General features: G+C 40.4%; 1 protein-coding gene across 1 annotated transcript; it reads left to right on the top strand.

Annotated features, from left to right (window-relative positions):
• Window positions 1–54,337: 54,337 nt before the first annotated feature.
• Window positions 54,338–140,794, top strand: NR5A2 (nuclear receptor subfamily 5 group A member 2). The gene is made up of 7 exons (XM_072867387.1): window positions 54,338–54,547; window positions 57,016–57,134; window positions 58,433–58,574; window positions 61,285–61,931; window positions 99,092–99,211; window positions 112,498–112,645; window positions 139,904–140,794. The coding sequence occupies exons 1-7, from the start codon at window positions 54,466–54,468 to the stop codon at window positions 140,149–140,151; spliced, it is 1,506 nt and encodes a 501-aa protein (XP_072723488.1). The 5' UTR covers window positions 54,338–54,465; the 3' UTR covers window positions 140,152–140,794.
• Window positions 140,795–144,179: the final 3,385 nt, after the last annotated feature.

The raw sequence follows: 144,179 nt of genomic DNA, 5'->3' as shown, positions 1-144,179 counted from the left end.
TTCAGTTAGGAAACATAAAAGCTTCTGAGCTATCTTGTTTCTCACCCTGACAAGCATAGTTTACCAGTGTTAAGTGCGAAAGTTTGGTTTGTCTGATATCCTAGAGGTATGATGCCTCTGCACTGAACAAATATGCTTAAAGCATGAATGTGTGATAGTTCCAACAGCCAAAGTCTTCTTTGCTAATAAAGTCTTTCTGAACACTCTTGAGTTATATTCTGCCCTTAGACACATGTGCAACAACCATCTGTTTAAATCACTAGCAATAAAACATTTCTTGCCACATCAAAAAGTACATATCAATATTGTTAAGACACAGAATTCAGCTTTTTCCAGAGGATGTGATTAATCACGGGAGCAAACTACTCGAGGAAGAGACTGTGAGGCATCTGCAAACACACTGATGTCTCTCCACATCAGTGCAGTTGCTGAGTTTAGAGTAGGGTTTAGGATAGGGTTCAGCCCCAGGGCCTGAACAACAGGGAGGTCAGGCTGGGCCAGCCCAGCACCCCTTTGGGCTTTAAGCTTAGTGTATCTGTGCATCACCCTCAGCTCTCTGGCCTGGGGCAGAACTAGGTCCTCATCCAACATAGACAGTGCAGCTGCTCTAGAAGTCTTCATTATTTGAGGCAATCAGAAGCTGCAGTGCAGTTTTGCAGTTGCTGACATTGGTGATACTTTGCAGTGGGTATGAGATGGTATGCACCTCTAATAACATGACAGTCCACTTTTCAAGCTATAAAACATCTGAACAGAATTAATTTTGAGAATATGGTTAAGGAAGCCCTTTTGTCAAATGCAGCCCGAATGCATTTTTATGTGTGTTGGAATTTCCTGTTAAATTACAGGGGGTTTTAACGGAAATGCTGACAGAACCTTAACCATAGCAGTGTGAACAAATGGATAACAATATACATATCCTTCTTGCTAATAAAGTTTTATAGCCTTGAAATTCAGTGTAGAATTAGTCTATTGATTCTAGAGAGAATTTTTGAAAGAAAGGCTTCATGGTGCTTTCCTCATTCCATGATGCGAAAAACAAATAGTTCCAGGGTTTTAATTTATTAGAAGGCTTTTAGAGATACCTTCGATTCTTTTTTTCCCTAATATTTTTTGTGTTCTTTCTGTCTATGACAGTATTAAAGACATAAGCACAATTTCAAAAGGATGTAATGTCTTCTTCTGACTTGAGAAGGAACAAAATATCCAATTTTTTATTCATTTAACTAGAATCATTGCTTACATCTCAAGTTCATCTTTTTCTTTGATTTTATACTACATTTCCCAAAAGGTTTCCACATTAATATTAACAGATTTATGAATCTCATTATTCTGATTTATGTCTTTTCAATATATTTAAGGCTATGTCAATATTAAGTTATTTGTCCCTTGTGAACACCTTCTACAGAGTTTGGATTAGAAATATTTTTAAACATATACTGAGAAGGACCACTTTGGGCTCAGAGGTAATATACTTATATAACTAAACTGCTTCTCCAATTGTTTAGTTTAATTACTGAGTCTGCTTAAAAACAAAAACCAAAACATTCTCCAGCAATGGGACAAGACATTTTTAAGATAATCAAACCATTATGATAGAATATCATAACAATTTTCTTTAAGGAAATACCTGATGCTGTGAAGACACCATACTAAAGGACATACTGTGTACATGTTACCCCTGTAGACTTTGAAGCTGCTCTACAGCATTCAGAAGGCCACGGTGGCCTTGCCTGGACCCTTACACTGTGCTGGTTAGCTCGAGTCCACATGCCCACACAGCTATCCTACTGCCAGTTTAATTCCCAGTCTTGAAGAAGTGAAAGTAACCTGCATGGGATGAAGGAGACAGCTCCACTACTGCCAGGAGTGGATTAGGAGCTGTAGTCCGTAAGGGCACTTGCCATAACACATTGCTTGCATCTGAAAGTGCTAAACCTGCAGCATAATGCTCCTCTGTCTGTATGCAGGCATGAGAATGCAATTTTTTAATTTTTTTTTTTTAATGGGGCTCATCGTCATCATCATTTTCAGATACATATTCCAGTAGAGCAGGTTAGAACTTGGCCTATCTCTATCAATATTGTTCACAACTTGTTTACATATAACAAGTGTTGTATATTGATATATTATTGATTTTCATATAGTCATTGTAAAGTTAGTATGAATTCCCAGACAGACTTTCTTAAATGGGTGCTAATGAGTAGGCTATACAAAGAGACAAGGAAATAAAAAAGCTTCTCAAGCAAAGGATCCATGGAATATGAACAGAACAGTTTCTTTTTCTTTGCAGAAGCTCTGCATAATACTGGAATTGATTGCTTTGCTAATTACTGTGCTTGCCTCTTTTCTATTACTGTGCCAATAATAGAGTTGGTGTTGAAGCATTTCAATATAATTGACATTTTTATTAAAATCTGGTTGTACAATATTCCTCTTGCAAACCTTTCTATGTACATACTGAAGATGATCAGAAGATATGTTGAAAGTAAGTCATATGTACAATGGCAATCAATGCTTGGGAAAGAACATCCCTCTATGGACACACACTAGTGAGTCTACCAGAAAGTGATTAATGCAAATTGCTTATTAGAGCAATGCACAGACATCATTTCATCTCTTGTTAGGTGAGTTGCAGCTTTGTACTTCTGCTTTCCACTCTGACCGCCCACTGACGGGCGTCTCTAATTCCCAGGGATTACACCTGTTGGGGTTTTAAAAAAAAAAAAAACAACAACAACCACATAGAGAAGGGAATTTCTTCCAGGAGCACCTGTTTGTTCTTGGATGTTGAAACAAGGACAGTACAAAGATTTGTCCCAGTGGTGATTTTTCCTAAATCACCTAAAGGAAAAAGGTGATTTTTCCTTTTTGTTTAGCTTTTTGTGATACAAAATATGAATTAATCTGTTCCTCTGACTCTATCATCATACACCAGACCTGCAGATCCTCATCACAGAAGAGATATGTCTTCTACTCTCTAGTCTCCAAAAATGTCAAGAGAAAATAGTTCCTTTGCCTGCAAACGTCCACTTCACGTTTATTCTGATAAACTTAGTGACATTTCTAAAATTAATTATAAAAGAAAATTATGAGAATTCATTAATTATAAATTCCACATTGCTATTAGGCAGAGCTAGAAAAGACCTTACCCATTCCATGAATGACTGAATTTATTTTTAAAAACAGTTTAAATATTTCTTATTAGAATAAAAAAACCCCATGCCATCACTCAGGAAAAGTACCTGCTAACTTTTGAAAGTTCAAATAGAAACCAATTGCATCAGGAATTTTCCAGGGAAGATCGCAAGCAAACTTTTTAACTCCATGAAACCTGGATTTCCATTGCTTTAAGATGACTGAAGGTGTGCTAGTCTGTGTTGGTTTTTCCCTCTTTCTAGTTTGCATGTCTCTAAGAGATATCAACAGAGCACAGACCTCTGTTAAATAAATTTACCAAGTCATAATCCAATATATATATATTCTCTGTACCGTCTAATTATCAATAAAGGCTTGAGAATATATTTTTCATATACATTATTCTAAATACAATGTTTCTATATTTGGAAGCAATAAGCATTGAGCTCATTTAAGAGGAAGCCTCTTTTTCACAATAAAAACTTTATTGTGAAATAACTTGGCCACAACTAGCATTTCCTATCATTCTGTGGTAATGGTGACACATATTTGCTTTATTAAAAGGAAATACATCAAGCGACACAGCAAGATCTACAAAAAAATCAATTGTACTGCAATTTATACGTACCCTATGTTAGTAAAAGTAGGCCTTGAGTCCAGAAATATTAATCTGGACTTCAAACAGTGGCACATGTTACAATGCACACAGATAAAATAAGCAATACCAATCATAGCACATGTGCCACTGGTCTGTGTTTGACAGCTATTGACTGTGGGGCCTAAGCTTTCAAATGACCCGTGTGCACAGATCCTGGGACATCAGAGATGTTTGGCTGTGGGGGGACTAATTGGAATGAAGGAATAAAGTATAGGTTAGCACTGCTGGTTTTGTTTGTTTTTCTTCTTAAATTGTGTGGGCTATTATCCAACTTCCAATTTGCATCCTGTCTGGTCAAGAAACATCGTCTGTCTAGAGGGATCCTTCCATCATCTCTCAGGGCAAAACCAATCTTACCCTTTCCTGTGAAAGCTCCTACTGGCTACAACTCACTCACCCCTCCTGAATTTAACTCCTCTCCTTTCTCATGATATTAGAAAATGACTCACATTAGTTAAAAGGATGATCCCTGCCAGCCTTTTTATAACCATCCTCTTCCTCACTGCTTATATTTTTAATGCACAGTTTCCGAGACATTAAAGCTAGAGGAAAGTATGATGAACATCCAGGCTGCCTTTCCACACACACAGCCCTTAAGATAACATCCAGCAACTCCCACACCATGCTGAACTACAGCAACCATTCTCTTTCTGTGTTAATGTAAAGGTTTTCTAAAGATCCAATGGGAAAAAATTCCTCTGTGCATTAATTTTACTGCATTATTAATGTCAATTTGAAAGTGGCACTTTATAAATAAATATATTATTATTTATTATTTACTGCTATTTCTGTAGCAAGCTGAAATCAATTTAGTTCACTAAACTGTGGAGATTTGTCTCAGAATGAGCAGAACTATAGCCTGGTGCCCAGAATTCATTGAAGCGTTGCTCCTGAGGGCAAGGTGGGAGTCTCTGCTACCTAGACCTTGGCGCAGAGCCGGGGGGAGCAGCAAATGCATGACTCCTCACCTCTGCAGCACAATCAGGGAGGTGGAGGAAAAGGAGAAGCCCCGAGACTGGACTCTGACAGAGCCGAGCCTGTGCACGGGCTACCACCATGCAGAGAAAAGAAGTGGCAGCAGTAGTTTGAGCTTCCTGAGGCAAAGCTGCTCCCTAAGACATCCTTTGGCAGCGCCCAGGTTTTATTGCAGTCTGCAGTGCAAGAAAGAGAGAGCAAGCAGAGGAACCCCAGTCCCATAAATGCTATACCGTGAACTCCTGCATTTCTTCAGCTGAAATGCATTTAATTCGGTTGCTCTGCTTTGTGCTCCTGGTGCCAGCCAAGGAGGTGGCCACACTAAAGGAGAAAGGCAGTGCAGAGCCAGCCCTCATGAGCTGCATAGAGCTCCTTTCCTGCACCAGCCTGACACTGCCAAAGCCTGCCCTGGGCTACAGGAGGGAAGGTAAAAGCCAAGAAGCATGGCCAGAGGCCTGGGAGAGGGCTGAGAAAGGCACTCGCAGCAAGACAGCAAGAGCCCAGCCAAGGAGAGAGCCCAGCAGCCCCGTAAGTACAGACCATGCCCTGCACCTCCAGCTCCAGCGCTGCTGCAACAAGGAAGAGGACAGTCATGCCAGTGAGCCAAAACTAGAATGCTGATGACTGTACAAAAAATAAATAAAATTAAAAGGCAGTAACCATGCAGGAAGCATAGACTTCCAAAGTCCACCTGATCTGTGGAAAACTAATGATATCTAATAAAAGAACTTGTCAGATTCCTTCAGAAAGGTAATGGTGGTTGAAATTCTGCTTTCAGGCAACGTAGAAAATTGTCCTACATAGTTTAAAACAGTGCTCTGAATAAGCATCATCAAACTCTGCCTTGAATAATCTCTCATCAAAAGCTTCATTTCAACTGCAAGCTGGAAAGATTCCGTCACAGAAACTCAGCTAGTCTTAACCTAGTCGTTATCTGAACATGGGCATTTCCATTGGAAAAAAAGATTTTTTTTAGGCGCACTGCTGCTCCAGAAATGTAAGACTGAATTTTATGTTACATAGATTGAACCCAGGTTACAAAAAGAAGATACATATTTAGGTACATAAGTGATCTCTGAAGAATAATTATGGAAAGCCAAACTGGCTGCATGGTCATCTCTTATATCTGTCGTTTTATCAGTCATTTTTCATTTCCTCTCCAAAACATTGATTGGATTATTTGTACCTGGAAATGGTGGCATGGAATACCAACAAATGGAAATTATTTTGGAGAAATAGAGAAATATTTTGGAATTATATGAAGACAGACTGCTAACATCCAGAGTCACTTCAGCAATCTAAGAATCAGACCTTTCAGCCAAACTCTTTCGATAGCCACTAGAGAGACAGAAATCCTGTGTCTTGGTGATTCATCCCACCTATCTTAGTGAATGACTGATTACTGTAATTCATTTACTGGAGATTATTCTCTTTCTCCATTGACTAGAGAGGGAGTGTAGCTGCAGAGGACAGACCACATACCCAACTTTACCCAACAGACTGCTCAAGTTAAGCAAAATAAATCTCTGTGTGTCCTTTAACCTACTAAATTATCTGTAGGGTAAGCAACATGAGGTTCTCCAGAGCTGACATTCCCTGCTATGGAAAAAGCCAACATAAGATCAAAATGGGAATTAAGCTAATCTAAAAAAAAATTAACAAGGGTGCAAAGTAATTGTACTTAGCCTGATAAGCATTAAATAGTAGCACAGACAGTTTAGAACATGCAAAACTTAGCATTAACAGCAGTGAACACATCTTAACAAGTACCTCATAACACTTGCAGTTTCAACCATAGTGGCAAATATCTAGTAAAAAAAAAAAACTAAAAAAAACTCCAAAAAGAAAAACCAAGCCTCATCATCAGCCAGAGCAACTCATGCTATGTTTCTATCTCATCATCTTCTCCCTTGCTGTGCTGGAGATTAATATTTTCCTTTTCATAAGCCCAGTAGGAAAAAAAAAAAAAAAAAAGAAGAAAATAAAAGAAAAAGTTTGTTTTCAACTTTCTGGTATCAGTAGGGAAACAAAGCCACGATAAAAAGGACAAACAGGAACCCCACACCTGACAACAATGAAGAATCTTGCTTTCAAACATCACACAATTGGCTGACACTATTTTTTTTTATGGGCTAGCAGCTGCGTGACTCATTTATGTATGTTTTGCCTGCCTTAGCACTAAGTGGACTGATGTAAATAGGAAGTGATGAGGAAAATCAATTCAGGGCAAACACATTTTTTTCAAGGCTGTAACAGGAAGAGATAGGAAGCCCAGGAAGATACTTGATAGATATTCAACTCTGTAGAAAAGAGGAAGCAGCATGTTGAAGCACTAAGCTGGTTATTTTGAGTTGTTGAACGGAAACGAGATACAGCGCAGAAAGGATGCAGATAGGATGCATTTTGTTGCATAGCAACCCAGGGAATAGAAGCTCCTGCATATAACTGGAGACCATCTGCTAGTACGAGAGGGAGAGGAAAAAAAACACGTGTTTAAAAGGGAAAAGGAAAAAAAAAAAATGCAATACTGAAGAAGGAAGTTTAACTACACCATATGAGTCCTGGCCAAGTCACCCCTGGTAAAAGTTTAAGGGACAGAAGAACTTAAGTAGAAGTCATTGTGTGCAGTTTCCTACTACAGTATCTTTGTGTTGAGTCTGTTCTTATAGAACTAAATTAGGCTCGGGGGTAAAGCAGGCAAACTGCCAGTGAAGATACTGCCAGTTAATTCATTTCCACTAAAGGCAGATTGCGACTTCTTTTATTTCCTCAACAATATTTACAGTAAAACTGCATCAACTTTTAATGTCAGTATTTTCCACAGTGTTGTAGCATACTACCTGTCCTCAGAGCACCACCCAGTCATCAGCTTGCATGGGAATATTATTCAGCATAACAACTCCAACTCTTGGCACACCACAAATATCACTTTGTTCATGTGAGTAAATGTGACATATAATATTTACATATTCAAATAAAAAAATTCTAGACTGATTTCACTAATTTCCTGAGTCAAATTTAATTGAGGATTTCCTCTGATGCATTGAATTGATTAAAATTTTATAACAAAGGATTTATTAAGAAAAGGAAGGAAAAAAAAAAAGAGAGAAACTCATTCTGAAGAAGAGATCTCCCTTAATAGGTGAGGTTAGGAAAGAACTAGGAAAAGAACAGGAACCTAAGCCCTGCCAGATGCTGCTGGAGCTATTGGTTTTACCTAAGAGAGACAGTTCTGGTCCTGGAGCAGCTAGTACCCATAACTGTTGAACACCGGAGGAGACCTGAACTCAAGGGGATGGGGAGCATGACAGAAAAGTGAGGCTCCATTGCAGGAGCATGCCAGTTCTTGAAATGCCTCTGCACACACAGTTTAGGAAGGAAGAGTCTCCACGTACCTGGGTAGTCTGGAATGCCTCAGTCTCCAGACTTTGCTGCTGTATTCTGCTCCTCTTGGCACAGACCATAGGAAGAAGTGCTGTTGTAGAAGCCTTTGTGTGTGTGGCTGTGGCCATGAGGAATACAATTCTCACTTCTCCCCGTCATTGTCCCCCATATGAGTTCATGGTACATCCTCACATATGGTGCCCTGATATTCCAGGAGAAGGCGAAATACAAATAGTTCTCCTTGTTTTTCTCATTGCAATTTTCCTTTCTTTTTCTAATATTTTATTATAAAGACATCTCAGATGAGCTCACTGTCATTTTCAGAGTCATACAGTGTGTAACTGTTGAGGAGAAAACAGTTATAACCATCATATGAAATTTATGGCCATGTACTGTGCTGCACTGAATAGCTTCTAGTAACATTATGGTTTTCCTTGGGCTGGGTTTTCCTCATCTAGTAATCATTGATACAGGACTAGCAGTGGTCTTTCATGAAACATGGGCTCTCTTCTGCTTCTTACACACACCACCCTGAAGCTTTAATATGCTCCCTGACCTGCTGGAGACTTCTTGTTCTCCAACTGAGGCAGATTTCCCTGTCCTAAAGGAAAACATCTCCTTCTTGCCTGCCAGGTGACTGTAAAGCACAAGGGGTCTAGGCCAGCACCTAACCCAGCAGTGAGAAGGAGGTAGAGGACCCTAACGGCACTAGACTGGTGTCAGGAAGCCTGTGCTGCCCTTCTGCTGCATTACAAATTGGGAGCATTGCCTCCATTTCCCACCTCACCCTTGCCCTGACTTTCTAACCCATGAGCTCTCCCAAGCAGGCTTGATTTCCCACTAAGGTTTGATCTAGCAGCCCATGCTTTGTGTGTTCCTTAATACCTATGTGTCAGATCTACTTATATCAAGGGATATGAGATTATGGTTCAGCATATGTCCTGGTTTAAATACTGTTGCTCATGCCACCAGCAGAGTTCATCCCTGAGGTTGCACAAGCTGATTATTGTATGCAGGTGGCAGCATAAGCATCTACTTTTGAACACACACCAGCACATATAAAAATTATAAAATAAAATGATCAAGTAACAGCAATTATGAGAAGTCAGAATGAAAACAAGTAGTCATTAAAGTTAGAATTTTTAAAGTGAAATCAGTGTGAGTTTTGGTACTATCTCCATTGTATACACATCAGAACACACAAAATGTTGTAAAATGGGTTTATTGGTTTATTTCAGGAAAGAAAATCCTGAAAGTGTCCCAGAGCTGCTTTACAGGAAGGATATAAAAGCTCTCATTAGATGATTAGATTCCCCTCAAGCCTGTAACTTGAATTGCTTTACTTCACGAAGGGTTTCTCCAATACAGATAAAACAGCAGAAATCTTCTGATGCTTGCAGAGGCAGGAGGACTTTGCATCTCCTACCATACTCTGAAATGCCATGTGCCTCCCAAGTAAGCCAAATCAAACCTGCAGTAAGGCTCCCCACAGAGGTACAGACCAGTTGTCTACACACCAGACATCTAGATTCCGGCAGAAAAAGGTAGAAAAGCTATGACGTTTCTGTACTATTATCACATTTGAGCTCCTATTTCCATGAAAAAGCTCTCCCCTGAGCTCATTCTTTCACTCATTTTTATTATTGCTTTTGCATTGTTGGTCAAATTATAAAATGCATTTGTCCTGCCTGCGTATTGCACAGCTAGGCTGCCGAATACAGCCACCCAGATGCAAAGCTGAGCTAGCGAAGAAGAAAGTTAAACCAAAACTCTTGCACTGAAAGAACAAGAGTAATAAATAGATTTATTAACTTGTCCAAAGAAACATAGAAAAGAGCCGGCAATAGTTCAATGTTTAAAATATCTGGGACTTGTCCACCTACAAGTGTTTTTGTCGGGCAGCGTTACATGAGAGCACTCACAGAAACCAGCTGGCAGGGCTACGAGCAAGAAACACCTACACTCAGCAAGCCTGAGCACTGTTTTACCATGTGCTTTCCTCCCTCTTCTCCCTCCTCCTCCCCTCCCTCCCCCCAAAAAGCATTGCATGACTAGAGGAAATCATTATAATCCTGATGATGCTCCCAGGGTTCATATTCAGTTGAGAAAATCTTCGGTAGAGCTCAGTAATGACTCTTTGTAATGCTCAGCTGCCCTTGGGCAGTAAAATACTTCCTAAGTAATTTCTCCTGCCGTATGCTAATTATGTAATACCAGTATATATTTTTCTTCTCTAGCACACCGTCAGACTACAGATTATTCTAGTGTGACAGATGGTAGGAGTCACCGTCTTGGCCAGCAGCATATGCAAATCCCTAAAGGCCCTCAGGAAAAACCTTTACCTTAAGGAGCAGAAACCCATAACTGGCCAGGGTAGAGTTTCCTGTCCTCCTTTCGGGAGCAGGTGTTGGCCACAGCCTGAGAGAGAGGTACTGGTCTGGACTGAAGACTGGTCCAGTGAAGGCCAACAGTTCCTGTATCAGCTACTCATTCTCAAAAAAAAAAAAAAAAAACCAACCAAAAACACAACAACCCAAAAAGTAAACCCCTAGCAACAGTGAAGAAAAGCATGCTGGTCTGTCTGGCATTTGAACAATACAGGAGGTAGACCTACACCTAGTCAAGCAGTGATACATCAGTCTATCCATGTGCACTCTCCCCTGACACTGGCCAGATTACTGAGGTAAGGAAGCCGATCTGGAACAGAAGTAAAGACATTCATCAGTCCTGTGGGAACACACTGGTCCTACAGGAAAAATAGCTATCTTGGCTTCTAAGGAAAATGTTTTTCTCCTTCAGAGCTCACATGGGATACACAGCATGTTCAGACAAGCTTTTTTCATCATGTACCACTGTCAGGTAGTCCCTATATTACCACTATATATATGCATACACTACACTATGCATAGTATACATACACTATATGTAGTATAGTGTATATATACACTATACATAGTATACTATGTATACTATGGCTGTATTGTTGTATACTATGTATACTATGGCTACATAGTATACTATGGCTGTATTGTTGCTGATCGGTGGAGGCATTCAGCTCTTCAGTGGAGGACCATGGAAACCCCCGCTGTATGAGGTGTCAGGCAGAATTAATCTTTTACCTGAATAAAGACCATAATGCAAGCAAAACACTTACTGAAACTGAAGTCACGCCAAAACAATAGTGCCAGGCCATTGCCATGGCATGATGTTTGGATTGGTTTAAAATGTTTTGAATTTAAAGTGTAGGCTCCTTGTACTTAAGACATCTTGTGACTTTTAAGGTTCAGCACAGACCGGTATTTTGCTATATCAGTCATTAAAGAGAAGTTGATGAAGGTAACCTTTCTTATTAGAAACCGTATCACAACATGATTAAAGTAGCCACAGGAAAAAGGATGCCCTAGACTTCCTTGTTAGGTAGGCATTACCCCAGACTGGTGCCAGGACAGTCCAAGTAGAACACATTTCTAAATAGAAGAGGAGGTATTTGTGTGATGAAAAGCCATGGTTTTTAGTGAAGTTGAACAGAAAAAAAATTTCCACCTGAATAGATGTGAAGTCTTTTAGCTGTTGTGAAAAGGACTGCATTAAAGTGACAGAGACATAGCATGCTCTTGTAGACAGTATATAAACACATTTGGAAGAGTTGTCAGAGTTCAAATAAGGTTGAATTCTCATCTCCAGTGACCTCAAAGCAAATCAGGGAAACAAGCATGTATAATTGTTTTTGTAGTATAAACATACTAACTTTGCATGTTTCTGAAATCAGAATCACTTGGAAATTTTGTGATCATTAGTAAACCCTTTTATAATACCAGCAAAATAGAACCTTAGCAGAACCCAAGTTATGCCAGCAGCTCTGGTCTCTCTTGTATCAGGTCTAACTAATCCTTAATAATGTCTTAGGCTGATATAGTTCAATTTAAGAGTGTCCATACTTCATTTTGCCCCTCATGGGCAATGATTTGACATTTAACCTGATTAGGACAAGTCTCCTAATCCTCTGAAACATTCATCTACTAAAAGAATATGCCTCTCTGTCACTTGCCATTACATTTTTCAAAATGTGGTAGAATATTCCATATGTTGAGAGAATACAACTATAAAATTATTCCTACATTTGGCTTAATGAACAAATGCATTAAACATTATTATCTACTCAAAGTGCAGTTGCATGGAAAATCTAAAAAGAAAAGTAGCATTCACAGAAGAACCGGGGCCTATTGGATGATTGATGTTCCACAGATTGTATTACTTTTCCGTGTGTGTAGCGTAAATAGGAAAAAACGTAACCAGCAATAGGATAGTTTGAAATATTTTCTTGCTACTATAAATCAATCTTAACTACACTCAAAGTATTTGAATTTCCAGTTGTTTTTTTGCTAACTGTTCTCTTGTAAGGAATGTCTGTGAAGAGTTGCATCAGTTGCTCCATGAAGGAGCACTGAGTCACATCACAAACAGATTAAAGTACATAGTGCAGGTTTTAGTTGTTTTTAACTGAAAACTGAAGCTCTGCTAATAAAATAGAATTTATTGCATCACAGGATAGGAACTTTGGCATCCTGTTCTGTGCTCCTCTAAGGCAAAGCCTGAGCTAATTATCATGTACATCCATTTGATATTTGAGAACTACATTGCATGGACGCCAGTGAGAATGTTCCAGGATTTTTTTTTCTTTAGCTTAATATTTTTCCATAGTATTACACTTCATCTGACAGCAAAAAATCCACATTGTACATTTCTCCAACATAATTGAAACATAATGGGGGAGAACACTTCAAACATATGAATATTAATTAGAATGCAAAAAAAACCCCAAATAAATACTCTGCCCCATTTTTCTATGCATCTTAATTCATTAGGACAAATTGGTTCTCTGTGTTCCACATCAAACTGCAGTTTTCTGACATTGTTTTCTGTTGTCAAGTATATGTGTTCTCCTGTGCTATTTCTTGCAAAAATCTCCACCCAACTAAATGAAGCAATTCAGTTTTATTGGGCAGATGAAAACCTGTTTTCTCCCAAAAAATCACTAAGAATAAGTGGCTATAGTGTTTGTATGCTTTATATACGTATATAAGTATATAAAAATATACGTATGCTTGTACATTTGCACACATCAATACTGAACTTTATGTATATTAAATGCATTTTATTATATATATACACACACAGAGCAAATACTGTTAGGCATTTTGATTTAGCGTTTGTATTTAGCACAAAATTTTGTTAATAAAATTCTCTTTATGAAGTTCCATGGTTATAAGAAGACTAGAAAAATGAAACAATTAAATAAACAGCTTAATAATAAGCAAAAACAAACTCCTGAAAGTTAAGATTTTACCTAAAGCACATCTCAAAGATTTGCTGAGTGAGTTACAAAGGGAGTAGGAGCAGGCCCTAAGCTTCTTTAGAGACTGTTTTGTATAGCTAAAGTTATTGCATATTTATCAACTGTATTAAGCCTTATCAAGATATATCAGGATGAGAACTACTATTTTTTCTGTTAGCTTGGGGAGATAAATCACATACCTTCATTTTATGAAAACTTATCAAATGTCTAAGAACAAGTTCAGCTCCTTTATTATAGCTGCCAACACTGGCCATATCCCCTTTAAAATAACAGGTGGCATAGGGGTCATTAGCTGCAATAATTTCTCTTGTATAAGTTTACCTGCATGTTTGGTTTTCGGATTTGGTCTTGAAAATAAGTTCGTGTGAATGGTTCTCTTTGGGATTGTCCAGCTTCCTTCCACCTCCTTCTTAATGGCCCCTCCTGCTGCAGGACATCCTGCATTTTCGGAATTTCAGTTTGTTATCTCAGTAGCTTTAAAAGCATTGTCTGAGTCAGGAGTTTTCTTTTTTGTCTTAAGTGTCTGGTATGCAGCTGGCATCTAACCTCATACATGTGTGTACTCTCAGACCTGTCTTTTTCAAGCTGATATTCGACATGGACATAGTATGCATGAGAGAGCCAAATGGGACGCTGCTCCGTGACAAGCGGTGTCTAGGATGCTCTGTGAGTTATTCTTTTTCCCAGCAGTAGCACTACAGAGTCTTTTCTCTCCCTTCTCAAAGTCCTCTAATGTAGATCCTCATATTGCTAAAAAAACTGTTTCAAGTATCCTGTGCATTGATACACACGCATGTGTATGAAAATACATTTACACACAGGAATTTAATTTCAAGCTTTTCCTCTCACTTGGTAGCTTGTAACCCACAGTCATCTTGTTAGTCAACAGTAACACTATAGGCTTCATTGCCTCTAACATGATCCGTTATCTTAAAGGCTGGAAAAGCTCTCCAGATCTACGACAGAGCTCAGAGATCCCACACCAGGGTTAGTCAATTCAGTACTATTATATTAATTTTGGTCCAAAAGTATGCATCACAGATTGCCTGCTGGGGGATTACATGACTTTCATCTCAGTTAGCATTCCCTCTTTGCAGTAAATTGCTCTGGATACAGAAGAGTGTCCCTGTCTGAAAAATTCTTCCACAAATATCCAAAGTGGGCTAACTGCTATCAGTCATAAAACCAGACTCGTGCCACAATGGACTTGGAGCTGGGGCTAAAAAGGGAAATAGGAGACACACTGCCTCGCAATGCCACTGTTTTTATCTTTAAATATGTTGCCAAAAGACTGTCTATCTTCCATGTTTCATAAAGGCTTTACACTTGCTTATTGAGACTACAGCAGCAATGTTTCCAGGAATAGGTCACTGGATCAGGAACCAGTACTTGAGTTTTATTTTTGTCTCTGCCATAGGGTCACTGTACTATCTTAGGCAAGTCATTGAAACACTTCACACCCTATTACACCAGTATGCGACACGACCTAGAAACCACAGTAACTTGGTGACTCAGTATGATAACTGTTCTTATTATACTTGGCTGAGAATAAACATCATTCAAGCAAAATTATTTTTCTAACTTAATTCAGCCATAACAAATATTTTTTCCTCATTTGGAATAAATGGTAATTCCTAAAAAACAATGTAGGTTTAAAGGCAAAATCTTCAGCTATTCTTTAAGGAGTCTTGACTGTACCTTAAAGTTTGACTGATATATTTACGTGATTTGACATGAGAATTTAAGCTTCTTAAGGCTGAAAGTGTGTGGGGAGTTTTTATTAATAAAGTCAATTTTACCTGTTATAGCTACACCCAGAGTAGTAAGCAAGCATTCAAGAGCAATGTGGTCTTCACAGGCACTAGAAGAGTTGCATATATTTCCTTTTAAAAATAATATAGCAAATGCTTTAAATTAACCCCCCTTTCACATTACTACTTATTACTGTCTGTGTTGACTATATTGTCCATATCACCACTTTCCTCTACAACAGTCAGAGAGAGATGGCTTCCTTGCTCATTGAAAGAAACAATGTCTAGATCACTTTTACATGTCTGTTTAGATTTCATTCTTCATTTTTTATTGGTACAAACCCAGGTTTTTGCATTTGCTTTGTGCATTTATTTTGGTTGTAACTCTACAGCTCATATCAAAGCCCAGTAAGTAGTTCTATGACTCAAGTCTTTTGTGCAACAAACTATGGTGCCTAAAGATACTCAACTCCTTGTCACTCCAGTAATGAGATACTCGGCACCTACAGGGCCATGAAAAAGGACAACAGAACATTTAGCAGCAGTTGTACCCTCCTTCACTTCTTTTTTGAGGATATAAGGGAGAAACCCAGATAATGTCATCACATTAATGCCAGTGTCATTCCACCAGCAACAACAGCATTGGAAGTTTTGTAGTTGTCAAGTTTAGTGTCCTTTCCCCTGAGGAATACTTGCTCCTTAGGTATGTGTACTGGTGTTAAGTTGTAAATTATTCTAGGTAGGTAATTTAGTTAATAGTGCATTAAGATGAGTTAGCCATGAAAAAGCTGGTTCTGATCTATTGAAAAGTGTTTTCTGCGAAGTAGAACAGCAGTAGAGCAAACTATTTGCAATGGAAACTTGTCTTTTTGTTCATAAAGTTCTAGGATGGCTTAAGACCACAATCACAGCATCCATTGCTGTATTCAGGCATACATTATCTTGCACCTCTGTCAAACGATAACTTCTGAAGAATAGCTACTACTATGCAAGTTGGCACCATACCTGACTGCTCATAAACCTTTCTGTTGAAATAAAAATCTAAAAAGTGTTACAGGGATGCTATTTGCACACACACATCAATATAGAGAGATATTATTTAAACACAAAAAACACACTTTAGTACACCAAGTACAGTGTATTTAACTAACAATTTGCCAGGTCCTTTGACATTATATGGCTCACTATTGTACTAACCAACCCATAAAGGCAGGCTGACAAAAAAGTACATGACTCAAAGGGTTCACAGTAATAACTAGGTAAAAAGTGTATTTTAGGATGCCAAGAAATTCTTATTGACATTATTTTTGAAAGTGGTGAGCCCTACTTGAGGTCAGTGGGTGCTTATGTGTTGAGGTACATTTGCTGTTCATTTGCTTTGCCCCAGCCCATCACGGTCATCTGTATATGCTCTGCAACATGGTCCAAAATTAATGCGAAGCTGGAAAACACTAGATGATCACCAAGACACTTCTGCTTGTGTCCTCTCAAACCAGAAATGCTATGAGGTGTGACAGCCAAAATAATCCATAAACTATAGACTTCCACTGAAGAAAACTAAACCCCATGAATTAGTAGCATCCACAGCTAGAGAGATCCAAGATGAAAGTATGATTTGAACAATGAAAGCTGAACCTTCAGCAAGAATACCATGTGCTAGGAAGGAAAGTTGGAAACATGCTTGTTCTTGAAAAATTGATCCCTAAGCTAGACACCTGAGGTTTGCCTCTTAAAAATGTACTAAAATAGTTGTTCTGGGATATAACTTCATGTGGATATACTTATTCTGGAATAAGAGTGCTCAAAATCTGTGGGAAGGGCACAGGAAGACAGGCAGGACAAGGGTTCTACTGAGGTAAAAAGTGTTCCAGGATATTAAATATTGAAGTGTGTTGCCTTTGGTAAATTTTAGGCATTGCTGCACGCTATCCATCCGAAAATACTGGGCATCTGTGATCACCATATGCTGCTCCACTGAAAAATCAGATCCCGTTTAGGGGTCCAAGATGCATTACAAGGCATCAGTTACTAATCATTGCCATGAGGCAACAGATTAGAGATGGATCTATGCCCTTTTCTGCATTTTATTCACTTATTATGTGTCCTCTGTAGTGACATGTATCACATTAATACAGGCTGGTATTCTAGTACTTGCAGTTTTGTAATGGTCTTCATTTCTGGGTTTGGGGGTTTTGTTATTGGGTTTGTTGTTTGGTTGGTTGGGTTTTTTTTTTTTTGGGGGGGGGAAATCCTCCTTACAGGCTGCCTTGCTTGAGGCGTTTGGGGGAAGTTAAACTGTAATAGTAGTTCTAGTTATTAGATCTCCTCTCCAGTTCCCCATACTATTCTGGTTAAAATTTTGCTGCCATCCTGGATAGGCACATCTCATCATACTGATGACCCATACAGCAAATCTCTCCACACCCTTCTGATGATCATTCTATCTGTGTTACATCTAAGTGCAGAGCTGCCAAGATCCAGCTAATAGAGGTAAGATTGTCCACATTGTTCTTTGCTATATTGTGATATTGTTTCTTTGCAGTCCTTTATTTCAGAGTAATTATTGCATTTATTTCCATAGCCCCAAAATAAGACTCCTTAGTTACTTTCTGTATAACCTCCTTTCCACGTAGCATAACAAACAAGTGAGGGGAAAACAGAAAATTAGAACAAGCATTTTTACAACACAAGACTATCTTATTTAGAAAGCTCTACCCCAATATGGCTCTTGGACTTCAGAGTCCTAAGCACAGGGATATGCAGTCTGAGACAACAGGAGGAAATACTAATTCATGTGTTAAAATGGGAAGGTTTTGAAAAGGAAGCATGCAGTATTACTGATAGACTCTTCTTTGGGGAATCAGGATGCTGTTCCTCTCCACTACCCTAACCAGCCATACTCTGATGCAAATGTTTTGTAATCAGAGCCATGTAAAACCAGGCACTGTAAGGCTGCAATCTATTTTGCTGAACATTATCAGTCCTTCTTAACAAAATATCAGAATTATGTTGGCTGTTATTAAAACTGTCTTGGTTAGGAAGGATGCTTTGGAGCTGAATCAAGCACTAGCACATGAGGACCAGAATGACCAAAGCAAACAACAGAAGGGCATCAGAATAGTTTGTCTACTGGTAGATTCAAGACAAAACACTAGTTTATAAACAGTTAGATAAGATTTTTCATTGTGATGCCTCCTCTGCATAGCACTGAAGAACATGTAGTTCTTTTCACTTTACATTGTAGTTTTCCTCAAGGATACAGTTAAAATGGCATTTAATTTTGACTGTAAGCTACAGGCTAAGAAGCCTCCATTGCTTCAGTTGTAATGTCTTGGGTTTATCTTATCAGTGTAGTTAAGTCTTGTCAGTCCAAAGTGTAGTTAAAGGGAACTTGATCACATCTTCCTCATGCCCACATGCATTTTGCCCTGATCACTTACACAAAAGTGTAATTTTTCTACAGATTTTGACAGCTTTCACTGCAATTGCCTCACTGGTGACTTTGTGTTCTACACTGACATCAAATGGCAGAGTATCTGCTCTGGGTATATTTTAATGAGTTTATTAGAAACACTAAAGCCCTTCAGATAAATGAGGCTAGAGGTAAGAACAGATTCCCAAGGGCACAGCCCTCTATACCCATTTGCCTCTGAAAGACAGCCCAGTTAGGCTCCAAACCCCTTTGCATGCATCTGAAAAGTCCTCTGGAAGATCCAGATCCCCTGGACAGTTCCAAAAAATCTCAACACCTAATCCTGTCAGGAAAAATAAAGCCACAGAATCATTCCAGCTGGAATGGATCTCAGAGCATCTCTCTCCAGCCTCCCACTCAAAGCAGCTTCAGCACTGAATCCAGACCAGGTTTCTCAGGGCTTTTCCAGTTCCAGAAAACCTCCAAGACCAATTGCACAGCTTCCTCCAAAAACCTGTTCCACTGCTTCATTATGCTTATAGTGACTTTTTTCTTTTTATCCACACCAAACCTCCTGATTTATGACTAGTGTTTTGTTTTCCTGCCATGCACGTCAGTGAGAGCCTGGCTCCATCTCCTGCTGTCAGGTTTCCCCACCATCCTCCCTTCCCTACAGGCTGAGTAAGTCCTGGACCCTCAGCCTCTCTTCAGAGGGCCTCTGCTCCAATCTCCAAGGAGCATGATGGCCTCTGCTGACTCAATCCAGTTTAATCCATTCTTTCCTGTACTGGGGGACCCACAACTAGATGAAGTAATCAGTTGCTCATCAGCATAGTAATATCTGCTATCATGCTCAAACATAGCGTACACTGTAATTGCATACAAGCAAGAATATCACTGTACAAAGATAGCCATGTATCAATATACCAGCTGCGGGTGTGCATTTCTTTTTATTTCATTTTCACAACAGTTTTTAAACCTTTTCATTTCATTGCAGCTGAGTTATAGTAAAGATTTTAAACACTTCAGAACCAATGAAGCAGGCTAAAAATTAATTGAAGTGTCTTAGCTGAATATTTCTTGATGTTTAATGGACAATGGCTCAAGTCCCCATTGTGCAGAAGTTTATGCAGACTTTTAGATCAGCATAAAGGGAGTACAGGCTGCCTGTTAAATGCTGCCATTTTGACTTGGTTGTATTTTTACATTCCCCTGTTTTAAACGACTCTACAGGGTGATGGTCAATAGCAATTCAGGCCCAGTACCACTATTGTTTTAGAAGCATCTTCTATTCATTGCACTTGATGGCATCCAGTCTGAATGCCCTCAAAATATGTACAAATTTAATCAAATTGTTGATCGACGGCTTTAAAAGAAATAATGGCTTTGTGTTTGTGGTTTGGTCATAAAAACATTATTCAGTGACAAATATTCCAAAAGTCCCATAAAAAACAATCCCCTGGTATAAATCAAAGAGGGTAAACCTTGCAAAGCAATATCACTGATGTCTATTATCTAGATATGATTGATTAGCTGCTTACCCCAACCTCATCTAAGTGCCAATCTACGGTGCACAATACAAGCACATTTGTTTCTGAAAATAGCAAGAAAATAAGTTGGCCAGACAAAACCTGCCACCTTTGTCCTAATAATACTTCACATCTGAATTGGGAAGTTCTTAAAAAATAATATGGTAAAAAGGAACTGGTTAGCAACATCTATGGCTCCTACCGGGCACAAAAACGATGCAAAGGAAATGCATGCGTTTCAGAATTTGATTAATAAGTATGAGCAAAACAACAATGGTGGTGTTGCAAACATCATTAAGTGGTTTCTGTACTAACAGGACATTGAGAAATCAGAACTCTTGACATTTTATCTAGATAAGTAAAAAAGTGTCTAATTGGTAGTTTTATAGATATTTAATAACATTAATTGCATATGTATTGGGAAGGAAGGATTATCCACACATTTGATAATAAGGTCCAAATAGTTTTGACCCTGGATTACACATCAAAGTTGTGCATGCTCTCCTTTTATAAATCCTGTATTTTATACCTCCTCAATCTCAGCTATAATTCTCAGGGATGAGCGACCCAAAATGTGCATTATACTCTGTTAACTGAAAAGAGGCATCACCATCAAGTTTTACACTCATAAAATGAGAAACGTTCTAAGTTTCAGTGTGTAAAGATATATCTCCTTCAGTTGCTGCCTACACCTTGCTATAACCTCATGGCAAATTCAATATCTTGCCACTTTCTAAAATATAAATTTCATTCTTAAGGGAATACTTGAAGCAGACAAAAGTACAATAGCTATTTACTGAAATGAATACAAACTGCACCTCACAGACAGAACAATATTAGTATTGCTTAGAGGGTCTCATGTGACATTTTCAAACAAACCTTCCTCAAATCCATTCCAAAAATTACAGAAAACAGTGGTATTTATGGTGAAATACCTTACAAATACAGAAGCCTTTTTCACAGGTTTCTTTTCTATTTGTGCATTACTTCACTGTTGTAATTTAGAATTTTGCCACATACAATTTTTTATGAAGTTATTAAAAATCAAATATTAAGGTATTGGGGAGATAAACCATCATTTCAGCATAGGAATAGCTATATGCCATAGTTTTAGATCTATTTCCTTGGGGTTTTTTCTGTCTTTCTGTTGGTCTTCCTCCAATATGTTTTTATTTTTAAATACAAGCTAGCTTCAATCAAATTTGAAAGAGTAATGAAAATCTGAAAGATAATAAAGCCAGTATCAAAGGAGGGAAGAAAACAGGCACTATTAAGCATCTGGAGGGGTAAGCAAAAACAGTGAAATTATTGCTGGCTAGGGGAGTAAAACAAAAGAAACACTTTTACAGGACTCCATGCGTCAGTTCTTTCACAAAACAGCTTGATTTTTGTTCTAGAGCAAAGTTTTTTACTTTTGGCTTCTTGCTTTCTTAGTTTCACAAGTAGCAATTTTCATTGCAGTCTAAGTTACTGTGTCACGTGGTTTCTTTCTGGTTAGAGTGAAGAGTAAACTGTGAGAGGTGAGGAGAGCTTCCCCTCGATGTTGCTGCGTGGTGGACCAGACCCTTCACTCCTGGTAGCCTAGTCCCAAACCTCAAGGGAAAACATAATGACCTAGTTCAAACAAATGCAATAGCTATACTCACACTTTTTAGGGTGATATTAAGCCTGAAGGTACCAAAAAGAGACACCAGAATAAGTCCACATTTTTATACTGTTACCTTTACACAAGAAATCTAACCTACACATTTACCTCTTTACTGATCTGCAGCCAGATGCTGAATCAGATACAAATGGAAGGACCAGATTTAGAAAAGGGCTTTCTCATATCTCCAGCCTATTAAATTTCAGACAGGATTTTCCACAATTTATTTGGACAAGTTTATCTACATTCAAAATTTAGAATTTGCAACAAAAATGTTGGAAGACACCTTTAGAAACTTATCTTTGATAATGGTTTTAATGAAAGCAAAAAATCAGAATACATAATACAGTAATTGAGAAGAATAAATGAAAGCTTTTCTGGAAATCTGACCTCAGTTAACTTATTACTAGGTGTATTCTTTTTTTTCTGGGGCTGAGTCTCAGATGGAAAAGAGTTAATTCAGTTTTTCACTGAATGCAAATCTGACACGGAGAGTAGTCTCATTTATTTTATGGGTATGTATCAAGCAATAAAAAAACATTCCTCAGCACAGGGCAAAAAGGACACACTCACAAAATTTGGTACTAAATCTTAAAGCCAAAATTTAACAAAATATGTTTGAGACATATTGGTGACAGATTTTTTTCATTTCTTTTTTAATTAGAAGTAGAAAAAATCATACTATCAGGATAAAGATCACTTTCAATATTCTCAGGAAGGAGTGAAATGAAAATGTTATCTAATTACAAGTTTAGGATACTTTTTTCCAGGGTAACTTTGTTGACTCCTCAGATTGGAGAAATTGCTGAAAAAACCCTAATCTTTTTAGAACATGAGTCATGAAACTTCAGTTAAGTGCTTTCAGTCCAGCCTGGTCCTCTGCAGTGGTAAAATCTGACAGGGCACTTTGGTGCAGAATTACACCAGATTTTGGCACTGCCATGTAGTCAAGTCTGAAGAATCTATGGAATTTGTATTTATGCTTAAAATTATGCTAAAGTTATTTCCTTAATAAAGCCATAATGAGCAGAGTATTTTCAATGTGCATTAAAAAGACAGTTCATATTATAAATTATTATTTTACCTTCTACATGATTTTTATCTTAATGTCTTTATGATGCGTTGAAAGCGTACAGTACTTTACCAGCCTTGATATATTAAAATGCCCTCCTAAATTGTATTAAAATAGCTTTGTCAAGCATTCCTAATATAGTATAATACTGGTAATGCCTAACAATAGGTGATAGCCTGAATCATAAATGATTTTCTAAACACGTTAGAATTGTTTTTTAGCATTGTATGTTCTGGTCTGATAAGACACTTCTGCACTAAGGCAATCAGCGGAAATTAGCAACTGGCATTAAAATTACTGTACAAGAAATTGTGCTGGGTTTCCTCCCTGCCCCCACCCTGCCTTCATTATGCCTTTTGTGAACTCTATAAAAACAGACTAAAGTGAAAATTCACAACTAGGAGAGACTGAACAGCAGGAAAATATTTTCCGGAATTAACTAGAAGTATATTTAATTCTGAGAGAGATTTGATACTTAAGAATAATGACGTAAGAAGAACTCATCTTTTCAGTCTTTTATTTCAAAACATGTTCAGCTGATACTCCATGCAAGTCAGACTTTAACTCATTGAACATATCCTTTGCAATGGATGCAATCTCTGCCAACCTCAGTTGTGGCACTGAACTTGTTCAGTGCTTTTTTTGTTGTTGTTCAGTGCTTTTTTTCTATTGCCTTTTTTTTTTTTTTTTTTACAAGATACATGTAAAACTATTTACATATAGGCTAACATAGATTAAATGATGGTGGGGTAAGAAAGAAAGTTTGGGGGTTTGTTTATTTTTTAATCAAAAACATTTGGGGACTGTTACTTTCAAACAATGAAACCACATATCCCAAGTGAGTTCTGAGACACTCTGCACATGCCACATGCAGTACTAGAAAGTAATGCTAACACCACCTTGAAGAGATTTATGTTGTTGCTTATTTATTGTTTTTAACCTTCTTGGGAGTTTGGTCTGACACTAATTTTCTGTACCACTGTACAAGGTATACAGGCTGCTAAGGGCATCTGTACTAAGATACAGTTTTGAATTAAACTATTTATGCCAAATCTAAAATGTATTTCATTTTTAATTGCCAAATTAAACCCATTCTCCCGTGTTTTCTTTCTTAGAACAGATGCACAGTGCGCTTACTCTGCATGCTGACAGGTTTTTGGCTGCTTGTAAATCCCGAAAATATTGATCAGTTAAAAATATTCGGATGCTTGCATCCCTCAATTCTGCTTACCACAGCCTTTCTTCCTGGTCAGCTAGGAGAGCACCAGCAATTTTGTTATAATGATAAATGACCCTCATAGACAGGTCACTCTTTTTTACCTAAAGCCACAATTTGCTCCTTCCTTTAGGTCACAACCTGATTTTTCAAGGTGACAGATTTATTACTTTCTTTGTGTGCTAAAAAACAAATCACCAACAATTGCTCAAAATACAGTCCTGTCACAATAACTTTGAGCACTTCCCAGCCAGAATGATGCAATACAAGAGGTTTTTTTCCTGTTTTGAAAGCAGAAAAATCACTTGTACATTTACCACAGCTGTTGTGAAGAGCCATTTGGCTCATTTCTTTATATACAACATGTCCAGGCTACTCTCCAAAGATTTAAATATTTAAAACATTATTAAAAGCACCATTAAGTCTTTCATAATAAGAGATGTCACTTTTTTTAAGTAAGGGTCATGAAAGAGTAGCTTCAGACTGGCCTGACTGGTTGTGAAGAAGAGACTTTTGGGTGGAAGTAGTAAAAATAGTGTTTGCCAGAAAACTGATGAGCTTTATGGGCACTTCTATAACATCCTCAATATCTGGACCACTGGGGAAACTCAGGATTATTCTCCAGTAAAAGCTGTATTTTTAGTTTCCTCACATGTCTCCAGGAAGACTTTTTTCTGATTGCTCTGGATAACACAATGGTCTCAGGATGCTGGTCCCATGCAATATCACAGAAATTAAGACCTCTTTTGGATTTGAGTAAAATCCAAATCCTCAGTCCTCAAAACCTTGGTCCAGCTGCAGTTCCCCAAATGGGAAACTCATTATGACTAGAATAGTGCAGGAGAGGAGTACTCAAGCAGAAGAACTACATGAGGCTTGGTGCCTACTTCCCACACTACACGCTAAGGGACACTGCACTGACCTTCCATGAGCATGGCTGAAAGACAGGTACTACAGCTGGCAACTCAAGGAACAAAGTCATGAGTAGTCCTGGACCAGGGAAGCCTGACCAGAGCCTGCCAATATAATCTGCTAATATATAAGATAGAGACATTCAGAATCTACACTACACTAGTGCAGAATCAACCAGTGTCCTCAGGGTCCACACTGTATCCACCACACTAACAGCATTTAATTTCTTATCTTCACCCTCAAAATATTAAGTCTTGCAATGTTAACTATTATGTTTGCGGGGGCGGGGGGGGGGGGGGGGGGCAGGGGCCACAACACGGCAGGCAGGCGGTAGGGCAGTGTATGTATTTTATAGGAATACAGGAATGGCCAGGAAGCAAGCCAGTGGATGGCCAAGACCAGGAGGTTTGGACCAAATATACCAAGTAGATCAGCTGTGACAAAAATAACACTTGTGACAAAAATTATACTGTCTTGCAAGAATCTTATTTAAAAGGCAAAGAAAGAGCTGAGCAACAAAGCTGTGTGCCATTTGTTATGAAATTAGCCATTTTCTGAAGAAAAAGTTCTCTTGGAGTCTCACATCCATAATGGTCTTCCAGATGAAGACATCAGACTGTAATCAAAAGAACTAAGTCAGCTTCCCATCTCATTCTCATTTGGGCTTGGTAAAGTACTTAATCACTTCATACCTAACCCCATGCAAAAACTAAAGCAATATAACACTTGCTTTTACCTTCATGTCCTCAGATCATAAAAACCTCTGAGAAAATACTAATATTCACCATACCTACTAATAGCTAGCAGAACAGGGACACAGATTGGTTTGGATGCCTGGATGCTAGTTCTATACAACCAAAGCCAACCAATAGCACAGGAGAGGCAGGCACACATCTCTATTTCCTGATGCAGCCTGCAAATAAATGGTTTCTTCTCTTATGAACCTCTTCATGAATCTGCTATCAAGAACAGTTTAGTTATGTTTCTCAGAGGTTTGCAACATTTGGTCATATAAAATTCATCGTCTGCTTTCTGCACCCCTTTAATGTAATGCTGATAAAGATAATTGCTTTGTGAAGAAAAGCACTAAAATATTCTTCAAATATCAACACTTATAAAAATGTTCAAATCATTCCAAAATATGTAATTTGGCACAGCTGAAGTTCTATAGTGCTGCAACTGAGCTCCAGCCCTATAACCCTCACAGAGGCAAAACTCCCACTGAGTCCAAGGTGTTTTCCCACATAAAGACGGGGAAGACAGTCTGCACAGGGTACATTTTATAGTCTGTAAACTCCCAAGGCTGGTCTATCCAAACTTCTCATTTTAGACAGAGTTCCAAATCCTGATTAGTTCCGGTTTTTAGCTCATAACAATATGCTTTTTACTGAGCTATTGTCCTTATACTATGCAATGTTTGTAATATTATGCCATTAAACACACACACTGTAAACATATACTGCTGGTTAATGCATAATTTAATAGAACAGCTTTTGATAACCTGTGTGTAGTACTGTAGAGTTCATAAGGTAGAAGATACAAGCACAAGGAAACAAATGAAGCAGAACTATTTCATTTAGAAACTAGTGCATCCTTTGGAATAACTGCCAAATAAGATCGCTGGAGTGAATAGCATAGCTGAAACTTATGTAAAAGGAGACTCTGCAGGAGCAAGTGATAAGAGGGGGAAAGCAAGCGTTGAGAAGTTCAGTGATAAAGCAATTAAGTGAGGCTGAGAAAAAAAAAGCTTCTTGGGGTAAAAGACCTGCTTCTGTGTGTCAAGTTGAATGCCATTAAAAGTCCAAATATACCGAGCTGCGGAAAGTCCTGATTTTCAGTGAATAATTGACATTATGCCTCAGTCCTTTGGGTATAAATAGACACACTCTGGTCCTGTACAGTTTTTTCTATCTATCTGTGCTTGACATGCACATGGGGATCCCAAGGTGTCTCACGAGATCTGGATATAATGCTCACTTTGTCCTACTACTTATTTAAAATGTAGTTGTTTGCAAACATGATCCTTTTCTTGCCATTTCACAACAGATTTCCCTGCTCCTGTGCTTTACCTTGCACATAGTTTGCAATAAATACAAACACCATCTAGTTGCTTTTAAGGAATTTAGATTGCCCTCCCAGCTACAATCTTGTACATACATATGGCTGCCTCCAGCTGGCAACCCTACATTTCAGAAGAGCCACATAATGAACACAAGTTGTTTCCATTTCTCCCTGATGGTTCTGATGGGTTTGTCTTCTCCAAGATGTCTTCAACAGAAAAATAAAATCACACAATCCTAAGGCATGCAAGACTTCCACTAACTTCCATAGGAAGTCTGTGTAAGGAGAGCATGGGCTTGAGATATAAATGCTGAGAAACAGATCTATCCATCAAGCTAGCTACACACACCATACTTACACTCTTTACATGAGAATACAGGTGATAAGTAGCCTTAAAAAAGGCTACTTATCTTTACTGATATGCAATAAAGACTATTTTCTCTAAGATACTTTTTGTATTGTTGAAAGAAATGACTACCTTTTCAAACCTATCCCCTGAAAGAAAAGAACATAAAGTTGGTGATGATTAGCCAGCTTTATTCTATTTACTGAGATAAGGTTTATAGCTCTGGTATGAGACAAAATTCTCTCAAGACAGCTCACACTAACCTTTTAGCACAGAAAATATCAAGATACTAAAAGATGCTGTCCTATCATGACAGCTGCTGCAAGATAGAGAGACTGACTTCAATGCAGGATAGAGAGACTAAACGCGCAAAAAGTAACTGAATTGTGCTCTGTTGTGTCAGTTTATTGTCACTGGGTCACAGAATACTCCTCTTGGCAGACAACTGTTTTGCAGGCTATAACAAGACATGAAGTTAAATCTGCTGCTTTAATTTAACCTGTCTTGCCCATATTTGTACAGGTCACATTCTGTGACCATATTTCTTTCATTTCTCACATACCTGAAAACTGGTGAAAAAGGGTCAGTTTAATAAACTTCAGATTTTTCCTTTCCTTCCCATCAGGTTAACATGTGAACACCTAAACAAGGTGCTTTAAACTGGTAAGTAAACAAACTTTTCCACCTAGAGTCACCAGAAGGAGAAAAATCTAATGACTTGCAAGCTAGTTTGAACACACAAAACTGTAGGGAGCTGCTCACCAGAGTTGTGAACAAGCATCTCAAAGGCTCATCTGCCAGGCCCTCTCATGATTACAAGCCGGAACATGCCCATTAAGCTCAGAGCAAAATAAAAATCATACTGTTGTACCAATACAGTGGGAAATGCTAAATTTCCTTGCATGGGTGCCAGCCAGCACAGCTGCTAGAACAAAAGTTAATGTTCAGAACAAAATCACCGTGCTGTGACCTCATTCTGAACATAGCTATTTCTGAGTTGAAGGGCTAGAGAGACAAGAAAAGAGAAGAGTAGCCATGGGGCCTGCCTTGCTCCCAGCTTTGCTCTGCGTGAAGAAAAACTGTGCCTGCTAATCCAGATTAAAGAAATTAATGCTGCTACATGTATGGACAAACTTTAAAACAGATTTCCCTCAGCTAAACTTGCTTCTGTAGAATTTCAGGAATAACAAACTAATGTAAGCAGAAATAACCCTTGGGAATCATCTCTACCCAGGCTTTTACCAGTTTAACTTGCTTAAATGGAAACCTTGGGAATTACTGGCATCAGAGGAGGGAGAAGTGCAACTACAGAATCCTAGAGGCAAGAAAAATTCTGTTGGCACAGTTGCATTTTCATTTGCTCCCAATAAGCCTTCCCCAATGTTTCTGTTTTTTCCTGTTGACTCCAGTAGAGATCACTTCCTCGTAAGGGTGACTTTGTGCCTTTTTCTTTAGGAATCCAAGAAAGACAAGGAAGTCACTGGTTAGAGAAGTCTGGCAGCCAGAATCATGGGCTCCCCTCCCTGACTTGGCTTATACATCACAAAATTGTTGATAGTCTTGCTCACTGCTTCCCTTCCTATTACAAAGCTTTTTGTGGTTTAATTAAATGTTTACCAAGCTGTTTGCAATCTTCAAATCAAGGCCCAAAGAGTATTACTCAGTTAACAACTCTTGAGATCAGGGATGACAAGGATTTGTCTCAGTTTACATGTTTCAACCAAAAATCTATATTAGTGACAAGACAGATAAAGTTCTACTCACCTCGGTTTAACACTATTGGAATAAGGACCAACACACAAATACCACACATTTCTAAAGCATGTTTTCTAACTGCATGTTTTGCTGTACTTCAAGTAAAATAAGCAAGTCTGTGTTTCTGCAACAGCCCTTGCAACAGACTCTCAAACAAACATGAGGGTTTTTCACTCAGATTCTCAGTTTTGATTATGTGCACAGGGCTACCTAATGCTTAATTCACAGCTGTAACAATGCCTGAGAACAGCTCAGCTGCAGCGAATGAACCATAGACATTTACACCTATGAATATCAGCTGCTACTTTTAGCTAAAGCACACATTTCTGGCACTGCCAATCACCAGGACCCAGCAGGACACACACTATTTGATTGCACAAGACACCTACATATGCCTTGTGGAGGCAGAATGGTGAAATCCCAGCAGAGAGAGATAACCACGAAATGAAAACAGTAGCAGATTTAAATGCCTGGATGCATAAGATGAGACAGCTTTATCAGGGAAGACAGAGGTTTTGGCAGGACATCCCAGAGCATACCACTTCCCCCCACCTCCGTTCAACTTTTACATGCTCACCCTTTAAGGACCTCAGTCAAAAATCACTGATGTCAATAAATTTAAGAGACACAGAATCACTTTTCCTTGAATGATCAAATCACATCAGGTATCGAACCTTTGCTGTTGGCTTTGTGCACACATGGGGCAGTTACCATGGATGAGTCACAGTTGCTTATTCCTGAGATGTAGTCATATACATCAGAAATTAGAGTTTTGGCTTTTATTAAATGGTCTAAAATTCAAGCTCTGTGTGCAGGACTTAAGTTCCTGAGATGCAGCCCAACTAAATCAAGCTAAATCAGACTGCTCTTTCTATACCTAAAGCACTAGTCTGACAATGGCTCCTTTCACTTGGACTCTTTCTAGCTTTCACGATCTCCTGACAAGTTACTGAGAACCAGCTTCTCTTTTCCCGGGCAGCAGTAGCAGCCAATATTTACCCCACTTTAGTGTAACCCTCTCAGCCTGTTCTTGCTACAAAGTATGTGTGGATATAGATAATACAGCAAGCCAGCCTCATTGGAATAACCAAACTGATAAAATGGACAAGTTATTTAATGAACAAAACATCTAAGATAGCACTTTTCCATACCTTGAATGGCACTAGTTCAGACCATAATAATGTGATGTTAGGTTTTATTCTTGGGTCTTTGAACTCCTTCCCACCCTCCACATCAGATCAGTAAGCACCAAAAAGCTTCACACTGGGTAGCCCTCTTTTTAATTTTTACCTCCTTAAATCTTTGGTTCTCATCTCTTGGCAAAATCCATTTAAACAGGGCTCACAAGTTAATGGTTAAACTTGTTGTTTGTAGTACCATTAATATAGGTCAAGCAGCACAATAGTTACAACTGCTGAGAGGGAAGGTACATAAAGACACAGTAAGCAGTTCAGGACCTTATTACAACACGTCTATCAAATGCAGGGGTACAAACAATGTGCCTGATTCATCAAAAAGATAACTTCTGCTGACAGTACACACTGTTCCCTGGAGTCTCTTACGCATGGCTCAAAAATTAAAATTGGAAATGTAAACTACACAGACACATTCTTGCAAATGTGAGTATGTTTCAGGCACAGTGAGCATTTGTATGCAAAATACCAGATATAGGCAGTGGGATGAATTCAGCTCTCATTTGCATCACTGAGCACTGAAGAAATCAGCAACAGCTATGATTTTACTCTGCATTTTCTCTCATGTAACCAAGGGAAGAATTTGTCCTACCAGGCCCAAGGACACACATTTTTCACCGTGGGATGCACATGCATAATGCCTACAAGAGGGATTACCTTATGCTTTATTCAAGAATATTCAAAAGGACAGACCTCTATGCCTCAAAAAGTTAGTATTTCAGGAATACTGACAGTAAGTACTTTTTCAAAACTAATGGCACCTTAAAGCTTCACAACATGGATTACTTATGCTCAGCGCCAGTCATTCACTGTCTGCCAGTTCAAATAGACATCGTTCCTGATTTGGCTCCCAAGCTCCCTGGCCAAGGTTCCCAAACTAAAGTAAATTCCCAGATACTCTGCTGGAGCAAAAGCAGAAGGAATAGCCAGGCCTCAAGACTGACAAAGCCTATCACGTGTGTCACGGAGACACCGTCCTCTTTGCAATTATTTGTGTCATGACAGCATGTAGAAGCATCAATCAAGTTTGCAAAGTGAAGTGCATCCCCCACCTCCCCCCCGCCCCCGGCAAAACCAAACATGATAAAGCTGGCTTTTCTGACCAAGCATTTTGAAAGTACGAATAGCATTTCAAACAGTTTCTCCCTTTTAAACCAAAATACTTCTAAAATCCTTTTGATTCAGTTTATCCATTCGAAAACTCTGTTCACGCTCAAGATCTAGCAACTGTAGTTCCAGAGGATGAGTTTGACTATTGTTAATCTGGGATGGAGGGGTGAAGTTGAATTAAGCAGGATATTTTACTGTGTATAACAAAATACAGAACTGATACCAGAAAAACAGAAGTCATTGCAGATTAGTTATAATGTGCCTAAGACTTTCTTTCAGACTTCTGTGTTTTTTCACTGGTAAAAATTGAAGACAGTTTTCTTCCATTTATCTCACTGATATATTTTGCATTCCTGTGGTACCCGTTATCTCTTATTTCAATGCGCTTTGTGAACCTTGGACTAGATCTTCAGCAAGTGTGAATCAGCATAGCTCAATACTGATTTTTACAGAACTCTTTTGAATCCTACTACCTGAAGAGTGACTAACTGATGTTGCACAGTCCTGTAGACACAGAAGGACATGTAACAATAACATGACATTAAAACACAGTAGATCTCAGCTGTAATGCTACTAATATTTTATGATATAAAAACATCCTGCGGAATTGTGATTTTAAACACTGCTTAAAGCTCACCAAAACATTCTGACCACCTTGTGCATGTTATACACTGTTATACATGTCTCATCTGGGGTGTTTTCCAGTAAAACCAATCATGTCACAATTAAAAATGCACTTTTGACACTTTTCAAATTAACTCCAGTGCATGTTATATATACTACATAATAAAGACAGATCAACAGACTACTCTGCCTTCTCTTTGTACTCATCCTGGTAGGGCAGCCCCTCATGACAGCTTGCATTATAAAATAGTTTGCTTCAACACAAATACCAGCATAGTAAAGGGGGTTTTGTGCATTCATCTGGACATTTTTTCTACTCCATATTACAGGTCGTCTCTAACAGCTTCATATGTTGCACTTCCCTCACTAGGATGAGATGTGCTCCACTTTAGCACAGATGTACAGGAAACCCCGCTACAGAATAGTTCCTCCCTATTAACAGAGCTGAATCTTTTTGGTACAGAAACTGCTCATATTAATGAAAACAGCATTGCCTCACACTATTGTATTTCCTAAACATCAATAAAGATTTGATTTAATTCATCTGATAACTACAAAAAGGAGAAATAAAGTAACACAAAGTCAAAAAAACTGTCCACAGAAAATTATGAATAAGAAATATAAGAATCCATAGAACATGATGTAATTGCCTGTAAAGATACATGTAACATGGTGGGAGTAAGGCTGCTTCCTCAGGTACTCAAGGGATCTCTCTGCCCGGTCATCCAGGAAGCACAAGGTGGAGTTGTGCCCTGCTGATGTTCAGATTTCTAAGGAAAGAAGGAAAGGGCTTTGTCTTCTCCCACCCACCACCACTGTTTCACCTTAAGAAGATATCTGCTGAATTTCAGCTAGTAACACCTCATCCCATTTAAAATGGGGAAATAACAAGACACTTATAAATCCAGCAGAAACTCTAAGTTGGCCAAACCAGTTCTATTAGCCTCTCTAAAATGTTGTTCTGATTCCAAAGATGTGTGTTATGTTTCAGTGAATTTCCTCTTCTGTTATTATGACTGTCCTGTTTAAACACAGTTTTAGGATGGATACAACTAAAGCTGTTGATGTTGCTAAAGCACTTGGTAAACCTTGATAAATCAGTACAATTCGACGTTCAGATGTACTTCCATTGGATTAGCCAGGATGACAAGAGTTCACTTGGGTTCTACTAAAAGGTCAATAGAAACACATCTGCCCATAATGCAACACTAATTTAACATCACACATTTGTAAAACTGGTGCAAAGTTCTGTGAAAACCATTAGGCCATAATAAAACCATTAATATATCTAATGAAACCTACTTCCTTACTAGTGAATCTGTGTACCCACTTATGAAGCAGGTGGATGGTCCTGGAAATATGACACTTGCTGTGAAGAAATGTAGACTGTATTAGTGGTGCCTTATCTAAAGGCATGTTCACACTGCATGGGAAGGGTACCAAATAGGTTTCATCTCTGAGTTATGTACTTTATTAAGGATTCTCCTCTTGTGTGGCATGCTTGAAACGTGATAAACCATTCTGAAAACTACAAGTAGCAAACTCTCCTTTACAACACTTCGGTAACCTCGTAGGACAATAGGGCCTTTGTGCTTTGGAGTAACTCTAGGACTGAATCCTATCATCACAGTGATTCAAAATTCTCTAAATGGCTTCTCAGAACAATGGTATAAAAGCAATTGAGGCTTAAGGAGAAGTACAAAGTACCATACATCGCAGACAACTTTCAACATTGTGGGTAATTAAATCAAATAAGATAAAGTGAAGATCACCTCGTTCACTATCCAGCCACTTTGGTCTGTCTGCTTTAAAGATGGTTCTTTTTATCTTCCATAAGCAGAAAGCTGCAGGCTTACAGGTCCAACCTGTGAAATTCTGCCAGGTCTCAGAGTTCCCCTGTGCACACGGAGGTCTTGTGTGGAAGGCTCAGGTTTCTTGGAGGTTTCTTTTTAACATGCTTAACTTGTGTTTTCTAGTCAGTTCATCTCAAAGATGGTTTGGCAGAATCAAAAACATAACTGTGGAAGTTCTGGGATATTTAGATTTTGGGCAGGTTGGTCAAACTGTAATATACTGAAGTGGGATCATAGTTGTTTTCATAGCAATCAAGGCATAGAAGATGCTTCACAGATAAGATATGATAGCTTCTTGTAAAGATTGTATAGAACTCAGCCCAACAGACCGCTTCCAGATATGATAAATGTGTATTCGCTTTTGATGTTATTAACACAGTTACCTCCCATGTATGAGGCAGATAGACTTATTGACATGGCTGGCTGAGCTGAAGCCTTTCTCAACAAACAATCTTTTGCAATAGGATCAGGATTAGCTTCAAATCCCATAAAAATCTATTATAGAGCCCCACAACTAAAGCTTTTTAGCATTTGCTATGGTGTTGGGGTTTTGAGGGTTTTTTTTAGCTTTGTGTTTTTTTTTTTTTAAACAGAACAGGGCCTTTTTATGTGGCAGAACCACTGAGGCTGTAGCTCCACGAACTGTTCTGCTCAAAGAAAGCTCCCTGCAAGACAAGTTTTCCCTGTGCAGCTACTGTCAGCATAGACCAGATCAGGAATGGGCTCCCAACAGCCCCCAGCATCCAGTGTAGTCAGAGGAACTTGGGAACTGAAACAACATTGTGGATTGCAACTTTCCAGCAAAATAAAACCACGAGGATCCAAATGCCATGCTGCAATTGAGGCAAATGCTATCAAAGGAGGCGAAGAAATGTAGTAAAAGCTGAAAGTTTAAAGCAATCCTTATTCTTCCAAAGACTACAGTGCAAGAGTACAGCCTTAGGCTACTAGTGTTGCCTGCTATTTTGGTGTTGTATATATAGAATATTTACTGTACCCCTTTTTTATATAAAGGAATAATTTCTAGTAACAGCAGCAATTATATTAGTGCAAGCAGCACAAAAGCCTAACTTGGGAACATCCTCAACATCTGCATTTCAGAAGGCTCTCAGTGCAGGTGCCAAGAAAAGATTTCAGACATATATGGGAAGCAGCAGCCAGAGGAAAGCTGTCACAACAGAAGACAGTGTAGGACCAGGCAAAGAGAGAACAATGAGATCTAAAGTCAAAAGGGAGGGGGAATAAGATCAGACAGTAACAGAAAGAAGAAGCAAGAGACAAAAATGTTTGTGTTTGAAGTAACAAAATGTGCTTTTATTCATGTTGTGGAAACATTTTACACTACAACAATTTCACTTGAATTCTGATAGTTTCTTAAGTCCGCTGATACTATAGGAGAAATGATACAGAAATGCTTGACTTCCTGCCAAAATCCTAGAGTACGTTGCAAAATTACAGAACATTTTGCAAACTTTTGAAACTTCAAAACAATAAAGTCTCAGCTCTTGTCCCTTCCCAACATTTTATACAACTACAGTGTCAGTGACTTGACTAAAGCAGCTCTCACCAGGATAAGTTAGGAAAGGATTCTAGTTCATTATTTCTTTTTATAAAGAAAATGATAGAGCTGGTTGGAATCTCCACCAACTGAAGTCAGTGTCTCTCTACGTTTGCCTGAACACTAATCTTGAGTCAGAAAGAACTTCCACCCCATTCCATCCCTCTTCTGTCATTCAGTGTTTGTCATTTGTCTCAGTGTGCTTTGGGTAAATAACTGATCCAGTACATTTATTTATTTTAAGCTTAATGGATGTTTGCTCTAAGACTGAAAATCATTACAAAATTGTGTATATGTTATAGTTAGTGAAACTCTGATGTCTTAGTGAGAGAAGTCGATACAGCTTCTTGAGATACAGGGTAAGGATCCAGGGAAGGCAAGAAGACATCTTTTACAGCCAAATAAGGAATGTCTATACTGGCATCCTACCTTCACTATCAGATTCAGAACTTGCCATGCCGTTAATATGAAATGAAAAATCAATAATTATTGTTCAGTCATTACCTCCCATCAACTGATGCACGAGCAAGTTAATGGTAACACAAGGCACAGGGGTTATTTTTCAGAAACAGGCTTGAGCCGCACATTACACATGTCCTGACCCTAACTTCTCACCTGGACAAGTGCTCCGTCCCCTCTCAAGGCACTAGTGAGCGGCTGAGAAGGGCCAGGTGCCTACACAACAACCACCTGGTTTGGAGCTGGTGCAAGCTTTTCACAAGCAAGATCTTGTGAAGGTCAGTGGTGCCCTGTCCAGAAATCACCAAAGGGAAAGAGCATGTTCTTAGCTGCCCTTCGTTGTGAACTATATGAGCAAAATTGCTTCCCCCTTTAGAAAAGAAAAAAAAATCCAAAACTATATATCTATAGGGAGATTCCCAAGATGATCAGACTGCTATTTGAAAAGCCTCCACATTCTAACTGAAAAGCACACACAAGTCCCCAGCAAGTCCCTGTGCTTCATTACAGAAGTAGTTATTGCCTGTTCTTAGGAAGGGATGAGGAGAGTGCCTACAAAAGCTGCCAGGGAACAGCGAGGGCCAGCTGCACCCTAAGAGAAGGCAAACTGGGAGCTAAGGGCAGCAACAACATAGACTGGGTAGGGAACTCTCCAACAGAGTGCAACCCCACGGTGCAAGAGCTGGTCAAGTAGAGTAGCGGCAAGTCCTACCAATGCTCCAGTGGTCATTGGATAAAAGCAATAAAATCAGCTAGGTCTGAGATCAAGCCGGGGAATCCAAAGAATAATTCAGGAACAGACCCCCATCCAGCACAGCTCAGGGAAGGGGGCTGAGTCCCCAGCTGGAGCTTAAATGAGCCCATGGCCCGTGGGCAGGGAGTGTGTGACTGAGGGCCCAGGTAAAGCTGATCAGGGCTATTAAGGCCTATTAGTGACCTCGGGGCCCTGACAAAAGCTTCTCTTTTTTTAATCATCCTTCTACTATTGCTCTATTAAATATCTCTTACTGTATATATATATGTATATATTTGTAATACAGTATTTTCTGGAGGTCATGATCAGGTCTCCATCTTAATTGTACACGCTGTTGTCTGGACCACTGAAAAGCATTTCAGTCTGATGGGAGAGTAGGCAGTGGAAACCAGAGGAAAGCAAGAGTAACAGTTTTAGGATGAGAATAATGTAGGTTTACAGTTAATAGTGGTACCTGAGCACCAGTTCATATTTCCTGATGTGGTAGAAGTAGCCAGAAGCCCTAGTCTGAGATGAAGAACTTGGTCCAGTCACTATACAAACGGAATGGCTGAACAGGAGCTAAAGATTTGCATGCCACTGCAGATGCATTAACAGTCTGATTTAAAGCTGCTCCCTGAAAGTCAGGGCTCCTCAGAAATCCCACATGCTACTGCTCTCCCCAGAAATATAGGCACCCTAATTCCAGGTTCATCTGCATTTTTTACTGTGGTCTAAGCATATAAAATAAAATAAGTATACTGTCTAACAAACTGTGGGCACATTGTATAAAAAGATATAAAAATATTAATTAATATGTTATACTAATCTATTATTCATGTAACTGCACTAGGGAGACTATGTTCTTGAAGGATGAAGTATTGCTCAGATCTTAAGTCTACTTATTCTGGTTTTTAAGAACTGCAATATTTACCAAGAGCGGTGCCTGGATGACTTGGAAAACAGTGAAAAAACTGCGTTTCTTCAGTGGTATATATGCTTATGAAATATATCAATTGGACAGAATATATATGGTTTTTTATTATGAAGCTTACATCTAAAGTAGTTACTGTTCAGATTTCAACGTATGCCTCCAGAAAACAACCACCTTAAATTTTAAATTGCCAAGAGAAAGACTGGTGTTCTGTTTAATTATTAGTGCCATAAACCAGAGTAATATTTACCTGCCTGTAACAGAGCTTAGGAAAATCCACTTATCTCTTCAGCCAGGTGCTACATTTCTCACAGTTATTAATAAAATCATCAGAAATCCTTATTTCTGATTGGCCTTTACCCCACTTTTCTCTCCTGTCCAGCGTCCTTCCAAAAGAAAGTCAGCTTTGAAATTGGAACAAATTCTGCACTTGCTCATTGGGAAGATAGAAGGAAGCAGAAGTGCTCCTCTGCACCAGATCTGACCCATCACTTGAGCACTAAGCCTTGATTCCTCCTCCCTCCAGCTGGAAGGTGGCCCATCGAGCCTGCATTACATGCTGTTCTGCAGTTCATCAGCCTCCAGACATCCTTCCATTCCTGGTTCAATAAACGAGTTTCAGTAAGGAGACTCTCTCTGCTTAGACATGAAATGCCACTCTGAACTGCTTTCTTCTGCCAGTCTTTCGCCTTCCATTAGCATTCATCTCGCGCTTACTCCATGGTCTCAAGAAAAGCCGGTCGGTGTGCAGTGTAGCACACATGCAGCTTCCTTCAGGGGTAGAAATTAGTCAGAAACTCATCAGAGCACTCAGGGTCTTTCAGGATTTAGTTTCCTGAGGTAAGACTTCGTATTTCCATCCTGCCTCAAGCTAAGGTGGTGGGGGGTTTTGGGGCTGGGGGTGCAGGGATGGTAACTGTGTCATCCCTGCACATATGTACGTATCTTGAACAAACAGATAATCTAGCTACCAAAGTCAAAAGGTTTTAAGCTCCACTTCAGACCCACTTCAAGACTCTTTCTCCTCCCTTTCTCCTCTCCTCCTTCTAAAGTAATGTATTCCTGATATTTTATTAATAGTGCACTAAGAAGAAACCGTTTTCTGCTCCCGAGTGCTATGTGAGATGATGGATGAGTTCACAACACCTGTTACTGCTACGTACATGGAAGTAATTTCCCCCTGCCTGTTTCAAAGAAATCTGTTCTTTTCTCACAAAGTCAAACACTCTGCTCCTATTTCTAGTAAATATCTCCTAGATAAGCTTTGAAAAGGTTCTGTGACTAACTAATTAATATCATTTCTCTTTGTGCGCCAATAAGTTAGATTATTGAAGAAAAGGAGGTGTGCAAGAAGTTAAAATTGAAGCTGCTTACATAGATAGACAGACAGGCAGATAAAACTTGCCTAGATAGCTCTTCTCACCCCAAGAAAAAGTTTTATTTCCCCAGTGCACAGAGCTAGCACTAAATCTGTGTCCCACCAAAGCTCATGCTACTCCTTCAGTTAAGGCCAAAAGAGGACTTCTGTGATCCACAACTGTATGCTTCCTTCCGCACAGAACTGAGTTTTCCTCCTATGCAGTCCTGAAGGTTTCCTGATTGCTCATTTAACCTAAGAAAGTACTTACAAATGTCTGCATTTACCTCCTCTTCTAGATATTAATTTATTAGCAGAAATATTCACTGAAATAGATTTTTTTTTGTAAGTAATTATTAGGGAAAAGTCACAGGAAGCAATTTTATAATTCCTACAATTCATTATTCATCTCCAAATATGGTTTCTATTAAATTGTGGTCATCCAAAGAGAGAACAGAAACATATGAAAGACTAAAATATTCTGATTAATGTAAACAGGGAAAACAGTTCGCATTTTGAACACCCACAAAGAACTTACCATGCTTCTGCTCACCAGAGTTGCATTTGAGTATGCTGAAAATCACAAGTAAGGAGCAGCATATGTTGAAATGTGTTTTAATGCCATTACATTCTATTACAGAGGTGATAAACATAACCTGTAAAATACACATTTGTAAGAAAACAAAACTAACAAGACATTTACTAGTGCAGTCGTACCATAAGACTAAACAGGAATTGAGAATCCACTGATGGAAATACCTTAATAAATTAGAACTTTACATTTCAGTACTGTAATTACTTCACTGAAAAACCCAAAAGGTGAAGATCGCCAGATATATCAGATTCTCTTAATTTCTTTTACAGAACTACTGGGGAAAAGGCATAAAACTGTATTTTTAATGCCTTGGTTTTGCACATGTAAAATAATATAAAATTCATGAAGGTGGAGAAAATACACTGAAGCATCCAAAAGAATTTTAAATGTCTGTGATAGATCAGGAGGAATATTGGAATGACTGAAATGAAGAAAAGTTTTAAAAGAGTGATTTCCAGATCAAAGAACAGAGTTTGTAAATCTCTTTCCAACTAAGCAAACCTCCAGCTGAAACCAACTGGACTACTCTCAGGAGCAGACAGCTCATGCCTGGTAGGCACCATGCCAGGGTCAATGCCACGTTTGCCCTGGACTTTCAGTAGCACAAGGATCGTGTCCCTCATTTGACATGTGCCGTGCTGGACACTTACCTTTTCTGAGATGTATTGATAATAAAGGCAACAATACCTTGAGATGGCATAGAAAGACAACATGGAACATACTTGATTCAGAAAAGCAGTGTCCAAAATGTTACAGGAAAACTACGAGATCCCGACTGACCTCACTAAATTTACACCAACGTATACAAGTCAGGGATTAAAACTCTTTGAAAAGGTCACTGTTCATTCGTCACTCCATTTCCAGAGCTTGTTTCTTAACATCCATACGTGCCCAAATGAAATGCCATTTGTGAAAATGCCCACGAGAAGAGAAACTCCTTTTGACTCCATTTTTGTGGTAAACGGTTGCAAAATAATTTGATGTGCAAGAGTCAAAGGAGGGATTGTTGCCAAGCTTTTGAAATCAGGTACACTTTCTTTGAGGGACATTTGTCTGAGGGACAAACAAGGGACAATTTCATCATACAAGAACTGGCAAAAAAAAAGACACTAAATGTTTTTCAATTAATTATCTTCCTGAAAGACCTGAGACAGAAAAGCATGTGTGAAATAATAAAATTACCTTTCAAAAGCCTTGTCTCACCCCCTCAGGATGAAAAGAGGAAAAAAAAAAGGGGGGCCTGAAAAACACCAAGATACAAGATGAGTTTATGATGCTTCCGCCACGGTTAGGAACAGCTGCTCCCAGTGGCTGTTTTACCAGGGACTTCCATGTGAAAAGCTACAGTTCAAAATTCCCGATCAAGCAAAGTATTCAGCCATAAACTCAGGTACTTAGCTTCAGTGGTACAACTCGTATACCTCATTACGCACACCCGTGTGTACTTTTTTCAGCTGGGGCCCGAACATATCACTGCTAAACATATAGAGCTGCTGGATTACAGGCTGATATAGATTGTCCTGGAGTTTCCCTATGAGTTTCTTTTCCCCCACTGGACTAGGTATAAAGAAAGGCAAAGAAATTCTGTCTGCTTATGCACCTGGCATACATTCCTTTATCCATGGAGACAAAGTATCAGAAAGGAAAAAAAAGAACATTTTTCAGTTACCCTGACATTTGATACTGATGCAAAAAAGGAAAGGAATGACAGTGTTTGAAGCCAAAAGCATGAAGTTTCTTTATATTTCCTATGATTTAGTATCTCTCTCCCCCACATACGGCAGATTCCTTTATAGAGACTCTTGTATATGGGCCAACAGTGCTCCAGCAATGTCTCTGATGACACAGTGGAAAGTTTCTAACCACAGTATCATTTGCAGCATTTCTCGTTTATTTTATCCCTGGTCCCCAAAGACATGCTTTTTCTGATGGAATAAATGATTGTTTTCCTTTTTATTAATAGAATTGAAAATCTATTTGATGACCAAATGAATTAGAATAGACAGAGAATAAAATTCTTTAGGTTTGTATGAAATCTGTTGTAAAAGCTGGCTTCCAGCTCTCACTCAGTCTAAACAGATAAAAAATATCAGTGACCCTGAAAAAACACTCATAGTATCTGTTTAACCAGACTTGTAAATTAACTTTTTTCCTGTAATAAATAGGAAGATACACTCACATAGCATGTTTTGCTTTTAAAGCATTTCATACCTATTGCAAGCCAATAATATTCACAGCATTGCTGTGAGGTAGCTTGGTACAGTTTGCTCACTTTACAAGTACCATTACAAGTATAAAAAAGAGGAAAAGAAACCCGGTTTCTGGAAGTTTTTGGTGAACAAATCTATATGATTTTACTTGCTGCATGTACCATAGACAAAATGAGTATTTATGATTGTGACTTATTAATTGGGTGCACAAATGTCTGATTTATACACTCCAGCACATTAAATAAAGCATACAAAATGCACATGCAGTTGTTTAATAAGAATTAGGAAACTCAGGCCTTCGCTCTACAGCCTGCCATCCTTGCTACGAGGGGCTTTAGAGGAGGGCAGTACTGCACAAACCAAGTGATAATTCAGGGTTCCTGGCTGTAAGGCCCAAGTCACTGCACAGTTTGCCACATCAACCCCATTTTCAGACCTGCTCTCTACCTCTCATCCCAGCCAGGAGAAGCCTGAAAAGCAGTTCAGTTTGAGCATGAACTAACCTGCCCGCCACTTTATCATCAAAGTCTAACTATCATGACAAAGTATATAAAAGAGCATATGCTGCTTTACAGCCTTCTGCAAATTTCAAGAGAAAAAACCCCCGCTGACTTCAAGAGGCTTCAGATCTAGCCCACAGTGGAATAACTTCCATTTTTCAAGAGACTTGAAATATCAAATATCATCTGATTATTCAGGCTTGAGTCCGATCTCACAAAGTGTATGCAGGCTTAATCTATTGGGCTACAGCTGCAAAGGCTGCCGGTGGCACTGCAGTGTGAAGAGAAGCCACGTTGCGCTCAGGCTGCTGTAAATGCAGCACGGTGTCACCCAGGGACCCAGCGTGCCCCTGCGTTTCCTCTGGCGGGTGTGAAAGCAGACCCTGACCCACGCACAGCTGAGCTGAAAAATCACCCAGTCGTCTACACAGCTGCCCACCTTTATAATAATTATTTACAGCACAACGCCTGACAGCCATTTGACATGCTGTGAATAGGTATTGTGCCTCGCAGCCTTAGAGGTGAGTGCAATACTATCTATGTATCATAATCCTGGGATATCAATGTTTAACCATGCTGTAAAGTCCTTTACTGAGAAAATAGTGTGCGCTTTCCACTAAATGGCTACAACCTGGAGCTAGTCTCCAGCCTGAGGACTGGGGCAATAAAATGGTTTTGTCTGACAAACCACCACCAGAGATTTGCTGGTGCTGTTACTCAGAGTGTAGAATCCCAAGCGCATTCAGAAGCCTCCTTTAAGGAATTAATGCTCGCTTGTTTTGCCATCCAAAGAGTGTTTACAGGAGCCAGAACAACCGTGCTTGCTGTCCACTGTGCAAAGAGGTGATGACATCAAGAAGACAGGTCACAAGTCTGAGTTTATAGTCATTACACTTACGTTGGTACGGCTTTTCATCCACTCAGTATGATCTTATGACCCCACAACTTTACAACCTTCCACTCTCTGGGCTTCATAGCGCCTCTCCGCTCTAGGTTAATCATTTCTCTGCCATTATCTGCCAAGAGTTCTTATCTCTTTTGCTGTCACTTTATAACAGGGTCCTCTTATCAAGCTGTACAAAATCACGTGACGGTGCCAAACCTATCACAAGTTCCAATTCTTCTGATTAGAGACTATCATGAAATGGGATACACGGTTTACAGCAGGTCACTAATGCTGGAAAAAGTACAGAGTCCACTCAAAGACATGCTTGTTACTTTCTGAATTCTTGGATATTTTTGTTGTTGTTGTTCATCACGCCGACTTTCACTGAAGGTTATTATAGCCTGGGTCTCAAGGCCAGAAAAGTTTACAGGCTGCACCTCTTCTGTACTCAATGCTGTACACCTTGCACCCAAGGGTACTGTATATTTACACCTAATAATGTCTTCTGGTTCCCACACAGCCATCATACAGGAATCTATAAAACATGGACTTACATCAGTTGGTAAGTAACAGTTTTCTAACTGTTTTGAAGACTCTGCATAAATGTATTAGAGTTGGGGCTGTCCAAACTGAAAAAATTGTTACGAGCCAACAAAACTGATTAATTTGCACGTGTATTTAGGCAAAAAAGAACTTTATGATACAACGTAAAAATGTAAGAAAACAGCTGATGATTCAGTGAATAACACTTTTCTCCAGAGATAATGTGATTATCAAATATATAATCAGATAATTAATGGTATCTTTATCTACTACAATTGCTAATAACTGTGACATTGTGTGTGCACCTGTGTATAAACATTCGCAAATTTAATTTAAACAGATTTAAACAGATTTAAACAAATTTAAACAGATTTAATTTGCTTCTGGCCTGACTATTCTTGTCGAAGAAAAACTCAGGAATGTTTTCAGGTCTTTTCTGTAATACACATGTCAAATGTAGATTCTTTTTTATAGCTAAAAACGCAGCTATATCGTCATTCAGTGGGGGTGGGCTGGATAATAAAAGTCAGTTAAGACTTCAGAGCAGCGAAGAAGTGAATACTTTCAGTATCATATGGAAACAGCACCCATTCCCCATCAGAAAGCCGGCAAGTGGGGGTTGCTCTGGCTTGCAGGCGCGAGGGGCGTTGCACGCCCAGCTGCCCCAGGCTGCCAGGGCTGCGGCGGCTGTGGCCGAGCCCCAGCGGGTGCCTGTCCCAGCCACCTCCCTGCCCTTCTCCTCGCACTTCATATCTCGGGTCATTCTGCCTCTCACCAGACGCCGGGAGTGAGGTGCCTTTCCTTTGGCAGGGTGACACCATCCCGGGCCCCGCCAGCCTGTGCCAGGGGCTGAGAGGGGCTGGAGAAGGCTTGCCAAGGGAAACCTCTCCTTTGTGGAGCAGAAAGCTCCTTACAAGCTGGCCCAGCAGCGCTGCAGGTTCCACAGCCCAGGGTTTTGCAAGGCTGCGCCTCGGCACAGCGGTTTATGGCAAAGATGAAAGAAGGGAGCTTTGGCCCGCATGTGGGAACCAGGGCTCGCTCTCTTCCTCTTGCCCCCAAAGTGCATCATCACATGGCAGGCAAGGCGCTCGCCCTGATGCTGGGTGTGATATGGGCACCTCGCCATCAAGGGAGGCTCTGGGACCGTGGGGATGGAGGGTGCAGCAACAGCTGCAGGAAATAGCCTCAAACATAGCTGAAACCTGATCTTGATCTCCTGGGTGGAGCTGCTGCTTCTCCCTGGGGAAGGGAAGGGTGTCCATGGGAAGGGCTCCCACCTCAGACCTGACTGTGTCCCAGGCAGCTGGCCCCCAGGGGCTCCCTCCTCACCCTCTTCACCTGCCCTACACCTCCCACACAAGAACTGTGCCCAGCACCGCAGCGAGGTTTGCTGGGCTGCAAATGGATGGCTGGAGGAGTAATGCCCCATGGATCACACCACCATGCCTGCAACTGCCTGCCTTCTGGCTCCAGGGTGGGCTCCTGATGCCTCTCCTTGGAGGGAGCCATGTGGACCCTCCAGCAGTGCCGTCAGGGTATCCTGTGCGCAACAGCCAGAGGTCTTGCACAGGGTGGTCCCAGGCTGCTGGACACGGCTCTGGCCAGGTTCAGGCCACACCTGGCCAGGAGGGCTCATCCCAGCAAAGCCACAGAGAAGTCAAAGCCAGAGACCCTCTGGTGCTTCTCTACAGGTGTGGGGTGCCTCTTCACACAGCTCTGCCCCCAGAAACACAGGAAAGAGGAGGGTGAGTCCAGCCTCCCACCTGGGCCTCGCTTTCTGGGGCCTTGCTCTGACTTTTGCTCTTTTTGGCTGCCAGGGAGGGAAAGGTGCTAGAGGAGCCTCTGGTTCTCTCTCCTCAGCCTTCGTCATGGGATAGTAAAATAATAATACATCTCATATATCTGAAGGGTGGTCACTCAGATAAGGTTTCTCAGGGTGAAAGGATACAACCCAAGGAGAAGGGAAAATAAGACACTCCTATATGTCATATTTAGACCAGCTAAATGCCATTTTCATGGCTTCCAAAAGACTGGCAGGTCTGGGTTCCCTAAATCATGTGGATATGAGAAACAGGTTGGTGGGAGGCATAAGTTAGCAGGGCACTGTTGCCACCATACCTCCAAAATGCACTCATACGTGTGTTGTATCACAGACATACTAGGACAGATTCGCAAAGCATGGCCCAGAAAAAGCAGGTCTAAATCCTGTGAAACTCTCTGAAATCCTGTGTGCTCTGGGTCACGGGGAGGATTCTGCCCTTGCATGACACTGCACAGTCAGAGCCCATGATGGCATCCCTGAAAAGTGCACCTAACTCAGCATTGTAGACTGATCACCGCATACCTGTAAGGGTTAAATGTAACCAGCACCACCCTGCCAGCCTCTTCTTGGAGGTGGGGGGACCAAATAGGAGGGAGCTGGATTCTGTTCTTATTTGCACTTGGAGAGTAATTCTTTGGAAGAAAAAGCTGTCCTCCCAGGGTATAAGTACAATCAGCAGCAGGGCCAAGTGTTCTTAAGAGTAAACCCCATCCCTGGACTTTCACTTGTGTCCAGTCCTTCCCAGTGCCTCCTTTGCTTTTTCCTCTCTAACTGGAGGCAGAGGCGGAGCAGGTGGGCTTGTGAGGGCCTGCCACGGCCTCTGCAGCCCCCCACTCCACCAGCCCCTCAGGCCAGGGACACTTGCTGCTTCCCACCGCAGCAGCTGAGCGGTACCCTTGTCAGGGAGCAGCTGCTTTGCGGCCATGCACCCAGTGCATTCCCCCATCTGACAGTAAGTTAGGTTTTGGTATAAATCAATGACGTGCCACAGCAAGAATGACCTAGCTTTCCCCAGCAAGGAGGGCCTCATCCAGCTCCCATGAATGCAAATCAGACTTCACCAATTTAAATGGCAGTGGACCTGTCCCTTGGAGAGCAAACACAACCAGCCTGGAGCTGGAGTGTGAGTGAGCACTACCCTTTGTTGACACCTGCTTCTAGGTTTACAGTCATATAGTCAAAGAGGCAGCTGGAGTTCACAAAATCTTAATAGTACATCCTATCTTCCAGATGAAGAACATCGTATGGACTTACAAAAATTTTTATGGAAGTGCCATGATTTTTTTCTTTTACCAGATTCCAGGGCAATACAAAGCTACTTGACTAGTTCTATTTTCCCTCTAATCAGCCTCTTGTCTTAGTGTCCTCAGGGACACTAAGCAATTCTTATAAGCATTAGCTATGATTATTTAACAGAAATAACTGTTTCATTAACTTGAAAAAATTGTTATATAAGAGGAAAAATAATCTACTTGTAGTTTCTTACTGTGAAATTTTTCAGCTTGTATAATACTTACTGACATCTTAATTTTAATGTATGTCCTCAGGCAGTTTACAGTATTATAATTAGTGCTCTTGAGTTTGGCAAGGTTTGTTTTTCTGTAGTAGTAGTAGTAGTAGTAGTAGTAGTAGTACTAGTAGAATGCGTATATAACAAAATTTCATATGATTAACAAAGACAGCAAATACTATCTTTAAAAGTTTGGATTAGGATTTTGGCCAGCAATGATGCAGGCAAAGCTTCCAGAGGAGTGAGCAGTTTGGGCTGTGTGAGGACTGCAAGACAGGAGCCATAGGTGATTTTTTTGTAACAGTGAACTTCTGCTGTTATTCTTGACTTTTATCAATTTTCTCCCCATTAAATACTTTTCCCATCATTATACTGCAAATGAGCTACCTACAAAAGGGGCAGTATTTACGTTTACACCCGTTTTTTTCCAGTTAGTCTGATTTGAAATACCCAAATACATGAGGCAAAGTAACAATGATAATGCCTGTGGTCTCCAGAGGGAAACCTCCAATGCTGACAAAACGCCTCCAGCCACTCGTCCGTGTGGGTAATTTGAAGGTCAGCTCTCAAACTTGTCTTTACATGGGGTGAAAGGGAAGAATTAGCTGCAGCAGGAGTTGTGTTTGGCTGCAGTGTGGGGAAGACCGTTACAATTTCTTATGCCAGATTATTATTAATGTCTAGAGTTTACTCACATATTACACGAGTACTTTATATATATTACATAGATATGCAACCTTATATATTAATATATATTAATACATTCTGTTCATTGTATGCATGTCTGTTCATTGTATATAAATACAATGAACAGACATGCATATGTACACAATCCTTGTCAAGATTTCTCAGTATAAACTATGCCTAGTTTATCTTCTCATGGTCTGTTTTATGATTATGTGCGGATAAATCTTATATGAGAGAGAGAGATATATACGAGCTTAAACTTTTTTCATGATAAAGATCAGCTATTAAATTATTTTTAAATAAAGTTTTCCAAGCTTCAAAACATAATTACTGGGGGGGGGGGAGGTGTGAGGGGAGAGAAGCAGACCTAAAACATCTTTTTTTTTCCACCCACGGATCAAGGTCAGTTGCCTCAGCAAAAGAAATTTCATTTTTAAGCCTGTCTGTGCAGGATAGAAATCAATTATCTCTTCTGATACAGGGACCGGCGCTCGGCCCTGACAGGAGCCTTGCTTTATATACAAATATATTTGGAGTTATATTTCCAGACCAAGCTCCAGCTTTTTTAACTAGATGTTCCACACTCGGCTCCAAAAGGGAAGCACAGGCAGAAACCACAGAGCCTCATCAGAAAAGCAAATAATTAGCAGTGCTGGAGAGGGCCAGTGGGCTGCGGCGGAGGGGGGAGCGCCGGGACCGTCCGCGCCCTCCCTTCGGCCTGGCCCCGCCGGCAGCGCTGCCGCCCGCGCCGCACCGCCGGGCACCGCGCCGGGCAGCGGCTCCGCTTCTGGGCGGGCCGGCGCGGAGAGGGGCCCCTGCTTTCGGATTCACCTCCTCGCCTCCCGGTAGGGAGGGGAAGCCGCCACCCCTGCGGCAGGCGGGAGCGATCAGAGCGAGCACGTTTTCCCGTCGCACCGTTAGCGGCAACAGGTCCGAGCAGTGCGGGACCAGAACGCGTTTTCCCTACGGAAGTCATGTAATTTATTGAAAACAAAACAAAAAAGGCAAAGATCCTGCCTGCTTGCAAAGCTGGATCTTTAGGTGTCCTAGTGGATAAAGGCTGCCGTGAGAGAAAGGCTGCGGTTCGCTGCTGATGTGCTGTTGATCCAGGGAACCCCTCCCGCAAGCTCTGGGCAGGGCTCGCCGCCTCCCGAAGGGCGCCCGGGGGTGCCTCAGCTTTCGCCCCCCCCGGGGCCTTCCACGCCTTCCAGTTTGTTCAGCACAATCCCCGTCGGAAAGCCGCCGTGCACCAAGAGATGACTAACCGTCCCTGCCCACACGCCTGCCGCCTCTCGGGCGGGCGGCCCCGCGGGAGGCAGCGCGCCCCGGGCCGGGGCGGTGCGCAGGGGGGCACCGCGGCGCCCGGCGCCCCGAGCCGGAGCAGGCAGCGGCAGGACGGGGTGAAGTGTTACGACTCCTCACTGATGACTCACTTAGCAATAAAAGGCAGGCAATCACGGCGGTGCTTTGCCACCCCCTTGGCCCGGCTCACTCCTCACTCCGGAGTCTCCCGTAGCTCTGCATCACGCTGCTGCCAGGTGTTTATAAGGCAGCAGTGCATTCCAGCGTGCAGCAGAAAGCTTGGCCGGGCTTTAAAAATAGCTTCTCGGTCAATAATTGACTGTTTGGAAACGGTTCTCTATTTCGGACCAGAGAGGATCGACATCTCCGTAGGGCAACAGTGAATGATTCGCAGCAGAAATAAGGCAATAGGCTTTGGAAAGCGATCCTCTGTGGTGTGCGTTTTCTACAGAAAGTATTTCAGCCTGAAGCACCCACGCTGTTTCGCTGACAGTGGATCAAAAAAAAAAAGAAGAAGAAAAAAAAGTATATTTTTGTGTTTTGGGTTTTTTTTCAGTTCTCTAGAGGGGACAGTTTACTTTCTAAAGCATGAGTTGGAGGCACTAACAGCCTCCGCTCAGATGAATCCCTAGGAATTAAAAGCAATATTTCCTCAGCGAAGTGATGAAAGGAGCCCTCTGGCTACGGGATTTGGAAGGTTTCGAGGTACTCTCCCCTTCGTACTGTAGGGGTGATCTGTTTATGACAAGGAGCGGAGGGGGGAAGACATGGGGTGAAAGGGAAAAGAGAGACAGAAAGAAGACAAGAGAAGAGAGAAGAGAAGAGAAGAGAAGAGAAGAGAAGAGAAGAGAAGAGAAGAGAAGAGAAGAGAAGAGAAGAGAAGAGAAGAGAAGAGAAGAGAAGAGAAGAGAAGAGAAGAGAAGGAAAAAAGAAAATAAAAGGAAAGGGATAAAAAAAAGTAGAGCAGAGCCTGTATTGGATACACTTTTCGTGGTGTAAACAGTCTCGTAAAGTTGGGCGTGAGAGGTGTGTGAGGTGAAGCAGCAACTCGCGTTATAAACTTTCCCAGTGCCTGCCGCACTGTCACACGCTGCCTTCTCCGAGGCATTTCCCGGGGCCGCGCCCGGGGCTGTGCCGCTTCGTGCCCGGGACTGTGCCGGTCTGTGCCCGGGGCTGTGCCGCTCCGTGCCCGGGACTGTGCCGGTCTGTGCCCGGGGCTGTGCCGCTCCGTGCCCGGGGCTGCGCCGCTCCGTGCCCGGGACCGCCCCGGTCTGTGCCTGGGACCGTGCCAGCCTGTGCCCGGGGCTCTGTCGCTGCGCCGGGGACAGGCTGCGTGGCGGTGACTCTCGCCCCGCGCCTGGCTGAGCCACCGGTTTCAGTGAGTGATTGCTGAGAGCGGCTCTGGGCTGGGGGCAAACGGGAATGCTCAGCGGGAGAGGAAGGGGGGACAAGGTGTGGATTTCTCTCCTGCTTAAATGCTTCCCTCTTAAGTCTTTTTGATCGGCTTTGGATTTAGACTTCCCAGCAGAAAAGTTTCAGTCCTCCATTTATTTCTTTCTTTCATTTGCTTCTGCGGAGTTCGTCTTTAACATTGCCCCCCAAAAGTTCTCTTTTGCTAGAGTTTGCTTGCTGGGAAGATAAATCAAACCTTCTCCGGGACCCTTTCCGACGCAACGCTAGAAGTGAGCGTGCTATTTGTTGCTCATCGATCAGACCCTCCAAGCTGGAAATGTCTCTGCTTAGGGAAACAGGCTTTGAAATTTGCCCAAGTTCTGTGGCCTCTTTGAAGCTGTAAGAAATTGGAGCTTGCCTTGAAATACCGTCACACAGAACCCTCTACCTTGAAAACAAAGAGGTGGAAGAAGCTTCAGATTATTTAAAATTAGACAGTGGTTTTTTTATGTAAATGTACATACATTTAAATAAGGAAGTATAAAATATTTCAGGTCTTGCTCCTTGTACTAATCAAGGCTGCTGGAGGCTCCCCGAGCCATCATCTTTTATAATTATAATTACACGCGTCAATCAAGACCTTCAGGCAAAGTCAGAACAAGGCAGGCAAACTCAGGAGAGAAATCACATTAAAAAAAAGTTTGGAGAACTTAGTAAGGAATGGAGAAGAGATTAGAAGAAAGGGTAATTAAGGTTGCTCAAGGCAATGGTGAGAGCTAGAACTCCATGTTAAATTAAGTGTAGCCACAAGGGACCAGGTATCATTTATAATATGTACTGCCCTAAACTGTTACTTCGGAGAAATGTGGATGTGTAATAACCACTCCAAAGTATTTTCATCCATAGCGATAGCTCGCGGAGTGGCTTTGCGATGTACAGTTTGAACTCTCTCCAAACCCTTCCCCGGCGGAATGACATTAAGTAGGAGCGAAGCGCCCGGGGACTCGTGCCAGGGCCGTGCCCGAGGGGGAGCGTTGGCCGGGGAGAGCCGGCGCGGCCCGGGCCAGCCGCCGGCGGGGACAGGCGGCCGTCCCGGCCGGGCTGCCCGCGGGGGCCGCAGCCCGCCTGGCCCCAGCTGCGCTCGGGCTGGTTTCGCCTGCCCCGTCCGGACGCGGGGTTTCCTTCCCCAGCTTTCGCCTAAAACGCGGGTGCCTTTCCCGGAGCAGCAATAACGAGAGCGGCGGCACGGAGCGCCCCGGCGGGACGTCGCCAAGCGGCGTGACCCACCCGGCGGCGAGCGGGAGGGAAGGGGCCGGCTCTTTCCCCGACGGAGCCCAGCGAGCTGCAGGACCCAGGTCCGGCGGTGTCCTGCCGACTGTGTACTAAACTTGCCACGCTCTGCTGTAAATGCAGCCGGAGCGGTGCTCTGACAAGGCTGCTCCTGCGGGGAAGGGCTGCAAGGAGGCGAAGCTCTCTGCGAGCCGCCCCCGGGGTCCTCTGGCCACCCGTCGGGCCAGCAGCAGGCTGAAGCGGCCCGGCTGCAGGCTCGCAAGGCCGGAGGGCCGCGGCCCCGCCGCGCTGCGCTGCGGAGACCCCCGGCCCGCCGCCGCGCCGCCCTCCCGGCGGGCGCCCGGGGGAGCGGAGCGGAGCGGAGCCGCCAGTGCTGAGCCGCCCGGGCTCAGCGCAGGGCGATGCTATACGGCGACGCCTGCGAGAGGGGTTGTTTGTAATTAATGTATCTGGGAACAACTTCCCAAGGGCCGAGACGGGGTCTCAGCCCGAGCTGCTTCTGCCTAGAGACGAGGGCATTCCCTCGGGGTGGTTTTCAGCCACCCCTCCTTCGCCATCGAGCTAGCCGCTCCCGCAGCTCGCCATGTTGCTGTGCTAAAACTTATTCGCAGGCGAACTGCTAAACTGCGAAGTTATAACTTGAGAAATAACGTGTTCATATAGATGCAGAGTTCTCCTGCTCGCCCTCCCGCCCGAAGGGGAATGGGGAAAAGGTGAGAACGGAAGGAGCCCGAAAGGTCCGAGCCTCTCTGCGCGTTGGGTCCCTCCCCAAAATGTCAAACCCTGCACTGAGAAGGAAAGAAAGAGACATTTTTCCACTCCAGTGGTGCTGGTGTTGGGTTGGCTCGGGATCTGCGCTGAATTAAGCCAAGGTCTCTTCTTCCAGTTACTGGATACGAAAAGTTTAAACTGCCTAGGAAGGAGCAGAGCCGAGTCCGCTCTCTGCACGTGGAGGGCTTGTCCCACCGCTGGTCACCTTGCGATCGTCACAAGTATTTAACAAGTTACAACAAGGGTCAGTTTTCACAAACTCTGTCCCAACCGATGGGAAGTGCTATACCCTGCGCTGGAGACAGTTCCGCGCCTCGCTTTCCATCGGGAGCAATTTTCACCGCCAAATATTTTCAGCTCTTAACAGACACAACGGAGATTAAAGTGTCAGAGGAGTACGGGCAGCCGAGCGCTCGGGCGGGGGGCTCGGATGCTTTCAAAGGTGCAAATATTGCTCATCGCACATCGCCAAACCTACGCGCTGCAACGGGAGCGGCGCGGAGCCCCCCGGGCCCTCCCGGCGTGGAAGGGGCGGGAAGGGCAGCGGGGGCGGGCAGACCCTCGGCCCGGCCCGGCTCGCCGGGCGGCTCGGCACCCCGCCGGCCCCGGGTCCCCCGCTGCGCCGCGCCGCGGGGCCGCCCGGCTCTCGCCGCTGAGGCACCCGCTTGCGAGAAACGAGTTATTTGGGACAACTTGGAAACGAGTGCCGCTTGCTGCACCGTGAGCCGGGGAAGGGAGGCTCTTGCTCAACCGATGGCTGTGCCGGGGCATTGGCTTTTGTGCAAACGATCCAGCTGGCACCGACAGATTTCGCAAGAGGTTTAGGGGAGGGAGACCCAAAAAGCCAGAATAGGTACAGCGAGCTCGAGCGCGGCTCCCGCTCGCATTTCTCAGGCTCCAGGGCTGCGCGGCGGCAACGTGGCCGCAAGGGCTGGGGTTCTCCAAGCGCAGGGGTGACCGCTGCCTACCCCCGCCCGCCCGGAGGGAAGGCGAGGGCCGGGGGTCCCGCAGCCGCAGCTGGCCGGGCAGGGGGATTGCCCCGCCGGCCTCAAGGGAGCTGGAGCGGGGCTGCCCGCCGGCAAGGCGGCACGCCGCGGGAGGGAGGGCAGGCGCAGCCCGGCTCGGCGGGTCTGGTGGCCCGTCGGGCTCCGCTGGGGCGGGGAGGGGTGGCTGCAGCCCAGGCCCCCACCCCGCAGCCCGCTTTAACAAGCGGGCAGGGGGTGAGCGCGCTGGGCAAGTGTGTGTGCTCCTGGGCGTGTGTGTGGTGCGTGTGTGTGCGCGGGGGGTGTTGCTCATCCCGCCTCTGCCTTATTGGCTGCAAGGGCGGTGTCGGGCCCCCCCCTCGCCGGAGCCCCCCGCGCCCCGCAGCCCCCGGGCTCCGGGAGCGCCTCCCCGCGGGCCCGGGGCTGGAGGTCCCGACTCGGCACCTCCGCACTTGTGGCGGGGGGAAGAGGGGGAGGAGGAGGAGGGAGGAAGGGAGGAGGGGGACGGGGGTGGGAACCCTGTCCAGCAGCACCAGCGGCGGCAGAGCGCTCCTGTGCACTCTGCCGCTCCGCATGGATCGGGGCGCCGGGCTGCCGCCGCGCTGAGCCCCGGGCGGAGCTGCTGCGGGCTCCCGGTCTTCCTCCTCCTCCTCTCCTCTCCGCCCCCGCCGCCTGCAGCCCGACTACCGCTCCTCGGCTCCCCCAGCCGCGGGCACCCGGCGGCGCTTCCCGGCGGCGCTTCCCGGCGGCCGGGGCGGCTCGGTGCTCCCGCTGCAGCAGGGCAAGGGCTGGCGTGGAGCAGAGGGAGGGAAGAGGAGGAGGAGGAGGAAGAGGCAGCGGCCGCCGAGCGTCCCTTGCTCCAGCTAAATCTGTGCTGCCGTGTCCAGGTGCTGGTGTCGCGGACGGACACGGAGCCCCCAGCCCGGCCCGCAGCCGCCTTGTCATGCTGCCCAAAGTGGAGACGGAGGCCCTGGGACTCGCCCGGTCGAATGGGGAACAGGGGCAGATGCCGGAAAACATGCAAGGTAAGAGGAGAAAGGCACGGCGCTCCCCCTCCGCGCACGCTCGGGCCCCCCTCGGCAAATCGCCCCTTCGTCCTGCCAAAAAAGTTTACGGCTGCTGTCTGCGAGCTCCCCCGCCGCTTCCCGCCCCGCGCCCCTGCCTTCGCGAGCCGACTTCCAGCGTGGCTCGGGCGGGCACCGGGGGCCGGGGCACCAGCTCCGAGGCGACGGCAAGGCCCCGGCCAGGAGGTGCAACCGCGGCCGTAGAACCGCCAAGCATCTGGCCGGCGGGAGCCTTTCCCCGGGGTGCAGACGCCCCGCCGGTCACTGCCCGGGGACACCGGCCCCGCTGCAGATCCGCGGGGGCTCGCTCTCGTCCCCGGTCCGCGCAAAACTGGCCCGAAGTTTATGGCAGAGGGAGTTACGCGGGGAAGTCCTGCCGAGCACCCCGTGTGCCACACACCGTCCCGAAACGGGGCCCCGAGGGCTCTGCCCCGCGGGTGCGGCGCCCGCAGGCACAGCGCAGGTGGCAGCGGCGCGAAACTTTGCAGCAGAGAGCCCCGACGCCGCGGCGGATTTGCGCCCTTGCGGGGTGCCCGGGAAGGCAGCGGGATGCCCGAGCTGGGACGGCGCTGGAAATGCCTCTGCGGGGCGGGACGGGGCCGTTCCCGGTGCCCTGCTCCGGGCCGGGGCGCTGCGCGGAGGGAGGCGGTGGAGACCCCGTCCGAGGGCTGCGGCGGGGGGGTCGGCTCCCTGCCTCGGAGCCGGCAGCCCGGTACGCGGGCACTGCCCGCCCCGCCCTGTGCGCCTGTCCCGCGGCAGAAACTCCCGTCCCGGCTGCTCTTTCGAAATGATCCCCTCTTCTCCCGGGAGCCTGCTGGGAAGCAGGGGCGGGGTGGGCCGGGGGCCTCGGAGGTGCTGGGGCGGCCCGCCCGCCCCGCTCCTCGCCCGCGGAGGAGGCTCCGCGCCAGGGCACGGCGCTCGGAAAACCCCTGCTTTCCCACTTGGTTTTTCCTGCGAGGAGGGGGAACTTCGTCCCAGCGCCGGGCCCTGGAGCCGCGGCCGCAGAGGGGAGGGCCGGACCCTCCTCCTCCTCCGCCTGCGGCCGCCCCCTGTCCGCCCCACGCCGCTGGCAGGCGGCGATCCCCGGCCGTGCCGAGGTCGCTCTGGAAACGTTTTCCCGGCCGTGTGCTGGCGGGTCAATGCCCCCCGCGCACCCCGGCAGCTCCCCCGAGCGCCGGGGCGGAGGGGCGCGCTGCTCCCGCGCTTCCAGCCGGGCGCTCGGTCCGGGGGCTTCCGGCGGACTCTGACCGCCCCGCTGCCCCCGAACCGTGGCAGCCGCGGGGTTACCGACAAAGAGGTGACATCCTAAGCGGTGCCGCTGCCATGCCCGGCGCCTCTCGCCGTGCTCAGGAGCCCTCCGCTGCCGCTGCGCTTGCCGAGCAGATCGGAGGTTTAGCAGGAGGGAAGGGGAAGGAAAGCGGCCCCGCGTTGAGCGGCGCGGTTTCTTTTTGGGAATAACCAGAGCGGCTGACTGGGTTTTTTGTGGGGGGAGCCCGGCTCGAGTGACCGCGGTCTGTGCCTTCATTCAGCTTGTGTGACCCCCCTCGTCCCCTCCCGACGGCCGGCTCCTCCCCGCCTTTTCCCCGGGCGGCAGAAACTTCGGCGGCCCCGGCGCGCAGTTTCCCCGCCAGCCCCTGGTACCGGGGGCTCGTCTGGGCAGAGCCCGACCGCATCCCCCGAGGACGGCGGTCCCGGCCCGCTGTCCCTCCGCCGACCCGCGGAGAGCCGCGCCGGCGGGGGCTACAAGCGTCTTCCCCGTCGCCGCGGGAGCGCTGGCCGCGAAGCCCGGGGGCGCTGGGCGTGCAGCGCGCACCCCGTCGGCTGGGGCCGGGCGGGAGAGCCCGCTGGCTCGGAGGGGCGGCGGCCACCCCGAGACAACGGGTCTGGGGGGCGCGGAGGCCGTTGTTTTAAGCTGGTTTCGCACGTAAGTAACTTGCATTGAACGCGGCGCAAAAGTGCTGGGTCTGTAAGATACAAGTTCAGGCTGAGTAAGTATTTGCAGGCTGATGCTGAAAGAAAACTTTAAAGGAAACGAACTGAGTTACTGTAAACAGACAAGTGACAATCTTTTCATTCTGCTTTTTTAAAGCTGGCCCCAGCTCATTTTCAGATTTAAATCAATTCATTTAGTTGGCGATTCCATAAACTAAGGACTAGCTTAAGGGCACTCTGTAAATACACATATTTAGAACACAAAACCGAGGAGCTGATGGTTTTTCTTCCACTTGCTAAGTATCATGCAGATTTGCTGTTGATGAAAAGTTGCATGTCTCAATGCAAGCTGTGCTTTTAAAAATAAAACTTCCCCCCCCCCCCCCAATTTGCAGTGGTGTATGTAAGTGAGCTTTCTCTCTAGATGAGAACAGTTGCAGAAATTTTGAGTTATTAATGTAAATTCTAATTGAATGTGCTATTTCTCTTTTCCCCAGTGTCTCAGTTTAAAATGGTGAATTACTCTTATGATGAAGACCTTGAGGAACTGTGTCCAGTCTGTGGAGATAAAGTGTCTGGGTACCATTATGGACTTCTGACCTGTGAAAGCTGCAAGGTTCTGTACTAATTACTTCATACAAACACAAGTACAGCAAAAAAGTTTCAAATATAAACAGAAAAAAAGATAATTAAAGAAAACAGATGTGTAATAATTCGGCTTATTTCTGTTATGTTTCTTGTTACATTCACATTAAAAAATTAACCACCAAAAAGCTTTAGGATTTAGAAGTCTCTTGGAGACACCTCATCTGCACAAATGGAAACAACTTGGACTGTTTTGCGTTGTAGTTTTATCGTTGCTTCTAAGTATTTTGCTGTTGTGAAGTGATATAGTTCTAGAACAACTTTTATTCCTAACTGTCCTAAATATTGATTTTAGTTGATTTATATACATTCGGAGTATTTCTGTTCCTGGAAGATAAAGTAGGAAAAGGGTCCTCAATACAGATCAGCTTTGCAAAATCTAATGCAGCTTGCTTAAGATTTTTTCTTCCTTCAATATTACAGTGTAAATTTGTGTGACTATAATGACCACGCACTTTTTTCATACAAACTATAACTGTCAGAGCTCACTTGACACAAAGTTAAGTAACTAATGTATGATTTGGTTTAGATCATTCATTAATTTTGAGAATAAAATATTTATAAATGCAACTTACCATATTGGAAGATAAATGTATCTGTATGGTTCTACTATACTAAAGAGTTTAAATACTTATGAATTTATGATGTCAAATTTGTCATATAAATTTTTTTTAAAGTTCTTTATGGTTATTTAAGTAATGCACTGTAAAGGAAACTGCTTTGCCAGAAAAATGCAATTTAAAATATTTAGTTGCATGGAAAAATTAACTTAGCACACTATATTTTCATTACAAAGTAATCAATGAGAAATGAACAACAAGCACTTACTATGCCTCCAGCATGCACCACTGGGATGTACAGTAGCCAGAGGTACTCTGTATTTCTGTTATCTTTGCAACAGTGTCCTTACTTATTTCATGTAAAACTACTTTAAAAGGAAGACTTTAATAATTTTGCAATGATTAAAGAATACAAAAGGAACTGATCAGCCTCAATATTTCTGCTACCACTGTTAGGGGCACAGGAGACTATAGCCGGTTTTACCAGGCTTTGACATAAGTCTTTAAAACATAGCACTAACACAAGAAAACTCCTCTGGAGTCTGGTGTTTTTCTCCTGGGTACATCTCACTGTAATTTAAAATAAACTCTGTAACTTCATAAGTGCTTGAGTGGTGTCTGAAAAATATGTTACAATTATTTCCATAAAATAAAATGCTGAAACATGCTATTCACGCAAAACAGGCTAACTTTTGTATCTATCATACAGGGATTCTTTAAGCGAACAGTCCAGAATAACAAAAGGTACACATGTATAGAAAATCAGAATTGCCAGATTGACAAAACACAGAGAAAACGATGCCCTTACTGTCGATTTCAAAAATGTCTAAGTGTTGGAATGAAATTGGAAGGTAAGAGCTATAGTCATGCTGCTATTGTCAACTGTACTATAGATTAACTTTGAAAATGATAGGATTACATATGTTATTACATGCTATTTTATTAAAAAAATGCTACATATTTATCATGTTTTTGAAATTATAGTAAAAAGTGACTTTGTATGCTCAATTAAATTGTTGCTTTATAAACAAAAATCTAATGAGTAAATGGTAAATCACTAACAACTAGTCAAAACCACAATCTATTTTTTCATATATGTATATAATTTGATATTTCAGTATTTTAGAGTTTGTGAATGAATGCATCTAGATAGAATAGTTTTGCAGCTTTTTAAAAAGACTTGATTTAGATTAAACATAAAATATGTAAGAAGTGTCCAGATTAGAAAAAAAAAAAAATTAGTCATTGCTATGGAGAGTGACCTGATTTTATTTGTATTTTACCTAGGGTTATCTTTTTTATATATATTCTTCTGACAATAAGGCAGAGAACAGAGAAACAGATAAAATTAGGGTTTTTCTCACACCGACTTGCCTTTGAGATTAAGGAACAAAATAACCTCTAAAGTTGTGTCTATATTTTTGTGATGCTACACACGAGATGCTATTACAAATGAGGGAGAATGAGGCATTTTGAAGTATACTTTTGGACTTCTTTTCACTTTCTCATGTACAAACAATGAAAAGTATACAATACCCTTTGACAGAACCAAATGAAAAATTATCGACTCGAATTTGAGAATCATACACAGTTCATTCTAACTTTGATATACAAAATATTAAAATTCAGATTTCATAGCAAATGGCATTTCTGCTTGACCAAGGACAAGCTCCTAAATTCCTTATTCTTACAATTGTACTGAAATGACATTCACCCTAGACTCTTTAACCAGGAAAAATCAGGCCAACGAGGGAAACCATAAACCATTAAGGGAACCGTAAAGGATAAGACCCAATCACCTGAGTCTGGCAAAGGAAAGCTGTTGATATAACTGAAGATAGACAGAAAAATCAGCCTCCTGCAGTTTGATGGATTCAATACTATTCTATTTGCCCACAAGACTGAGCTAGCATTGACACACTGTACTAAACAACCTGAATCACTGCATGTTCTTCCAAATTCAAATAGTACAGTAACAGGACATTTGGAATCCTTTTCTCATTGTTGACATTAAGAATAAGGATCAAATAATACATTTATCTGCTCCTACTTTTAACTTCTCTCAGTTTTGTCTTCTGTGATTACATGCAGTTCACCTTAGTTTCTATAATACAAAAGCATTTGCTGATCCAATTTGGCTCACAGTTTTTATTTGTAGAATACCTGAGAGGATACTATGTATAGAGATTTAAAGTTAATTACATTTATCAGCATGGTGATTTAATTGCTTTAATTTCCTACATTTTGCTCAAAATCAACATTCAACAGCAATATTAGCAGCAGCATTTTTATTACGAATTTAAGCAAAGTGCCTGTAGTTTTAAAGATACTCTAGAAAATGTACTTCAGCTTCCTTATCCACACATCCATACAACTTCTTTTCCTTTGTTTAGAAAATTGGAAGAACACGTGCTTCCATAATTGTAAATACTTGTGACATTTATATGTGTATTTCCCTGAGAGCGATATATATATAGCCTTAAAGTCTAGTTCATAAATTACCATGGACCAAAAAAATCATTAAACGTTAAAGTCCTTATGATAATGTACAGTATTATGCGTATCTAGGATTCATAATAAATTTTTAATGTTCTACTAATCCCTAAGATAAAAAGCTCAAGAACTTAACCTCCAGCAATCTCAGCAGTCTCAACATGTCACCAGGCTGTCAAAGGTTCCTCTTTCAATCTAATTGCCGTTGGGCAAGGTGGGCTTGGTGAGAGCTCCTCGCTAGTCCATTACATATATACCATGGTGACAGACACTGCTGTGACAGAGACCACCAGTATGACTCCTAAGGCAGCTGTTGAGGTGGATTTGTTTTAATTATTTCTAATTCCAGAAATATTACAAGCCAGAACAGTGTCAATAGTTTCTGTTTCACTTCCACCTTTCGTGTGGAAGGCAGCAAGCTGACAGCTTTCTCTGTGCACATTCCAACTGCAGCTAAACATTTCTGTAGAGCTGTTCAGCTAACTAGAAATCTCTTAAAGTTTTACACCAACCTGAACAGGATAATCAAAAGGAAATATTTCCTTTTTGCCAAGAAAAACGTATTCCCCTTTGTGACTACTGAACATTTCACAATTTACGTTTCAGATGTTTTGCTGCGGTGGAAGGCAGTAATGGAATGATTATAATGAGACAGTGTGGTCCGCTGGATACGTCTCAGACAAATTCTGGACATCAGCCCTTGTTTCTTAATGACATAGTAGCTTGACATAAAACCAAATATACATTGAGATCTCCACATGATCCCATAGCAGGTGTGAAATTCCTGTAGCCAACCATTGTGTTTGTCCCTGTGTCCTAATCAATGTAAAGAGAAGTCCTTCTATGTTAGTAATACATGCATGTGATATTTAAATTACCAGAAAAAAGTGACATTTGTTAAGTCAAAATAAATCTTTTTCTTTAGGAATAAAAGTGCTACTTTGAATTTGAAAAAAAAAAAGAAAGGAGTTATACTTTTACATTTCTGCTCTGTCCTAATGTATGTTTCATTAAAGAATGTTGATTCCAAGTTTTAATTATTATTTACTTCCTCGTCTCCCCTGACAGCTGTGCGAGCTGACCGAATGCGTGGCGGTCGAAACAAGTTTGGACCAATGTACAAGAGAGACAGGGCATTGAAGCAGCAGAAGAAAGCCCTTATCCGAGCAAATGGACTTAAACTGGAAGCCATGACTCAGGTGATCCAAGCAATGCCAACTGACCTGACAATATCCTCTGCCATCCAGAACATCCATTCTGCCTCCAAAGGCCTACCTCTGAACCATACTGCCTTGCCTCCTACAGACTATGACAGAAGTCCCTTTGTAACCTCTCCAATTAGTATGACAATGCCGCCCCATGGCAGCTTGCAAGGTTACCAAACCTATGGCCATTTTCCAAGCCGTGCTATCAAGTCCGAGTACCCTGACCCTTACACTAGTTCACCAGAGTCAATAATGGGCTACTCATACATGGATAGTTATCAAACTAGCTCACCAGCAAGTATTCCACATCTGATATTGGAACTCCTGAAATGTGAGCCAGATGAGCCACAGGTCCAAGCTAAGATCATGGCATATCTGCAGCAAGAGCAAGCCAACAGAAGCAAACACGACAAGCTCAACACATTTGGGCTCATGTGTAAAATGGCTGACCAAACCCTCTTCTCCATCGTTGAGTGGGCTAGGAGTAGCATCTTTTTTAGAGAACTTAAGGTAGGTAATCTTACATTATATTATCTTTCAATCAAGAAAAAAATACCATTTGTTACAATGTTGTACTTCAAGCAAGAAAGTACGGTTTATCTCCCCCCCCCCCCCCCCCCCCCAGCATCTCATTCTTAATTTATTTGGCTTTAAGTAGGCAGATTATTATGAGGAGAAACTTGTACTTGTCTTCCACCTGAGCCTGTAATTAGCTGTAGCAAAGAGATTCAAGTTTCAGTTCAGCTCTTCTGTACTTTACTATTTATCACAACTGTTATTAACCTCCATAGGGCCTTGCATAAATTTTACTCCTTCCCTGTCAGTATTGCTCACTGTCTGGCTTGTATTCAGAGTTGTAAGCACGCCTGTTACACCATTCTACATTAATTTATGTAATTATTTTATTACCTCATTTAACATATGGGGGAACACCATTTCTGTGCATCTCTGTACACTCCTTATATAAGTCCACATTGGAATATTCACTTTCTCACTGGGATATTATTTTGTGCATTCTCATGTGTGTAGTTAACCATGAAGGCTGAATCCTGGGCAGGGTATACACAGAACAGAAAGCAAGGAGGAAAAAGATACCTTAAGGACTCCTTTTGGTTCTCTTCACCACTGATACGTGGGGGATTCCTTTAATCTAAGCTGGCCACAATGACCTTTAGGCTCTTAATTTTGTTGGACCACCCAATAAAGCCTCAGGCACAGCTCTCTGGTGGCTAGAAGTTCCCCCATTTACATTTCTTGGACTTTTTGTTAAGGCAATTTTGTGGTCTGTTGTGGTCAGGTCTGAAATTTTAAGCCAGAAATTTGGGATCAGACAATAGAGATAACCTACAGCTTTTAACCACTCTCTTGATACAGACATTAGTTCTGGAATGAATAAAAGATCTTTTGTCTCAGAAAAACCTCAAGATGATGAACTCAAATCACATCTGAATTTCCCTATTATATTGCTAGTTACTGAATCTCTGTGTGCTACACAGAGATGGTTTTGCCACAACTATTTGCTGCTGAAATCTGTAAAGTTTTGCGATCATCCATAATTTCTTGCTGACTACTGTCAAGCTAAGGGAAAATAATACAATATCCAAATACAACAATTACTGTAGAAGTCCACTGAGGATTGAATCTACATGAATCAAGAGCACAGAAGGGAGATACCATTAAAAAGCTGCAGTCAGGATGCTTGCCACAACAGTATTTGTCATAACCATCATGATGCAGGCACATGAAAAAAAGCCTGATTACAAGAAAAACAAGCTGTATATGTTGCATACACAACTCCAGCTTCTCTCCAATTTTTCAAGAGAATGGTTGCAGGAACCATTAAAAACTCAGTCTATATAAAAAGAAAGAAGGGAGGAAGTTTACTCAGAGGCGAAAAAGAAAATGGATTAAAGAGAGGAAAAGACTGTCACATCTTTGTTTGCTAAGTTTTTTACAATTTTACTGTAAGCTATAATCCATGCTACCCATTTTAATTAATTTAAAAATTAAAATTGCAAACATATTACATTTCCAATAAACTATGTCCTAAATATCAGGGACCAGATCTTCCTACCCATACACTGGGGAATACTTTAGTCTGGAATAACCATGTTAAAAATCACCAAGACTTGCAGAACAAGATACTCTTCAGTGTAAGAATTTTTAAGTTATGATCTGCCTTAAAATTCCAGTTATGATTAAAGTGAGAATATGAAAATATATTCAAGCAACATTTACTTTTTATGGTTCCACGGCTTAATCTATAGGCAGATTTTAGAAGCATTCGACATGATATACTGGGAATAGTTTTAGAGATGGTCTTCACCTCCAACCTCAGCCTGGATGATAGTCTTCAACCAACATACGTTTACTAGTATGGACACAAAAGATGCAGAAATTTGTTTCATGAAAATGCTGACCAACTTCTCCTGGCTCTGAATGTATATATACACTACCATGTATATACAGACTTCTGGAAATACATATATTCTAGAAATTCACTACATACAGCCTTTGGCTAGTGAACTGACTTTCACACATTTTTAGAAGGAATGGTTTTGTCTTAGTATTTGTACACTTTACGTCTTAGAAACTTAGAGTTCAGACAGTTTCATACCTTCTGGCATATCCAGATGATTATTTTTTTTTAATTGGACAAGATCAACTAAACTGCACCGCATTCCAGAACAATAACAACACACTTGGAAATCCATCCACATCCAATATTTAGGGACCAGACTACAGATAACACTAAGAACTTTAAGCTTCTCAACTTCAAAAAAGTGAGGTGCTCAAAACATGTTTAACTCAGACTCTACTTTGTTAACAGCACCACGTAACACCATCTTTCTTTGCAGCTGAGAGGAAAGGATTAGAGTTAAATGGTTTCCAAACCTTTCCTGAGCACAACTCTCTTCCATGGTTTCAGCTCCTTCTGATCAAGGTGGCAAAAGCAGCTATTTCAAATTGTTCCACAGAACATGAATACCTGTGGGGGAGGGAAAAAAACCCACCTAAGGATATGACAGAGAGATTTTAAATGCTGAAGGAAGGGAAAAGGCAATTGTAATAAAGGTGCAACTAGATTTTCAGAACAGCTAACTTTGTTCCCTGTCTATACACAGTTGAGAAGTATGTATTTGCTTGAGAAGATATTTTCCTATTATTCCTACTTGTCTGAGCTTAACAACTGAATCCTGAGATGTCTTCAGATAAGACAGGTGCATTAGCAGATCTCTGGGACTAAAATTTTAAATTACTCAAAGAATTAAACAGTAAAAAATTACAAATGTGGTTTGTATGAAATTCATCACGATTTTGTCATGATAAGCAATGCCTTGCACAAGTGGCTGTGAATTACTGAACAGCATGTTTGCAATTCTTTACTGTATCCTTTCACTTCTTTCTATATTTAGTCTTACACATTTGTGTCCAATTCATATAAAAGGGCAAACATTTTCCTTTCTGCTACACCTAGAGATTTGTAGCTAGCAGAGTTCAGGAGGGACTGAAAAGGAGGAGGACATGATAAAAAAAATGCTGTCCCAGTCCATCAGTGGTTTAGGCCACATTTACCCTAGAGAAAATAACAAAAAAATACCAGTGAACTACAGTTTTTAAATTTTCTCTTTTTCTTTCCATTTGGCTGAAAATTTGATTTTTTAAAAGAGATCTCAAGTGATAACAAACATGTTTTAAAACTTTATTTCATGGAGCATTTATCAGCTTATGCTTATCACAGTCTTCTCACTTGTTGCTCTACACATTGTCACCACCTCTTTTGGAATGTCTTATACATGTAAGCATGTAAAAAAGGTAGAAATATTGACTGGGCAGAACTAGCTACAGCATGCACTGCATTTTACAGAATTTGACCTGTGTATGAATTTAAGTACATAATTTAAGGCTAATGCTCATACTTGCTAAGGAGCAGATCCTCCCATCTTCATGTCGGATATCAGAAATTAATGGAAATATTAATGAAGCAAACTAGTTAGGATTAGTAATAATGTCAGAGTAAGATCCAAAGCAGCCAGTGGCAATCCAGTAACTGAATTTAACACCCGCTAAAATCTCAAACATACCTATGTCTTGTGAAGTCAGAATACTTTTTAATTAGTAATTACATCATAAATGCTAGGTTTTGACATCACATATTACTTGCTTATTCATAATGAGAAATGTTTCTGTATAGTTCTTTATACACAGATGAAATAAGAATACGGAGATAACCTCCTAGTAGACTTATGATGATACTAATAGTAATAGTAAAGAAGGCCTTTGTTTGCTATTCTGGAGTTGTTGAAAGCTCAGTAAATATAAAAGTAAGATATATCCCTCTTATCGTCAGCTAAGAAAACTCAGGAATGCCCTGGGGATGCTAGATTTGTAGCCAGCTGTCTTAGTCAGGTGAAAGGTCTTTGTACAAAGGTAAAAAGAAAATATTGCAAGAGTTTCTAGAGTCCAAAGGTTACCTGGCCCCAAGAAAGGATGCAGACAGTTCCACTGGACTGCTCTTTCGTCATCAGTCCGCATCAGGGAAAATTCAACAACTACTTCCAAAGCCAAGTACTCCCGAACCCATAAAAGAAGGCAGTCTCTGCTTGGGGCAGAAAGAAAACAGGACTGTAGAACAGTCCTCAGGATACTTTCTCCTGGCTGAAGACCAGAAAATTAACTAAATGTTGATAGTTATAAAAAAGGCACTAAAGGACTTGTTACTCACAAAAAATATTACCTTGACTTATTTGGCCATTTTAGTGAGGAAGTCATAGGTCAAAGTACTATGTAAGCACAAACCCATTTAGTGAATGATTGCAGGAAGAGTCGGTGTACTTCATGTTAAAGAAGCTCATCCTAGAAGTATTCACTGAGTTTGCAAATTTAGGCCATTCATTGATGTCAGACTGTATCAGTTCTGGGACAGATTTCTTGCTATAAGTATAAATTTGTCCATGCTTACACTAGCTGCAAATGTGGCCTTCAAAGAAACAATGGCTTAACCACATACCTCAAAAGGACCCTGTCTGTAGAACTTCTACTGTACCTGGTAACACAGATGTTTTGGAAGCTAATAAGTGAACAGAGGCCTAGTTTTGTATTACATATTCCTCATAAGCACAACTATATTAGCAGTGTTTCAAATTATTTCTTAAAGCAGTACAAACTTAGTGTGAATAGGATTAACAGAACTCCTGGAGTCTCTTAATTTTTTTCTGTAAAATGTGTTTAGATAGATATAGTAATATAATACTCAATACATCAGCTTTAATTTCAAATTTCAGTCTCTATGTAATTAAGTATTAAGAAACATATAGAAAATAAGGGATTAGAGTACAGAAATCCAATTATTAAACTGAATTAACAGAACAGGAAAAAAATAGGGTGGTGTTTGGTGGGGTTTTTTTGGTTGGTTGTTTTTTTTTTTTTTTAAGAAAAAAAATCAGCAGTGGAATACCTTAAAAGTTCTTCTTCAGGGTGATGAAAGGTTGATATATTATTAGACTTAAGTAATCAAAGGCAATTTGATAACTTAAAGTGCTTTTGGACTTTGTAGTATGCATTTATCAGGACAGGAAATATAACTAATGTAGCTGATGAAATAAAACTTCTGCAATGTTCTTTCAATCAGGGAAGCTGCCAGAAACTGAGGTGCAGGACTTCCCTTAATATCAGTAATCGGATTAGTTAATATGTTGTCATGTGTAGCTGTTGATTTTTAGTCTGGCTTAAGTGTATCTGGATCTGAAAAAATATTTCTCAAATATTTAAAAAATGTCAGGGAAAGAGAAAAGTATTTCTTTTACACAGCCAAATAATTCTTTGTTTTAGAATCATTAATTTAATTTCACAAATAGTAAAATCATTGCTATAGAAAGAAGCCTCAGCAGAGAAACCAGGGCTCAATGAAGCATGGCATTATATCTGCCACCTAGCTGGACCTTGTAGGGGAACACTCTGTTAGAAGTTAACTTCATGATCTTCTTCCGGCTGTCCTCTGAACAAAGGATGTGACTAAATGCTGTATTTCAGCATGTGGGCATGTCATTTTGCAGTCTTTCTAAACAGTTTGCACAGTGCCAAGCCTCTGGCCCTTTTTCTAGGAGTAAGAAGAAAGATGACATTCTCCTATGCCCATTCATGTCAGAGCTGAATACTTTCGTTCCACTCTGCCATATGACATCACCTCTGATTGATAGCAGGAGGCTGAGGTCAGTCACTCTGGATTTAGTTATTTTTCCATCTAATACCCAATGTTCAGCATCATGCTGAGACTAAGAACCATGCTCCATATAGGGGTTTTTTTGAAAGACTGCCACTTCTACACTTGAGTGGATCTGCAGTCACCAGTTCACTGTAGCAAACTTATGCAGGTTCCCATGAATAGCCATGATGCAATAAACTTATTATTAGAGAAAATTTGAGCGAGTAACAATTCCAAAAGCTGTCCAGCCCATCTTAATGCTAGTGACAAGCAGAGATATAACAGGCTGTAGTATCGAGATGGGTAATTATATAGCTACAGCCACTCCTGCTGCACAGCCTGAAGCAGACACTGCAACCTTGGTCGGAGGGAAGAGCCACACTTGCATGTTCACCTGTGAGTTGGAAGCATTTGTTACACAAAACAGAAGTTTAACTTTACAGTTTAATTTTTTCCTTCAAAGTGTAAGTTTCCAATTTAAGTTTGACAATTGTCAGCAGTGACAGTAGAAAGATTACTTGGGTGCATTACCAAACATATATCCCATTGCTGTAGGGCAAGATGAAAAAAATAGTGCTCTTTAGATCTTGCATGCTGTGGCTAGTCCAAAGTGATATCACAGTGAATTATAATAATGACTGCTGTAGTGGGTAAGAAACCGAACAGTGAACGCTCAGCCATGTTAACATAATCTATCATATTTCCAGACCGCTATTTTTAAGTGTTATTTTCTGCTATGAGGATTTGCTCTTTTTGCCAAATGATGGAGAGAGCTTTGCACATTAAAAATTAAACAATTCCAGTCTCCTGGAAAATCATAGCTATGTTTCCTGGTTTTGCTTAAGAAAGTCAGTTTTATTGGTAGAATGATAGATCTTCACTTGCAAACAACTCCATTTTTTGCAAGTTTCTGCCACAAAAAAAGCCATTTTTCCCCCTGCAAATTACGACATTTCTTACAACCAGGCAGTAAATCTCGGAAACTACAGGAAGAGAACTTGTTTAATTCAGATCCAGAGTTTTTGTACGATACCTGTATCATTCAGGTCCAGCACTTGTGTACGATACCTGTGTGATATTTCTGTTGTATAGGATGGTTCCCAGTTACAGTGAAAGTTTGCCTCTATAAATCTATCAAGGCTGTTCAGATTTAAGGATGTTCTTCTGTTAACCTGTAGCCTTTAGGATTACCTACAGTAAGGATGAAATCCTAGCCATACTGGGATTAGTCACTTACAGACTTCCTATCAGCCCTGGAAGCCCTATAATATAAATGGATGCTATTCTATACTTTCATATGTAGAGGTAAGCTGCTCCAGATCAAGGGGTGATCATCTTTGCATATACAGCACTGTGGAGTCAATAGCTCACATAATCCACTCAGCTCTAAGGCTGAAAAATGCTGACAAATGACAAGGAAAGCAGAGGAAAGTGTGATTTATGAAGAAAGATTAAGAGATCTGAATATTCATAGCTTGCTGAAGCAACAAATACAATCATATGGCAGCCATGTAGAAGCACAATGTCTGAACAAAACAAAGACCTTGGAGAGTGAGGAACTGTGTTCTACCTGCAGTAGCACCAATGAGATGCTTTCTGCAACATTCAGTCATCAGACTCACTATTGGAGAGAAGGCCTAAAGCTGAGACCTTTCAAATTGTGCTGCAAATTGTAAGATCACTCAGAACAGGTTGGATGTACTATACAGCTATACAGGCACAGGAACGTACTAGAGGACTTAAGTCTTTTCCATTTCCAATTTTAAAATTATTATAAAATGGAGTTTCAAATAGAGAGAGTAAAATCAAGAGGCAGACTGCACTTAAACATCTATCTGGTATCTCTCTACTTCCAAACTGTGGCCAGTATGCATTAACAAGTAGATTTTCAGGCTTCTAAAATAGAACAAACCATCTATTGCCAGGGAAGCATGTCATTTTATGCTAGCCAAAAACTTAGCTATAGATTTTAATTTTTTTTGTCACGCATTGAAGCTATCATGGTTTGCTCTATTTCATAGCCTCAAGTTACAAGACTACTTATAAAGGGAAGAAAAAAAAAATTTAATGTGCTGGAAATAAAATTCAGTTGCTTATTCCCCCAGCCCCCATAACCCAAAATGCAAAAATAGCAACCTCAAGAAAGGGTGAGTTTTAGTACAAGAGGAAATAATATTTCAAAAATTAGTTTAAACCTGAGTGCAATTCAGGAAATATCCAAATGAATGATAAACATTTGGTTTGAACTCCATTACAGCCACTATTAAGAGAGTGGCAATGTCCAAAATCTGGTACTCTATTAAATGAGTACAGTACCAATCTTTTAGTAAAGTGACATATAAAGTAGCTATTTAACCCTTCCCACTTTTCACACACCTGGCTGGAAAGAGCAATTAAAAGCAAACTGAAATGTAACATCACTATCTTTAGGACAGACTTTAACTGTTTTCTGATTTTTTTTTCCTAATAAGAAACCTCGTAATTATCAAGTTTTATTTCAATTCTGAATAAAAAGCACAGTTTTATTCGGAGTTAATGTTTGCTAAATCACAACACATTGTCTTACCACGTTATAAAATTGATTTGAAACATTTGCTCTCCACATGCCACGGGAACCTACAGGCACTGCAGGCCCCACCACCTCAGCCTGACTGAGGGGCATGGGTCTGCCACCCCCATGCCCAAACCAGGGCAGGCCCCGGGGTGCTGCCAGGGTTGGCCCACCCCACCACCCCCACTCGGGGCCTCACAGCCAGGGACAAGATATGAGCTGAAGGGACGAGGCAAGGGCACAGCCAGGCAGTGAGAGAGCCTTACCTGTGAGGCAACCCAAGGAAGGCCAGGGCTTTGGCTGAAGCTTAAATGGCGCTGTGGGTTGGGGCCAGGTGGGACCACTGGGGCCTGCAGCTGCCCTCAGGTGCCCTCAGGGCCCTGCATCAGGAAGAGGAGCCGGGCCCTACACAGGACATCAGCAAATAGCTGTGGGAGGAAACCCTAAAAAAGCAGCTAACTCAAGGGCCGTGGCTCTGTCTCTCTCACACATTCTTTCTCCCTGACCCGAGGCTGACTCTTTGCTGTGTAAAAGGGGTACGGGCGGGCAGCCTGAAGTGCCGCACGAGGCTGGACGCTGTCCCCTGGACAGCCACTCTGCTGCCCATGTCTCCGCACCTGCATGGCACTCAAACCCCGCTGCAGGGTAGGGCGAGGCATGCCATGGGATCGGCACCAAATGTGGGGCTCCAGATATGTACGACCTGCGTGGGAGGTCTGCCCTTCACTGGTCCCGCTAGGCAACAACACTGCTTGGGTGTAAAACGGAGATAGGTACCCAGGCATCAGGGTGCCAGCACATTGAACGGGCCATAGCTGCCTGGGTTTGTCTTCTGCAGAGATGCAGGTGCCCTTACTTCTGCCTGTGCCTGTCTGAGTGGATGGCAGCTGCCAGGCAAGGAGAAATGATCTCTGCTTGAAAGGTGAACCGCCAGTTAGTGTCACACTTTGCTTTAACATTTCCCCAAATCCAACTGCTTTCAGTAGAGTTGAAAGACATGCATCAGATTTTTCCCTAAAATGTTCTTTATTTGCTGTTTTGAAATAGGGACTGAAAATTGTTGCTATTGGCATCACTACAGGCACATTTGTAGAGCAACTACAGAAGAAATAAAAGGGCAGATTAAGAAGGAATTAAGGAAAACTAAGAAAGAGATAAAGTAGCTGGTAGAAGTTCAGTTATAGGTGCTTAGGTAAAAATTGGGGCAGTCTGGGCAAACTGTGTCTTGGAAACACCCCAGTCATTAAAGCAACCATGACAGACAAAGATACGATAAATTAGTAAAATAAGATACCAAATAATCATATTGTGGTGAAGAAAAAATTCCTTTTGTCTAATTCTGGAATCTTCTGTCATACCCATCGGTTGGAGAGGGAAAGAAACTAAAACCTGTTTTCAGAAATTCAGAATTAGAAAAATGCTTTTTACATCTAAATACAGCTCTTGCATTTGTTGAAAGAAAAGTTACTTTGATATTTGTTGCTAAATAAAATCTTGGATCAAGTAAATTTAATTTAAAAAATTAGTTAAGGCAACAATAAACACAGGAAATATACATGAATAAAGTGTTCTAAAAGTCAGGCAACTCTTTTAAGACTATAAATATCAGCTAAGCAAGGCCACTATAATTAGCAAAGGGTGAACAAAAGAAGACATCCAGAAATAGATGGGGAGGGGGGAGGTTGGGAGGGTGAAATGTCTTGGTTAACCTTATTCAAGTGTTCTTTCCATAGCATAGGAAATGGTTCCAGCTAGCTCATGAGTTCTGTTGGTACTAACTGATTTTTAAAAGGACATTTCCATGTTGTCTGTATGCCAAGGAAATTCTTTTACTGGCATGTTTGCTGAATACAGGAAACATCACCCTGACTAAGTGACACTGGATGTGACGAAGAATTGTGTCTTTATTCTGGTGTTACAGTCAGCACCGTCTGTTTGTTTCATCTGCATACCTTTTGGTATTTATTGGGGAATACTTACTGCAGTCTCGCAATTTGTCCTGAGTAATGAGCAAACACAGTGACTGGTGGTGCTGAGTCATAATCCCTCACCACTCGAGAAGCAGCTTGCTGCAGCCCTTGTGCACCAGCTGCTTATTTAGTCTGAGGGCTAATCCAGCACTTTAGGGGAGGTAGAGACAGGGCTGTCTAGTCATCCCCTGATCTACTTCATCCCTCTTCATGGTATGGGGAGAAAAGAGTAACAGAGTGCTGGGAACCATCCTCATCTCCATGCTATGGCCAGAATTCCCTGTACAAGGAAATAAATACGTACCTACAACTGCTTACTCTCCTAAACAGAGAGCTGAACAAGTCAGTCTTGCATATAGTAATTTTCAGTGTAAGTCAGGTTGTGCTTATGGGCCCAGTCTTGTACTGCTTATCAGAAGAAAACTTTACTGAAGCCAATGAGAATTTTGTCTGAATAAGTGCAAGTTAAGGTCTTGCATTCTGTGTTTCCAGTTTCACTCACAGCATCTGCCAGTTTCCTGTTTTCTTCTGTAAAGCTGCTTGTGTGTCAAGTTTTTACATTTCGTTTGCTACGTGTTATTTCTAAACGCTCTTTTTGTTACTTATTTCCTCTTCTTTTCCTTTCTCTTTCTTGGGAATAGTGTTAGTACCACAGCCACTACCTAGGATGCAGTAACTACAGTTATTTGTGGCTCTGGGCCCCGCTGACCTATCCCACAGAGATCTTCAACAACACTCAGTGTGTTTCAGTGCCAACCCCTTAAACTCCTTGTGCACCCTTTTGGGAAAAGGTGGAAATCTTCGAAAAAAAGGTTCAGAGTGGGTGGGTCAGACAGGCCAACAGTCTCCTGTCCATCTCGCTACTCCTGGAGCTCAGCAAAAATCACAATAAAACCACAAAGATAGTTAATCCAAACTGTTAACTTTCCTTCAGGTAACAGCAAAAACATGTAGGGAGAACAACAGGCAACAATTGCCCAAAGTCTCTTGTTCTACTCCCATTTGTCTGTGCAGTAGTTTTAGGGCATAACAACCCTGATGTTAGAAAGAATTGTGGGAGATGGTAGGGATGTAGTAGGCAGGCTGCTGGGTAGCGTGAGACTAAATTATGTGGTGGTGCAAATCATCTAGTGTGCAAGTGGAAGCCAAGACTAATGCGTAGCTCATACCTAGGTCACCACAATATAAAATAGTTTCAGCTTCTTTTGTAACCACTCCACAACCACTGGTGTTCTGTCTATCTACATATGGAGAGAAGAGAGGGAGGTAGAAAGCAAGCTACTCACAAACAAATACTATGGGAGTATTGTTTCGGTTAGTACATATATAAGTACATATTACTCTCATGAAAAGCAAGATCTGGCAATTTTCTGCATTTGAGGCTGAGACCTAGAATCTCCTAACAGTATTTTGAATATTGGCCATATTGCTAAGATTCTACCCAGACTTTCTAGTCTTCGAGAAATCCAAAATTGCTATAAGGAGTAGCATCAAAAAAACGTCTTTCTGATGCAGGACTTGGAAAACAATGGTCCTTGTTTATAATACAGTGAATAAACAACAAGGATATTAACAACAGCAACAATAATAATAACAGCTTTACGTAGAAATAAGCACATGGCAATTACTTTATTTTGGTTTGGACCTGTCATTCACAAGACAGATTCTCATTCTGCAAGTGTGGTCAAGGACAATGCTCTCTCCTGATGAGGAATGAACTTTCAGGGGGAGTTTTCCCAGTAGGAAGTGTTAGACCTCAAAGTCAGTGTTTACATGACTAGCTCCTTTGGTAACGTTGAACAGCATTTATTTTTAATTTTCATGCCTCTCCTTTAAGGCATACCCTTCTCTTGACTTCAGTGGGAGCTCCACGTGTTTTGCCTTTGATTCCCCTGCATGCCAGCAACTCTTATTAGTGTTAATAGGAGTTTCAGTGGAGTTTCTCTCTCTCCCTCTTTCTCTGTAAAAGAGGATAGTTTTCAGTAGTTTATCCCAGCACTGGCTGGTGTATTTACAGATCAGGAGTTGGAGCTTTATCAAACTGGCACATGGTGCCTATCAAGAGTGTATCTTCATTTCTTCTCTGTCCCTGCCAAAGGGGAACTTTACCTTTTTCTCCAGGCTAAATAACAAATGGTGGCATAACTATGAGAAAAATGACATTGATCATTCTAACAAACTCCCCTCAATTTTGAGAATATTGCTTAGTATTGTCTTTGGGTTTTTTAACAGTAATAATTTTAGCTAGTTAACACAGCCTTTCTCTTTAAGTTGCTATCACAGTAACTTGGTGCTTTAAATATGAATTAGAAAAGATCAGTTCTTTGTTCGAGACTGTCATTCTCTAGGGCTAGATCCTGCAACCCATACTAAATCTCAGCCTGCTGCCCTGTAGAAACTGCTTTGGATTTTGGAGATATTTTGTATAGGGACACAATACTACATATTGAGCAAGACTGGGAGAATCTGGTTCTTTTTTGCAGTGCCACTGGTTTTATTAAAAACAAACATCCCCCCAAACCCTCACCGTCAAACCTTGCATCTTGAAAACAGAAATACTGTTCTGTTTTGAGATTTTGATCTCAGACTTGCATATCTGCATGTACTGACAGACACAATGAATAGGAGCCACTTTCCTCCTTCTTCATAAGAACTATTGCATGTGGCTTTCTGTGCTAACATAACCCTCTTTCCAATATTTCAAAAGACACAGAACTTCCCAGCATGATGATAAAGTTTTCCTGTGTTCCAATAATAAAAGTTGAATGTACCAGTAATTTCCAGTTCCTCTGTGGTCGGGCAGCCTGTGAAGACTAACTCAGAAGTACCCAACCTGCAATATCAGTGTGGGAGTCGGAAACAGATGTTCAACAGACAATACAATTTGTTGTCACTGTCGATACTATATGGCACTTTTCCCAACAGAAATTGCCTGTAGCTGGAAAAGAATGTAAGGAATGATTCATGCCCCAAATTATTATTATTATTTTTAAATGTAAAATACTCCTTGTTTTCTTTTGTTTTAAATGACTGAATCAGAGGGGTATACGCACTCAAAAATACAATTAACTGGACTTGCAGCATCTGTGTAGTATGTCAGCCAATTAATTTAAGGCTTTTTCCTCAAGACAAGACATGCTGTTATATTAAAACCAACAAGAGTTAAATTCTCTTCTCTAGAATTAGGGTGCTGTAACCTTTAATCTTATAAAATATTTGATGCTCAGTAGCTATTTACACAAAAAGCACATGGTGGGAGGTAAATGTGACAAATCATTTCATATGTATCTGGGTGTGTATTCATAAAGGTTATAATTTATTATATTCATATAATAGTATTTTTATACATATAATAACATTTTTAAGTAGTTTCTTTATGTCTTGGGAATTCTAATACATCATTTGGGCGTTCAAAACTGATCAAACACTCAGATGAGCAAAATTGTCTATTAGAGTAGTATATGATGCCTAGCCTTGATTTACAAATTTCATGAATATTAGAAAAGCAGGTGCACTAGATCATACTTACTGTACAGGCCAATAGATTGGGCTAGGTGCTCTTTAAATTAAATATTATTTTTTTCAGGGATACATCAAATATATTAAAAAAACCCCACAAAAGGCATGCAGAAAGCCTAAGTGAAATCAGGCCTAAATACAAATTCATATATTCAGTAGGAGTGTCAAAGAGAGCTAAAGATCTGACTGCCAGAACTCTTGGATATATCACCTATATTTTACATGAAAAAGTAACACTCCAGGTATTTTCAAAAATGAAGACATCTGGGATCTGAATTGGAGTTCACTGAAACCAGTGACAAAACTTGCAGTAGCTGCTGACTGTTGTATTTCTGGCAGGTTTTCTTTAGAGATAGTAAAAAGAGGAAAAGGTGTTTGTAATCACAGAGCCCGAACAAGAGTAAAAGATTTTAGCACTGTAAAATCCAACAACTGTCTTATTTTTACAAATGCATGTGGTAACACTTCATCTTTTTGTAATATTAATTTTGCATTTATTGTGTTTACTGTTGCAGTGTTCTGCAATAGTGTCATTTAATGCTCTACGTCAGGCTTTAGTCAATGGAAAACATGAAATGATTTTCAGCTGTGCATTTCTTTATAACTACTGCATGATTTAGCCTCAAGTCCTATCCATAATTCAACTTTTTTTATGCTTTTAGATTTAGTGAATTTAGATATATTTCCGTAGTGGAACACTACCCCTTCAGATGATTTTCGGTAAGAGCTTGAACTCTGTGCAAAATTTTCAAAGTCAGCACGTGAGAAGAAGGAACAAAATTAGCTGATGAGATAATGTTTAGCACACTTGTAAGCAATGTGCTGAATTTTTGTGTGTGTGTCTGCATATGTGTATTTTTATATACATTCATGGGTTAAACTGAGTTTTTCATCAGCTAGGTGTTGGCAAGTGCCAAAGTGATTTAGGATTAGGATGGGATTTAGGCTGATCTAGCTACAGTTGTATTTCTCATTTCATCATCATGCCAGGGATACTGTGACAGTTGTGGGTTTTTTTTTAATTTATGAAATAGACAAAATTAAATGTCCATACCAGACATACCGTTAGGTTATGGCGAGTGAAAGAGAAACACTGCATTAGGCCTTATTCTTTTGTCTGCACCCAGCAGAGAAGTCCTGGATGTACAAAACAGCTGGGAAACTTCCTATGCAGCACACAGCTTGAAAAATGAATTGAAGATTTAAAAAAAAAATAGTCCGATTAGGCTTTATTTCAAATTACTGTTATTCTGGTTCTGTAGTATATCTCTTCGTAAAATATGAATCAGTACAGATGTGCGTTATCTGGGTGCGTCATATGATTTTTAATACTAACGCTACTCTCATTTTAACCATCATGACAGTTGAATCCCAATAAATGTTTTAGACTTCGAAGACTTCTCATTGCAATAGCAGAAACAGCATGTGCTCATACAAAGTTTTAGTAGCACTTAGCATTTCAAAAATTACTGGATTAAAAGGCCCATTTGCAAAAGTGGCTGTTCCACCATTTTCAACGATACTGCTTTTTATGTGTTAATTTTTACCTGCTGAATGACATTTTGCTGTCTCTCCTTGTCAATGTAATTATCTTTTTTGAAAAAGAGAGGCTTCGGGAGGAGGCAAATTTTGACGTTCAGGCGACACGAAAGATTTCTGACGAGGCGAGAGAGAAAGAGCTTATTGAAATGAGCAGGAGCGCGGCCCACCCGCTAGTGAGCAGAGCGAGCAGTATTCGGAAGAGAGGAAACCCTTGGCCACCGCGTAGCGCGGCTGTGTACACCAGAGTTAGTTAGAGTGCCCTGAATCTCATCTTTTGATCTCGGGCGATATTTTTCTCTGTTATGTCACAGAGGTCACCTGGCTCATGTGTGACAAACTGCCTGCATAAGTCACAGTGCCAGTGGCAGAGATTTGTAACCATGTCCCTGGTCCATTGCCTTTGAATTATTTCGCAGGCCCTCTGCTTTACATTTACACTCTGTCGGAAGATGAACAGGGGAAGGGAGTAAAATCAAGGGCAGGGTCTCATCCTGAAGGACAAGGGGAAACAGGTGGAAGGTTAATGGCCCTGGAGCGTATCCACAAGCCTCTCAGGCTTGATATATGGGCCTCAGGCCTAAAACGGGCATTGGCTTTCAAAGATATATTATTTCATTTGAGGAGAGACATTCTGGAGTTCCTGCATTTGTCTGCTGATAGATGATCCTCTGTCCACAATTGGTTATGGCGTGTGAGTTTTCCTTGGGCCTGCTCCCGTACATAAAAATTTTGCTGAGCTCTCCAACCTTTCGCATGCCTGTGAGAATGGGACGTGTGCGGGCCTTTTGGCAGGCGGCTGGATTTTTGTTGCTGCTATTTTCGTAGTTCCTTTTGAAGCGCCAGGCAAGTGGGGGATGAAAGGCGCTTCTGTTCATTCATAGGCGGCTGGGCAGGGGCGGCCTCGTGGGGGCAAAAATGGGGAGAAGAAGATGTCAGGGATCCATTATGCACACGTGTGTCTGCAGCCCGGGCAGAAGTCATTCCAGCTAATCCTGTATTTTATACTGGCACATGCCCGCAGAAAGACAAAAACAGGGAAATCATTTACATAATTTTTACGACCCCTTTGCTTTTATTGTGTTTTGGCTTTGTCAGGGTTTTCACATGTGCTCCAGCCCACAGGAAAACACAAAAATAGTGACTCCATATCTTAAGAGTACTTTTATTGGGGCCCTATCCAGAACGGTTAACTCGGGCACCTCATAAAAATGAGACGCTACTGCCCACGTCTCAGCAAAGCACCAGAGGACCCAGAGCCGAATCATGCTTTTGCATGCGTTAAAAATCTCTAACGGGCTTAAATGAGGAGGGTTAGATACAGAGGTCTAATTCTGCTAAGTGCGGTAGGACTGTACTGCGGGCAGGGCAGAGCGTTGGCAGGATCTGGCCCCTGCTCCATCTGTTGTGCCCAGCTTGAGGAGGCACCTAGGCGTGCACGGCAGATCCTGGTGGCAAAGCCTTAGTTCAGAGGGGGAGCAAGCCCTGGCTTCACTGCCATGCTGGCATTCCCACAGCATCTACTGTCATTGCATAACCGTCATAAATCATGGGAAAATCTGTTCAAGAAACAAAGAGTTTAAAAAAGAATTAAACCCCCTTACTGTATGTTATGGTTTAATGTAGCCTCCGTAACAGCTTGTTAAGTTGTTCTCTTGATTTTAAAAATATGCCTGTAGTAACTGTTACAGGATTGCGTTTCTAAGACCAATCACAGTCACAGTTACTCTGTGACAAGATGATTTAAGGAAAGTGGGATGTATATTTTTACTATATAAAGTATATTCATTTAGATTTGTTTTAATAACAAGCAACTCTTCCGTTTCAGTGGATAGATTTTGCTTGAAAGAATTCACATTAATTATTCTTAAATATCTCCTAGTTCTACCCTTTTTATTTTTCCTTTGCTACTAAAAAAGCAAAGTATATACGTATTAAGTGTCAGTGTAGTTTGTTTGCTTTGCTTTTGTTACAGTAAAATTTGTACTTACATAAATAAGTAGATTAGTAGGTTAGTATATTAAATTTAAGCCTAACTCATGTCTCAGTCTGAAATGATAATTGAAGTGTTATATCGGTACTGTGTTGTTTGAGTAATTAGGATCTGGTTTTGCTGTCGCTGAACTCAATTGCTAAACTCTCAGCACTCTAGTGTGAGCAGGATCAGGCTCATTCTGCATTTCAGCCAGTTACTGTAGAAAACGTCCTGTTATAATGCAATTATTCTCTCTGCCTTTAGTGTCCTGCAGAGTTTAAGTCAGACAAGTGAACTAAAGACTTGAGAGACATACTTAGTGTCTCCTGCAGCAGTAGGAAGGAAATCTGAGGACTTGTTAAAAGGAAAGATTTAGAAGCAGAAATTCTACAGAGAGAACTGAACAGAGTGTTAGCAGGCAGGAGGATCTGCTTTTCCACTTGTTGCTTTGATAACGGATAAAAGGCTGTCATGAACTGCAGGCTACCAGCTGGGAGCAGATAGAGTAATCCCGGCAGAGGGCTGGCCCCAAACTACACAGGCATTCTTTTAAATCTTTGAGACCATAGGAAAGTTGTTTTCCCCCTACCATCATCATCATTATTCACAATGATGTTTTCCACCCCAGTTTAACATGTTGGGCAAGTAAATCTACTTTACAATACTTTTCTGCTTGAAACATAAGCAAATATCACGTAGACAAAGATATTTCAACTATTTCATTCAACTGCCTAAAGATTCCCAAAATAAATTCCAGAGAACTGGATCAGGCATAAAATACCACTGCTGTAAGAAATCTCTGTTGTTTGACTGTAAAGGTATATTGCACCCAACGTGCAGATAATCATAGGAACAGTTTGTAATGTACGTCTTCCGTGTAATCAACACACTTGATAAATGAAATCTAGAGGATGTGTTACTTGTAAAAGAATAGCAACAGCATGTCATTTGTTAGAAAATGAGCCGAAGTGACCCCTGCATGGTACAAACACATGCAGACACAATGACAGACAGAGCTCAGCAAACCCATGCACACCTCGCCTTACTGGTGTGCCTTGTGCCACCAAGGTCATTTTACCAACATGCTTAGACACACACAGGATTGGGCCAATAGCATTTGTTAGCATGTGTACAGATGCTTGACGAGCTGTGTTGTTTCAACCTGCATTATTGCAGAGAAAGAAAAAAAAGTACTTAAAGCTCTGATTGTCATCCTATACTGTTCATTTTAATGATATATTTAGGGGCCTAGCTTACTTTGTATTCTTATGTGTAATTACCCATATAAAAAAGCACCACTCATTAGTGTTCTGTTCCACTGACTTAATTATACCCCTTAATTAAATCTTGACTAACTGGGGGTCACTGCAGTGTCAGTGGGATTTGTCACTGTTTGTCAGCAGGTGTCTGGTCACATCTATTTCTGGTTTCCCTGTTGCTGTATTCTGTTGAAGAGCATGGTCTTTTCTAAATGCAAAGGACAATTATGCATTACCTTACTGTGTTTTGTGCCTTGCAAATTAAATGAAACACCAGTGAATCTGTTCTGTAATACTAGCACTCTCCCAATCTTTACATACAGGAGGTGGGGAATGAAGCAAATATAAACCTTTGCAAAACACAGTTCATTACCGCACTTGTGCTCCTTTTCAAAGGCTTATTCTTCCTGCACTCAAAAGCCATGGTCTTATTAATTTATCAGATAATCTTGTGTTCAACAGGCGTAAAAATATATTGCAAATATCAATCCAGGGATACTTCTCCTTTCCCCTACCTCCTGAACATGAAATGAATTTGAAACATGACCAAGAAGAACGAGCTAAATCAATATTACATGCATAACAAATACAACATGGCATGTGCTGCTATTGCTGTGTTGCTCAGAGTCAGAAGACCGAGGCTCCCAATTCAGTGTTCCCTGAATAATTCAGTGGGAGTTCTGCATGTGCAATAAGTGCATAATAGTGCCATTTCTTTCTATTTCAAATTTGCATGTTTTGGGTTTGTTATTTTAGAAAGTTACTTAGGGGAAATATAATTCCCATGTTTACGCATATAATAGGCACCTAATGTTCATCTGAATAATTGATTAGTCAAGTCAGGCTTTCATAATTAGCTGTTGGCTTTCCAGTATAAGCCCACAAAACACTTGTCAATCTACAGACATTTTTAATTTATTAATATATATGTTATCAAAAGAGCTGCAGTAGTTACCTAGAAAGCATTTATTATTTATTCTGTCAAGGCTGAGGAAGCATTTCGATTCTAGACATGTATTTTCAATCTATTGTAACTTTCCCAGAAGATTATCTTTTTGTTCTCAAAGTTTTCATGAACGTTCTCTGCCTGTAAGTGCTTGCTTACAGTGGAAATTGGAAAGAGGGGTTTTTAAAAAAAAAAATCCATTCAGCCATTCCTGTGTTACACAGAAGCTAGTGACATGTTTCATTGATTATAAAATAATGTGTATCACTTATTTGTACTCAGATACCTAGCCACCATCTAAGTAGATGCCACTAGTAGATATTCCTAATGCAGCCATAGGCTCTGTGACCAGACAGATGCATCTGTTGATAGCACATGTGTGACAGTGATACTGCAGTTATGAGTTGTGGAGCTATGTGGCAAATTGCAGAATTATAAGATAAATTATATTTATCATGAACTTCATGACCTCATTTGAACTCTACCACTTTTTCTACCACTCTTCCACATTTTTGCTTCCTCATATTCCTGACCAGTTTTCAAGTAGTTGTTATTAAAGGGAAAAACCATCCTCCTTACTTTACAAACTCTGCATTTTGAGCCCATGATATGAAGTTCGTAAAACAAAACATTTGATTGTGAAATCCAGAATGAAAATTATTCAATTCTTACTAGAAATAAGTTAAAGACCGAGCATCTGATAAAACAACGGGACTAGAAATTGTGTGGTTTATTTTATTGGGAAACAAACTTCACATTTCCATTGGGAGGCAGCATTTACTTCTAGCACTTGTTGAGTGAGACACTGAATTTAAAAAAGATATTATTATTATTATTATTATTATTATTATTATTATTATTATTATTATTATTAATGGAAAAGGTATTTTAGTTCTGTATATGCTATACGTTTACTTTCCCTTGCCCTGTTCAGAAGAATCACCTTTGTTTGAGTGAAAATACACTGCTTCCCATCAGTGAGATCAGGACAAATGCTTCAATAAGCATGTAAAGTGCTTTCCTGAATCAAAGTCCTTCTGAGGCCTGTACTATTGGATGTGTATTAAGTTCCTTGCTTTATAAGTGGAAAGATACAAATATCAGAATTCTAAAACCCTTTTAAATCTGAAACACTTCTATTATAGAATAGCTTTTTAGTTTGGTTGGAAAGAACATGAAGTAAAAACCATGTCATAGTGGTAGAAAAAAATGTATGCCCATTTTGGTGGTGTGATTTATTTAATTGTGGTTCACCACTATGAATCATGTGGTCTCACAAAATTCACACAAGTCCTTGAGCAATACTACAGCATCTTGTGTACCATACACATGTAGGTGTTATGCATATACTCTCTCTCAATTTCTACTTAAAGATAGAATAAATATTAGAATCCTTCTACTTAAAAGAAGTTTGATAACATACCTCCCATTGAAAAATGCAAACACATTTCTAAGGGTGTCATTATAAAGTCTCTCCTCCACAATACATATATCTTGTACTAATATAAAATTTCATTATCTATTTTTATATCCATTGCAAAGTGATAGAAAATTAAATGCTACATTGCAAAGAACACAATATCTGTGTAGGATTCAGAGCCAAGTTTGCAACTGCTGTTTCCATTTTCTATATAACATTTTGTGCAGTGTTAAAATGTCAATCAGTGTTATACTAATATGAGGATTTTCTATGGGGATATTTTTAAGCATAGCAGTTTCTACCTGGAAAGTATTTATAACTTAGGCTGGTGGGCTACTGAAGGATTCGAGCTGCGCAAGCATTGAAACGTCCACATTCTCACTATTAATGTACAAAGTTCTCACCAGTTGCCCTGTCTATTAACCTAAGAGTTCAGAAACATTTCCCAGTGGTATTGTATGGCTAGCTCAGTTCTTCCATTTAGACTTTGGAAGAGCATTGTTTTCAAAAAGTGTTTTACAACTGGAAATAGAAGTATCTGCTATACTGATTGATATTTTCATGATTAGACAGGTGATCTGATCGCAAGGCGGAAGAGAGATCATGTACATAAACAATGAATTAAAACCCTGAATAGGATTGCTAAGTCTGTTTTTTAGGTTACAGCTAAATGAGAGCCATTATGTGGGCTTTCAGATAAACTCACAAAGCTCTTATCTGTATAAACCTGATAGATCTGCCATTATTCTTAGTGACTAACAGAAGTTATATCATTCAGTTTCATTAAAAATGCATTAATCCTTTTTTAGTAACCTTCTTCTAATTCATTGATTCAATTATACAACGAACAATAAAAATGTTTGGTATAATAAAAATAAAGTATTAAAATGTGTTATATACATAAATATTTCATCGCAATGAGATTATTCAGGGTTTTAAAAATATTAACAATATGAATATCATGCTCTGAGACAACAAAGTGTATGTTTTTTCAGCATCTCTGAAACTATATATCAAAAAGATTAGTCTTTAAAACGAGAGGCCTGAAATAGTTGCTTATAGTACTACTTGCAGTCACTTCATGTACAGTCTTCCTGTAAAGTTGGTGACACTTACCAGCATAGGTTGACTAAGGGACAGGAAAGTGTTATAGGATGTATGCACATATTGCTCCTCAATATTGTGAAGCCAGGCTCCTCTGATTAGACCAATTCCCCCTGAAGTCACTGGCCTTTGGCCTAAATGAAAATGGACAAAGACTCCCAGGGATGGACCTTGAGTTGATGCAAGTATTGGGAACATCTTGCTGGGCGGGCGGTATGCTCAGTACATGGCAGCATTGTGAGCGACTTTCACAGCAGTGGCAGCTACTGAGATCCCACTTACACCAGCTAAATAATTCAGACTGCCAGGACTCCAGGATAGCTCTCGATCTGGCAGTTCACGTAAACCAATTGGAGTAATTCACCTAAGACTTTAATCGATTTTGACACAGCTAGTAGTTTTTATCGTTCGGTATTCAGTTTCTTTTATTAATTTTTGTGGCAGGAGAGCAAAATATCATTGGTTGTATTATACGTGTTATCTCAAATGCCAATAGCCAGGCACGGCTGAGTAGTTTCTGTGCGAGACAGTCGATGTTGCTGGTTGCTGCGACAAGCTGGTGTGATTTCTGCAAGCATTCCAAGACTAGAGGAGAAGAAAGCACTTCATATTTTCATTAGTCATCCCTTTACAGATTTACTTCTAATTCTTTCAGCAAAGCAGATTATTAAAAGCAATGACCTGAGGTCTTCATTCAGATATCAGACTTGCAATCCTGTATAATGTGCGCCGCAGGGCAGAGGTCACACTGACGAGTCTGTTAATGTAGTCGCTCTGGGATAAGATCAATCTCCATACTTCACCATATTGATCTAATAGCTCATTGGCACTTCCCTCTTTGAATTGATTAGCTCATGTGTGAAAAGAGATTGATGGGTTTCTGACCCTGAGGAGCCTGTCAGGGGCACACCCATGGCAGGGGAAGTGGCTGTTTTCGCTGCTTCATTTGGGTGGCTCATTATGTGGATGCCTCACAGGGAATAAAGGTCATAACATTGCTTTATGAATTATTTACAACAAAATATCAGGTTTTGTTTCATTTGATGCTCTACCTGTACTGAATCCATTCTAAACAGAGCATGAAGAAATACACATGAATGGCCAAATGTACCAAATATTTGCGTAAAGGGAACCACCACATATAAGTGACCTTAAAAAGCAATTTTACTAATATAAGGTAATCATAATAGATATGAGGGTAGGAATAGACTTCATGGGTCATCTAGTCCATTCCCCTTATGCAATGACAGAATATTGATGGTATCTAGAAATGAATTACATTTTAATTGCATATTCTGGACAAGTAGTCACAGTGAATCTAGTTCAGACATCTTGGGGAACTTCGTATGCACATTGCACTGTAGAAAGAGGCAATTTGCATGCAACATGTGAGCTAAAAAATAAACTATGCACATTTCTCAGTTGTTAAAAGTAACCTAAAAAACCCAGATTCAACTCCATTTATCAAATAGTCATATATTTGCAAAATGCATATATTTGACACAGTAGATTGGATTTTGGTGCTGTGTGTGCTCATGCAAGAGGAAATATAAAAGGAGCTGTCGCCAGAAGCTGAATTTAGAAGTTGGCTTATGCTAGGTTGTACTTAAAAAATGTGTGCATTATCAGAGCCTTCACAGATATAAAGCAATAAAACTAAAGACCGGCTCCCTGAAGTCTTCTGTTGAAGCCCAGGCATTTTTGTATTTCTGTCTGCATATGAATTGTAGAATCAGTCTCAAAGACATTTGTAATGAAATAACTTCTTATATACCATCCAAGCTTAGGATACCGTGTAATACCATACCTAGGATGGTGTTACACAGGATGTCAGGTTATACAGTTATGCCACAGTACAAAAAAATACTGAGCGAAGTATTCTCGTGGTGTTGTTAAGCTGATGCTTATACTTATGTAAGGAGACTGTGCACTTCACTAATAATATCTTGTATTATTTAACTGAACATTCTGGGTTTATTTTGGGGGCTGGCAGTATAAACTGAAAGACAGATGATTTTATTTACAGAGAAGTGTCCATGTATGCTCCATGCAGTCAGGCAACCCTTTTCTACTATTAGATTTACGGTAGCATGAACAGGTACTGCATAAAACCATAGTAATAGGCAGTCCCTTGCCTAAAGACCTTATATTCTAAAAGAAACAGACCCTCAGGCAGATTAGTTAAAAAAAAGAAGAGAGCCAAAGAGAGAATTCAATCCATTAGCTGTCAGTGAATTGATGCTGAATAGTTGTATAATCTTGCATTCATTTATACTTCTAAATCATTCAGGCTATTTTATGTACCAGGAAAATTGCCCTGGTATAGACTTATGTAGCCATATTAAAAAAAGTTCTAATACACTTCAGAAAAACCTATTAGAGGCAGAGTCGTGATGCACTTTCCTTTGATAAGTCTGGGATAAATCTGGGATTAATCAATACATTACATTTGGGTGTCAAAGTAATATTTTAGTCATGGTAAACCTTCAAAAATAAAACTCATTTTAAACTTAGTTACAAACCAAAGTAACTGATACTCAGACCTAGATTAGTAGTAGATTGCCAGACGCTTGAACACAAGCTATGCAAAAAATGATTTTTTGAAGAAAATGCTGCCATTTTATTACAAGCTCTTGCCTGTTGACCGAGTTTCTGCCAGTCTGATTAAAACTTAGTTCCCACAGTTGTGGTGTATGGCACACTCGTGGGTGAACAGGAAGTAATCAAAGCAACCTCATTTTGTTGTTCATCACCCCTGCTGTCATTCAGAAATGAGCTAAGAAAAAACTAATAAATTAGATGTACAGACTGTCTCCCTTTTTCCTAAACTCACAGCTAATCTTCTATTGCATACAGACATGTAGGAACCCAATTTAGAGACTTGAAATTTTGATACCTCTGTCCAGCTGTGACAGCAGAGAAAGTCAGAGGCTGGCTGAGCTGTGTCACAGTCCACAGTCATTTTCACCTGTAAGGTTCCTGCTCATTCTGTGTTTTGTACTGCAAAAGTTCCTCTCACCAACATAACAAGCAGCCCAAATAAAAACAGTTTCTTCGAGGATATTTTTAAACATTAATATTAAGCCTAACTGCAGTGCTAATGTCTGTATGGGACCTGGGCAGAGTTGTGACAACCTTTTTTAATGATACTTCAGAGATTTCCAAATTAGAATACAGGAAACAGGAAGTGGGAATAAATGAAACAAAGCCAAATGAAAGGATAAATGGAAAAAACATTTTAATACACCTTTGCCTATTCCTTAAGCATTCATTCAATCAACACTTCCTCTGATTTTTAATAGCATGGCTCTGTCTGCTCTTTTACACTTGACTTTGTTGGGAAAGGAGTTAATTTTTTTGAAGATGATGTTCATAGCTGAAAGGATTTGGTAGCAGCTGCATGCTGAGAACCTTCTGCAATGCTTTTAACATGTAAAGAGAAGTACTAAGCCTTTTGGATCATTCCCATGTACAGTAGCTCATCAGCTCATGCATCACTGGTTCTCACTACTTCTCCACAACCTTCTTGTATGACTTCAGCTTCCTTTGGTGGTGTTTTTAAGTAACTTTTTCTATCAAGTCAGGTGGATACTGGTTTAATACATGACAACTCCCATTCATAATGCTGAATTTTCTTTCACTTTCTCCCTTATCATTGGGTCTTCCTCATTTAATCTCTGCTCCAGTGACTTACCGTTACTGCTGCAGCCCTTGGGATGTAAGACAACCTTTCTGTATTTTTTCTTCATCAGTATACCATCTCCTTTCACATCTTGACTGAAGATACTGTTTCTCATGATTTCTTACTGCTTTTGCTGTGGCTTTTTTTGGCTGTTCTGTTACAAAACAGAGGAAAACACAGTGGAATACATTTGTATGCCAAGTGCAGTGTTTTACGATAACACCAGCCTCTATTGCCAAAGGTGTATTACAGGTGACTTTCTGTCCTGCTTAGCACACTATAGCTCCCAGTCTTCAGGCTTCAGATCCATATGTTTCAGTGATTCAAGTATGGGCAGAAGGAAATATCTGCCCTTACATAGTTGGATGTTTGTCAAAAGTATTGAGGACTATGAAAAGTAAAATATAAGCCAACATATTTTAATTGCTGAAAAAGACTGCAATGCTGTGCAATCAAAAGATAAAGAACATTTAAAATACAAAACTGCTGATTTGATGATAACTAGAAGTGGCATGGAACATCCAAAGTATTAGATTCCTTGTGTGGTTTATCAGTGTCCAACCCTGGGTATCACTAATACTTACCTGGAAAATTATTATTCTCTCATTTACACTGATGTAATGTTAAAGTAACTCCTTTTTAGTCATGACATCAGAAGTTTATCTGCATAATCCCATCGGTATAACTGTGAATACAGTCCAACACTGCGTACACAAACCAACCTTTGTAGGTGTCACCTGTTAAAAGAGTAAGGTTATACTTATCTTATGGCTTGCCCTTTTCCCATACTCCACATCCCCTTGAATAGCTGTGCTAGAAATAAACACAAACCCTATTAAACAGAAGAGTAACCACATACTGTAATTGAAACAAGAGCCAATTTAAATAACTCTTGTGTTAATGCATGCAAAACTGGGGCGTTCTGGGTGTTCTGGGGCATGCAGCACTTGAAAGAACAGGACCCTAAGTGTGTTGAGAGATTACTCTGCCTGCCTGTTACCATATTAAAGAGTCTATCTGAAATTAGCATGTCTCTTGTGTCACAAGTTAAAAATATTTTCTATATTATACTTAGTTGATTGAGTTTTAATAGAATATTTATTTTGTGGAAAATAAATGTAGTTCTCACTAGGACTTTGTCTTTAATATTAACAATCCACCCCTGTGTGTTGTATTGATCTCTGTCAAAACTTGGTGTTGCTGTTTTCTAAGAAATTTTACAAATGAGAGCTAATGTAGGAGGTAAAGTTTACCTATAGACTCTTAGAATAAGTGTCGGCTGGAAAAATGGGGTAGCTGTAAGAAAAATGAAATCATAATTTATCCAATAAATCACCAAACAGGAAAGGAACATTACATATTAGAAATCCTTTCAGATAATACTAAAATATGTGTGACCTGGAGAAGACCAGAGAGGCTTTAATCGAAGGCTGTACAATAGAGTGAAACTGCTGATTCAATATATTGAGAATAAATTCACCAGCAGTACCATAAAATTTAGTAGACTCAGTCTTGCCTTCTGATTCCCTGGAGGACATCATTGTGCATCCTAAAAAGCAGGTCAGACCTGCAAGGCTAACGATGAATTGAGTGGGCCTAATTCTGACTTTGTTTATGTGGAAGTCAAAGGACTTACGTTCATGCAAGTTAAGAGTTAAGAATATGGCCCAGCACATTTTTGCAGTTAGTTAGCTGAGATCAGAAAAAAACAGGTGTATTTCTGGAGTAATGCAAGGGAATAAAACAGCTTTAGTACCAAAACTGCTACACAAACTACATAACATTATCTGATTTTTAAAAAAATTCTATACGTAAATTCAATACATAAACTTATGCTTTTCTAACATCAGTAGAGATACTCACAGAAGTAGGAGTTTGAAGGTCAGTTCCATGGGTCCAGTCCTGAGGAAGGCACCTCCTTCTTCACCCTGTAAAACAGATGCTGAGAAGAAGAATTAATTTTCCTCTTTCCTTATCTTTGCACTCACTTTGACAGGGAAGAAACACTGCGTTGTAAGCAAAATTTTCAGTTGGGACTAAAAAGAAATCCTTTCTTATTGTCAGTTAAAAAAAACCCACCTAAAAAGAACCTAAGAAAAACACATTTATAATTCATCATAAATAATGCTGACTGTGAAATACTAAGTAATTTTCATGCAGTTTGCACAGAGATAAATGTGAGGAAAAGGGGAGAAAATAGGAGTGTTATAAGTTGCATTTGACACACTATATAATATATATATATATACACACACACAAAGTTTATTGTAACAGCCCTTTCATCTGATGTTTGAAGAACTGAGATTTGTCATTTACCTTCTCCTTAATAGAGGGGAATACTCTCTAAATGGAGTCCAAAGATCCAGAAAAAAAAGAGAGGTCTTATTCTTTAGTAGGATCACCATCTGCTGCTTGCCCATACTTCCTTCAGCAATCTGAGGCCCCTACACTCACACACCTTGTGTTATATTCCTGCAAGAAAATGGGATGAGTGTGAACTGATGCTCAAAGCTGCTTTTTATTTAAGTATTTTGATTCAGTGGAAGATTAGCCCTGAAACTGGGAGATGGCTGGTCATTGCTGCTGCTGCTTTGATCCCTTCTTTCACAGTGATCTTACACACAGCTGTCCAGGGGCATGCAAGGGGAGAAGCTGTTGCAAAGCCATCGCTCTCCCCATGTGCATTTGCTAAGCAGGAAACACCACATGCTATTCGGAGCATGGGCACCACATATTCACTGCTTCACATTTTGGAAGGGTGAAAGTGTGGGGATTTTTAAAGGTATAATGTTGCTTTGTGCTATAAATTCCTTATCTATGGCCTTTAAAAACCTGAAAAGTGGCTTGATATTCCACATACTAATAGTTCCATGAGCAGGGAGTTAATGAAGCATTTTAGTCTTTCTCTCTTCCTCTCTCTCGGCTCCCTGCTGTTGGATAAAGGGTGAGCATGTTAGCCTTTCTTTCAGCACGGTAACCAGCAGTTACTTTCCTCTATCTGGATACTGATTCACACAAGGCACATAGGAACTTAATGTCTTGGATAGATGAACTCACTGTTGAAATAAGCTGACTACTGACTGAGGGATTCAGAAGTTATTGAAGGAAGAGGTACACACACACACAGAGGCACACACCAAGTATAATTGCACCTTTATAACAGCCTCTTTACATGCTGTAAAGGAGCCGGAAAAGGCACACACTGAAGTATTTCTATATTTCCTTTCATTTTTAAATCACGAAAAAATGTAAAATGCTACCAACCTCGGACAGATTTTATACTCACTTCACGCTAGAGCTAGACGGCAACAGGACAGTTGTCTAACCCAACATGGGCTTGTAAAGACCACTCCCTCCCTTTACCTAGAAATTTTATATAACACACAGGTTTCTAGTAAAGCGCTGGAACAATCATAGTTAATATTAAATAATTTTTTCTTGAACTTTGTAGCATTTTATTACTGAGGTTATAGGTAGTAATCACATTTTATTAGGGCATTCACTGATTCTGAAAGTTATGTGCATATACTTTTAAAACCGCATTGGCTGTTATGTGCTGCTTTTTGACAGCAACCTTGCACACGAGGTTTCCCGCTGTTAGCAGCAACCCATCTGCAGAGTCCAAATCTTTCTCTACCTTTGTAACGATTTGGAAACCATGCATGCATTCAGGAGTAAAAATTAGCTTCTGGAGTGCACTTGTCTTATAAAACTTTGATTTGGGGCGATTTGCTTCACTATAGCATAAGAAAATGGAGTAACAGCTCGAGCTACATGTCTGCAATGACTTGTAAGTGATCTCCTAACTACATTTGAAAGAAAGTTCAACCATCCCTTGAACCTGTATGCTTCAGGCTGAACAATTCAGACAGATGTTTAATCACTTCATATTCACTAGGAAATGGCTATTCAATGGCCGTAGAATTTAAAAGTGGCTCTATGAGATGAATGCTTCATGTTATTTCTATACTGGCATTCCCTTTTAGAAGCATAAGTAAAAACAATTCAGCTGAATCCAACACAGTTTTATCACATAAATTTCAATCATCTTTTTTTTTTTAATCATTAGATACCCTTTTAAATTTTTAGTAGCAGAAAAGCCCAAAGCTATAGTGCAAGTTGATGAAAATGAAAAGAGATGAAAAAGGATTCTCCAGCTTCTCAGAAAGGGAGGTGTAGAATGGGTAAAAGGTGAGTGCATTGTTTAACTGAATCTGCATCCATAATTATAAGGAAAATATTTAACTTGGAGCAACACAAAAAACCATGACCCCGAAACTTTTAACAGGTAATTCATCAAGTGTCAGGCTGAAAATACTTCTTCAGAAGAAAAATTGTAATAAATCTGCAGTTGTTGGTTATAGTATGCTAAATATTGTGAAACACTTTCCTAAAAGAAAGACGCAGTGTGGTTTTGACAAGATTAAGGTGCATTTCAGCAAAGCATACACATTATTCTTCATTTTACTGTTTGGCAATTTCAATGTTCTTCTTCAGAGAAAACAAAAGTTTATAATGATTAACGTTCTGTGCTGTGGGAAGCATATACTCCACAACAATACTACTCTTGTGTTGTACTCACCTTCCTCATCTCTAACATCAGCGCAAATAGTTTTTCAGATGAGTAACCAGCATTTCTGAGATAAGTCCTTCCTTTAACTACAGTTGATAATGCGTGATTGTGTATTGCAGTGTCAACAGAGGCCTCAACAAGCCTGACAAACTTCCACTGAGTCCCATACCAAAAGCTCAGGGACCAGCTGAGTGGGAGTCTGGGGTTTAGCAGGCAAATGTGACATTCCCAGCCCCAACCCCAGACCATCTTTTTGTCCTGCCAAGACATAGTGTGTCGCCACAGTGCTCAGGATTAGACCTTTACACTTCAAATTGAGAGTTTATTTTCTCCACTCCTGGAAATATCCTAGGTGGCTTGCATTATATTGGCAAGATAAATTATGGAAACCAATAGTTGCATCTAAATGTATTCTCATGCATGCCTGTTTTCTAATCCTTGTTAACAGAGAACTCAGAAAAGCGATCTAAAGTCACCTTATAATTCCAGCTGGCAGTGGAGGAACTCAGCATGCCGCCAGGAAATTCTGTGTTCAAACCTGTATTCAGATATTTAACAGTATGAAGTTCACTGTGCAGATGAGCAATACCATGTGAATCTTTCACAGTGGACACAAAGTGTCACAGTTCCACCAGGCTCCACCGTTCTGTTAAACCCCTAGGAAAAAGGGTGGAGGGGGCACATGCCTTTGTCACTTTCTTTTCATAAATCTGGGGGGTTTTAAAGTTTTAAATGGAGAACACTATTTGTACTGAAATTGAAGAGTAAGCTAATGTAGGGAGCACAGTGACCCACCCATGCTTGGGGCATAGACTCTCCTACTGCACTGTGGCCCACCTTCATCCATCTCTATCCCAAGACACATGAATTCCTCCCGACCCAGCCGTACAGCTGTTCTGCTCTGGTGCTTTAATGAGAAGAGCTGGGATGGCCAAAGGCTGGGACAGCAAGGGGAGCACGTACGCTGCAGCCAGCCCTTCCCGAGTGCTGCGGCAAATAGGCTGTGCAAGTAGTGATTCCCTCCTGGGGCAGGGGAGAAAGAGAGAGGGAGAGAGCGTGCCAAAGGTTTCTTTCACAGAGGTCACAATTCTGAAATATTGTCAATTATTACTGATAGTGTGCACATTTCTACCATGAGGTCACTGAAGATATGTTTCCAGTCAACACGGGAAGGACAAAATCTTAAAACCTTTTCAGAATATAGTGCGTTGCATCCTGCCATCCACTTGTACACAAAATACCTCTAAGTGGATATTGCACAGGCAAACTGACTGTTCGGTGTCTCATTCACCATGTCTACCTGTTTACCTATCAGCATTCCAGATGCTGGGGGACCCTTTTTGCATAATGAGTTGTGCTCTGATACTAGTGTATTCTGGCTAGCTTGGTAGTTAGTAGGCAGCACAGTGGGATGGCACTGGGTGGTTGTGGCAATGACTATTTGTCTTCCAGCTTATGACTTGGGGAATATGCTACAAGTAGTCCAAACAGCATGAGACACAAGGTTATGGATGACTCCAAATTCTGATGTGCTTCCTTGTCCTCACTGTAAGCATAGGTAAATAGGATTTTGGTATAGGAAATAGAATTTACCTGTTGCCATAGGTATGCTATCAGAAAGCTATCCCTTGCTCCACCTTTGTATCCCTACTGTTTGAGAGAGCAGACAATGCACATGTCCATTTTCACCTCTGGGACTTCTGCCTGTGCTGGCAACAACCGCCATCCTCTGCTTCTCTAACACAAAGTACTTGCTCCTCCCCTGCCCCAGCAGCATCACTTACTGTCACACAAACTCTTTAAGTCTGCATCTTATCCAATCTCATCACCCTCACCTTCAAGGTTTTACGTGACATCCAACTTCCCCTATGTCTTCTCTCACCACACTGCCTCCCCATTCCCCTCCCTTAAAGCCTCCTCCTGAGCACTCTCTTTGCTTCCCTTGTCACTTAGCAGCAGTTTTACAAGTGTGATGTTTTACTCCTTTCATACTCATAACATTATTACTCTCTCATGCCACCCTGCATGCTGGAAATGATCTCCTATTTCTTTTGAGTCACACACCCTCCCTTAGCTTAGCTTCCTCCACATCTTTCCTTAAAAGCCATTTCTTCAGCAACAATTTCCAGTTCTGCTACCCCCACTGGTGTGTCTTCATCTGAATGCCACTGGCCAGAGAGGACCTAAATTTAACCACCTGGGCACAGTATTTACGCACATACAGCTTTTGCTCGAGGCTAGATAGGTGTCAAATGGGTATCTCATTTGACAACTTGCTTAGGTAAGACACGGGTTACATTATCCTTGTGTCAATGTTCTGTTACGGCAGGGAGCAGCTGCAAATTTGGGTAGTGTTCTTGCAGCATCCGATTGTTGGCCATATGATGTTCAGTTTTTATTTATAAGCATTCCCAGTAGTTGGGACAAAGGGCACTTTTTTCTTGCTGTTGTTAAAACATTGATAATACTCTTAAAGATCTCCACAAACTGAAAAAAACTTAAAGTTTAGCCAGTAGTACAAGCTTATGAGCTTATTTCTAATTCAATGTATACCATAATTGAAAATTATGTTGATTATAGGGAAGTCCCAGACTGGAGCTAAGTTATCTTGGTGATAGCATCTTATCTTTTCTGCTGCTTACCTTGTTAATGGCGGACTAGCACGCTTTAGCTTTGGAGTCAGAAGACTGAAGTCCACAACGTGCTTTTTCTGCAGAGGGCCTTCCTCTTCAGAACTCACTCTCCACTTTGGCCACCAAAACTTAAGCCTCTTTGTCTTCAGGTTTAAGGCACATACTTGTTTTGGTGAAAGGCTCATTTTTTCATTTTGCCAGATAATACACTTCTGCAACTCATTTATTGATGTGCCACGGAAACACAAAGGTGTTTGTGTTCTGGCTGAAGTTACACACGTCATAAAGTTTACCAGCTCATTCTAACATAAGAAGTGGTGTGTTACCGTTTTTGTTCCATGTGATTTATGTTGTTTTCTATCTTTCATTTCGTATGCATTAGCAGAGATAAAGTATGTGTTTTCCTCATCTACATGCCTTTCAGAAGTAGGCTGGAACTGATCACTTGCCCTACATTTTAGTAATCTATGACCCTCCTTAAAGTCATCCCTGTTTCTTCCTAGTGCAAACTGGGAAGCATTCTGCCGCCCTGCCAGCTTTCTTAAAATGGCAAAAGCAGCTGGATCTAACGGTCTTCTGAAGGCAATACTGTGTTTTGGATGTGTATTGTGCTTTTTATGCTATCCATTTTCTAGGCTTTCACTGGTTAGATATCAGTGAATACAGAGGAGCAGATTTTGTGAACCACTAGCAGATGTTCGCTGTTGCTAGTTTTATGAGTCTTGTAGAACAGCAGGAACAGGCTATGTGCAAAACATTTTTTTTGTGATTTTGCCATCTCATACTGTTCTCACAGCACTGTCTCGGTAATGATATGATAAAGCTTGGGAGGTAAGCTTAGATTGCAGGGGCCTTCAGAAAGCCAGACCTGTAAAGTGCAGTTTGTTTTCAAAAGCCTGTGGCTGAGACAGATGGGTTAGCTGGAAATATGTCATTTACAATATATTCAAATGCTTGACCTCTTATTCAGGTATTAGTTGTTATGACATGGATGCTGAATGTTTAAACTGCCTCACAGTTTGTTTCATTCAGATGTAAGCTATGATACCTTTGTGTGAAAAGCTAATTTTGGATTAAATTATCATGTTAGCATGATTTATTTGATTTTTGTAACACCTTATTGTACAGAGGAGAAAATGATCACAGAACAGTTTCACATAAAAAGCAAGAGTACTAGAATCTGTAAATTTCAAACATTTCCTTCAAATAATGCCTTACTTGAAACCCGGCCCATGTTTTGGTAGGGAGTGTATCAATACGGTAATTTACTGTCCTCTCTTGAGCTAACAAGTCACTTGGTTGAAATGGTTTTGTAGTCAAATACATGTTGTGGGCAGAAGAAGAGATGTTTAATACAGAATCAGCCTTGCTCTGTGATCTGAACAGAAATGAATTATCATGGGCACAGACAGCATAGGGACGGAGCAAGGCTGAGTTGGTGATAGCACTAGCTTTACTTTGACTTAGTAATATATCCATCTACAGAGGCCACACCTCTTTCTTTCCTCCATCTCTGTTGCCAATGGATATGTAGCTTATAGGGGTTATCTGAGTATACATGTATTAACTGTGACTGTAGGCAGAACAGCAACTGTGAGATAAAAGATTATTCTTAATACTGGAAAGCCAAAGCATGCAAAACATTTGAAATATCGGAACTGAGAATGTTTGCACAATACTAATTCAGCCCTTTTGTGTCTACACATTAAAATCTGTTATAACACAAACACAGATTGAAGACAAAATAAGAATAAGACAATCTTAATAAAAGCATTAACTAATTCTGCAGTACTTGATTTTGCAACCTTAAGCTATTAGTTTGGCATAGATACTTGGACATAGTTTTCCTTGGTTTTGTTGTTGTTGTTTTTTGTTTGCTTTTTAAAGAGCAAAGAGGGGGCTAAAAATAAAATTTAAAAAAAAACAAAACCCCATGAAAATTATATCATCCTCTAGGTAAAGCAGTAGTGGAGGGAGTGAGTTGTGCAGTTTTCTGATACCTGCTGCAGTCATGGAGCAGGTAAAAGCCAGAACTGAGGGTCCTAGTGCCGGCTGTGCGGGAGAACGTGATCTGCTGCACACAGGTTCTTCTGCCCTTCTCTCCCCACTGGCTTTATGCTAATCTGCTCCCTTTCTCTCCTGCTTTCATTTGCTTGCACAGTCCAGCAAGAGGGAATAATCCGAGACAGATATCTAAGGGGGAGAAACTGGGACAAGAACAGTTGGGAGAAGACTGTGAGTGGGGAGAAGGGAAGTTAAGATGAATGAAGGAGGCAAACAGAGACTTCAACGTTTAAGATGTTAAAGTCTGAGCTATATGGCAAGTGACTGGAAAGAGGGAGACAATACTAGGAAATTTCACAGGTGACAGTACAAAAATCTTTTACTAACAAACATTACCTCCTTCTCTACACAACTAGAAAACAAGCTTGAAAGTTCAAAAATTCATTAGGTCGCAGCTGATAAAATTTGAGAACATTTATTGCATTATCTAATTCAGCTCATGCAAGATTGCTCCTTATAATGTGGTTTCCTGTGCATTATCAAATCTAGTTCTAAAGCAATTGAAATTAGAACCCCTGAAAAACAATTTTAATAGTTTGATGTCTCAGAAATTCTATGCATTTTTCCACTTTAAATGTTCTCTTTGTTAATTTCTTTTTTACTTCTCCTAATTCCTATCATTTTTAATCTGTTCAGCAATTGCTATCTATGCAGGTTCTTAGAGTCCTTTTAGCTATATACATACTATTACCACATCTGCACCAGACACTTAATCGTAGCAAGGCTAATGTATGCATATCTTAACTCTTTCAGGACACGTCTGAAGTAAAAGACTTTTTTGATTTTACGAAGAAATCAGTAAGTTCAGTAAGAACAGGTCCAGAGGATATTGGAGCTTACCATGACTTAAATTCATGGTCTACTGTCGTGGTTTAGCCCCAGCTGGCAACTAAGCACCACGCAGCTGCTCGCTCACTCCCCCCCGGTGGGATGGGGGAGAGAATCAGAAGAGCAAAAGTAAGAAAACTCGAGGGTTGAGATAAAGACAGTTTAATAGGGAAAGCAAAAGCCGCGCACGCAAGCAAAGCAAAGCAAGGAATTCCTTCACTACTTCCCATGGGCAGGCAGGTGTTCAGCCATCTCCAGGAAAACAGGGCTCCATCACGCGTAGTGGTTACTTGGGAAGACAAACGCCATCACTCCAGATGTCCCCCCTTCCTTCTTCTTCCCCAGCTTTATATACTGAGCATGACATCATATGGTATGGAACAGCCCTTTGGTCAGTTTGGATCAACTGTCCTGGCTGTGTCCCCTCCCAGCTTCTTCTGCACCTGGCAGAGCACGGGAAGCTGAAAAGTCCTTGACTAGTGCAGCAACAACTCAAACATCTCTGTATTATCAACACTGTTTTCAGCACAAATCCAAAACATAGCCCCATACCAGTCACTATAAAGAAAATTAACTCTGTCTCAGCTGAAACCAGGACATCTGCCTTCTGCTAATTTGTGATTTTTTTTCTCCCATTTCCATGGAAGTCTTAATTATCCTTCAGTCTTTAAAGTGAATAAAACTGAATGCAATCCAGTTGCAATAGGAGTCAGTTTAGTGATATGCTTTGTTGTCCTATAATATGTACATCCCAAATAACATTGCACAAAAACGTAATGTAGGTTGCTTGTGCTGAGTGGCCAGTATGTTCCTCCTGTTACCCAATGCAGTCAGTGATACGTCTCGCTGCTCACTACTGCCTTGTGCACAGCCCCTTCTTGCCCTACCGGTGACACCTGAAGCTGCTTAGAGGCAGTGTTTACCTCTCTCTTCACTTTTTCCTTTGCAAGGGACCTACCTCTGACGTGGGCTTGTTGCAGCAATAATGTTCTTGAATCTGCAGATTCCATACTATTTCCAGAAGCTGAGGTTCAAGGATCGGGAGTATGGGAAAGTTCACATTAGTGTTATTTCTGCTATTCTTGTTTTGAGTAAAAATAATCTCCCATTTCCATGAGCATTTCATAAATTCACCATTATTATTATTACTTTGCATAACAATGACATAGTTCTGCTTTCCTAGAATGTAAGCAATAGTAAATATTCTATACATTTTATGGATAAGGGTTTCAGCAGTACTCTATTTATTCAGCTGAGAATAGCAATTTTGTGGATGAATAATTTTTGATAGCATTTCTGTTCTCATGACGTTAACCAGATGCTTGAAGAAGGACTGACTCCATAGCGTGATGTAAGACTTACTCCCAGAGTGATGCCACCAATGTTCGTGTTTGCTTTACAGGTTGATGACCAAATGAAGTTGCTTCAGAACTGTTGGAGTGAACTCTTAATTCTAGATCACATTTACCGGCAAGTGGTACACGGGAAAGAAGGCTCCATCCTTCTGGTTACCAGGCAACAAGTGAGTATATGGGCTCAGAGAAGTATTGATGGCTTTTTGATAATCATTTTCAAAATAGCAGGAGTTTAACTAGGTCAGAAGCACTCCTGTGTTCTCAGAGATTCTCCACAAATAATGTAGATAAAATGACTTGTGCACTCTGTTCCTAGTCTGCTGATTACAGTTAAACTTATAAAAGCAGATATAATCATAAGCACTTTGCTTTTCAAATATACTTGTATACTTCAGTGATTGAAAAATAGCAGATGAGAAGTGTTTCTCGAGAAGTTGTATTTCCTTGGGGCTAAAATGGTTTCTGACAGCAGCAACAACAAAACTCCCAAACCTGATGCTTTAGGTCTAAGCAATTATAGCTTATTTTCCCTCAGAATTGTGGTTTACTCAAAAGAAACACTAGCTGGGTCAGAAACCTAGAGAAACTGCAGCTACTACCTCAGAAATGTCTTGCTTTTAGAGAAGTATGCGCATGTGTGAGAAACGGGGGAGCTGAGATATCTAATCCCAGGAAAACTATTCAGTCCATATAAATGCAGGTATTGTTTCAGGAGCTGTCTCAGGGTATGCACCCTGCAGTTTTTGCACAGCTTTCCACGGGTTAATTTTCTTCAGGTGTCAGATGCTCCCAAAATGCAAGAGCAGTAATGTGTCAAATATTAGGAAAACTGTGAGAAAACCCAAAGGAAATAGAAAGTTTTGTCTCCCTCATACTTTCCAAAGCACAAAGAACTTGACAGTAAAATAAGAACCTTATTCCTAAGCTTCTTATTCTGGTTTTAACAGAAGAAAAATCACAGTATCAAAGAGAAGCAAAGTGCACATTATGTTCCTGATTCAAAGTGAAAACAAACGATGGCCCATTGGTATTTAAGTGGCTGCAAACTGAACTGCGTCATTTTATACACACATGGGAAAGAGCTCCTTTTTCTAAGATACATCATTTATGTCTGCATGTTGTGGAATCTGCTTACAGCTTTAGTTATAATTTTAAAACTGTAGCCATTTCTTAACACTAAGAACAAGTGTTTATAGGAATCAGAAGGAGAAAAAACTGTTTGCATTTATGATTAAAAGGTATACAGCAGAAGGGAGAAATGATCAACTTGTCCAAGAAAAGAAGTGGGCAAATTCAAATTCTAGCTGTGGAACTGACTCCTGCACCTTTGTGGCAAGTCACTAACCTATCTGAGATAAAGTTATACTCCCTAATTATATGAGCAAAAATTAGTTTCATTACTCTTGGTTTATATTGGTGCTATTGAGAAAATGACTGATCCCCTTTCCATTGCATCATCTGCAAAACATGGACAATTGTACCAGCAATTATTTTATTTACCACACAGGGTGCTTGCTTATTCCTTTGTTTAGAAAACCATAAGTATATTGACAGTTTTCTGTTTCTGAGAGAACTGCTAAATTAGTGTCTCATTTGTTATGTGATTATCTAGTTTTTAGAGGTACTGAGTGCCTAAGTCCCACTGAAATCATTAGAGACATCTAAATACCCTTAAATCCTAGCCATTGTCCCCATTTTTCCACAGTAATAATTCTTACCTCATTAGCCACTTTTTTCTTGAAAAAACCCCCCAACTGTGCATGATCTCAAGGCAAAGCAGAGCATTTCATCACTGTTGGACAACAGGTAACAGGATGCTTATTAAATATACTGCTTCCAAACCATCAGCTGGTTTTGGAAGTTGTATATTTCCAGGCAGAATTATAGTCTCCAACTAAATTAAAACCTGGCTAAATTGGACTGATTGCATCTGGTTTTGCCTCAGGTTTGTCAAATAGGTTTAATACATCCTCCTTTCAACCCAATGTTGCTTTCCTATGCCAAAGGTTGTCATTTTGAAGTTCGGTGCAAGCACCCCCAGAGTCTCCCATCATCTGTACATTCCTCTTCACACTTGGGCTGCTCGGAGAGCAAGGAGCCATATTACGAGAACACCAAACAAGAACGCTACAGTCAGTCCCTTTCCTTATGGATGGAGTCCTTGCCATTTCACGCTTGCTAACGGCTAGAGAAGATACTCCCATGTATGCACCACAGATTCTCCTTGAGAAATAGGGAGACACCAGACCTGAAAAAAACACGCAGTTTCTGGCTGCTGTTTTTGAAACTGGAAAGAGTCTGAAATCTACATGTAATGCCACTGTATTGTCCTGCTATCATTCAGCTCCGGTCACTGTCATCCTAGATTAAAAGCCAGATTGCTCACAGGACTGGGCGCAGCTGCACGGACTGCGCCTGCTCTCGCTGGGCTGTGCGTGGCATGCATGCTCACGGAAAGACTGCCGGTAGTTGAGATATTACAGAAATGCCACTACTATGCCAGTATGCGAGTTGTATGCAATTTGTCATTCAAAAGCATTTACTCTAAAACATCATCTAGTTAAATGACTTTCATGGGTGAAAATCATTCATTGAAGAACCTCTTTTATTTAGATGGACAAAGTTGGGTGAGCTAAGCAGAAGGTTTAAAATATCTAGAATTGCCAGAGCCACAAATCTTAAAATCATAGAATAATCCAGGCTGGAAGGGATTTTAAGGAGTCTCTAGTCCAACACCATGCTCAAACCAGGTTTCTCAGGGCTTTGTCCAGTTGGGCTTTGAAGGCCCCCAAGGATGGAAACTGCACAACATCCCTGCGCAGCCAGCACCACGGCCTGATCATCTTCATGGGGAGAAAGTTTTTCCTTAGTTCTGGTCTAAATTTCTTTTTGTTCGACTTATACCCAATGCTGGTCACTCTCCTCCTCCTTGAGCCCTGCTACAAAGCACAGAGCCTGGAAGACCTTGTTAGTAAAGACTGAGGCAAAGGCAGCACTGAGTAACCTCAGCCTGGTCTGCGTTTGCTGCCACTAAATCACCAGCTGAATCCAGCAGCAGTCCCACATTTCCCTTGTTCATCCCCTAACGAGCAATTTGACATCCCTTGCAAGTCTCAGCTCTAGCTGAACACTGGCTTTTTTAGCGTCATCCCTACCTGCCTGGCCAGTGCTTCCAAATTACTTGTTCCGAGCCATTCCTGGCTTCAGCTGCTGTATACTGCCTTTTTGCATTGTAGCTCAGTTGTGAGTTAGTTGTTTAGCTAAGCTGATCCAATACAACTGCTTCTTTTCCTAAGTGTCAAGACGGACCATCTTGGCAGCATCAACCCAGTCTGTTGTCATTCTAAGACACAATGCCAGTTCAAATGTATTTATGAAAGGACAATTATGACTGTGTCTGTCTCCTCTGTATTAACTGTAAAATAATTCTGGAAAGCCACACTTCCAGACCCAGGCATTATGAGTCTTTGCTATTGCACTAAATGCTGCACCCTTTCTGGTTGGTGCCCTGATCCTTTCAGTTCCTCCAGTAGAGAAAGGGAAATAACCATGCCACCATCTCATAAAAATTAATTGATTAAGGTGTGGAAAGCACTCTGACACTTCTGATGAAAAGTGCTGTAGATATTTTTATTTACTGCTACCAGCAAAGCACTATGAGCAAAATTACAGTCAATCATCTGGCTTTCAAAGATATTAACTTTAAACTGAGGACCTGAGCTAGGTAGCCTACTTTATTGCCTGAGAGATCATGATTATTGTCACAAGTTAGCAAATTTAAGACCTCAGAAGCCTCACTCCTTGCTTTCCTTAATATATCCCTCCATAAAAGCTACTCATAAACACAGTCCTTTTTACAATCACAATCAAGGAGGAAGCTGTAAGGGGGGAACTTATCACCACTTAATTACAACATACCTGCTTTCTCCACTTGGGCTGCATGGCCTCTCTTCCTCAGACACAAAAGTCAAACTTCATCCAGCTCCCCAGGGCCATACCACTGTCAGTTCTATACTAGGTGTCTAAAATGGGATAGTAGTTAGAAGCACACTCAATAATTTTCAAACGCATTGGCTCAAAACCCATTACCTTAGGGCATTCCTATCACATTTCCATACATCTGCATTTCCCTCAAGCCATTGGCTTATGAGTTTTACCCAGTGTCAATCCACTGTGCTCACTTTGATGGGGAAAAAGTGCAGTCAGCAACAAAGTAGTAAGCATTGTCCCTCGCACAAAAAAAGACTGTGTTTTATTTTATTTTGTTATTTATTTGGAGTTTCATAAATGAAGCTCTTTTGTGTGTATGTGTTTCAAGAAAGCACTTTTTTCAGATCATTACAATTCCTCAGCAGTTCCTCAGAAACAAGTTCCTCCCTATGCTGCACACTTCATTTTCTGCACTAAGTACTGCCCCTCAGCAGTAGCAATTACCATTTCAAAAGGAAATAAAGTAGCACAAATGCATTTTACAACTCTCCAAATTTCATAATAGAAAACAGCTAAGGAGTGATTTGCAATGTGGTGGTTAATTGTAAATCATTGCCAATATGCTCTCCACACACCAAGTTTCGTAGGCTTGCCATGCGGCATGTAATTTTACCAGACCATTTCTAATTATAGAACTTTAATTCCTCCAACTTGAGCACTTTCCTTTTGTATCTCCTACACCAGTAATACACTGCCAGCTTCCAAGATCCAGCACACCCAGGGTATCTACTAAAGCTCTGTACAGAATGTCATTGTTCATGCATTTTCATGCAGCAGTCAACACACAACACATGAATTGTAGCCTTGGCTGCCCAGACGCAAGCTGCTCATTTTGTTCATACCTACACTCTACTCACTGTTGCCAAATCTTCCCTCTGCTGAGTTTGGTCAAAGCCTTTCAGATTAAAAATGTTGTCCAAAAACGTGCCTAAATCTCAGATTTTTTTGAGATTGTTGAAACTACAGATTTAGTTAAAGTCACCACATAAATACATCTTTCCACCTGGATTTGTATTCTAAAGCATAGCACCAGAGAAGAGCATGAGAGATAACCAAGATCTTGACAGTGTTGTGTTTTGAAGCAAATCAAAATTTAACTTCAATTTAGATCAGAATTTTGTGGCTTGAACCTCTCCCTAGGTGGGATACTTTGTGGATCTTTCAGCTGTACCTTATTGAAAGGTGGTGATGTGTGGCCTGGGGAATTTTCTGTGGCAATGTAAGCTCTGTTAGACTCACCTGCTTGCAAAGAAGGCTTCTACTATCCCAGTGTAGCTGTATTTGCTGAGACCTTTGGAGAATCTGTTTGTCTAGGGAACAGACTTGCAAGTTCAAGGAAGGATCACGTTGCCACTGAAAAGGTTCTCAAGAGGCAGCAGAACTTTCGAACTGTGGGCTACAGGTGACTCTATCACAAAGAAAGATCACCCTTGCAGAAGTATCACTGTTGTACAAAAAGTTACAAGAGTGCTAGACGAAGGAGTGTCTTTGAAGGACAAGAGAAAGGAGCTGGCAAAAAAAGTAGATAAGGAGATAGACTGTTTTGTTCATGCTAAGAAATTACTAAAAATATATACACTAGTCATAGGTATAGAAAGCTAATGGCTATCTAGTAGAAAGCTATTACTTCTTGTGTTCTTGGAAATTAGTCATTTTTATTTTATATATATACATATTTTTTTCCCATTAGATTTGTGATTGCAGTCAGTGAGGCTTCATAGTTGTAGCTGGCAGAAAAGAGGTATTGGCATTTGGGGGCTAAATCTAGAAGTCCTTACATAGGCAAACAAACACAGGATTTGATTCAAGGTGGATACAAATGAGGTCAAGCAATCATTATTTTGCTGTTCAGTGTAGTATTTGTTCTCTTGTATCCAGGCTTGCACAGTTCCTGACTCTAGTGCTTTCTGCCTAAAGGAAAAGAAAACAAGGTTGTGCTAGTTGTTAAAAGTGCCTCATGCCTTATGAAGATATTATGCTAGCTGCTTTTTGGGGCTGAACTAGATGTTCTCGGTTAAACTAGGTAAAACACATCAAAATTCAGTTATAATCATGAAGTGCCAAATTCAGTTTTGTCCAAATATTCATTAAACATTTTGAGCCTTCCAAGTAGCTATGGCCACACCTGTGAACAAACTGATCCCAATTTACATTTGCTTTGCTATGTTGCCATGAAACCACCATAGCACTATGGTTTTAAGTCTAAAATTCCAGTTCCAGTAAAAAGTCATGGAAAGGGCACCCAACGTGAATCCTTGCACGCCAGAACTGTTCCATTTCCCACATGCTAACTCTGTTGTGTTTATAGGAAACACATTTCTTTTGTATTCTGTACACATTGCTCCCATAAAGAGAACAAAAGCTATTTGCCTGGAGTCTGGCAGCATTTCTTCAAGGCTGCTAGTCCTCCATACAAGTCCCATACTAGTGAACTAATTTCTCCATATAAATTCACATAAAGTCCCATATTTGATTTTAAGCTTGCCCAACATGAGAGACAAGTTGTTCAGAGACCCAACTCAAAGCAGAAAGCACCACGTCAGTCTGTCCCAGCTGCCTGTTGGAGTAGTGATACTGATGGGATTTAAAGTGAGCACATCCAGTCTTCCATTGGTGGGAAAGGATTTAAAATAGTAGAGTAGAAATTTGTGTAAGATAAGAGGGTAATAAGGGGAAATGAACTTACATAGTTAAAAGCTCCTGAAGAAACAGTCTGAGTTAGCACAGCCCTTGTGATGTTATCTAAACATTCACAGAAAATTTTCAGTGATGGTCTGTCTTCCAATGAAGTCTATGGATATTCAAATTCAGCAGTGATTCCATATCACCTCATCTCTATATAAAAAACACAAAGTGCATTGCAGCACTTTGCTAAAGAAGTGGATTCTCTTGTACTCTAGGTTAGCTATGTTCTGCACATTACTTTAATGTCTTCATACTAATAATTTGAAGAACCCAATAGTCACATTACTAGAGTAGAAAACGTAATGGTACTGATTAAAATAGCTATCTGCATGAAACTTAACAATACTTCTATTATTATGTGTTTTATAACGTAAATATGTCTACTATAAATAAATCTATATACGATCAACTACAGGGTATAGAATTTTTCCAGTCTCAATGTACTAGTTTTTCTGAAACTGAGTTAGACAAAGTAAACGCAGTACTTTGGAGTGTTACTATTTGCATATTAGAGCTAATTAGCAAGCACAATAACATCATCCTAGGGGAAAGGTCCACTGGCAACTTAATTCATTATCTTCTATTATTGTGTATCATGTTAAAATGACAAGCATCTTATGCTGTATAAGTCATCACAATTTTAATTAATATATCCAAACCTGATATAAGCATATCTGCTGGTTTTGTCTGTGCTGAGTCCTCCTCAATTTTTGTATATAGGTGCCTCTTCAAAGTGTTTTGCCATGTTCATTTGCTTAGAAACGTAACACAAATACTGCTTTAAATGTTTTTAATGAAAGTATTAATTATATGAAAAGCTCAAAATGAGTTTAATAAGCACCGTAGCTGCCACTGAAATATATATTTCAGGATAGAGTGGAAGAGTAATTATGGTTGTGATAGGAAATTAACATGCTTGCTATATACTGTGCTGAATGCATCCCTCTGAGAGAAAGGCTCACCCACCCGCATAGCCAGCTCCCAGGCTCTCAGCAGGGTCGGGACCTCAAAAGCCAGGGCAGACCACTGCGGGCCGCTCCCCAGGCTGTCTGGGCAGTTTGCAACTGAGGAGGGAGCGGTGGGGGAGCAGCCCCCCGTCAGCGGCAGCCAGCTGTGCTGGCCAGGGTTGCACAGAGCAGAGCTGGAGGAGCGGGGTGGTCCCTTTGCTGCACCCAGGCACCCACTGCCTCCTTTGCCTTTGTGCCCCAAACACACAGTGACCTAATTTATTACATTAAACATGAAATCAATCTTTCACTAACTTGAGCTACCTTCGTCTGCTAGAACATTTGTTCATTATACAGGTACTGTATACAGCCACGGCAGGGGCTTTATTCCTTACTTGCACAATTCCAGTTCTGGCTGAAAGGAATGTCATTCAGTACCTGGTAACAGCCATCAACAAGTAAAATCACTCTAATCCTGTATTCTGGAGACTGTTGCAAGCTCGCTGAAGCATTGAAAATGGATGGTACAGTTCCACACAGCATTTCCACATGCCGTATGACCCCACTGCCAGATCCTACAAATCAAACACAATTTAATTTTAGAAGAAGGAAGGAACCTGATTCCACCATTAAATGTTAGGCTCCATTTTGTGGGCACAGAGAGGAGTCAATACCAGAGGCCACCACCTGACTTCACCAGAAAGTTTCCGCCTGAGCCCAGTGAAACCAGGGATTTGGCTTCAAGAATCATTCATTACCATGATAAATCATTTGCAAAACAAAAAAGCACAAGTGCTCCCTGCATTTCTGGCCTTCAGCCTCAGCATTTATTTAGCCCAGGGTATAGTTTCGTATTGTAAAAAATGTTTGTCTTTTGTTCTGCCTCAAACAATATCTCACTGTGTTAAACGAGACCTTCATGTGAGGAAAAACCTGCAGAATTAGTCACTTCCATCTCTCTCACCTCTCTGTTTATCAGTTGAGAAATTATTAGATAGCTGAATACGTAAATGCTGCTGAACTCCAAGTACTTTACTGTGATGTATTGTTTTAAAGTAGAATTTTCATAAACATTCAGCACTGGCCTAAACCGCTTTCACTGACATGAAAGGGATTTGGACTTTTAAGTCGCTCTCAACTGTATCAGGAAAAGGATTTAGAAAAAATACACAGTATTGCTGTGTCTTTCTGCAGTCCCATTTAAGTTATGACCCTCTTACCAATGCTATCAGCTTTTTTATTTCTTTTCCTTTGCTGCTAGTGCTTCTGTACTGCCCTGCCCTCTCGCAGAGCCTGCAGCCTCATCCGCCCAGACCTTACCACTGCAGCACAGGGAGCAGGGAAGGCCAGCAGCAGACTCGGTGGGAACTGTAAGAGGTAGCCTTGAGAAATGCTGAGGAGAGAGGTATGACATGAATGCTGCCTGTCCAAGGGACTTACGCACTTTTTTCTACTTGGGATTCCCAGTTGGAAGTTCCCTCCTAGAGTTAAGCACTAAGCACATCCTTCCTCTCCAAACCAAGCCAAAGGTCCCCTGCTTTCTGCCCAATACTCCTGATCAGAAGATATCCACAAGGTGTGCCAGATTTACCTGAAGAAACTTGATATTTCTCACTTTCAGAAAGATGCCCCAATTGCCAGGCTATAGCCTTACTTATTTCATGCACTCTTTGGACCGGAGATTTGACCCCAGATTTCCCACATCTTGGTCGCTCCAGCCACTGGCCTGCTACCAAATCCCACCTTTGGTATTTTTGCTGCCTTAGGCGGATGAAAGCCACGTAGTCCATAGATCTAAAAAGAGCTGCAGCGTGAGCTGGACACACAGTTACCACTGTCATGACATGGGTAGTCCCGGCCATGCCTAGACTACCCAAAGGGCTGGTGGAAGTTTGGCACCCAAAGGGCTGGTGGAAGATGGAGCTGTGAGGACTTTAAGCACAAAGTTAGGTGGCAGCAGAGCAGAGGTTTTAAGTATCTAATTATAGATTTAGGCACTTCAGTTAGCATATGGTATACTACAGCACAGCCTGCAGCGTAGCATGCATAGCAATGTCCATACTAACCTTAAACATGCCAGTTTAAGCACCGGAATGGCAAGAACAGGCAGGACTCTAATAAATTATTCAGTGCTGTTCTGCCTGCATTGCTTTGGTACCAAGCTAACCCAGTTAAGCCTCTATCATTACTTTTTCATCATTACTATATTCATCATGCAAGATAGCACTGTGTACCGGTACACAAGGAGTTCACACCTCCATTTGTCATGCAGCTGTAACTTTATGCCCAACATTTTACTTCTGAATTAGGTAATGTGGAAGCTTCACCAAAGCTTCTGTTCTCAAAAATGCCAGTCAACATACCAGCTTCAATGTCAAAATCAACTGTGAAATGGAATACTACTAATTGGGAAGCAAGAATAATTTATTTCAGTTGTGGATTTGATTTTACCAAATGAAACTAATGGTACAATATAAAGTAAATGCGAAGACTTCCATATGCAATTAAGCATTTTGCTCAAGGTCCAGGCTGTTTTAATCTTTGTCTTTTAAAAGCATTTTTAAGCATGAATTGGAAGGTAGAAGAATTAATACACCTTTTAGTATAAATTTCTGCATACTGGACCAAGCAAGCAGGACAGCATACTCTTTAATGTGACCACTTTTTCAGAATAGACATTAACGGAGGCTTTTTCATGCACAGTTGATTTTGTATAAACTGATTGACACCTTTGGGGGTCGTCTTCCCACTGACTCATAATTTTGCTCACTCTTGAAAAAAGCCTTCTGCACACCCAGTATTCTCTAGTTAAAGCTGAAAATTCAACTCATCATATTTACACAATAAAAAAAATCCATTCTGCGTTGTTTTTAATTGCAAATCCTACTCAAGGGACCAATTCTCCTGCTTAGGAGGCAGCCCTGTGCCTTCTACTAGAGAACCAACTGCAGTCAATTATGGTAATGAAATGTCAATAAATATAAAAATTTAATACAGCCTGCTCTTGGTGAGTGGCAGATGAGGACTTGCCTCCCAGACAAATTTGCTGGTGCTGCAAATATTAAATGCACCTGAAAGAGTAGTAGGTTGCCTGAGAGCTCTCCAGTAGAGGGATGGTGGGAGATCCAGGCATCTACTGGGTTTTTCCATTATGGCATAATCGCTGCACTAAGGCCACTGATATTCTTGACATCCAGACATCTTAACTTCTTATTATGAAGTGAATAGCATATTTCCCCCACTAACTGGAACCTCAGTGAGGGATTTTGAGCTTTTTTCCCCCCTTGACAATTACAAAAGGGAAATTAAGTTGTGAAAGTTGATAGTTATATGTGACCAGTTTCTCAATATGAAGTAATTGTATCATGTCACTATATTAACCTGCTCTTTGAGTAAAAAGTATTTGAGGTATGTTACTTTACTATTATTATTATTTATATAAGTATATATACTTATATATAAAGAAATATACATGTGTGTATATATATATAGAGAGAGAGAAATAACAGATGAACTAGAAACTAGTTTATGAAAGATGGTTTGGCTGGGATTTCCAAAGACTAGATTCTAGTTTTTTCACAGATTTCTTTGGCCCTGAGTAAGTGATTTAATGTCACTACTTCAGTTCTCCCAGGTGTAAAAGAGAGCAATAAAACCTACCTCACAGGATACTTAAGCATAATCCATTGACTTAATTGAAACATAAGCACAACTTTAAATGCTTTACAGAGTTGGAGCAGTGTTATTCTTAACATCCATACAAAAAGTGTAACTTCATTTTTCTTGTACAGTTGCCTTCAATCAATGTCTTGGGAGCACTAAGAGTACATAGAAATAAAATGTCTTATTAAAAGTCAGTAACCTATTGATTATATTAAGGTCATCACTAGGAGAAGTCATTTTTAGTTCCTTTCGATCATCTATCTATCTTTCCTGGCTGAAATTTTGTCAGGTTTAAAGTCTTTCAGGTTTTTTCTTGCTGTACTGCTGTTTATACTTGAGGAAAATCAATTTGATAGTTTTAAAATAAAAAAAAACCCCACATATTTCAAAATACATGTTCCTTAACAGTTATTAAAAAACCCCCAGATTTTAAGGGATCAGTGCCTGGACAAACAAAATTTTGCAGTATCGGTCTGTTTCCTCTGATGATACCTGGCTGTTCTTTATTAACTACTTTATTATGGGAGACCTTAAAGGTGGGATTAGAGCACCGATACCTTTAAACACATCATTAACCCAAAGTATGCACTTACCACTGTGCTTAGTCTTAGTTTAGAGCCAGACTTCACTTACATGTGCTTACATGAAGTATGGTTAGTAATTTCCCTGTTGTTATGGAGGCTCCTAAAAGGTGTTTTTAATATTAGAGCGGCCAGGCAAGAAAATAATTTTTTAAAATGCATCAATAACCCGTTTAGATCTCAACCAGTTGGCCAGGAGCAGTTCAACACAGGAGCAAGCAACACACCTGGCCATTTTCATGGGACAGTGGCACTTGTAGGGGATATGTAACACTCTGATGAAAACAGGGCTGAGCTGAAGGCATTTCAGCGGAAGCAGTTGCTCACATCACCCCGGTTCCCGACACACCAGCTACACCCTGCTCTATGCTGCTGTCGCTGCACTGGAGCTGCCCAGCCTCACAGCCGCCAGCCCTCTCTCGGAGCCAGCTCACCCCGGCCCCAGCCCCTGCGCCTCACCTTCACATCACGGCGTTCCCGTAGGCCGCGGTACCCGAGCAGTCCTCCACCGGTCACCATCCCATGAAAAAGCGTGCACATCTTCAGAGTGGCAGAGGCTGGTACGGCCATCTGCATGGAAACGTCCCCTTAACGGGACTGGCATTAGCCAGAAAAGTTTCAGCATGTGAGCAGTGGGGAGGTTGCTCGAGATTCAAGGATCGCCCAGGGATGTGTCAGCTATGACAGGCTTTAAGTATACTTTGCTTGTGCATATTACCTTTTTTAACATGGTGTATTAATTCCAGCTTTCTGTTGGATCTCTATATACAAGCGTTACTTAGGAAAGCTCATAGACAGGTCAGCCTCCCCCAAAAACAAATGGGCATCACGACAAGGGCAGCAGACCCCCAGGGCAGTCCTGCTTTTTTCTATGCCCCAGAGAAAGTAATTGCATGCCCTGCGGTTGCTGCCGGGACAATGCAAGTGCAGCTGGCCTTTGTCAGGCACCTGCCTGCTCCTCCTTCACTAGCAGGGGAGGACTCACCAGAACAAGTCCATTGGAACCAACTCCAACAAATACCAGAGGTTTGTGTAGCTAAGGAGAACAGAAACCGCCCGCACAATACCTCTGTTTCCTGTGGGAATACACCGACATTTCTGGGCTTGAATAGAGGTTTCTGGCCAAGTTATGGACACTAGACTGCTTCCCGTGAATACCATTATGTTCCTCTGGACTAATACATGCAGTGTAGGCACAAAGCTCACTTCATCAGTCTTTCTTCACAGGATCATACAATTACAATGAGAACAAGAGACACCAAATGAATAAAACAAACTGATATGGGGACAGCTACCAGTGTCATAAGCAGTTGTCATATATAAAGCTTCTAAAAAAAGCTAATACAGACAAACCAGCATTCACACTGATGTGACATACCATTAAGATATATAGTTTAATAATATTTTCAATATATACTGTTGTCCTAAAATAGGTTTATAAATAAAATCATCTTGACTTGATAACTTCATTAAATTGAGAGTGATTCTTTTATCCAGGAGTATCACGGTTGTATGTGATTGCTTGAAATGTCCTAAAGTGGTTCTGCAGGCGTGACAACCAGACAGAAATACAATTCTCTTTTACAGGTGGATTATTCCGTAATAGCATCGCAAGCTGGAGCCACCCTCAACAGTCTTATGAGCCATGCACAAGAACTAGTAGCAAAGCTTCGTTCCCTGCAGTTTGATCTACGAGAATTTGTATGTCTCAAATTCCTGGTGCTGTTTAGTTTAGGTAGGTACACTCTACTTTTCATACCTTACTTAATAGTGTTATTATTTTTTTCTGAAAACATTGAAATATTTTGCTTTTCTTAATGTTTTCCTGAAAAACATGATTTTGAAATATATTTAATGAGGTTCACAGTAATCTGAGAACTATTTTTTAATTATCACTTGCAGGAAAATTATGTAGAAGGATTAAAAGTGGGTTTCTATGGAAATTACTCCTAAAACCCATGGAATTTAAGAGAGTATTACAAGTTCTCTGTATTTCTGTATGTGATTTCTGAATATTCCAGAACAAGGATAAAATTCTATTAGAAATTCTAGAGAACAGTGGAAAACACAGATTACCATGTTTTTCTATATTATTGAATATAGTTATGTAAAACAGATGGAGTGGGGATATGATTGAAATATCCCTCTTTTTCAAAGGCATCTGTGGTAAGTATAAACAATCTTCTTTGCATATGATGGTTGTCACATCGTAATCCATAAATCAGGAATGTATCTCATAGTTTTTAAAAAGTGAAAGGAACTCTTAAAGTGCAAATTAATTATAATAGCTTTATGACAGATCTGGCTAGGAAATAACCTTTAAAGGGAAGATTGTTTTGTACTGGTGGAGAGGACATAGAATGGGAAAGATATCTACACAAGACAAATTAGTTAAATCAGTGCCCTCCAATGAATCAGTCAAGAAAAATCACCAGTGCCAGGAATAAAAAAAATGGAGATGGATTCCTATTGACTTCATAGGAACAGATTTTTCAGGTTTGCACTTTGTTGACTTAATAAAGCTGGTCTAAATAAACTTTAGCCAAGTGAACTTTTATTTACTGGCAGACAGTTGAAAGGAGAGACTTAAAAACATAAATAAGGTCAGATCCAGCCATACTTCCATAGCCAAAACTCCCGGTTTACTCAAAAGGTATTTTGTCTACAAAGAGAGTGAACGGTTGAGCCAAGCACAACAATGAAAGAAATATCAGCAGTGGTGACATTTAGCAATGTTTTTCTTTAATTTACAGTTTTAAAAAAAATCTTTTGTAAAGGAATAAAATTCTACAAATAAATTATTATAATGCAATTGCAATCAGACTAAAAGGAACAGTTTTGGTTACACTGTAAAGCGTCAATTGCTGTCTTAAATATGTCCCTGCATGTGGTGTTTATAGAATTTGAACCTGCTTTGGAAAATTTTAGATGAAACTCTCTAAATACAGGGAGCATAAAAGATCAATACTTCAGAGGTATAGGACACAGAATATGTAGGAAAAAAAATAATTATTTTAAAAATTAGAATGATGCTAACAGAATCGACTGTTATGAAGTTTGTACATTCTGAATCCTAGGAAGAGATGATAGATTTACCTGGTAACTATTAACATTTTGTAATCAGGGCTTCGTCACTTTCCACGTCTTAGATTCAGAGAAGAAAAAGGAAGCCACCTGTTGCAGAAATTATGTTTTATGAATTAATCTAATGAATAACAAGAATTCAGATTTCCTAATTCCTAATAAGCAGGTTCTTCAGTCATTAGACAGTGGCACAGAAACGTCTAAAGAGCCTGTAGCTTTCCTCTGATTGAATGTTTAGAGAATTCATCTCAGTTCAGTGATATTTTAAATCAGCTGAATAAGCAAAGTGCCTTTGGAAAATTCTCACATTTAGGTGGCCTTTTTGTTTGATCACTTTCATCACCTCTTCAAGTACTTTGCATTGATTTAAGAATCTTTCTTACATCTTTAGCTCTTCTAATTGTGCCAGGTAGCGTGCTCAACTTCTGAAGCTGTTGGGCAGGAATACCTTGCAAGCTTGTACCGAGGCAGGTTATCCAGTTTTTCTCTCATTTATGCTACTATAAAAATAGCTAATTCTGCTGCTAATAGGAGCCTTGTAGTCACATCACTTACATATAAAAGTGATGTAGCTAAGGAAAGTTCAACACCTTTGAAACCGATTAGTTCATTATTTAGCATACTGCATAATTCAATTTGCTAATAGTCAAAGCTAGATGTTATTCTGCAAAGAGTAAAATGTAAAGATGTTACCACTTGACCCACAGGACTGAGGCAAATATTTAATGAGAATGATGACAAAACTGAAATGAAAAACATAGATACCCTTTCTGGCTAGATACTTAAGTTTGTGCCCAAAAGTATGAATTAATTGTCTGGCTGAAGTTAATAAGACACCTCACATCCTAAAAGTGAGTCAGGTTTTTGAAGACATTGTAGTGCGTAACAATGCTGGTAGGCATTCAGCAGGGCTGTCAAAACTAGCTAAGCATCAAATTCTACATAAATAACTGGGAGCAATTATTGTACCTAAGTATCTAGGTGCATTTGACACATATCTACATCTCTTAGGCATCTCAACAGAAAACTGGTCTTAATGCCAAAAATATATAACAATAAAAAAAATATTTCAAAAACCTCAACTGGCTCTTGTTGAAAATCTGGTCTTGTAATGTTTAACGGAATAAAAAGCGCTTCAACACATACCAGCCTTTTTACATTTCTAAGGATGTTCACGCCACAGTGTTAACCAAACCAATAAAACCTTATGCTATTATTCTTTAGCATAGTGCTTGGTTGAAAAAGAAATGTCTAATATAAAGCCTCTCAAAGGCAACACAAAGTCAATAATCCACAGAATTAATTTATTGAGAAGAAGCTGTTTGTTTTTTATAACCATACAGATACGAGGCTGCCTTGTAAAGCTGTTTGTTATTCATGGCTGTGCCATATTGTCTGTCTCTTCACAAGATGGCAATCTCCTTCAGGCCAAATAACTTTGTCTCTGCCTTTTTTCCTAACATTTCAGAAGTGATTATCTTAGTAAACTCACAGTAAAATAATGTTCAAAACCCAAAGCACTTACAATAATTCTTCAAAACACAAATCATACCATTTTTGCTTGCTAGATTTTAAATGAGAGAGGTAATTGTTCGTTATCTACTCATCAAAAGTTCCAAAGGGTTTATACAGGAAAATGCTTTTGATTGATGGTAGCATTAAAGAAGATGCTGTTGAAGCTTAGACGGAGGCATATTTATTGTAGCCTTTGCAGCTAGCAGTGCAGAGCTCTTCCTGCAGTCAAACTGCACATACCCACTCCAACGGAGTGATACACCCAGGCACAGGAGCTCAGTTCCTTTCTCCAGTGGGCCATCTAGACTGTCTGGGCCCATCTGACCAACACTGCCAAGTACATAATGATACAGTGACTCAGCGAGTATTCAATAAGCCAGAATAGTTTGGTAACTAGTTTCTTAAGTGTGACATCTCTTTAGTTTAGGTCTGTATAGTATTAATATATGTAGAGTTAGGTAACTTTTAAATTCCCTCCCTCAGTTATAAAATGCAAGTGTCTTTACAGCTAGGTAGTTCTTACCTCTCTGTACATAGAAGTCTCCTTTCATGTCCACAGATCTTCATACTTCAGTGACTGTCTGTCTGTCCACCCTCAGTGGTTCCTCATGCCATCCTTCAGTCCAATCACTGCCAATCTCTGGAGAGGAGCAAGTCCATCACACCTGGACTATTGTTCTCAGCAGATAACCAGTTCAGCTGAATCAGTCCTTCAGCTCTTGTGCTCCCACAGGTTAAAAAGTCAGAGAACAAATCAGTCCTTACAACCAGCATAATCATCACGATCACACTGGAGATTACCATCTTGTGCATGGTTCGGACTCAGCTGTATTTTAGATTAACAAGAGCTTTGACTCATAAGGACATTAAACCACCAGCAGAGACCCCTGCCTTCACAGCTTCACTGCACATCAGTGGTCAGTCAATTACTCTGTCAAGACATAGGAAGTTTGGACCATATTTAAATTCCATCACATTACTCTGATCCACTTACATGATCTACAGACCTACTACAGTAGTCCATCAGGGTTCCCTTAAAGAATCACAGTCTTTCTGTGAGTCAGTCCTCTGTGGCAAATCCCTTGCTGCGTACCTCCTCACTACACGTAAACAAATGCGTGTTGCTTTCCTCTCCCACTACACACCAGAACATTATTACACAAATCAACCAGTCTAATTGACAACTGTGATCACAGTAAAGCAAATAGAAACAGGTTTTGTGATCAAAATTGCCTTTCACAGTTTTGGTTGTGTAGCCTGGTATAACTACTAAGCCATCTTCTAGTCACTTCTTCCCTTACTTGATCTCTGATGGACACGTCTGAATTCCATACTGACATCTATCTTTGCTAAAAATGGTACACTAGATGCTGATTGAATGCTTTATTTGAAGATGCGCTGGACTTCGGAAGCCAAAGCATTTTATTGCAAAGGAGCAACCCATCTACCAGCATGTTTTATTTTAAAGAAGTCTTCTGTTTAGGTGGCCTAGAAATAGCAATTTTGTTATCAATCTCCATTTCAATTAGCTTGAGCTATTAGCTTGCTTTGAAGTAAATCAGGACACCAGTTCTGATAGCAATTATCTTTACCAACGTTTCCACAATTTTACTCGGGCATATCAGCCAATTTTTTTTCCACAATCTGAAGATATGCGGTTAAAAAAAATCAGTAGCTTAAGAGATATGCAAACCTGGGTTTTCTTGACTACTTAGTTGCTTTTGACAGGTTTGTTTCAAGCAAAAAGAACCAAGACAGAGCCATGACAATTCAGCAATTGTAATCACACAGTTGATGGAAAGTTAGTGACCAGGCACATGTTGCAAAACTGGGAAAGAAAGAAATCTTGACAGACCTGAGCATTAAACCTACTTTTAACACTACTTCTGCAGGTTTTTTCTTTATGAACTCATGTCCAAAACATGGTAAGAGCACATCTGAGAAAGATGCTGATCACCTAGTTGTATAACTGTTTACCAAATTTACCATTAAATGAGAATAAACATATCTGCCTTTTCCAAAGCTAGCCAAATTGAGGATAATGCAATTTCTTTACCCTAATCCCAGAGTAATAATACACCTAATTTTTCTATAGCAGATGACCAGTATAGCCCACCACACACTTTATCAAAAGTAGGCCTAAAAATAAATACAGATTGTTTCTCTGTCTTTAATAATTGCTGGTTTGAATCAAGATACACTACAGATAGAAAAAGCAAATGTGTCTGTTTATCAGCCTCTTTGAATTTTCATTACCAAATTTGACATTAGTTTGGAAACTCCTTTCTTTGTCATAAATCAGAATTAGAAATTAAAAAAAACAAAAACAACAAAACAACAACACCCCACATGTGCTGTTGAATTCTCTAATTCTGGGGCTGAAATAGATTGGCATGCTCCACTGGGGTGGAATTTTGGCCTCATTAAAGCCAAAGAGAATTTTGCACTTTTTTTACTGGCACGAAAATTTGTCTCACTATTTCTTTGATTTGCTTCCTATCACAGAATAAAGTTCAGATCCATTTTTCAGGAATTAAATTTGCTAAATGACTAAATTTAAATGATGTTTGAAGAACCAAATGAGTGCCTTACATGGGATACTTGCTATCATCTTCTGACACAACAGATCTCTTCATTTTACCGTCCGGTAGCTTTACAGAATGTTCACTTAACCTGAAATCAGCCATTGTTTTCTCTTTACCAAAACTTCCCATTTGTCCTGCTAGTTTTTATTATCTGAACTCAGCAAGGATGATTTGTCAAACCTCCCATCAGAGCAGTCTGTAAAGTGAAATGCCAATAGGAAGAAAGTTAGACATCATTTGACCCATGTCCAGACACTCGTCTGCCTGTGGAGCTAAATGCTAGACTAGGTAGCAGCTGACTGGTACTGCTCCCTTATCATTGTCAGGACACAGATAAATGTACTTCATTTAAGAAATGAAGGCTTTATCAATGGACAAATAATTGCAGAGCCACTATTGATCTCACATCTCACTTAACATGAGACAAGAGGATCCTGTAGAAATGGTAAACATTTAATCGCTGTGGATGGCAAACAATGGGCTCTTGCTTAAACAAAAAACAACAACAACAAAAAAACCCCAGCCAAACAAACAAACAAAAAAAGAACTCAGTTTTCAAACAAACCACAGCCTTACTTAAGGGTTCAGCAGAAATCCATCTGGATTTGCAACACTCCATTCCCCTTTCTGTTGACTAAGAGGAATATTAGCAAAATAATCTTTCCTTGCTTTTGGTCTCCCTAAAATGTCAGAGCTGAGGTGGGAGGAGGTATTGGAGGTACTGGGCTCCACCATTTGCACTTTTGGAAAAGAAATCTGCCTGTTAAGGTCTTCATTGCAGATGAAGCAGGCTGAAATGAAGCATTTTCGAGGCAGGCTCTACCCTCACCACTCACAGGACTAGAAGGACCTTCCTGCAAACATACACCCAAGGAGCAGCAGCACAAAGCCTGCCTGTGCTCCATTTCACCTGATGCCAGTAACTCACATCAATGCAGTTATGAAACACTCTGGAGCTGAAACAAAAATTTTTAAATTAGCTATTGCACTTTTTAATATACTTTATGTAACATCATTGGTCTATCAGATTTACAGACCAGCCAGAATTGTGCCTCAGTGAGCTTGCAATCTAAATATACAGAAAAGATAAGAAAAAATACAGCAGCAAACAATGATGAAACATGGGGCTGTACATATTTTCACTTCCACAGTTTTTGCTGAGGGTTTAATTTGGGGTATCATGTATGCAGATAGGAAAATAAGTGTATAAGCATCAACTGGAAGTAATATAACAAGGAATATTGATTAAATTTTGGTTGTATTTATGATGCTTAAGGGCACACAAACAAAAAGAATAGGAGAATGAAATAAAGGAATTAGTGAGGCAGGAGATTTTGTCAGACCAAAAGGAAAACATGAAACAAGACCGGAAAATTAGACAAGAACCAATTCACACAGGATTATAGACACCTAAGTGTAATACAGACATAAAGGCATAACCTAGCAAATTTTAGCATGTAAATCTTTATTGCAGCCTTCCTAATAATCACATTATACTTTCAAAAAATATGGATCTGCCTTTTACACTCTTTGTTTAAAAAGACTGCACTAGCTCTTCAAAGCACAGTCCACTAAACATGGAAACTTACTAAGAACAAGAATTAGCCAAAAAGCTTCTTCCTCCCATTATTCTGATATTTTAGTATCAGAATAAAACTAATTAAACTAGCAGGTAACTGGCTCAAAACACAAGAGTTCATTCTTGAACACAGCATATTATCCAGCTCTGGCACTCCTTGCTCCAGGATGTAGAGGATGCTGAAAGTTTTTGTGGTTACCAAAGTCACCTAGAGAACTCAACGGAAGGCAAATCCATTGAAAGCTATGAAATACAAAAAGCTACTTCTGGCTGTTGCTAACCTCCAGCTGCTGGAGCCTGAGTGACTGCTCCTGGGCAGTATCGCTCTGTGCTTTTTTTCTTCTTACACTGTTCCCTAGGGCATCTGCTCCTGGTCACTGTCAAAGAGAGGACAGTGGTCTAGATGATCCAGACTGCCAGCACAGCCATTCTCATGCTCTCATCGGGTAGGTGTGAACCATTTGTAGTTTTCAGGGACTCTGTTCTCCTTCCTGTAAAATGGGCCTGGTAGTTCTTTGGCAGGATACCCAGAAGCTCACAGATAGCGCTACTTTGTCTTCACAAAGCACCTTCAGCCCCAGGATCTGAAGTAGGTGCTGTGAATTTGAAGTGAAAAGTATCGCATGACAGTCTTCTTTGGCAAGCCAATGCAAGCCCGTAAAGGAGCACTTACCCAGGGATGGACTCGTCATCACAAATGTGTTCACTTCTTACTCGCAGTGACAAACAGTACTCAGGGTTTAATGCAGTCGTCTTCAAAATGGTCACACTAGCCGTTTTTACTTTTGGTAGTTTGTAAATATATAACTACTTTTACACCTGGTTTTTTGTATATATATTATTTATAATACACATTTATAACTGGGCTGTTATTATGAGGTAGTTTTATTAAATCCATTGGCAGTTTTCTTGTCATCCATTCTGCTACCCACGTGTACTTGTAAGATTGCACCTGGTAAACACCAGCAAGTGAGTGGTCAAGGGGTTCTGTGCGATTAGCATTTAGCCAGGGCTTTCAGGCTTCCCCACATTACGTTTGAATTTAGAAAAATACTGCACACTTGTCAAATTCAGGCTCCTATCTCAGCCCTAATGTCTAACTACAGTAAACATTGGAGGATAATACTGGCAAAGAAACATTTCCTAAACTTTATGTAATCATTTGGAATTCAGGAAGGATCGATTAGTATTCAAGAGATGTGACTGCTCAATATTTATACCATAGAGACTTGGCAGAAGCAAATAATGGTACATAAAGCTGATGCTTGTCTTAATTAAATGCAGTATAATAGGTGTTGGGGATTTTTTATCTTAGTGAAGGGAGCAGTTTAGCAATGACCAGATATAACTCATTCTGAAGTTCAGAGTTTAAAACTAATCAATATGTATTTATAAAAAGGGAGGGACTGAATATAATTTATTATTAGCTGACAGCTGACTAACAGATTAAAAAAAAGATTTATTTAAGTAAATTTTTCCACATACTAATTTCTGATGAAATATTTGCCCCCTTTGATTCTTGATTATTTTTTCTGTACTAACAGTATTTCAGATAGACTTTTTGAGATGAACGTCTCACCTGCAGATAGGCTGGGAATGAAACTAGAGAACGTAGAATGAGACATCTAGTTAGGACAATACTTTCACTGTGGTAAAGTTATTAATGGTAACATTTCCTAATTTTATGATTAGGAATCCTTAATGGCAGGTGATATTTTAAAATACTCCTTTAAAGTATACAACTACATATGTGATGCTGAACAGGTGTTGACTGGCAGATGATGCACGGATGACAGGCACAATTCCAGCACACCTACAGCCCAGGCTTGTGTCAAATGTCACAGCAAAAAAAATTGAGAGGGAGTATGAAGAGGGTGCATAAAGAGATCTGGCATATTAAGCATGAGAGTCAGAGTGGAGAAAGCAGAAAAGTACTTGGGCTGGAAAGGTGGCGAGTTGGAAATGGAGATGGAGATGGCATTGCGGGCAAGTCAGAGGCAGGAGATGACCTCGTGATACTGAATGACTGATGATAGGTAAGGAAGGAAGCTACGAGACCTTGAAAGTGAACACAACTTGTGTCTGATGGAGCAGGGAAAAAGGGAGATGCAAAAAGATAGGGAAGCAGTGAGCTTGGAAGGGTATCTTGACAGCACCATTTGCCAAGGCCAAAGGAAGAAATGCTGTGGTAATTGAGATGTAATATGATGAGGCAACATGGTATTTGTTAAAAGTTTAATCTAGTAAACAATGGCTCCTATGCATATCCCGTGGAAGTCAATGAGAACACATTTGCAGGATTAGTTATGTAATATTAGTTTGGGATGAATTATATTAGAAATAGACAAATTTAAAGGTGAAGATTACTGTCTTTTGGAAGACCTCATCTCTGGATATAATGGAGGCTCTGTTTCTTGAAATCTGAAATCAAGATGACCACTTCTCTAAATTATTATGGTACAGCTCAATCAAAAGTTATAGACTTGATGTCTAACTGCTGGATGGAGATCTATGGCTTGCATTGAGCAGAAGGCTGAAGGAGGTAACAATGATGATCATACGGGTCCTTTCTTGTTCCCAAATCAGTGAAAGTAAGTTTCATAGGCAAGAAGTTTAAACTTATCATGAGTCTCCTAATTTCACTGTTTTTACAAACTTTTCTCCATTTGCCAAGTTCAAATTTGATAACTTCTAATGTGGGCAGTTGTCAGCAATCTTATATAGTCCTTTGCTGCTTCATGTCCCACATTGCCTTGGAAACTAGGGATAAATCTCTTATTAGAGATGATGAGGGCCAGGAGAACAGTTAAGTAGCCATTCTGCTCCTGGAACGTTGAACTCTTCTCTGGGTCTCAAGCAAAGCAGCCAGGCTACTCCACTTTTCTACTTTAATCCTCTGGGAAAGCAAAGCAAATTAATATGGACAAAACCTCATTTCAGAATCATCTCATGAGGGATGTTCTCCTTTCATGGAGCCAGCACTGCCCAACGGAGAAAACAACCCTTGTCTCTAATTCTGCTTCTGACTCCATTACTGACTATGGAGCTTTGAAGTCTCTTAAATGATATCTCAACTACCCTATCTGATAAATGGAAACAATAGTTATCTATCTTTGTAAATAGTGGGGAAATCCAGAGTATTAAAGAAACTATGTAAGGTACAACCAAATTGAAACAACATTGTTTGAAATATCTACAGATACCATAACAAAGACCATTGTTAAAAGGAATCTGATTTAAAATATCTTGAATAGATTTGGAGAAAATTTTATCCTTTCCTTTATAAATTACTCAACATGAAAGCAGTTCCTTGCTGTATTTTCGTACGAGGGTTTAAAACTTTGCAAAAAAATTTGAAAATTCATCTTTTTATTATTAGACTATTTTTAGAAGTGAATGTTAGCATTTTAGCACATGCAGGACAAAGTGTTTCTTTTGCCCTGTTCTTTTATTTCTCTGCTTTTTCTGATTTCTTTATAGAGAAACAAAAGCAAAGACATATTCCCTTCACTTTGTCTGTCAAAACCCATAGCAAAGCCAAACAATTAAAAAATCAGTCCTTAAATTTTTATAGATGTTAAATGATGATGTATGGAGTGACGACTTTGATAAACAACCATTTGCTCCTGAGAACACTTTTTCAGTGAGCTGACAGTGAGTTTTAGTCCAGCTTCCCACGCAGGTTCCACACATCGTGCAGGCAGTATGAAAGAAACTAGGACAGTGTCTATCTTGCAGGTATCGATCTTAATGAGATCTCCAATCAATTATTTTTGAGAAAAAAACTCATAATATAAAAGGAATAAAATACAAGTGCTGGGGTTATAAGGTATAGTTAAGAATTAAACCAGAATTAAATTTTAAGATTTAAATTTTAAGATTTTAAGAATTAAATTTTATTTAATAAATAAATCTTTAGTCATTCATCTCAGCCCTGAATGTAGGAGTCATGAATGATAAACTTCTTGCAGGAATTCCAGAGATAGCCTTCTGTTTCATGGCTGATTGAGTTTTTTTGAATTAACTACACTAAATTATAGAGGAAATTTAATAATCACTGTTGATTTGTCCTGATTTTATTTCATAAAGTGCAATGAATGTTGCAAATTCATCTCTCATGTAACTGTTGGGTACAATGGCATTATTCGAGGCATGAATTTGATCCAATCTGATCTTTACTGGTTTATGTTGTCTGCTCGTCTGACAGCTGCAAGCCATGGAAAAAAAAGATTAACCATCTTCAGCAAGTACTTTTTCTTTTCATGTTGGTTTTTTTCTAAAATGCATAGTTTAGAAGGTTTTGAAATAACAATAGGATTAGATGCTTGAGAGAAAATTAGGTCATATATTTGTTAGATACAAATCTCGCAAGTAATTAGAAACATGGGTATCAAGCAATATTTGTATTCTGTACTGCTGCCTGTGTGTGGAGACAGCGGGGATTTCAGAATAACCCAATCAGTGTGCTCTGCACTTTTTCCCTCTCTAATATGTTTATAGAATACTAGTAAGTATGGCTTTTAAACAGCTCCTGTAAGGGGGAAAAATTACCTGCACATAACCCACATTTACATGTGTCTCTACTTTTGGAATACTTTTACAATTTCTGACCCATTTTTAATATACATTTTAGATGTTTAAGGTGCAAGTTTGAATGTATTATATATGTAACAGAGGAAGTATGGGATTATACAGAAGTTTTTTTAGCTGCTGTTGGCAGAAGTGTTTAACGTCAGTAGCTGCTTTTGTTAGCGAAGTTTCCCAGCATCACATGGGAATAAATGGCTAGATATTAAGGTATAGATAAATGAATGAATATCCTTAATGTTGGAGCCAGTAACACCACCCTATAGTTTTAATTTGAACACGTGCTTAAATGCTTCACTGAATGAGAAACATGCTAAAGGAATATAATGGCTAAATTCACTCTGCAGTTGTAACAGACAACTTATTAAATACTTTTTGTACCAGAATGTATAGACTAAAAACTGCTCCTCATGTATTTCTAGTTAAAAACACACATTGCAGAGGCTCTTACCTGAAAGTTTATATATGGGTCACTGTCGGCCATTTATTGGAGACACACTGCAGACTATGCCAAATTCCCCTCTTTCTCTTATCCCTTTGCTGCTTGTGCAAGATTGGACACTGGAAGAGAAACGAAAGCGATGGCTGTCTCTGAGGGAGTTAAAATGGAGAGGTGAAATACTGTCAAGAAACAATGAAAAGAAGTAGCAGGAGAATTAAACAGGAGGCCGGGGGAAAGAAAGGATCTGCAAGAGTGATGCGAGAGGAGTGGCAGAGAAGAGGATATCTGGGCAGAGCAGGAGCCAGGAGCAGTTGATGAAAACGAGGGACAGCAGTGATGTGGATCAGAGGAACAGAGAGAGACCGGAGGGCTCGAGATAGGAAAGGAGTCAAGAAAACAGGGGGAAAAGGCCAGGAAGGAAGGAGAAACCACGGAACTGTGATCAAAGCCAAGCCAGAGGTGGAGAGGGAGGAAATAGAAGCAAACAGGAAAGAAACAATGAAGGAAAATTCAGAAACAAACTTTATGGCCCAGCCTTGAACGCAGCTGTGATCACGAATTGGGAGGCAGAAGGGGACTGTGCAGAAACACTCCTTCCCAAGCTCATGGCTTGGAGTGTGTCCCGATGACTTCTGCTGGCAGGAAAGGGGAGGGGGGTGAAAATTGCAACTCCTTGGGCTCTGGCAAAGCTGCTACCGAGACTGGATGAACCTCTCAGAGCAGGGGTTCCCTGTATTGTTCTGGTCCTGTGCAGAGCCATCGAGCATGGGACAAACTGAAAGAATGAGCCCCAAAACAGTCCATGTGGCTTGCAAAAGTTTAATCTGCACGTGGCCATGCTCCTAAGGATATTTTAAGAGTTATTCTTTATAAGATTATTCAAAGATTAATAAGGAAACTACTACATTTAACACCATCTCCAGTACTGGGAGGGTTTGACGTGTATTATACACGTATTGCACAATACCTCTGCTTGCCAGGTGAAGGAAAGTCTCATCTCAAGAAAGAGAAAGATTTCAACATCAGAATGGGGAACGACACTGCAACAGCATCTTTTATCTCTCCCAACAGCAAAAATTGTAATAGAGATCAGTGAACTGCTCGGGACAAGGCAGACAATGCTATCCAGGCTTTCACTGGGGGAAAATCCATAGCCTAAGCAGAATAAATGATACAGACTGTTCTTCAGGCCCAGTCTGAGGCAGGCTGGATGGGTGGTATCTTGAGAAAGTCCTTTCCTCTTGTCTAAGTCCATCTCTCCTGGGAGACATTTGGCTTTAGAGAATGGAGTCAGCAGCAAGGTTGAAAAGGACGGGTACCAGACTCACATCCCTCAAAGAAGGAAAACAACATTGCACACTGAAAATATTATTTCAGAGGGGAACATTGCTAAGAGGTTACTGTGGGAGTGGTGTCATCTAGACTGCACGCTGTGCTCAAGCTGGCCAGCTCTTACCTGCATTTCTTCCTCCCCTCCTGTTTTGAGACAAGGAAAAAAGACCCTCACAATTAATTAAAACCATAGATAAAACTACCAGAGGTGAGCCAGGGAGTAAAGAGGGAACAAAGCAATTAAGAACATTCCTGCTAAAAATTAACTAGGCATACTGTAAAATTCAGATTGTTGTGCCCCTCAAAAACGCAGCAGAGAGTAGCAGACACTTAAAAGAGCTTTCAATTACTTATGTGCCTTTGGCTCCCCTTCAGGATGCCGTGGAACTGGAAACAGACGTGGTAAATGTATTTTCTCTGCGTTTGCCTTTCTTGACAAAACAGCTCCAATATTTTGATCTCAAGAATAATCAGCTCTTTTGTGTTTCCTCTTCAACTAACTGCAGACTTTTGCAAGTTAAAAATTAATGACAACTTCTCCTCCTCTTTTTTTTTTAAACAAAAACCTTCTGTGCTCTTTCCTGAAAAAAAAAAAAAAATTCTTTTTCCTACAACCTTTAAGTATTAGTCTAAATGGCATTCAAACCACTCTTTCTCCCTCCTTCTGCAGTAACACACAAAACGAATTCCACCACAACAAAACAACCTGGCTCATGGAAACCATTATTTTGAAGATGAAACATTGTGTTGTGTCCTTTACCACTATTACGGGCAGTCAGTCTGTTAGAACATATTGGGCGATTATAGGCTAGTCTTTTCAGAGAAAGCCATGGGTTTCAAGTTAGCAGTAACCATCTATCAGTTCTTGAGATTATGCCATGATTTACTGTCACAGCATCATGTATTCTCTGATTTTCTGCCTCCTGTGAAACATTGTGCTTTCCTTTTCTATTGATGTATCAACTATAATAGTTACAAGCAGCTACAGAAAAATCAATAGCGAACTTTCATTACTGTGCACATAAAGAGTACCATGCTGTGAGAGCACCTAGCTGTTAAATAGTCACCAGCAGTAAGGTCCACTATAAATGTCTGTTATTTTGGTCTAAATGAAGAATGTCTGAATTTGAAACATCAAATATCTAGGGTTTTTGACACCACTGGATTCTATGTCAAGTTTTTCCAGTATGTGATTTTTTTTCCAGGTGTCAGTCTTGATTTGTCTTTTCTGTGCTGGGATCTGTGTATTTTTTTAAACCTGAAGCTGACATAGGAAATTAATATCAAAATAAATAAAGTATTGCTGGGCTGTGCTTAACTGTAAGCTCATTAGGTTTGGTTGGACAGAAGTGGTAAGAACTGTGTTAATCTTTGTTGAACTGGTCTATATCTTACTAGTCAAAGTGAGCTGACTTTGATTAAGGTGAACAGACCCATAATCTCTATGTTAAACACACAGATAGAATAGAGGTGAAAGAGGTACTACAGTGTTACCGCAGACTCAAAAGTGCTCCTAGGACCGTGCACCAGGAAAAGCACTGAGTTGCTTTTCAACGCATAGTTTGGAAAAAATAGTATAATTTTTGGTTTAAATATATTTATTTGCCTCTGGGAAGACATTAACTTCCAATTAGTAAATGTAAACAAAGAATGGCAAGAAGAACAGTAAAGTGTGAGTGTATTGCCTTGAACATGTCCAGGGCATTTGGCACTTCAGGCCATTTCTCCAGCAATTGGGTAGGAGTTCCTGCAGAGCAGGTGGGCAATTGTGCTGCAGGAGTTAGTGGTTACTTTAGCATATTGAGACTATGGTGATTTACAGCCATAAATGCACTGTTTGTTGCTGAATACCTTAAATTTGAAAGCCTGTGCATTGCCATGAGACTAAAGCACGAGGATGCACATGTGTACTTACGTGAACTGTATCCTGCCAAATGCATAACCCACTGTCTGCTGTGGCTGCAAGGTTACAGGAAAGCACGATTTCTTGGCCTAGATATAACTTTCAGGAAAGTTAACCTCTAAAGAAATCCAAATTGTTTTTACAATTTTCATAGTACTAACTCATATAACTTTTACCATAAAATGAAAAACAGAACAGAAATTTCATTCCAAATGGCAATTCACAGTCCTGTCTATGAAAAAAAAACCTGCAGGTGGGGAAACACCCCTGCTTGGAAGAGTACAGTGAGATCTGGCTAGAACCGACCTTAATCCAATGAGTGTTGATTTAGGTGGTGGATCTAGAATTAAAAATCCTTCCAGATCCTAGAGCAATAAAGGCAAAATCCACAGTCTAATTCAATAAAGCATCAAGGGACTTGGCAGAGAGTCGCCAGGACCCTGACGGCATGTATGTCACTGGTGGGGTGAGCTTGGCCAGGGCAGGAAAAGTGCAAACCTCAGTTTGCAGGAGGCTGAGCTCCCTCATGTTCCCGAGCCCCTCTGCAGACCATCGCAGCAGCCACTGTGCAGTGCCAGAGGCATGCTCGCTTCCTTCATCTGCCATGTGGCATCAGGGGACCAAAAAGTACCTCTGCCCTTGTGCAGGGAACATGAGTTTTTGGCACCATGTTAGGGGCAGCTCCAGCCAGAGACCAACGGGGATCTGTAGCCCCTTGATTCATGCTCCTCATGTTAAACCTATGACTATGTTGTCTATGGAAACATTTCATCCATATCTGAGCAAACATTCAAGTCTAAGCTGAGCAGTGAGCACAAATCTGGAGTTTACCTGAGTTATTTCTGCTGTTCCTTACTGAGCAACTGAAACATTAAAAATGTGCTGAGGCACTACCTTACCTGAGAGCCTCCAGTCCTTTCTGATCAGGGCTTCTTGTCAAGACATCAGAGGTAGCTGAGAAATAAAATTATCTTCTAAGAGCCTCATGTTTGAAATGCAGGTGTAAGAGTATTTTGTCTATTCCACACTTCTCTACCCTATCTGTTTAATTGATGAGTAACCATGTTGCCAGAGGGACTTTCAGATGGGCTTTTTTTCGGCTTTCATATTTGTACGTTTAAAAGTGTAAGCAATGAGGATGAAGAATGGTAGTATACACAACAAAGTCTTTGAGAAAAGAGTCCAAAGGCTGACACACTGGGTGCCTCTCCAGTGTTTCCTGCATGCCAGCACTGACACATGCAGAGTGCCAGTGTAGTTGCAGATGTCCTCATTTGGGCTTCTGTCACTCTTGTTTGCCAAACCACTTCCACAACTAAGCGCAGACATATGTCACAGTAAAAAATGGAATTTGCAACTTCCACTCAGATCAATAGGCAATGTCAGAAACAATATGCTTTGAAAGACTGCAGCAGAAAATTACTTACCTTAGGTGTGTTTACTGTCCATGAAAGCAAGACAGAGAGTACAGGAGAACAAACTGTTTCTTTTTTCCACCACCTAGCAGGAGGCCCGACAGCCTGGGCCGGCCAGGGGAACAGGGCGGGACGCAGCAGGAGCCCTGTCTCAGGGCCACCAGCTCTGCTGACACTCGGTGAGGAGCACCAGTGCACGGTGCATTGCATTTAAGCGAATTCATGGGCTGTTGCAGTCAAGCATGGTCATGATCTGATGACTGACACACGCACATACGTGATGGGATCAAACTCATGGGCGCTCTTCATCTACACCAGCAAATTTTTTGTCAATGTTACTTTGATAAGGAATTGAAACAGCATCTGAGAGAAAACGGCTTCAATGTACCATCAATGGTCTCGTGAGCTGTCTGCAGTTACATTTACATAGTAAATCACTGTAACTGCCCAAAGCAGAGTCTAGCTCTTCTAAACAATAATAGTAAAATTCAAATGTTTGGCTAATAGGAGTCACATATTGTGTGTTCTCCTATAGTTCTACTGTAGTGCAACTCCTGTAGTTCTACTGTAGTGCTTTCAGCACTGAGCAATTAAATGAATGCTTTACATTATTTCAACACAATTATATAAGAAAATAGTTCTTTTACTGATTTCCACTTCTCATATCTTACACAGGCAGAGGTGATTATCTTTTTCATGTTCTTTCTAAACTACAATCAGCTTCCACTGATACAAATTAATTCAGTGGGAAAAAAAAAACACTGTTAGTGCAAATATTGGCACATAAAACTAGTAAAATTGTGTCTTTAAAAGTCTCAAAAAAGAAGAAAAATAGGTTTTTGAAATCAATATGTCTGAAAGATGATTGGTTGATTGTCTCACACTAAGCCTTGTCTCAAAATAGTGCAAAAGACTTAAAACTCTGAATTATTTGTCAATTATGTTGACAGAAAGTCATAGTAGAGTATTGTACCTCTTAGATCAGCATATCACTAAAACATCTTTGCTTAACTATATTTCCTTCTTTTAAAGAGAATATATTGTAAGAACTTTTGCTCCTGTGGGACTTTGGATCTAAACAAAAGGATAAAGCCAAACAAAATTCACCAAGTAATTAAAGAGTGGTATGAAGTTCTACCTTTATCTGGAAACCACTACAATGATATAACTGGCTGGTCTAATATTTTTAACCAAGTTCAAAAAAGTTTGAAATATAATAATTAAATGCAAATACAGTCCTCATCCCAAAGACCAGAAGAATGCCTTTAAGCTAGTATTTATAACAAGAGCTATTCGACTGAGCTCTCTTGTAAATTTTATCATACCTGAGGCAGTTTTCCTCAGTCGATTAGCTGGAAAGCTGAATATATCCTGAGGCAAACCAGACATCTAGTACAGGCTAAATTCAACTACTGGAGCTTAAATTTGGCTTAATATATCCCCACTTGGATCTGCCTGTTTAATTCTCTTTCATATGATAACGTTGGTTTATTCATAGTCTGGACTTGCCACCTGAACAAACTGTACCTCATATCTTATTCTAATGGAATAAGAAAACTTTGCAAAAACCACAAAAGTTCCTGACTGAAAATCAAATGCAAATTTGGGATTAAAAACTGTTTTGTAAAGTGACTACAAGATTAGTACAGAGAGATTTTTCCCCTAAGGAGTACTGCTTTTTATGATCATGCATTTTTTATACTCTGCAGAGACAGATGGGCTTTATAAAAGGATACAGCCTGCTACTCAAAAGGGTTTCAGTGGCAGCTGCACTTCTGTGTTTTAACCTCAGCAGAAATTTCTATTCGATATTTTTCCAGAAAATATTTATATTTCTTCTTTTAGGACTATATCACCCCTTGGTGTAGTTCCAGTGGCAGCAGTAGAAATACCTCTGAGATTAATCTGGTCCATTATTCCTATTTTAAACAGTACTTGAGTAGTAGAGAGGGAGAGAAAGGGAAAGGATAAAGAATGTGCAAGCTTCTCATGAGTGCAATAAATCCAACCATTCAGAAAAGTTGCAAATGTCTACGCAAAAGCAGAGCAAATATTTTCTAGATAAAAGCAAATCTTCCTAAAATTTTCTTTCCGTTTTTTCTAAACATTCAGCTTCTTCTCACCTAAATAATAAATTGTTTCTTGCTCCTCTCTACATTATACTGTACTGTCTATTATTGCAAGTTGCATATAACACCCTTTCTGCCCCAGTTCATAACTTCAAGGATTTTGTATCATGTCCCTATCACCATTCCCAGGAACTTCATAAATATTTATGACATCTTAAACTATTCACACCCCACAAATTGCAGACATTGACAGCCAGTTCCCTTAAAACACCAACAATCCTGTATTGTTCATGTGCTATTGAAGATTAAAATGATGTTTCAGAAATTAACTAGGAAAACCATTTGGTTCAATAAATTTAGTATTTATTCTAATGTTTTTAACTCTTATCAGAAGCCTAGTTTCTGCTTTTATCAAATGTGATACTTTTTTCTGGCAACTGTAAGTGTGATATAAACTAATGCTATGGCTGTAGATTTGTCTGCATTTAAGCATACATATATTTTGAAGCCTGCTGATGGCATGATAATTAACATGCTAGTTTTCTTATCTATGCTTATTCCAACTGAATATTCAGAAGACAAACATTTCTAGCCCAGACATATCATATGAACCTGGCATGAGGTGAGGAGTTAGGAAAAATGAGTTTTGACTCACGTTCTTTCTCAGTTTATCTGTGAGACCTTCACTAAATCACTTCTGCCCCAGTTTATCAACGTGTGCCAGCATACAAATATGACCATGGCTCCACAGGATAGTGGTTACACAATTTTTTCCTGGAAAAGAGAGACTTAGATTGAGACATTTTTTCTAGGATTGATCTGTCATTTACCTTAAGTGGTCACTAGGTCAAACATACAAACAAATTTGGAAGCAGGAACCAGAAACCCACGTCAGCCCAGGCAGGTTCCCTCACCACCAGCCCACAAAGACAGGCTATAAATTTGGGCTTAAATCACCTAGGGTTATTTTTTTCAGTGCAGCAGCAGAGCTTCAACCCAAAGACTGGAGCACACCTTCACTGAGAAGAGCCTGTAGCTAACAAAAGCTCAGACCACCCTCTGGCATGGTGGGAGACTCCAGTTGCTTGGGGAATTTCCTTGAAGACACAACCGAGCAAGTGCTGGTCATATTCCTGTTCCTCTGTCGTCTTCAGAGAAAGCAGCAGCTACTCTCTTATGTGGAACCTAATCCTATCAGCGAATGCTAAAGGTGGATTAAAATCCCTACAGAATAAGCATTCAGGCAATAGACAGGCTGCCCTCAGTCCCAGATGAGAAAGAGAAAAGCAACACGTTGCATTGGTCACCCAAAGCAGGGGCAAGTCTGGGACATCAGCGGGCACGTAACTCCAGGCCTGGAGGAAGCTTTAGAAAGTGAAAGAAAGTGAGATGGTACCGGAGTTTAAACATGGCTAAGATGAAGTGCCAGCAGTGGAACCACTACTTGGGACTCAGTGCCTGTGTTCTGTCCCGGCACCTTTTAGGCTGGGCCGCAGTTTCATCAACCAGCTATCCCAACTGGCTCTCCACACCCCTGGCTGTGTGGCTGTACCTGGCCATGCTTTTCCCTGATAAGTCTCAGTGAGAAACACTGGACTTTATTTAAGGGTGTAGCTGGCTGTGGACTTTGGGCCAGGACTTGTGAGCAGCTCTTCCTCCAAAGAGGCCTGGCAAGATTTAGTTTTATTGTGTTTCAGTGACCACCACCATATCACATATGCCTCATTTGCAAGTAATAAGGATGTTGGTTTCTGGGGTGCCAGGATTAGAAGTGGGTGGAGATTTTGTTTGTTTAACTTTCAAGTCAGTACATTCAGCCTGAGATGTTGAAAGTCAAGCTGTTTGATTTTCCTGAGTGATGACTCAGTAATTACACCAGTCAAAGATTTGAGAGATCAAACTAGGCTTTGCCCTTTGTCTTTACTGGAACTGCAAGAAAAGAAACAACTGAAATTTAGTAAAATAATTTCACAGTTCCACAAAGAGAGGAATCCAGCTTATTTCCCCATATCTCTCTTTCCATGGCACAGCTAACAGCAGCAAAGGCAGTTATAAAATTCTTCACAAAAGTCAATAAACACAGTTCTTAATAGACATTAGGAGATTATATTCTCAGTAAGAATCTGTCATTTTACAGTCTTTTTGGAATAGAAAAATACTCTTTGATATTTTAAATAACACTAGAAAGAAGCCTACCACTATAAAACAACACCAAAATATATTTCAGTTGAGTCTGAGTTGTTGAAACCACAGGTCCATCAAGATTGAATACTGAGGGGATGAAACAGGATCCAGACTAAGAACCACAGCTTCTTCTCTCATAAGCATCTTATTCTTGCTTTAAAAATATATATCATTTTGCCCAGTACTTAGGTGTGAAGGAAATACATTGCTATAGAAGAATTTAATCAAGATTTTCAAAACAATGTGCCCATTATCTGATGTTACGTTCAACTGAAAATGAAAATTACTTTATGACCCCAATAAACGGTCAGAGATCGATTGTTGCACTGTTACAGATAGCTTAACCACTGCCAAAAAAGAATCCTTCTAAAGACAGGAAAAGTTTTCTACCCATTCAGTTTGGACTTGGGGGTCTTAAGAAAATAAAAGTGGTTTCTGTTGTTATAATGTAAAGGTTTTTCAAGGTTTGGAAAGTGCTAAATATAGTGCCTTACCACTGATTAACAAACACATCTATCAAAAATTGTTTCCCATGACTTCTAAGTAAGTAATATTCAGCACAACCCTGCTGTAATAAAACTGAGGGGAATTTTGCAGTGAGGAGCTTATCTTTACCATAAATCTTCCTTCATTATAGCATTTTGTCTGTCAAGAAGGCTTAGCTATAGAATGGCATACATCTGCCTTCGTGACAGATGTGCTATATGGAACTGCTGTCGTCGCCATTAGTTTCAATGAAAGAGAATTGTGGGTAATTTTCAGAGATTGGCACTTTATCAACCATTACTACTCTTGCCCTCAAAAAATTTTTTATCACATGTCAAAATCTACCTCTGTTTTAAGTCCCATAGCCTAGAGTGTTTGCAAGGCTAGCAGAAAGTGGGCAAAGAAACTAGGAAAAAGCTGTGTTTAAATAGAGGAAGGTTTGGTAACATCACCTCCATCCTGGGTGGTCCCCCTTCTTTGAACTTTTCTGGGGGAAGAACCTTCATCAGAATTAACATATTCCATCTTCAAGGTCAAGCAGGAGTTGGCCTCACACTAAAGCCCCTGACGGGAACCCTGACTTCAGGCTGAGGAGGCACATTGTATCTTTCCCTGATAAAGCAGCGTGTTTCTAAGTGGAGGCAATGCTGCTCATTAGGCCATGCAGTCTGGCTGGAAAGAACAGACAAATCTCTCTGAAGGCCATCCTGGCCAAAAATACCATCACTAGATTTTGGAAGACATCATATTTTACCTGCACGTTTAACAGTCATTCCAAAGAGCTATTAAGCTTTGGGACCAGTTGGCTTTTAATAAAGTCCTTAAATGATGGGGCTCATCAGCCCATTCAGGGTGAGGAAGCTCAACCCTGGCCTGGTATCGAGTCCTATTGCCTGGAGTATCTGTAAGACTGTTTTCAGCCTTATGAAAGTGAGAAATTTCTCCCCATGGAGAAGCCGAAACACAACCTTATTTCGTCCTTGCAATACCAGCACTTGCAATGATGCAAAATGCAGAGAGGCAGCCAAGCTGTGTGTGCACGCACCTCTTCGTCACCTCATGTAGAAAGAGTATCTGATAAAAGACACGAGCAGTAACATCTAACTGACTTTCTTTGGGAAATATTTATGCTGCTCCTAAGGAGTTACTATTTTTCAAATTTAAATCTCTCATTCTGTTTCATTTTTCTTTTCAAAATTCCCAGACCAAGGGAAGCTCTCTACAGATTAGTAGACCACCAAATCTTCAGTATTTCATGTTTGGAATATGAGAGGGCGAAAAATCTCTCTGAAACCTAAATATTTTCCCCCTCTAAAGACCAGACCCATTTTTGGGGAAAATATGCAAAAGTGTTCTCCTCAGGCTGAATGTTGTATGCAGTTTCAGCTTAATGCACAGCTTTATAGCAGCTGTAGAAAATAATCAAAATGGGGGGATTGCTGGGAATACTGGCAGATCTTTACTGTGACTGCAGAGAAGATCCTGACATACTATAATACTGTTTTTGTCTTAATCGTCAAAAGTAAGCTATAGAGAACAAAAATTCTTTGTTTGACAGAAAAGCAATTGCTATTTCTTGTAAAACATATAATATATTCCAGAAGACCTAAGGGTTTACTTTCCAATAAGGATAGAAAAAGATGTGCGCCCCACTGTGAGCTCACAGTAAGGCTGTTTCATGTAAAAAGTTGGTAATTAGTCCCTGAGTGAATAAAGTAGAAGAGATAAGAGACTGATACTTACTGTAGCAACACAAAACACTTTTTCTAGCTGCTAGGATTTAAAGGGTGTGTGGGCGGGAGGGGGGGACCTATTCCTACTCATTTAATTTACAAGTGTCTAAACTTTGGAAAATGATTTCTTGCATTAAGCTTAAACATGTGTACTTTAAATTGTTACTAACCGATGTAAAGATTGATAAGAGACATTCCTATTCTAAAAAGCAGACAGGAATGAAGAATTATATGAGAGCGTAAAAGACTGTTGTGCTGTACACATCAGTAGCAGATTCTGTACACCACTGCCTTCAGCAGACTTACACCAGCATTGCTCGATGTTCACCAAGTTAACTCATTAGCATTCAAAGGATCTTCATCAAAAAAGAAATACTTGGAACACTAAATCATGTACCTTTAGCCAGAGTTATATAATAAATACCAAGAACAAAACCAAACCCAAAGCACAGGAAAACCATCTACTTACAAACCACAGTTATTATTTAATAACATTTGTATCACTATCAGCTAAATACTAAGTACCAGAAGTGAAAACTAGATAGCATTTCTTGTTCTACCTGCAGAACTTGGAGCTACTGGAAATAACTTAATATTTACATGTTTGCCTTTGTTGTTATTCATCTTTATTAGAGCTAGAGTCTGTGATTCTCAAAAATAACTATGTAATTTATATTGCAACTATAAGTTCAGCAAACCTCTTTTTTAACAATATACAAAATACCATATGAGAGCATGAGACATGAGAATGGGGCTTTACACAGGGCTCTCAGCACATATCCTTTGACTCCCCTCTCTCTGTTCAATTTGTCTCCTTTGCTTTACTGCAGCATTTATTGTTAATGTACATAAGATGAGGGCACTTACCAAAAGTCATATCCAAAAATATTGGTTACTTCATGAAGACTGACTCCAAAATACATAACTGGTCATCAGGTTGCCTCTACATCCCCACTATTATGATTGCAGTCCTGGAGAGATCTGCACACAGATGAATTGTTTAGTGATGTCCTAAACTGTAATCATTTGGAGTAGGAGTATCTGATTCAGTATAAAAACAGTCAGGAAAATTCTACATATTTTCACTGGTTAACTAATAACACCTTGTTTACAAGCACTGCACCTCACCACAAATATCAAGAATTTGTGTAGAAGAAATATATTAAAAGTATTTCCTCAGGCTGGATGTGGTATAGAAGCCCCAGAACTACTTTTTGTTTACTGTTAGTGTTAATTGGACTTGTTTTTACATCTGACTTCAGTGCTCATGTTGCCACATATGAGTATTTAAAGAACTGTCCACTGAGATGAGAAAAAAAACAACACAGCCCTTCTTCGCCCATAGTTCTGCAACTTCCATGCAATTCAGCCAGGCCACGTAGCTGACGAGCATACAGGAACACCTATACAATGCACAGGTACACCTACTGCCAGAAGCCACCGATCCTGTATATGGGGGTAATATAGATAAAATATTATGCCTCCCTTTGACTTGGAGTATAATATCAATACAGCTGAAGACAGAATGCATCTATAAAACATACATTGAATTCACCGCTTTTGCAGGAAGATATAGAAAATTTGCAATTCTCAGATTTTGTTTCTTCTTGATCTTTGTAAAAATTTATTTTGTGATGTTGCCAATAAATATATATTCCATTCAGTAACATTTAGACAGAGAGCAAAAATGAGAATGAACCTGGTTTTCCAAGAAGTCAGCACAATTTAATCTCACAGTATGATTCAAACCAGACAGCAACAGAAAGATGCCCTTTGAAGTTAAAGGGGGTTGAATCAGCTAACAGTTTCTAAAACTTCCTGATGTTTAAAGTTATTTTTAACAGGGAAAAAATTTGAAATACTGATTCTGAGATCATTATACATTTTATCTTGCTGTTTAACACAGTTTAATCTCCAGCATAGTCCCTGTTTTCTGTGGGAATTTCTTATGTTCTAACAATACATTCATGATTGCAATTTGCATCTGAAAGCAACATATTTAAAATAATTGTGATAGTTGATACTGTTCCTTTCTTAACTTTATAAAAATATGCTTAGAACACCCAATTTTTAAACCAGGTTACACTCACTACAAAATACCTTGGAAGTTTTATGTAGGTATGTAAAATAATAAACAGCTATATTTTGTGTGAGAAAATGTCCGGTGTAATACATGAAAACACGATGAGCCAAAGATCTCCAGAGACACTGGCAAAAAGACTTTGGATAAATGAGTTTGAATAGCTAAGGGACCAGGCATAGCAGCTTTGAAGTTTCCAGTTCTCCTCACTCTGGATAATGCAAAGTTCAGATGATTCTTGGTGGACAGCCGTCATAATTTAAGTATCGCTAGTGAGTTCCTTAAGCCAGCTAGCAAAATTTGGATGGAGGTTGTGTCCCCAGTTCCCACACAAGCAGCACAAATCCAAGAGCCACTTGCTTCATTTCCACAGTGGAACTGGGACAGGAGAGGCAGACAGTAACGACCACAGCAGGAAAGACTCGCCCCAGCTCATGCAAGAGTGAACCTGAAGTACAGCCAGCAGCCAGCACGCTCCAGAGAGGCTCCTGCCCAAAGCCTGTAACTCAGGCCCTGGAGGCTGTGCCTGCTACCCTGGGCTGCCATTGGCATCCTTGGCGTCCGTCCTGTCCTCTTGTCCTGAAGAAAATGTTTGCCTCCTCCAACCATTTCCCTCATGTTCCAGCACACAGTTATGTGCAGGAACCAATATTTGCTCTATTTAAAGCACTTCTAGGAAAAGGCACACATTTACACAGCCTCTCAGGCTGCTGATGGATTGGAGGACCAACGCGTGTTCCTGTTTTGCAACGGAAAACACTCATTTCCCCTCCAACCAAAGGCTGGCATTTACAATGAACCAAATTCTGCCAAATTCCCCGTCTCCTGTGCTCCAAGAACATCCATAGAAGAGCAGATTTGTCTTTATTCAAAGTGAATTAGCAGCATAGTTATGCTCAGTATCACCGTGCTCTACCATGCACAAGAACCTGTTACAGTACTGTACTGATGGTATAAATGATCAAACACCAACCAAAACAAGTTCTCGCAGCAAGAGCACTTTGATCACTTCACTCTTTCTGCATTATAGCAGCACTCTAATTTGCAAGCTTTAGAATAACTTCTGCATTCTCCAGACATGTGGAAAGACGATGCCATCAGAGTAATTTTTACACAGGGAAGCAAATATTGAGGAGTTAATATACTGGCATTTATCTCTGACCAGCATTTCCAGAGCTTGAACTTGCTATATAGGAACAGAAGATAATCATACAGAAGCAGAGTGAATAAACTGTACCTGCCTTACTGATGTAAATGCCCCTGTTGTCCAATACCAAAAAAAAAAAAAAAATCAGTGTTGGATTTCAGAAACCATATCCAGGTTAAAGGGCACCATTCTTATCTGGTATTCCACCCAAAGGACAATGATTTCATTTTATAAAGATCATTAGTCAGTGAAATATATATTTTAGAGAGTTTCTAGCAGGGAAGATTATTTTGGCAGTCACTGGAGTGTACCAGATGGTTCATTAACATAGGCTAGACAAGTCAAAGGCTTTCAGAATCATTTAGAAAATGTCAAACAGAAACAAGAACCCTGTCACTTTTTATTAGAATTAACTACATCATACCCTGGACACAGATTTCACCTTGGGTCAGAAAAATTAATACAGAATTATATGAATTGTGTAACATACTAGGTTAAAGATAGGGCTTTCTCTTGGGACTCATTTGCTAGCAATATATTATGGTCTTCTACTTTAGGAATCCTCAACCTTTCCTTTTGTAAGCTATGAAAAGAGCTGACCTTGCTCAGACTCCATTGGTGTCTAATTGATTTGAGGTATATGCAGAATTTCAACAAGACACTCCGCTAAAGCTCTTTTGTGATCATTTTCCCAGGGAAGTTGGCAAAAGGGTTCACTGAATATTCAGCAGCTTGTAGAGTACGCTTTTGTCAGGAGGAAAAAAAAATACATCCGTTTAGTGAAACACTGCCTTCGTAAACAGGAATTAAAATGCAACTAAATTTTTGTTACTTTTTTTTATTATCATTCAGATGTCAAAAATCTTGAGAACTTCCAGCTTGTGGAAGGTGTTCAGGAACAAGTGAATGCTGCTCTGCTGGACTACACCATGTGTAATTACCCACAGCAAACAGACAAATTTGGGCAGCTTCTCCTGCGACTACCAGAAATCCGGGCCATCAGTATGCAGGCCGAAGAATACCTCTACTACAAACACCTGAACGGGGATGTGCCGTGTAATAACCTTCTCATTGAAATGCTGCATGCAAAGAGAGCATAAATTATACCCATTAGAGCTTCTGCTTTCAAAGAAAAAAAAAATATATCCTGAACTGCTCCAAGCAACACTAATTAAAACGTGGTTTTAAGACTTTGCAAAATGGTATAATAATCAAATACTAATAGTAAATAAGTGATGTATCAGGGTATTTGTATTGCAAACTGTGAATCATATGCTACACATCCCCAAAGGAATCTTTATAGGACTTTATACCGGAGTGAAGTGAACTTACCAAGTGGATACTATCACCAATGTCAACATGAAAAAGGACAGAATGATTCTTGTATATTTAACTCTGCTGATTGCCAATATGAAGAAACTTAGGAGAAAAAAAAACTGATCCGTATTATCGAGCTAAGGTAGTGGGGAATTTGAGTGCACTAAATTCCTTCACTGTATAGCAGGACTTCTCAACCAGTTATAATAGATGCAAAACTGCATCTATAGCATCTTCTGTCATCCTTCCAAGGACCCAACACTTACTTCTTCTGTGATAAATGATGTGGCATCCATTCAACAATCTGAAAGAGAGAGCTGGCGTAGGCCATGTGCTATGTAGTATCGCCACCAAATCCTAAGAGGCTGGTTTTGACTGTCAGTCTCTCAGGCCTGCAAATCGCTAATATGAAGAGTCTGTTATCCAGTTAGCTTGGCACTCTTCCTATGTTCTGAAGTTTGTTTTGTCACGTGTTCATGTTGTTCTCTCAGGCAGTATCCCTCTTCTGCTACTGTTATCGGATAGCTATTAAATAGCTAAGATAAATATTCCAAAACAAATTAGCCAATTCAACTATACACTTAACCAGTGCAGTGGCTAAAATATGGCTCTGCTATATATTCATGGCCGTTTCCAAATAAAGGAAATGGAGATGTTTTAGCCATCACAAAGAATAGCTTCTTTGACACACACACACAAAACTATTTTCTAGGACATCAAATACTGATGTTAAAAAACTAAAAATAAAATTTTAAAAAATGCATTTAGTGATGCAAGAATAGACAAATGAATTGTATGACCTGATGATGCCATGGAGCTTATTAAGAAATTATCTTTAAAATTGCCAGTCATTAAGAAACTAAATTTCAACTCAAACATCCAATATCTAATGAAACTTTTTCTTTTTAAAGTTGGGTAATACGCATCTTCTACGCAAAGAAAGAAGAGTGATACTGCTATGTCTATGTAGGCCAAAGTCTGCTGCAGAACAAATATTAGAGAAGAACAAACAATTCTCTCTCTGTCCAAATGAAGATATCAGTATTAACATGTAGTGCCACAGTTATAAGTCTTGCCTTATTTCATTATCCTTAAAGGTAACTGTGCAGGTGTGGATCAACTTACATTTAAAATAAAGTATTAATCTCTAACATTAACAAAAACATAGTGTTTACATTCTTTAGGTCCTGTGGGGAAAAAACTGTGATAAAATTGCAGAGCAGTGATTTCCTTATTATTTCTTTTAAATTGGTAATTATTTTACCAGTACTTAGTTACTGTATGTCGTGAGACACTAAAATCAATAGGGGTATTTCATTTTGACTTTAATTTTGAGATTATCGGCTGCACAATCACTTGTAGAAACTGTATAAAATCCTAATCCTTTAATTTTTTTCATGAAGATTGCTGGCTTTTGAATAGTTTATTTATATTGTATATGATAGTTTCCACTGTAGACAATTATGATGCTAATTTATTGTTCTTTGGTTTCATCTTTATATAAGATATAGCCAGAATGAAGAAGCCAAATATATGTGTTTACTGTAGCATGTCTTCAAGTTAGTGGAACATAGTTCAGGGACACACAAGGGTCTTTACAAATTAAAATCATTCACTTGATTAAATGTCTGTAAATCTTCATAATCCTAAATGTAGTTTATTTAAATCTATTGTAAATTATGTGAGTTATAGCTTTTTCTGTTTCATGTGAACTTGAAAAGGTGCATTTATCTTTTTTTTTCCCAACCCTTCATACATTGTATACCAAAGACATCAGTTATTACATTTCCATTAGCACAAAGCACACTATTTTAATCGCCTGTATTAATCAGCTCTAATATTCTATCCATGCATAGGGTACAAACACAGCAAAGCCTAGCGTCTGCGATGCCTAGATGCCTGTCTTATATCACAGAACACACGTACTGTCGTACGGACCAAAAGCAAACTAAGCACAGCTCCCCTTGTCATCCCCCACAGCAGACATGCAAGCATTATTTAAATTCTCAGCGTTCTCCCTCAAACAGACTAACAGAAAGTAAGACGCGGGTGGCAATTGATGGTGCCTGTGAAATATGTATATCCACGTGTACAAGATAAGTATGGTCATTCCTTCCTTCTTAAAAGAAAAACAAAGCATATTTCAAGTGTTTGCATTCTGTATTTTCTCTTTTTTTTCCTGTTGAAATGCTACAGTGAATCTCACTGAATATTAAAGAAAAAAGCTTAAAAAAATGTTGCTAACTGTATTCACAGCACCATTATCTATATACAGGACAAAAGAATTGAAATAAGGTCATAGCAGAAAAGAAGAATTTTTCATACAGTTTAATGGAAACAATTTCAGATAAACTAACATATATTTGCCCACATCTGTGGTTCCGAGAATCCCACCAGATTGCCCAAGGTACAAGAAAAAAAAAAAAAAAGGCACCAAAACCCCCCCTCATGTTAATTGTTAACTACTTTGTAACCAGACATTTACTTCTGACTGCCTTGTTGATTACAGGACATATTAGTAAAAGCAGACTAAAATTCAAAGGGTTTGGCTTTGGCTGGTTTATTATAGTTGTTCTGTGTTTGTAAACAGACAATCTGTAAAGTCTGACTATTTGTATTACAGATGTTCTGCAGCTGCCTTGGATTTAAATCCATGCAACTCTTAGAATGTGCAGTGAGTTACTTGTTGAAGTTGAAGTTCTCTTACTGTATTGGTGAAATACATATTGTCATGTCAGTTCTTGCCAGGAGTTTCTCATCGCCAATGGAATTTTTTTTTTTTTTTTTCAGTATTTCAATAAATATTGATATGCCCGTGCTGATTACTTCATAATTGTCTTTATAATAACATCACTCCACTGAAATGAAGCACTAGTCCAAAATCAGTTACCAGAAGAGGAGAGTAAAATGCAGGAGAAATAAGAGTGCCAAAAAGAATTTGACGTAGAACGGAAGACACAAAAGTGGAGAGTGGCACCTTCAAAAGCTCAGACAGCAATGGGGAAATTGCCTAGGCTGAAGCAAAATAAATACACCTAAACAGATCAGAAAAGCCGAATCTCTAATCCAAAAGGAATTTACCAGTTAATACTCACAAATTAATCCATTTCATCTCATACTGCACATTTAATTTTCGCTTTACATGTTACCCATAAAGAGTTAAGCAGCCAAAGCATTAGAAGGGGAAAATGACAGAACAGAAGAAAGTCAGGTAGCAGCGGAGCTCAGGATAACCTCTCAGCAATGTAAATACACGGCAGGGCCAGGGGCAAACCAACTGCCTTCCAACACAACTGCCAGCAGAGGCTGCCAAGGAGGCAGATGTTACTGCTACTAGAGAAAAATATTTTCCTCAAGTTGCCCTCTGGCTCATCTGATTGCCGTTTCGAGAGCAGGAGGTGAAGTGCTCCAAGAGAGCTTGTCAGCAGTACCCTACTGTTTCGAGACCAAGTCCACCGCTTCCCCTGAACTCTCTGGTAGTTGAAAAGGGGCCGTCCTCCAAGGTGCCAAATGTAATGCTTCAAGGGGGAAAAACAGGGCTATAATTAGTTATTTACAAACCCTGTGCTTGAACGAAACAAAGCTGGTTCAGTCTTGCAACAAAAACAGTAACACAAATAGGATTAGGTGGCTTACAAGTGAGGAAAGATTATTTGAACTTTTAGGAATCATAACTGAAAACCATGATTTTGCGTAAGACCCAGGGGAGATTTCAGGGTTGATATATTTTAGATAGTTTTCCTTCCGAGATATATATTTTGGGCGATATATTTAGTATATACACTACACATTTAAATTATGAGGGGATTTA

This window comes from Ciconia boyciana, chromosome 7 (assembly GCF_034638445.1).
Source record: "Ciconia boyciana chromosome 7, ASM3463844v1, whole genome shotgun sequence".
Taxonomy (NCBI): Eukaryota; Metazoa; Chordata; class Aves; order Ciconiiformes; family Ciconiidae; genus Ciconia; species Ciconia boyciana.
Note: the sequence above shows the minus strand (reverse complement) of the source record. Positions and strands in the feature narration are given on the sequence as shown.

Bases quoted from the DNA above. Each gene is read 5' to 3' on its own strand.
- NR5A2 (XM_072867387.1), top strand. From the start codon at position 54,466: ATGCTGCCCAAAGTGGAGACGGAGGCCCTGGGACTCGCCCGGTCGAAT. The intron at 57,135-58,432 runs GTTCTGTACTAA...TCTATCATACAG, and splicing joins TGACCTGTGAAAGCTGCAAG to GGATTCTTTAAGCGAACAGT. The intron at 99,212-112,497 runs GTGAGTATATGG...TCTCTTTTACAG, and splicing joins TTCTGGTTACCAGGCAACAA to GTGGATTATTCCGTAATAGC.